The sequence below is a fragment of the Bufo gargarizans genome, chromosome 3 (assembly GCF_014858855.1).
Source record: "Bufo gargarizans isolate SCDJY-AF-19 chromosome 3, ASM1485885v1, whole genome shotgun sequence".
NCBI classification, from domain to species: Eukaryota; Metazoa; Chordata; class Amphibia; order Anura; family Bufonidae; genus Bufo; species Bufo gargarizans.
Window position 1 is genome coordinate 113,324,443 of NC_058082.1, and position 144,179 is coordinate 113,468,621.

The window sequence follows — 144,179 nt, forward strand, 5'->3', positions numbered from 1 at the left end:
ACACAACAACGGTTGTGTGCATGAGGCCTAACAAGCATGGTCCCTAGCTGCTAACTACACTACGTGCAGAATTATTAGGCAAATGAGTATTTTGACCACATCATCCTCTTTATGCATGTTGTCTTACTCCAAGCTGTATAGGCTCGAAAGCCTACTACCAATTAAGCATATTAGGTGATGTGCATCTCTGTAATGATAAGGGGTGTGGTCTAATGACATCAACACCCTATATCAGGTGTGCATAATTATTAGGCAACTTCCTTTCCTTTGGCAAAATGGGTCAAAAGAAGGACTTGACAGGCTCAGAAAAGTCAAAAATTGTGAGATATCTTGCAGAGGGATGCAGCACTCTTAAAATTGCAAAGCTTCTGAAGCGTGATCATCGAACAATCAAGCGTTTCATTCAAAATAGTCAACAGGGTCGCAAGAAGCGTGTGGAAAAACCAAGGCGCAAAATAACTGCCCATGAACTGAGAAAAGTCAAGCGTGCAGCTGCCAAGATGCCACTTGCCACCAGTTTGGCCATATTTCAGAGCTGCAACATCACTGGAGTGCCCAAAAGCACAAGGTGTGCAATACTCAGAGACATGGCCAAGGTAAGAAAGGCTGAAAGACGACCACCACTGAACAAGACACACAAGCTAAAAAGTCAATACTGGGCCAAGAAATATCTCAAGACTGATTTTTCTAAGGTTTTATGGACTGATGAAATGAGAGTGAGTCTTGATGGGCCAGATGGTTGGATTGGTAAAGGGCAGAGAGCTCCAGTCCGACTCAGACGCCAGCAAGGTGGAGGTGGAGTACTGGTTTGGGCTGGTATCATCAAAGATGAGCTTGTGGGGCCTTTTTGGGTTGAGGATGGAGTCAAGCTCAACTCCCAGTCCTACTGCCAGCTTCTGGAAGACACCTTCTTCAAGCAGTGGTACAGGAAGAAGTCTGCAAGGTAAGAAAAACATGATTTTCATGCAGGACAATGCTCCATCACACGCGTCCAAGTACTCCACAACGTGGCTGGCAAGAAAGGGTATAAAAGAAGAAAATCTAATGACATGGCCTCCTTGTTCACCTGATCTGAACCCCATTGAGAACCTGTGGTCCATCATCAAATGTGAGATTTACAAGGAGGGAAAACAGTACACCTCTCTGAACAGTGTCTGGGAGGCTGTGGTTGCTGCTGCACGCAATGTTGATGGTGAACAGATCAAAACACTGACAGAATCCATGGATGGCAGGCTTTTGAGTGTCCTTGCAAAGAAAGGTGGCTATATTGGTCACTGATTTGTTTTTGTTTTGTTTTTGAATGTCAGAAATGTATATTTGTGAATGTTGAGATGTTATATTGGTTTCACTGGTAAAAATAAATAATTGAAATGGGTATATATTTGTTTTTTGTTAAGTTGCCTAATAATTATGTACAGTAATAGTCACCTGCACACACAGATATCCCCCTAAAATAGCTAAAACTAAAAACAAACTAAAAACTACTTCCAAAAATATTCAGCTTTGATATTAATGAGTTTTTTGGGTTCATTGAGAACATGGTTGTTGTTCAATAATAAAATTAATCCTCAAAAATACAACTTGCCTAATAATTCTGCACTCCCTGTATAAGCTGCTATAAAGGAAAGGAAAGAGATATGCAAAATATATATGAAAACAGGCTGTAATGTGGCTATGTGACATACCAGCGATGCTACCGTGAGCTTAGATGTAGAGGATGACTCAAGAGACTTCCAAGCCATGTGCTATCCTCATGCAGTGATGACTGTGAATGAAGAAAATGGCTGCTATGTGCAGGGATGATGATGTCACATGAAGATATGGAAGCTGAAGTAGACCAAACGTGTACTGTGAATAGCTGCAATTGTAAGTAAAATGGCCACTAGTTGGAGCTATCAACAGAGAATGATACAGAAACATATTAGGGCTCTTTCACACTTGCGTTCTTTTCTTCCGGCATAAAGTTCCATCGTCGGGGCACTATGCCGGAAGAATCCTGATCAGGATTATCCTAATGCATTCTGAATGGAGAGAAATCCGTTCAGGATGCATCAGGATGTCTTCAGTTCCGGAACGGAACGCTTTTTGGCCGGAGAAAATACCGCAGCATGCTGCGCTTTTTGCTCCAGCCAAAAATCCGGAACACTTGCCGCATCTACGGATCCGGAATAATAGCCCATTGAAATGTATTATTCCGGATCCGTCCTAACATCTTCAGTTGTTACGACGCAACAACGGATCCGGAAGTTGCGTTTGCGCCTGCGCCAGGAAGTAGGGAGGTCTTGGCTGGCGCGAACATCCACAGACAACCCGCGCGGGAGAGGACAGGTCGTGTCTTCAGCTCCTGGAGGTGAGTATTCAGTGTGTGTTTTGTCTTGTAATATACATTAACTACATGCATCTACTATGTCCTAGACATAGTAGATGCATGTAGGAGGCAGGAAATGAATGTTGGGGGTAGTAGTCCCCTGGGGAATGCTGCCCCCAGCACCCACCATGCAGTCACCCCAGCTTCAGTCCCAAGTGCTTTTTCTTTGGGACTGCAGCTGGCTGGGGTGACTGCATGGTGGATGTTTGGGGTAGTAGTCCTCTGGGGAATGCTGCCCCCAGCACCCACCATGCAGTCACCCCAGCTTCAGTCCCAAGTGCTTTTTCTTTGGGACCACAGCTGGCTGGGGTGACTGCATGGTGGATGTTGGGGTTAGTAGTCCCCTGGGGAATGCTGCCCCCAGCACCCACCATGCAGACACCCCAGCTTCAGTCCCAAGTGCTTTTGCTTTGGGACCGCAGCTGGGCTGACTACATGGTGGATGTTGGGGATAGTAGTCCCCTGGTTAAGGTGGTACTGTTGTTTAATATTAATGTGTTAACTTTCATCTTTTTGTTCTCATTTTTCTTAGGTTATATTTTTGGGGAGACAGACCTGATCTTGATAGTGTCTTAAAAAATGTCCAGTAAGTATCATTTTTGAGGGATTTTTTTCAATGATTCAAAATCAATTGTTTAATTATTTTTAATTGTTTCAATAGGCTATTCAAGTGAGTCCGGGAACTCTCCTCCAAGGCAACGAGTTCGCTTGGATACGGTATGTCATGTTTTAAAGTTTTATTTTATTATCCCATCCATGTCCAAAATATTTTTCTTTTTTTTTCTTTTACAGCAATCGTCAACGGAGGAGAGGTATTCAGGCCCTGCTCCGACAGCGGGAGAGGAGGAAGTCGGGGGTGGACACCATGAATCGGTAATTTTATTAAAAAAAAGAAATGTATTGTGTTTTTTCCTAATTCTTAAAATTTTGGGTTATTAAGTTTGATATTCTTTTATTTTAGTCTAATCCTACTGTTGCCTCAAGAGGTCGTCAGCAACCACCCACAAGGCGCCGGGGAGCACGCGGCGGTCGGGGACGTGTGAGTATATCTCAGTATTGAATCTTGTTATATCATATGTGTAAATTATTAAATTATTTTTTAAAATTAATAAATTATTTTCTAATTTTTTTAGGGTTCAAGGGCCTCTGCCAGAACGGATGAGGAGGAATTATCCGGTTTCTATATCGACAATGAACTCCTCATCCATCTGGTGGAGGAACGCGTCCCACTCTGGGACCATACCGACCGCCGCCATGCCGACCATCACCTGACCCGGAGTCTGTGGATGGAGATTTGCAGAAAAATACTTACGGATTGGGACGACCTCAGTGAAGGCAAACAGGAAGATTGCAGTAAGTATCCTTACATTTTTTTAATTGATTAGTTATCTGTCATGTCCAAACTGCGGCCCTCCAGCTGTTGCAAAACTACAACTCCCAGCATGCCCTATCCAGGCATGTTGGGAGTAGTAGTTTTGCAACAGCTGTAGGGCTGCAGTTTGGTAATGCCAGTAATTTGAGAGTAATGTTTATTTTTATATTTTTCAGAGACGGCAGTCATGGTGCGATGGCGCTCAATAAGGGACCGCTATAAGAAAGACTATAACGAGGAGGTCAATCACTCGAGTGGGTCTGGCGGCAGCCGTACCGCTATGCGGCTGCGCTAGGGTTCCTACGTAGAACCCTAGAGCTGCGAAGGTAAGTAAAAAAATCCCTAAAAAAATTGTAAAATGTTGAAATCAATTTTAAAAACATGCTAATTTTTCTTTTTTAGTTTTTTTTACAGAACAACTAGCAGTACTCGGGCGCCAGAACCTCCTTGTGAAAGTCATCAAGAGGCGGTCCCTGCTGAGCTGCCACAAGTGGATCCCTCTCCACCTCGTCCAGCACCTGGTCAGGACCCAAATCATCCTCTACTGGTGCCCTCTGGTGACGCAACAATGGCCGTTATGGTGCCACTTTTTGAGGCGTTGATGCGTCGCCAGAGGGCCGGTAGAAGCCGCCAAGCTGATTATGAAGACCTCACAAGGCTCTTGTATGAGACCTTGTGTGGTTACAGCAATAGGATTGTAGCCATGGAGGCCGAGCTGAGAAGTCTGTGGGAGTGTATGGCGCAGTTTTCTCAGCCGGGCCCGCTACAAACCTATTGGTCGTCAGTTAATCAGCTGGTGGCGGACATCACGCCCGACTAGGTGTTGGAGTTCAGACATAGGGTGGAGGATGCGGTGTGTGATTTGAGACACTGCACAACTTCCGTCCCCCAACCACCAACCTATCCCCCCTCCCATTCCTATCCCCCACCACAACCTCCTCACCACTTCCAACCTCCTCACCCCTTCCAACCTCCGCAAACTCCAACCCGTCCACCTCAACCACCTCCCCATTCTACAACCCCCGAGCCTTTTCACCACCGTTTTCTCTCTCCTCCTAACTATTTTCAACAATCAACTTTCACCACTCCTTCTTCGCTGGCTCGGACAACTCCTTCACCCAATCCCCCATCCCGTTTGCATACTCCCGCTGTCTCTCCTCCCACATCACACATTTCAGTGTCCACCAGAACACACGAAGGTGGAGAGGGATCAAGCCGTGCACTGCCTTCCACCCCCCAACCTCCTCCTCCAAATCCTCAATACCAGGATTTGTGATTTTTGTTGTTTTAAATTTTATATTAATATTGTTTTACTTATATATATTTTTATTTTATAAAATTCTGTACAATTTTATAAAAGTTTTTATGTGTCCTTGTGTTTTTTTTTACTTATCTAAAAATAAAGGCCTGACATGCTCTCCCACCGCTTGTGGAGCGACACTGGAACTGTCGCTCTACAGGCGGTGGGAGAGGGTGTAGTGGATAAAGGCCTGACATGCTCTCACACCGCTTGTGGAGCGACACTGGAACTGTCGCTCTACAGGCGGTGGGAGAGTGTGTAGTGGATAAAGGCCTGACATGCTCTCACACCGCTTGTGGAGCGACACTGGAACTGTCGCTCTACAAGCGGTGGGAGAGGGTGTGGTGGATAAAGGACTGACATGCTCTCCCACCGCTTGTGGAGCGACACTGGAACTGTCGCTCTACAGGCGGTGGGAGAGTGTGTAGTGGATAAAGGCCTGACATGCTCTCACACCGCTTGTGGAGCGACACTGGAACTGTCGCTCTACAGGCGGTGGGAGAGGGTGTGGTGGATAAAGGACTGACATGCTCTCCCACCGCTTGTGGAGCGACACTGGAACTGTCGCTCTACAGGCGGTGGGAGAGTGTGTAGTGGATAAAGGCCTGACATGCTCTCACACCGCTTGTGGAGCGACACTGGAACTGTCGCTCTACAAGCGGTGGGAGAGGGTGTGGTGGATAAAGGTCTGACATGCTCTCCCACCGCTTGTGGAGCGACAGTGGAACTGTCGCTCTACAGGCGGTGGGAGAGGGTGTAGTGGATAAAGGCCTGACATGCTCTCACACCGCTTGTCCTTGTGTTTTTTTTTACTTATCTAAAAATAAAGGCCTGACATGCTCTCCCACCGCTTGTGGAGCGACACTGGAACTGTCGCTCTACAGGCGGTGGGAGAGTGTGTAGTGGATAAAGGCCTGACATGCTCTCACACCGCTTGTGGAGCGACACTGGAACTGTCGCTCTACAAGCGGTGGGAGAGGGTGTGGTGGATAAAGGTCTGACATGCTCTCCCACCGCTTGTGGAGCGACACTGGAACTGTCGCTCTACAGGCGGTGGGAGAGGGTGTAGTGGATAAAGGCCTGACATGCTCTCACACCGCTTGTGGAGCGACACTGGAACTGTCGCTCTACAAGCGGTGGGAGAGGGTGTGGTGGATAAAGGCCTGACATGCTCTCCCACCGCTCGTGGAGCGACACTGGAACTGTCGCTCTACAGGCGGTGGGAGAGGGTGTAGTGGATAAAGGCCTGACATGCTCTCACACCGCTTGTGGAGCGACACTGGAACTGTCGCTCTACAGGCGGTGGGAGAGGGTGTGGTGGATAAAGGCGAGACATGCTCTCACACCGCTTGTAGAGCGACACTGGAACTGTCGCTCTACAAGCGGTGGGAGAGGGTGTAGTGGATAAAGGCCTGACATGCTCTCACACCGCTTGTGGAGCGACACTGGAACTGTCGCTCTACAAGCGGTGGGGGAGGGTATGGTGGATAAAGGCCTGACATGCTCTCCCACCGCTTGTGGAGCGACACTGGAACTGTCGCTCTACAGGCGGTGGGAGAGGGTGTAGTGGATAAAGGCCTGACATGCTCTCACACCGCTTGTGGAGCGACACTGGAACTGTCGCTCTACAAGCGGTGGGAGAGGGTGTGGTGGATAAAGGCCTGACATGCTCTCCCACCGCTTGGGGAGCCAGCCAATGATAGTGGCTACTCATGCGGTGATAAGATTTTTTGTAAAAATAATATAAATTATTTAAAAAGAAACACCATACTACTATATTTGAAAAAGTTATTAAACTTTATTAATAAACAATTTTTTGGGAAAAAAAACAGCAACAGTAAAAAATTTTAATTTTAAACATTCTGGTCCTGCCACTGTAAACGTCCAGCATCTGAGCTGAAGTAGGCAGCAAATGAATCTCAAGCCGGAAATGGTAGTGTAGCGACGTGAAACTGTCACCTGTAGCCAGAAAGCTGAAGAAAAAATAAATAAAATATTAGATTAGTAATTTGAAATACTTAAAAATTTTAGATTATGGATTTGTCAAATTTGATATGGCCTGAATCACTATAATTATCATAAATATCGTTATGAGTAAAATTTTCTATACTTGAAAGCATCAATATATATTTACCGCCTGTAATATTTATATTAAATACATACAGATTAGTATAGCTGCTATAAAAAATCTTCTAAAAAAATTGTTAATGAAATATAAATACTAAACAACACATATAAATAATTAAAATTAATATATCTATATGTCATTATCTTACCGGATGGTCAACATGAGTCGTTCTGTAGGTGACACACTCCTGCGGAAATACGTATCCATCCTGGCCAGTCTCGGTGATACTCGGTCTAGGAGCTCATCAAAGCTAGCCATATTCATGCAAAAAAAATTATTAAATTTTTCAGGATAATGACGCAATTCCGGGTACAGGACTTCAAATGCTCCTTCGGTAATCCGTGCTAACGAAATTGGATGAACCCAATACCGACGAAGACGACACCGACGTCTATCTCGCTCTTGTTTCCTCCATCTTGAAACCAAGATCAGGGCTTTGAAAGCAAACTCTTGTTCAGGCATCATCCTGGCGACAATCCTAAGCAGAATCTGAGCTAGTCCCTTAAAGGTTTACTTTTTATAGACCAAAATATTTGTACGACGGATCCGGAAAAAAAGCGCAAGTGTTGCATTCAGGATTTCCGGATCCGTATCTCCGGAAAAAAGCCGGAAAGACGCATCTGGAATGAAAAAATTATGCGTTCTCACGCGTTATTCCGGATCCGGCGTGTAATTCCGGCAAATGGACTACACGACGGATCCGGCCAACGCAAGTGTGAAAGAGCCCTAAACTATGTATGAAAGTAATGCATAAATTAACAATAAACTTGCAGAAGGCATCAACCCCTTTAAGTGTGCTACACTTAATAGGGTTAGGCATATAAATATCTTGGTGTGTGCATTGCTTGTTTTCCTGTGATTGGTGTGTGCTATATATGATCTATGTATCAGTGGTGTATGTGCAGCATGTGACATATGCATCAGTGGCATGTGACCCATGTATAAGTGTCTTGTGTCCCACATCTGTCCAGTGAGTGATTGGTGTGCGCTGCATGTGTCTTGTTTCTGACTAACTTAAGTGCAGGATATCCATATATGTGTAAATTCTGCCACATGTATGTTTGTGCATTTTGCTGTGAATGTCTGCCATCATACTTCGTCTTTAATATTTCTGTTATCACTGTAAGTGCTCATGAAGACGACCATTGGATGTTTTAAAGTCCGCAAATTGCGGATCCACAAAACATGGATACCGGGTGTGTGCATTCCACATTATGTGGAACAGAACAGCCAGCCTCTAATAAAACAGTCCTATCCTTGTCTGCAATGTGGGCAATAATAGAAGATGTTCTATCATTTTGCAGAACGGCCATGCGGATATACAGACACAGAATACACACAGCCATTTTTTTTTTTTTTTTGCGGCCCCATTGAAGTGAAGGGAACATGGGAAAAAAATAAGTTTTGTGTGCAGGAGCCCTAAGGTGGGCCCCCAGAATTACACTGGTGGGCCCTAAGTACCCCAGTCCGACACTGTGTAAGAGTACATGCATGTATGAAAGTGTGTGTATGTAAGAATGCCTGCATCAAGTACAGTGTATGTGTTGGGCTGGTACTACAAGATGGCTTTAGCTGCAACATACGTTGTGCAGCCAAAGACTAAATGCTATATTACTTCGCATCTAGTAAAAGGTACACAGTTACAAAATATCCAACCTGCTGGATTTCTTGCAACTTTCTGATTGTGATTGTAAGAAAGTTACAGGTCGCACCTATATAACACTTTTCATTTTAACTCACTGCAATGTACCAGTGTGTTGCTGTGATCCTTGGTTGCACGGCCCATTGTGGGCCAAAATCACGGTGCAGCCTTAAAGGGGTTATCCGATTTTTTTTTAAATGTAATGTTCCAACCTTGATTGAGTAACAACCTTTTCATTGGCACTCATAAAAATTGCTTACTGGGCCAGCGGTATGGTCTTCCGGGATCATGTGTCGTACATTGTACATGTGATCTTAGCCGAGTTACAACCCACAGAGCATGTGAAAGATTGTGCATACAACAAAATGGAAACAGTCGCATGCAGAAACCTAAAAGAATGCCAGCATATGTAGAAGCTTGTGTGTAAAAGAGTGTCAGTATGTGTAGAAGTGTGCATGTAAAATAATGTCGACATGTGTAAAAGAGTGCCAGTATATGTACAAATGTGCGTGTAAAAGAGTGCCAGAAAGTGTAGAAGTATGCTTGTAAAAGCCTGCCGGCATGTGTAGAAGTGTGTGTGTGTGTAAAAGAGTGTCGACATGTGTAGAAGTATGTGTGTAAAAGACTTTCAGTATGTGTAGAAGTGTACGTGTAAAATAATGCCGGCATGTATAAAAGAGTGCCAGCATGTGTAGAAGTGTGCGTGTAAAAGAGTGCCGGTATGTGTACAAGTGTGCATGTAACAGAGTGCCCGCAAGTGTAAAAGTATGCTTGTAATAGCCTGCCGGCATGTGTAGAAGTGTGTGTGTAAAAGAGTGTTGACATGTGTCATAGTATGTGTGTAAAAGAGTTTCAGTATGTGTAGAAGTGTGCGTGTAAAATAATGCTGGCATGTGTAAAAGAGTGCCAGCATGTGTAGAAGTGTACGTGTAAAATAATGCCGGCATGTATAAAAGAGTGCCAGCATGTGTAGAAGTGTGTGTGTAAAAGAGTGCCGGCATGTGTACAAGTGTGCGTGTAAAAGAGTGCCGGCATGTGTACAAGTGTGCATGTAACAGAGTGCCAGCATATGTAAAAGTATGCTTGTAATAGCCTGCCGGCGTGTGTAGAAGTGTGTGTGTAAAAGAGTGTCGACATGTGTCATAGTATGTGTTTAAAAGAGTTTCAGTATGTGTAGAAGTGTGTGTGTAAAATAATGCTGGCATGTGTAAAAGAGTGCCAGCATGTGTAGAAGTGTACGCGTAAAATAATGCCGGCATGTATAAAAGAGTGCCAGCATGTGTAGAAGTGTACGTGTAAAATAATGCCGGCATGTATAAAAGAGTGCCAGCATGTGTAGAAGTGTGTGTGTAAAAGAGTGCCGGTATGTGTAGAGGTGTGCGCGTAAAAGAATTGCCAGCATGTGTAAAAGTGTGCGTGTAAAAGAGTGTTGGCATGTGTAGAAGTGTGCGTGTAAAAGAGTGCCAGCAAGTGTAGAAGTGTGCATGTAAAAGAGTGCCGACATGTGTAGAAGTGCATGTATCTATACACGCAGCTTGGTTCTGTTGCTGTATCTATGCACGTGTATTGTATTGTTGTGGTATCTATGTACTGAGCTTGAAGGGGGTGCCTAAGTTCAAAATTATGAGGCCAAACCTAAAAGTGGCCCTAGGTTCGAACTGGGCCCAAATTGACAGAAGACTTGGCAACAGAAGTAGGTGGGGCCAGCAATACCATAATGCAGGGCAGAATACCACCCCAACATAACCAAATACCACAGTGCAGCACAAAATACTCACTAAGTGAGAGCATCAGATCTTTATGTACCTGGCTAGCGGCTAAGAAGAGGGATTAGGCAGCGCTCTGGGCATTTGCCCACCAGAAAATTTCCCAGTAGGGTCTATGGCCAGTCTGCCCTTGCCAGTAGTCCCTGATACAAATAAGTATTTTTTTTTCTTTCTTGTCTGGCCATCCTGTAAGAACAGTGGTTTTTAATGCTTGAAAGACCTCATCTTGTTCGCTGAACTTTTTAATTTGTTGTAGGCACAAATCAGACACTCCTAGATATTCAGCAAAGTTTATCTGTTCCAGTTCCTTCCTTAGAAAATGCATTTTTTGCTTGCATCAAGAAAGTCTTAGAACTGGGGGTGTCCTTGTCCATTGTATTTTGAGTTCATGCTGATAAGAAGTCTACAATATATATTTCAGATCCTTTTTATGTAGTCTACATTCAGGTTGTATTTTTGCAGATCTAGCTTCATGAGCTATAAACGTTTTGGTGCTCCTCTAGTGGCTTCTTATCACTCTCAATGTTAATCTTTTTCCATTGTAATGCTGTGGGCACCTATGACCAGTTTTAAAGAAAGCAGGGACACAACAAAGTCTCTTCAACACTGTTTATTGCTTGTTCCAGCCAACTTACAGTTCAGTTACAGCCGGATCGGAGCCGGGTCAGGTAATCAGTCCACAGGTCAATGTTTCCTTCACACGTGCCTTGCAGTGTGTGATCTGCAGCCTCTCGCTCCACAGACAAACCCTGCTTCCTGCTGCGCACTTTTAAAAATACAATTGTGGAAATGATCCACGTATAAACTCGTGGGGAGTAAGCACCCACCCAGCTCTTTGCTTACTCCCAGTAAAAGCCAGGCCCAGATTAGCTATACTAGGTAACAACAGTGTCCACTATCTATCTTAGTGGACACTCTAGCTCCTGGCTTCCACTCCACCAAGGCCGGGTACCTTGGTGGCACGTCTCAGGTGCACCACAGTAAACCACGATATGTATCTCCTCAAATGTTTTCTTGCACCATTCTCAGAGATACATACCATCCTTCGTATATGACGCCTGTCACTGCCTCACACCTCTGGCATGCATAAACAATGGCAAGACATTATTTTTCAATCTGAGCATACCTTTCTACTGTTGAAGACAATGTCTGAATTAAAGTGGTATAATACCTACTATAAATGGAAAAATGGAAGCTCTTTGTGCACATTTTGATGAAACTTGTGTCGGGCCCACCTTGAGGGTAGCACCTCTTTTAGATCTTTTGTATGTGTAAAGTTGTGCAGCCATTTTTTATCAACCATGCTTTATGGATATGCACCTGTGACTATGAATATGAATGTGCTAGTCTAAATTTTCTTGTTGTATATATTGAGGGTAGCACCTCTTTTAGACTGAGCAACGCCCATCTGCCTGGGGCTTCTGAGCAGAGTACAAATGTAGCTGGTTCCTACACTTCCCTGAAAATGTAGGCTTAGATAAGTCCAAGAGAAGTGGTATAGTAGTGTTAGGTACCCGTATGGGGAAGCCACCTTGACGCCTGGTAGATGGGCCCGACACAAGTTTGATCAAAATGTGCACAAAGAGCTTCCATTTTTCCATTTATAGTAGGTATAATACCACTTTAATATAGAATGGTCCCCATTTCTCAGTTCTATTGTTTGTATGTGTAAAGTTGTACAGCCGTTGCCTAAATCAGGTTGCAGGCTTCTGCTGTCAGTAAATGTTCCATGTATGGTACCAAACATAGTCTCGGCTTCTTTTTATTAAATTTTAGGTTTAGCTTTTATGCCCTACTTATCTAAAGTCCAATCAGATTCTTGTCAAGATCCTTGGCTTCCTCTGTAGTGCGACCACAGACATACTCCAGTAAATCATCTACCATAACTTCCACTCCAGGCAGACCTTCTTTTGCTTCATGTTGCCGGCGTTGATATTCTTCTGGCACAGTGGTAATCCCAAAAGTCATGCATAGCCATCGGTAATGCCCAAGGGAGTCCAGGAGTCCAGAATGTAGTGAGATAACTGCTTTTAGTATCTAGTTTTAATGCCAGTAGTATTCCCTAGCATCCAAGACAGAAAATAGTTGGAGTGCCATTGGTGTTATGAGGGTTGTACAGGTGCGAGGCAGGAAATGTAGATGCTGTGGCTGGCGAATGGTGCTGGAGCCAGTAACCAGGTTAGTTGAAGAAAATAGCTAAGTCTTTCTTTAGTTGAATGGGGGTTCTAGTACATCGAACTGTATCAAACACAGTTCCAAACAATTCATAGTGTAAATCTTCCCAAATAGGGATGCATGGATATATGAAAGCATAGGGGAAGAAGTACTACGTCTCTCTCTCTCTCTCTCTCTCTGCAGAATGAAAGGCTGGCAATAAGGTTCTTGCAAACGTGTCTGTTATTCCCAACTGAGGAGTACAGGACTAAGATATGACTTGTCTACACTGTGTCAAAGTGTGAAAATAGTAACAATGAGCCCCACACTACAGTAAAGTCTTTATCAGCCTTAAACAGTGAATACCTTACTGACTGACTCCGATGTTCGGCCTTGCAGATTCTGTATCTTCTAGTACTTTCTTTCTCTCTTTTTTATGGCGTATGGGGAAGTAGTGAAGGCTTTCTTGATGCAAAGCTCCAAGGAGTAAGCACATATAGCTCCTCTCAACTAACACACACACTCTAGTCTAAACTAGGGGTGGACCCAAATCCATCACCTTGCCTCCTACAGGGACAGATTCAAGATTGTAAAGCCTGACTGATCCACACAAAGTACACTGGGTTACACAATACATCAGAACATTACACAACAAGAAACAATTTGCAAGTACCCAATTCTGGGGTACTGCACATCTAACTATTTATTGCCTGTCCTGATATTTCATTATCTGTTCAGTATATATGTGAATTTTTAATTTGCTCACCTATATATAAAAGAAAACCAAAAGTGTTTTTTTCAGACTTTATGCATCATGAATAGAAGTGAATTCTTCTACTGAATATATACTTGTGAGTAAATGTGGGGTTTGTCTCCCTCAAGTGGAGAAAAGATTACTATATGCTATGCCTCATTATTTTAGGACTATGCCTTATGCTGTCACCGTCAGACGAGTTTATTTTGGAATTGATCAGATGTCCGATCCAAGAAAGACTCCTGTGAAAGTGACACATCTCATATGAGAGCAAAGGATTGGCCATCCAATCTAACCTGAAATCAAACATGCCTAATCCTTTTCTTCCTAGACATCTGCTGTCGGTGGAGACCCAGGAGACCCCTATATAACATGAATCCAGTACATGTAAACCTAAAGATCATTTTGCTTTCCATTCTGTTTGTGATAGCTTTTCCTTTTCTTCTTAATTTCACAGTATTCTGCATTCAATTGTTTACGGTCTTTCTACTCTTTCTTTATATCACTATCTATATTACAAGGGGAAATGGGCTCCCTTAGCTTATAGGGCCCATTGTAGCTGCTCTGCTGGATAACCTGGTAGATAAGCCCATGTACACACTGTGCTTTACATAGAGAAAGGCCTGAGGCATCGTTGGATGACATAGGATTTTTACTTTACTGTACTTTAAATCCTTTTGTCATGCATTGTCCCTCCAGATCCTCAATATACAGGTATAGCTACTTGATAAGGGAGGGGGGCTTAAGGTGCCTGGGCCTACTTACATGGTTGGGCCCACCAGGAGCAGTCTAGCATTGTTCATCTGGGGCACAAGGCCTGCACTTCTGGTATTCTTCCCCGAGTGAGTGCCATCATCACACCTGACCCTATCAATCAAAGTGCAGAGGGGACAGCTGTTGCAGAGAGAGCTGAGCCTCTAGGTATAACAGCAGCTCTAGAGTCTCATTTGCATAGAGTCTCAGTTGCTCCTAGAATCTCATTTTCATATATTAAAACATCATTTTTTTCAGCAATGCTTACACACCTGATGCCTTCTGATGCCAAGCACACATGCAAGAGGTCAGCCAGTGTCACAGGTACAAATCTGCTCATAGATGCCATTTAAGGTGTTTTTCAGGGGGCATTTTCACTTGTAAAGAGGGACATTCAGAGGGCATTATTAATTTTTAAAAGGTAATTCAGGAGGCATTATCACTAGACACTCAGGGGGCATTATTACTTTTTAGGGGTATAAAAGTTGCATTGTATTTAGGGGCAACTACTGGGCATCATAACTTGCTAGGGGTACTCAAGGGGATTTATCACCTTCAAAGGGGCATACAGGGGGCGTAATTATTGTCTAGACTCAAAAGGGGAACACTGTCACGTCAAGGGAGCATTGTCACCAGTGATGGCCAGTTTGCCGTGTTCGCCCGCAAACACATGCAGGCTGCCATCTTAAATCACAAGTCCGGCGAGGCACAGGTAAGTCTTTACCTGTGCCTGCGCTGCGAGAGCCGGTCTGAAACAAATGCGGTCACCGGGAGCAGGCAGTTCAGAGAACAGCCACTAGGGGCCTTCATCGGGCTGTTCTCGGAACTGCCTGCTCCCGGTCAGGGGAGGGCTGGCAGCCTTAGTCCTGGGGGGCAAATCCAGTCAAGTGGCCCATTTTAGCCCCGCCCATTATTAAAGCCCCTCCTACATATAATAGGCCACTCCCAACAAACACTGTACCGCTGACATTCTATTGTTGCGGCCTGTCTCTACAAATCATATGGAGAGGGGAGGCCTGTCCTGGCTGCACTGCCTGCTTCACATTATACAATAGACAGCCGGCTACAGCCAGGAAGCTCCTCCGCTCTCCTCCCTCCCCTGATCCTGCTCAGGGCTTGTGATTCCCCCACCATCTGTCACCCGCCCGTGGCCTGCTGCCCCCTTTCATCGTCCTCACCCAGCTCTGAATCCTCCTTCTGCAAATGGCAGGGGAAGGAGCCGGAGCATCTCCTCTCCTACATAGCGCCTCATACCTCTTACAGCCAGTGATGTCACCTTTGTTGTAGATGTTCTCTTTCTTTATCTTCTCCATTCAGACCAGACCGCCATGATGATTCTTCAGCCATCTCCCGTCTCTGCAGAGATTGACAAACAGACATTAGTTTCCCACATTTCCATCATCTTCACATCTTCTGAACAGCCTTTCCTGCCACCCCCAATACTGTGCCCGCTGTGCCCCCAATACTATACTGCAGAAACAGTACTCCTGGGAATACTACTACCACACAGATAGTGCCCCCTTAAACAATTATTGGCACACAGTGCTCTAAAAAATAACTGCGCCCAGACACTAATAGTATAAAGATAATGTCCCCCAAAAATAATTGTGCTAAGCTGATACTATGCCAGGGTGCCCCCAAAAGTAACAGTGCTCCCCAAAATCCCACCAATAGAAATAATTCTCTGCCAGAGCACACTTAGTAGTAGTAATGCCCCTTTAGTGCCCTAGTAATCATGTTCCTCATAGCCCCCCAGTAGTAGTAAAGCTCCCCATAATACCCCCTAGTAGTACTAATTCTCCCTATAATATGACAGTACATGAAATACCCCCGCTTAGTGCCCGCAGTTGAGCTAATGTCTCCATAATGTATGCCAGTAGAAAATACCCCTATATAGTGCCCCAGTAAATGCCCTCATAGTGCTCCTCTCCCCCATAATATGCCAGTAAAAAAATGCCCCTTCTTAGTGCCACCATATGCCCCAATAGTGCTCCACTCCCCCATAGTGCCCCCAAATAATGCCCCATAGTGCTGCTCTCCCCTATAGTGCCTCCCATAATGTGCCAGTAAAAAATGCCTCCTTAGTGCCACCAAATGCCATAGTGCCCCCATAATGTTCAAATACAAAAGGCCCCTTTAGAGCCCCCACTTCCCCATAGTGCCCCCAAATAATGCCCCTATAGTAACACCAGATGCCCCATAGTGCTGCTCTCCCCTATAGTGCCCCCCAGAATGTGCCAATAATAAAAAAAAAGCCACTTTAGAGCCCCAAGATACCCCCATAGTGCTCCTCTCCCCCATGGTGCCCCCCCATAATGTGCCAGTAAGAAATGCCCCATAGTGCCAGCTCTTCCAATAGTGTAAGGCCCCCCATAGTGCCAGCTCCCCCCCATAGTGCCAGCCCCCCTATAGTGCCAGCTCCCCCATAGTGCTAGCTCCCCCCATAGTGCCAGATCCCCCCATAGTGCCAGCTCCCCCCCATAGTGCCAGCTCCCCCCCATAGTGCCAGCTCCCCCCCACATAGTGCCAGCTCCCCCCCCCCCCACATAGTGCCAGCTCCCCCCCACATAGTGCCAGCTCCCCTATAGTGCAAGCCCCCCATAGTGCCAGCTCCCCCCAATAGTGCCAGCTCCCCCCAATAGTGCCAGCCCCCCCAATAGTGCCAGCTCCCCCCCAATAGTGCCAGCCCCCCCATAGTGCCAGATGCCCCCCAATAGTGCCAGATCCCCCCAATAGTGCCAGCTCCCCCCCAATAGTGCCAGATCCCCCAATAGTGCCAGCTCCCCCCCAATAATGCCAGCTCCCCCCCAATAGTGCCAGCCCCCCCATAGTGCCATCCCCCTATAGTGCAGCCCCCAATAGTGCCAGATCTCCCCCAATAGTGCCAGCCCCCTTATAGTGCCAGCCCCTCCTATAGTGCAAGCCCCCCTATAGTGCCAGATCCCACCACATAGTGCCAGCCCAGCTCCCCCGCAAAGAAAAAAAAAAAAAAAACACTAATACTTACCTGGCTCCATCAGCAGCGATGCAGGCCTCTTCTCGCCTGTGTCCCTGCTGTTTACCGCCTGACTCAGGCGGCGCGATGATAATTACGTCATCGCGCTGCCTGAGCCGGCCTCTGATAGGCTGCAGGCATTAGTGCCTGCAGCCTATAAGAAGAACAGGGGAGGGACACGCCTCACCCTGAGTCCTTCCCCTGCCACACAGCACCACCCCGCCGCCGCCGCAATTATATCCAGGGCCGCACCGCCTGTGGTGATCGGCAGTGCGGCCCTGAAGAATAAAAAATATAAATAATTTTTGTTAAAGGGGCGGCCCAGCGGCCGTTTTTTTAGGCGGCCTGGGGGGCAATTGCCTGCCTGCCCCCCGGCCCAGCCCGTGCCTGCTCCCGGTGACCGCATTTGTTTCAGAGCGGCTCACTGCGCAGGCAGAGGTAAGGAGTTACCTGTGCCTCGCCGGTCTTGTGATTTAAGATGGCAGCCCGCATGTGTTCGCGGGCGAACAATGCGAACTGGCCATGACAATGACAAAATCTTCCCAAATGTGCTGCTATTGATGCCAATAACTGAGTAGAGGTTATTTTCCAGGAGCGGCTAATGGAGGCAGCACAATACAAATGATGGTCACGTGGGCCGGAGCACTGTCTGCTATACACAAAGTAGAGAGAAAGAGGGAAGGAGGAACCAAAGGAAGAAAGACAAGCTAAAAATAAGTTAGTAAGTATCTGAGGGCATAACTGTGCATGTGTACATACATTTCTGAGGGATAAGGCTGAGGTCACATCAGTGTTTAGTATTCTGTTGTGATATATATCTGTGATATCTATCCATGGAATATAAAATGGATAGTGAACAAGTGTAATCAGTTTCAACTCATCATTTTTTTACTAATTGAGATAATGGATATGACTTTATTTTTGTTTTCATCCTTTTCTTTCCGTTATGATGTTTTTTTCCCCAAAAAACCTCCCACTTTTCTGGGTATAAAAAGCCTGCAACTAGATTGTTTGTTGAGATCACAGATTTTTACTTTATTTGACTCTCTGACAATGTTGCTGCCCATATTATTATTTCTTTGAACTATTTAATTTAGACGATGCAACACAGAAGGAGTCATAGGGTTCAACAGAGACAACGTTGATATTGGGTGCATCCGATTACATCAGCAAGAATGACTGGAGCCCGGACTATTAGGAGGGATCCCCATGGGATTATAGTCATATATGGCAGGTTTTTCATTTACTAAGTTTTTTGGAGTAAAACTGCTGTTAGGGAGGTCAAGAGGTATTCATCACTGGGCATAGTTTGCTAGGAAAGTAACAAGAAGGTATTGGGTGTAGACTGTTGCCGTGCATGGGCAGAATTTTCCCAAGATGGTAACAGGTTTTCCATTGGTTTGGGTTTTAACCAATTGTTGCTGGATCAGGTAGCGTTTTCTTCCTGGCCCAGCAACAATGGGTTGAAATGTGTGGGACATATGACGTGCTGGGTGTATAACTGTAGGGGTATGTGGGGGTATTTTGTCTTACCGCAACTGGAATCTGTGGTGCATGCCCACCTTCCATTCCCCGATTGTTCGGTATTGTCACAGCCGATTAGTTAACCTGGGGTAAAATTGCTTATTGCTAAGCAAATTGGTGAAATGGCTCAAGCTTATGGCTGAGCTTATACTTTCATTTTGTTATTGTTGTTGGCCATTACAGGACATATCCATATTTCCACACCATTTGTGAAGGTGAAATTGTTGATGAACTTCTAGTTCTTTGTTTTGCATTTTTGTTCTAGGTTTCTGGCTACAGGCGAAAGCTTCTCCAGCCTTCACTTCCAATTTTACCTAGGTAGATCCACAGTTCCATATATCATATGGGACAATTGTCATGCAATCTGGGATCTTCTGCATAATGAGTTCATTCCTTGCCCCATCAGGCAAAAATAGACAGACATTGCTGTACAAATTTTTAGAGGGGACACCATTCTCGAGTTTTGGAGCTGTAGATGGAAAGCACATAATGATCCTAACACCTCCTCTGAGTGGGTCATCCTTGTTTAACTTTAAAAAAAAAGTACTTCTCCATCTTCCTCATGGCCATTGCAGATGCCCAGCATAGATTTGATTGTGTTGACATTGAGGCATATGGACGAACCAATGACTCTAGAGTTTTCAATAATTTTGATTGTGATTAGACAATTTTAAACCTAATGCATGACGATTGTCAGGCAAGTCTACACAAGACTTGTCCTTTATATGGGTAGGTGATGAGGCATTTCAAATGTGTGGTAATATATTGAAGCCATATGCTAATTGGGTAATGACAAATCGTAAAAGAGTGTTTAATTACATGATTAACAAGCTCAGAGAATGGTTGAGTGTTCCTTTGGGCTATTAGTTACAAAATGGCCAATTTTCACACGCCCCATTCAACTCTAAATTTATGTTGTTGACAATGTGATCAAAGCATGTGTTATTCTACAGAATTATATATTAAACACAAAGCTGTTAGTCGACCCAATGTCAAATATAAATGAAGCAACTACTAGTCAGGTATCAAGGCCAAGATCAACAGTAGCAGTCAGTCGCATGAGGGATCAATTTGAAGATTTATTCCTTTCTGTGGAAGGGTCGTTGCCTTGGCAAAATCAAATGATCTGACTGTACCTTAAACTTTTCATTTTGATCAGACTAGATGACATACAAATACACATATTGTTCCCAAAATAAAGTTGTCTATATGTTTTTTTAAATTTTATAAAATGTTTTAATGAGCATTTGTCTCACGTACTTTATTTGGTGCTAAAAAAAATGGTGTCTCATTGTTCAATGTATATTTGGTAATTAATCACACGATGCAAATTTGCGTATTATTATCTTAACCATATCAATTTAAATCCTCTAGATGGCAATTTTAGATACTTATAGGATGGTTGGCTATTTGGCAGTAGTTTATGAACATGGTATGGGGAAATGGGTCATAGCCATTCTTGATTTCCTGCATTAGAAAGGTCACTGGTCACCTTATTTTGGATAGGACCTCATGCTGAGAGTGCCAGCATTAACCTTCCCCTGTTGAAGAAATTGTATTTATCATGTCACAAAAGGGGGGGCTGGTTACTATTGCAGGCAGTCATTGGCAGCAGTTACGCCAAGGCGGATCTTGACAGCTGACAACCTGGGAGATGCAGTAGTAGTGGGGAGCCAAGGAGCTGTGCCCAATCAGCATGGAGCAGATCTAATTGACTTTTGATCAGGACAGGAGCAAGGGTCTGCAGACCGTCGAACGTTGGTCAATTCAATAGTGTATGTACAAAAAGTGAGCAACACATACTGTAACTTTATGACTGAAGAACACATGGAGACAATAATAAAAATTTTGTTATTTAGGTAAAAAATGCCTACCAATTGCAGTAGTGGGTATAGCCCATACATGGATTTTTATTATTATTTTTTAAATAGTTGATCAATCTAGCAGCAGAATTTAACATTATAACAATAAAATATTTTAACACCTTGCCGACACTAACTGGCTGGTACTTAATCTCTTAGGACGAGCATTCTTCTCATCCCACGGTTAATCGGCTGCCCTACACTTGCTGCCGCTATCAGCAGCGGGGGCCTGGCTGTTACAGACAGCCGGGCCCCTGCTATATCCGCCGTATTTCACCAATGTCGGAGGATTAACCCCCTGTATGCTGACAACGGCATACAGGGGGTTTGCGGCAGCTTGTACATCCCCATTGGGTCCCCGTGCTGTGGTGAAGGGGACCCAATGGTTGCTATGGCAGCCCCAATGCCTTACGCATCGGGACTGCCAGCTACGGAAGCCCAGGATATACTGCCCCAGGGCTGGGTCTCCTAGGCAATTGTCAGTGTCTTAGGGCTCATGCACACAACCGATCACATGTATTTTGTGGTCCGCAAAGAACGGATCTGCAAAAAAACATGGATGATGTCCGTGTGCATTCCATATTTTGCAGAACGGAACAGCTGGCCTCTAATAGAACAGTACTATACTTGTCCGTAATGTGGACAATAATAGGACATGTTCTATTTTTTCGCGGAATTGAAATACGGACATACGAAAACGGAAGGCACACTTTTTTTTTGCGGACCTATTGAAATAAATGGTTCTACATACAGTCCACAAAAAAAAAAAACAGTCACGGAAAGAAAATTTGTTCGTGTGCACGAGCCCTAACACTGTAAGACACTGACAGATCAATACAGCACAATACAGATATATTGTGCTGTATTGAAACAAGGATCAGACCCTGAAATGTGAATCTAGAAACACTAGGCTGTTAAAATGAAAATGTTATTTTAAAATGATTCTTTAGCCCTACATTTTTCATTTTCACAAGAGGTAATAGGAGAAAAAAGACCCCACAATTTGTTACGCAATTTCTACTGAATACGACAGCACACCATATGTGGTCATAAACTTCCATATGGGCACACCGCAGGATTTAGAAGAGAAAGAGCAATATGCTTTTGGAGGGCACTGCATTTCCAGGCACCGTGTCACATTTGTAGAAACTCTGAGGCACCGTAACAGAGGAAACCACCAAAGAGTGACTACACCCCCAATTCATTTTCCAAGGGGAGTAGTGAGCACTTTGGCCTACTAGGGTTTTCCTAGAATTCAAAAACACTTAGTAGTGAAAATTAAATATTCAAAAATAAATTTTACAAGAAAATACTGCATAGGCCTCATGCACATGGCTGTTGTTTTGGTCCACATCCGAGCCGCCGCTTTGGCGGCTCGGATGTGGACCCATTCACTTCAATGGGGCTGCAAAAGATGCGGACAGCACTCCGTGTGCTGTCCGCATCCGTTGCACCGTTCCGTGGCCCCGCAAAAAAATATAACATGTCCTATTCTTGTCCGCGCTTTGGGAACAAGAATAGGCATTTATATTGAAGGCTGTACGTGCCATTCCGCAAATTGCGGAACGTGCATGGACGCCATCTGTGTTTTGCGGATACGCGATTTGCAGACTGCAAAGCACACCACGGTCGTGTGCATGAGGCCTTAGACCCAGATTTTTCATTTTTTAAGGGGTTACAGGAGAAAAGGACCCCACAATTTGTTACCAATTTCTTCTTGAATGTGGCAACACTCCATATGTGGTCATAAACTGCTGTATGCGCACATGTGAGGGCTCAGAAGAGAAAGAGAGCCAAGTGCATTTGTGATCTAGATTGGTGATTTGTACAGCAGTGGCTGAAAACTCCAGAGGCTCTAAGGTAAAATAAAAAAAAGAACCCCCCCAAAAAGTGACCCCATTTTGGAAACTGCACCCCTCACACTATGTACCAAGAGGTGTAGTGAACATTTTGATCCCGCAGATGTTCTGCAAAAATTAATTCACAGCAGGAAGATGTGTCTTTACAGAGGAAGATGTTCTAAGTTTGCTGTCTAAAGTGAAGACAAATAAATCACAGGGGCCTGATGAGATACACCCAAAATTATTAAAAGAGCTTAGTGGTGAGCTGGCAAAACCGTTAACAGATTTATTTAACCAATCATTAGTAACAGGAGTCATCCCGGAAGATTGGAAATTGGCAAATGTCGTGCCCATTCACAAGAAAGGTAGTAGGGAGGAATCGAGCAACTATAGACCAGTGAGTCTGACATCAATAGTAGGCAAATTAATGGAAACCCTATTAAAGGATAGGATTGTGGAACATCTAAAATCCCATGGATTGCAAGATGAAAAACAGCATGGGTTTACTTCAGGGAGATCATGTCAAACAAATCTTATAGATTTTTTTGACTGGGTGACTAAAATAATAGACGGTGGAGGTGCAGTAGACATCGCATATCTAGATTTTAGTAAGGCTTTTGACACTGTCCCACATAGAAGACTTATCAATAAACTGCAGTCATTGAGCATGGACTCCCATATTGTTGAGTGGATTAGGCAGTGGCTGAGTGACAGGCAACAGAGGGTTGTAGTCAATGGAGAACATTCAAAACAAGGTCATGTTACCAGTGGGGTTCCACAGGGATCTGTACTGGGACCAATTTTGTTTAATATCTTCATAAGTGATATTGCAAAAGGCCTCGATGGTAAGGTTTGTCTTTTTGCTGATGACACAAAGATATGTAACAGGGTTGATGTTCCTGGAGGGAAACGCCAAATGGAAAAGGACTTAGGAAAACTAGAAGAATGGTCAGAACTCTGGCAACTGAAATTTAATGTGGATAAGTGCAAGATAATGCACCTGGGGCGTAAAAACCCAAGGGCAGAATATAGAATATTCGACACAGTCCTGACCTCAGTATCTGAGGAAAGGGATTTAGGAGTAATTATTTCAGAAGACTTAAAGGTGGGAAGACAATGTAATAAAGCAGCACGAAATGCAAGCAGAATGCTTGGATGTATAGGGAGAGGTATAAGCAGTAGAAAGAGTGAAGTGCTTATGCCGCTGTACAGAACACTGGTGAGACCTCACTTGGAGTATTGTGCGCAGTACTGGAGGCCATATCTCCAGAAGGATATAGATACTCTAGAGAGAGTTCAGAGAAGAGCTACTAAACTGGTCCATGGATTGCAGGATAAAACTTACCAGGAAAGGTTAAAAGACCTTAATATGTATAGCTTGGAAGAAAGAAGAGACCGAGGGGATATGATAGAAACTTTTAAATACATAAAGGGAATCAACTCGGTAAAGGAGGAGAGCATATTTAAAAGAAGAAAAACTACCACAAGAGGACACAGTTTTAAATTAGAGGGGCAAAGGTTTAAAAGTAATATAAGGAAGTATTACTTTACTGAGAGGGTAGTGGATGCATGGAATAGCCTTCCTGCAGAAGTGGTAGCTGCAAATACAGTGAAGGAGTTTAAGCATGCATGGGATAGGCATAAGGCCATCCTTCATATAAGATAGGGCCGGGGCTATTCATAGGATTCAGATATATTGGGCAGACTAGATGGGCCAAATGGTTCTTATCTGCCGACACATTCTATGTTTCTATGTTTCTATAAGGTGCAAAGGCAAAATTGCAATTTTCACACAGGTGTGCCATTTCAGTGCCCAATGTGTTGTGCCCAGCATGTGCCAGTGTGAAATGCATGCCCTCTAATTATTGTACCATGCTTCCTGGTTTTATAAACACCCTACACGTAGCCCTAATATTATGCCTGGACATACCATAGAACTCAGGAGTGGAAGAGCACCATGCGCATTTGAGGTGCAGTGTGATGATTTACACATCTTGTGCTGACAACTGTAGAGGTCCTGGGGAGAAATAATAAATGGAAGTCCCGAGAAGTGACCCCATATTGGAAACTACACCCCTCAATGTATTTATTGAGAAGTGGAGTAAGCATTTTTACGCCACAGATAGTTTGCTGAAATGAATGCACAGCGGACCGTACAAAGTGAAAATTGCAAGTCTTCCACCGATATCAAATTTCAGTGCCCGGTGTGCTGTGCCCAGCGTGTACCATCTGAGACACACCGTGCACTTTAAAATGTTAGACATAATGTGTTTTGGTACACTGCAGGATTCAGAAGGGAAAGAACGCCATTTGGCTTTTGCAGCGCAGATTCTGATGGATTCGTTTAGTGGGGCCATGTTGCTATTGAACAAACTCTGAGGTAGTAGTACAGCCACTTTCTGGGAACCATGCATTTTTTTTATTTTCTGTGTGAGGGCTTTTATTTTTTGGGATGAGCTGTTATCATTGGTTCTAGTTGGTCAATTTTTGATCACTTTTTATTTAGCTTTTTGGGAAGCAGGATAAACAAAAGATGATTGTGTCACCGCTTTTTATGGTTTTGTTATTGCAGCAAACACCATGCTTCTACTCCAGTTGTACAATGCTAAGCTGGGCTTCCTCGATCACCACACCAAATCACTGGCCGGGACTGGACCCCCCCCCGCCTTGTGTCATGTGATCATTTGTTATGATGTAAGGGAAGCTAGTCACCACCATGGCTAGTGATTGGCTGCACCAATGTCAAACTGGATGTTGACATCAAGGGAGCTCAGCAGAACAGAACCAACTGCCCCCCCCCCCCCCCACTTTTCTTTCACAACCACTTTATGCCTGCTGGAGATGCTGGAGATGTAGAATTGTTTCTTGGCCACACATTCTACTATCGATGGCTGATCCAAGTAGAAGGAAGAGTAGTTTGAGCAGGAGAAGCAGTAAGTGATGACGATGATGACAAGGACAATGTACTGCACGTAGAGGCGGCCTCGCTGCTTCAAAGGAGACTGGGAGAAGGAGGACACTCTTGTTGCACTGGCAGCTACTTATATTTTCCCACTGGATCGGGTGATGCCGCTGTTAGTGATGTCCCGAACTATTCGCCGCGAATAGTTCCCGGCGAACATAGCTTGTTCGCGTTCGCCGCTGCGGGCGAACATATGCGATGTTCGGTCCGCCCCCTATACATCATCATTGAGTAAACTTTGACCCTGTACCTCACAGTCAGCAGACACATTCCAGCCAATCAGCAGCAGACCCTCCCTCCCAGACCCTCCCACCTCCTGGACAGCATCCATTTTAGATTAATTCGGAAGCTGCATTCACAGTGAGAGGAGGGAGAATGTTGCTGCTGCTGATTCAATAGGGAAAGCGTTAGCTAGGGCATTGTTCTGTGTCCACAGACTCATCTGCTGTAAGGACAGCGTCCTGACAGCACCCCAAAAAGCCCTTTTCAGGGCTGGTACAGCAGTGTGCTTTTTTTCTTTTTTTACATATATATATTGCAGTTGCCTGGCTGCCCGAGTGTGAGAGGCTGCAGGCTCAGTCACAGACAGCACTGTGTGCACTGCACACCATTCCTACAGGGTGTGACAGAAAATACCTTGCAGATAAAAAAATAATTATATTTAATATTTTTCTGGGACATAATCACATTTGCAAGCCCTTGTGTGTCAGGCCCACACATACTGTATTGTGGCCACTGGCTAGTGGCTAGACCTCCACTCATACCGTTACAGGGTGTGATTCACTCAAATACCTTGCAGATAAAAAAAATTATATTTAAAAGTTTTCTGTGATATAATCACATTTGCAAGCCCGTGTGTGTGTCAGGCCCACACATACTGTATACTGCTAGTGGCTAGGCCTGCACTCATAGGGCTGTTTCACACGAGCGGATGCCGTGCGTGGCATCCGCTCCGTGAATTACAGCCAAGACCCGATGCAGACTGCAGAGGCATGGAGCAGTAACATGATTGATAATGCTCTTTGCCTCTCTGTGATCTCTTTACTACGAAATCACAGTGACAACTTTATCTCACTGTGATTTCGTAGTAAAGAGATCACAGAGAGGCACGGAGCATTATCAATCATGTTAATGCTCCGTGCCTCTGCTGTCTGCATTGGGTCTTGGCTGTAATTCACGGAGCGGATGTCACGCACAGCATCCGCTCGTGTGAAACAGCCCATACCATTACAGGGTGTCATTCACTCAAATACCTTGCAGATAAAAGAAAATTATATTAAATTTTTTTCTGTGATATAATAACATTTGCAAGCCCGTGTGTGTCGGGCCCACACATACTGTATACTGGCCACTGGCTAGTGGCTAGGCCTGCACCCATACCGTTACAGGGTGTCATTCACTCAAATACATTGCAGATAAAAAAAATTCTATTTAAAATTTTTCTGTGATATAATCACATTTGCAAGCCCGTGTGTGTCAGGCCCACACATACTGTATACTGCTAGTGGCTAGGCCTGCACTCATACCGTTACAGGGTGTCATTCATTCAAATACCGTGCAGATAAAAAAATATATATTTAAAAATTTTCTGTGATATAATCACATTTGCAAGCCCGTGTGTGTCAGGCCCACACATACTGTACTGTGCCCACTGCCCAGTGCCCACCACTTATATAGGTTGGCACAGTACCTTGCACGCATAGTACCACTTCACATAAAAAAAAATGACAGGCAGAGGCAGGCCACCCCGCCGTCGTGGTCGTGGTGCTGTGATTTCCACTGGTCCTGGAATAATGCCCAGTGTTCAGAGGCCACATACCCTGAACCCAAAAAATTCAGAGAAAATAGTTGACTGGCTTACACAGGACACCTAATCTTCAACAGCTTCCGCTAAGAACCTTGACGCACCATCTTCCTCCACCTCAGCTTTGGTCACCTGCTCTCAAGTTACCATTCTCCTGCCTACCGCCACCACCACCACCACTACCACCACAGCCACCACAGCCGCTTCACTTGATCCCTCAGAGGAGTTATTTACACATCAGTAGGATGAAATTAGTGATGCGCAACCATTATTGCCAGGGGATGTAGATAACAGGGATATGTCTCAGTCAGGCAGCATTACACACATGGACATACAGTGTGATGATGATGATGATGTTGTACCCGCTGCTGCTTCCTTTGCTGAGGTGTCAGATACAAGTGAAGTGGTTGATGATAACGATGTGTCCGTGGATGCCACGTGGGTGCCTGCTCGAAGAGAAGAAGAAGAGGGGGAAAGTTCAGAAGGGGAGACAGAGAGAAGGAGGAGACGAGTTGGAAGCAGGGGGAGGTCGTCGCAAGGAGCTAGTGGCACAGTCAGACAGCATGTATCGGCACCCGGGGTCAGCCAGACAGCACGCCAATCAACGCATGCTGTTGCCACCACCAGAATGCCGTCATTGCAAAGCTCAGCAGTGTGGCATTTTTTTTGTGTGTCTGCCTCTGACAACAGCGATGCCATTTGCAACCTGTGCCAAAAGAAACTGAGTCGTGGGAAATCTAACACCCACCTAGTTACAACTGCTTTGCGAAGGCACATGATCACACATCACAAACGCCTATGGGATCAACACATGATGACGAGTAGAAGCAGCACACAAGCTCAAAGCCCTCATCCTCCTCCTAGTCCAGCATCTTCAGCCACGTCAACCACTGCTGTCCTCCTTGCCCCCTCTCAACCACCCGCCACTCCGCCTCTCACCTTCAGCAGTTCCATCTCATCTGCCCACAGTCAGGTGTCTGTAAAGGAAATGTTTGAGCGTAAGAAGCCAATGTCACAGAGTCACCCCCTTGCCCGGCGTCTGACAGCTGGCTTGACGGAACTCTTAGCCCGCCAGCTTTTACCATACCAGCTGGTGGAGTCTGAGGCTTTCAAAAAATTTGTCGCTATTGGGACACCACAGTGGAAGGTACCCAGACAAAATTTTTTTTCTAATAAGGCAATCCCAAACCTCTACTCAGTGATTGAAAAGGAAGTCATGGCATCTCTGGCATACAGTGTTGGGGCAAGGGTCCATCTGACCACTGATACCTGGTCTGCAAAGCACGGTCAGGGCAGGTATGTCACCTATACTGCGCATTGGGTCAACCTTCTGACGGCTGCCAAGCATGGAATGCGTGGCTCTGCAACGGAGTTGGTGACACCGCCATGACTTGCCTACTGCCACCTCCTCTACTCCTCCTACTCCATCCTCTTCCAGAACCTCCTCGGCTGAGTCCACTTCTGCTGCGGCGTCTGGCTGCACATCAACTGAATCCCCCCAGCTCCCCAGGGGCTATTCCACATCCTGGATACAACAGTGTCACGCTGTCTTGGGGTTGACTTGCCTGAAAGCAGAGAGCCACACCGGACCAGCACTCCTGTCCGCCCTGAACGCACAGGTGGATCAGTGGCTGACCCCGCACCAACTGGAGATCGGCAAAGTGGTGTGTGACAATGGAAGCAATTTGTTGGCGGCATTGAATTTGGGCAAGTTGTCACATGTGCCGTGCATGGCACATGTGTTGAATCTCATCGTACAACTCTTTGTGTCTAAGTACCCAGGCTTACAGGACGTCCTCAAGCAGGCCAGGAAGGTGTGTGGCCATTTCAGGCATTCCTACACGGCCATGGCACACTTTTCAGACATTCAGCGCCGAAACAACATGCCAGTGAGGCGCTTGATTTGCCACAGCCCGACACGTTGGAATTCAACACTCCTAATGTTTAACCGCCTGCTCCAACAAGAAAAAGCCGTCAACGAGTATTTGTATGACCGGGGTGCTAGGACAGCCTCTGCGGAGCTGGGAATTTTTTTGCCACATTACTGGACGCTCATGCGCAATGCCTGTAGGCTCATGCGTCCTTTTGAGGAGGTGACAAACCTAGTCAGTCGCACCGAAGGCACCATCAGCGACCTCATCCCATTTGTTTTCTTCCTGGAGCGTGCCCTGCGAAGAGTGCTGGATCAGGCTGTAGATGAGCGGGAAGAGGAAGAGTTGTGGTCACCATCACCACCAGAAACAGCCTTGTCATCATCGCTTGCCGGACCTGCGGCAACGCTGCAAGAGGAGTATGAGGAAGAGGAGTCAGAGGAGGTATGTGGCTTTGAGGAGGAGGAAGACCAACCACAGCAGGCATCCCAGGGTGCTCGTTGTTGTCACCTATCTGGGACCCGTGATGTACGTGGCTGGGGGGAAGAACAGACCGTCAATGACATCAGTGAGGAGGAGGAACGGGAAATGAGTAGCTCGGCATCCAACCTTGTGCAAATGGGGTCTTTCATGCTGTCATGTCTGTTGAAGGACCCTCGTATAAAAAGGATGAAGGAGAACGACCTGTACTGGGTGGCCACGCTACTAGACCCCCGGTATAAGCAGAAAGTGGTGGAAATGTTACCAAATTACCGGAAGTCAGAAAGGACGCAGCAGTACAAAACCAAACAAAAAAATATGCTTTACACAGCTTATAAGGGGGATGTCACAGCACAAGGGGAATCTAACAGGGGAAGAGGGGAAAGTAATCCTCCTCCTACCACGACCACGGCGGCAAGGACAGGACGCTTTACAGATGTGTTGTTGATGGAGAACATGCAGAGCTTTTTCAGTCCTACACATCGCCACAGCCCTTCGGGATCCAGCCTTAGAGAACAACTCGACCGACAGGTAGCAGATTACCTCGCCTTAACTGCAGATATCGACATTCTGAGGAGTGATGAACCCCTTGACTACTGGGTGTGCAGGCTTGACCTGTGGCCTGAACTATCCCAGTTTGCAATAGAACTTCCGGCCTGCCCCGCTTCAAGTGTCCTGTCAGAAAGGACCTTCAGTGCAGCAGGAGGCATTGTCACTGACAAAAGAAGTCGCCTTGGTCAAAAAAGTGTTGATTACCTCACCTTCATTAAGATGAATGAGGCATGGATCCCGAAGGAACTGACAGTAGGGGATACGTTTAACTAACAAAAGGCCTGATGACATGCCTTGGCCTCAAAATGGTCCCCACGCTGCTGTATTTAATGACTTTCGTGAATTCTCCGCCACCAACTAGGGTTCAAGCCGCAATGTTTTAGTCACCTTTCTGCCTTGAAAACATCAATTTTTCCGGCTGCTGCTACAACAGCGGCTGCAACAATAACATTATTTTTCAGGCATGTGTACATGCCTAATTTTTCTGGCCTCTGGTGCTGCACTGTGGCTGCAAAAACAAAACAACAAAAAAAGGCACATACAAGTGTCAATTCCCCTTTCGTGATCGTTACCTTGTTGTGGAGAAGGGGCTTGCGTATCACAATGAAGCGATCATCACCTCTATGAGTGTGTTGGCAATGTTGCCACACCCCAGATGATAAGGCCGTTGCTTCATTATGGTCAGACCATAAGCGATCGGCTGGATGTTTTTTCATAGAAAAAATTTAAATATATATTTTTTTTTTTAGTTGTATGGGTGGGTTTTTAATACATAAAATAAAAAAATTCATAATAAAGTCTCTTAATAGTTTATTAGAAATAATGCAGACAATTTTAAAAATCCCCATCAATTCCAATACAAAGCAAGTACAAAGCTCAGAACTAAATTATTCCAGGATTTCGCAATGGTTCGTTAATTCGACAATGGTTAATCAATTCGACACACGTCCCCGGATAGGGGACGTAACAGGGATTAAACTGATAGGAATAGTACTAGTTAAGACACCACTCATATAGGGTGTCACAGCACATTGCTCCGTGCACGCGCAGTGCCCCAACTTGGGAGTAAGAGGACCGACCAAGCTGCTTTTTCCATCTCCCGGTTCCTAAAATCAATTCAGTTTGGTGTATCAGAGTTTGATCTGTCACTGTGAAGGCAGTCGAAGGTACCCGGCCAAATTTTTTTTTCACAAAAGGCAATCCCACCCTGATATGGGACGTAACAGGGATTAAACTGATGAGAATAGTACTACAGAAAATAGCACTCATATCGGGTGTGACAGTAAATTGCACGGCTCAGACGCAGTGACCGTGGCGTGGATTCAAACAAAGGGGAGGGAGCCAGCAATTTTTTAACCATCTCCCCGTTCGAAAAATCCATTTAATAAATGGACCCCAGATTGTGGACGTAACAGGAATTAAACTGATGAGAAGAGAGAACTAGAGAAAATAGCACTCATATCGGGTGGGACAGTAAATTGCACGGCACAGACGCAGTGACCGTGGATTTAAACAAAGGGGAGGGAGCCAGCGTTTTTTTAACCATCTCCCCGTTCGAAAAATCTATTCAATTCACCATTTCGGGACGCTTGTTGTTTTACGTGGCTGGGTGGAGGAAGAAACCTTAAATAACATCAATGGGACATGGCTAGCTTGGTATCCAACCTTGTACAAATGGGGAGTTTGCGGTTGGGCAAATAGACTGTTTGCGGTTGTTTGCGGTGCATTAAAAGGGGAGTTTGGTCTGTCAATGTCTGTGAAGCGGGCGTAAACCTTACACTACCTGATCGATACAACATCATACCTGATCGTATACACACACTGGATGTTTTAAACCACGTTGTTCAAAAAAAAAATTGGGATTGTTAGGTGATTTATGCCCTTTATGGATTAAAATCAAACTCTGTGTCAACTATGTAATTTTCCATGGGAGTTTTGCCATGGATCCCTCTCCGGCATGCCACAGTCCAGGTGTTAGTCCCCTTGAATCAACTTTTCCATCACTATTGTGGCCAGAAAGAGTCCCTGTGGGTTTTAAAATTTGCCTGCCTATAGAAGTCTATGGCGGTTTACCCGGTTCGCGAACATTTGTAGAAATTTGCGTTCGCTGTATGCGAACGGAAAATTTTATGTTCGCAACATCTCTAGCCGCTGTATGTGCTGCAATAAAGCCGAGGTGCCTATGTTTGTGTTTTAACGTTCATGGCTTTTTTTAATCCTGCAAGTGTTGCACATAGCAATGCTTTTTTCTTCCAGCACTGTGAAGAAAAATTGCCAGACAGGAGATACTTGCTCACTCTGCACAGAGCTAGCCAAGCTTGGCTTAAGCCTGGCATGTTTTGGGCCTGCAAAGTATCAGCGTCATCACCAGTTCCTGAAGCAGATCTGGCCCTGGAACATCTCTGGGAAGTTCTGGCCATACGATGCTTCTGCTCTTTATTGCTGCCGCTGCCACATCCCTCCTCTGATGTTACCTTCTCCCCAGAACCCCAGTCCAGCTTCCAGGTCCTGTCCACAATCATCATCAAAGTCCTCACCCTCCTCGCCAGACTATGATACGTTATTGTGATTCTTGGCTCCCTCCTGATTCCCATCTCTATATTTGCCACAAGTGCCACTGTCATTACCACTACCACTGTTCTCACACAACTAATCAACAAGGAGACTCTTGACAACCCTCCATAGTGCATGGTGGGAGTTTTTGCCTCTTATGAAAAGGCATCCTGTAGGAGGGGGAAGTGATGACAGAGAGGATGCAATTGAAAGGCTATTCTGGGGTTGCAAGGAAGAGAAGCAGGAGCAATGCTGTTACCCAAGGCACAGTGTCTGGCACAGACTGTCACGTGCCGGGGGTCCCAGGGGTACCTCCGGGACGAAATGCTAGCAGGACAAGGCAAGAAGGCCAAGGACCACAGAACATAAAACTTTATTACAAGGAACCAAGACACGTGACAATGACAATAACAGAACACCTCAATGTACTGCCCTGGAGCAGTGGGTGTGAAATGCGACAAAGACTTGCAATACTCTGGAGCAGTGTAACTAAGCAGCTATCTGGTCTTCACTAGAGCCTCAGATGGTGAGGATAGGCTTGGGCTGAGGTAGTTGCCAGGGGCTACTCCAGAGCATAAACCAAGTCAGTGGCATAAGGAACCGGCGGACAAGGAGGTACCAAACAGGTACCGACAGTACATTGAGACAATGGACAGGCAGGCAGAGCAGAGACAGAGGCAGATACCTGCGCCGCAAGCAATAGGAGCTAAGCGGCCCCAGGCAGAGCTGCACATAGACAAAGAATGGGCATGGGGAACAGAGGAACCCTCTTCCGAAGGCAGACATGGACAGACAAGAACAGAAGCAGACACGAACTCCCACATGAACAGACATAAACAGAACACCTGATCCTTATCCTTCACTATGAGAGCAGCATGGCATAGTGAAGGACTTACCCGGAGGACCGGGAAACGGTGAAAGCTCTATACTTACCTCTTCCTGGCCCTCGGCTCTCTACTGCGAAGGCTGCGCCGATGTGAAGTTGCACTGTGACCTCACGCTGTGCACGCCAGTTCACAGCACAGCAGACTGAAGAGGAAGAAGACCGAGCGTGGGCAGTGAGGTAAGTGTTTTTTCTTTTCTTTATATGAGGCTGATGGAGGCACTGGGGGCTGAAGAGAGTCATATGGGGGCTGATATGAGGCATATGGGGGCTGATAGGAGGCATATGGGGCTGGAATGAGGCATATGGGGGCTGATGAGAGGCATGTGGCTCTTATCTGAGGTCTGATTGGGGGTCATTCACATTGGGGTCTGAGCTGAGGTCTGATTGGGGGTCTGTTCTGAGGTCTTATTAGGGGTCTGATTGGTGGACTGACTTGAGGTGTCATGAATTTTTTTTTTCCTTATTGTCCCCCTCTAAAACCTGCATCTTATAGGGCAAAAAATATGGTACTTGCTTGCTCCTCCTCCCGACCTCCCCTGCCCTTTGCGTACGCCGAGCGCCGTGACGTCAAGTGGAGGCACTGCAACTCTAGGGTGAGCCGAGCCTCGGTCTCCTTCCTGAACTGCAGAGTGGTGCCCACTTCCAGCCCTGAGCCCAGCTGTCCAGAGCACTGATCCTGAGCCTTCTGGAGTCTTCAGAACTGTAAGTATTTACAGTAATTCACTGTAAGTCAGCTATATTATATATATTACTTGTTTTATGTGAGTAAGGGTGCTGGGTGGTTGGAGAAGGGGGGGATTAAGAAGGGGGAGGGAGGGGTGGATGGAGGGGTTAGTAGTACAGTACTATCTGCACATTGTAAAAAAAAAAAAAAGTAATCTGCAAAATACTATATATTTGTGTCAGAAGTTGTGCTTTTTTAATTTTTAGAATAATGATACAGCCATTTTATTTGATATTTTTTTTCTCTATATTGAGGGACACTATAGTCACTAGAACCACAACAGCTAAACGTAGTACTTCTGGTGTCTATAGCATGTCTCTGCAAGCTCTGCAAGAAAAAAAGGCAGTATTTACATTACTGCTAAGGAACACCTCTACTGGCCACTCATCAGACGGCCACTAGAGGTGCTTCCTAGTCCAGTGTTGCACAATGTTGCATTCACGCTAAACACTCATAGAAATGCATTCAAAGCATCTCTATGAAGCCACGCATACGCAATAGCCTCCTAATGTTTCCCTATGGGAAAGCAGTGGGTTGGCTATGATATACTCACACATTGCACATTTTTTGTGTGTGTCGTGGTGGAGGGCATGATTGCATGCTATGGTGTGGGAAGGGTCCCAAGTAAATTCTTGTCCATGGTCCAATCAACGGCCCTGTTCTTTCTTCAGGACCTGTCAAAGGACCTGTGGTGACGTCACTGAGCTCATCACATGGTCCATCACCATGGTGATGTATCATGTAATGAGCACAGTGATGTCACCACAGGTCCTTTGACAGGTCCTGAAGAAAGAACAGGAGACTGGCAGCTACGCAATCAATTGGAGGAGGCGAGTTAATTTTATTTTTTTAAACTCAATTGACCTTCTATTAAGCATTCTGTATTAGAGAATGCTATTATTTTCCCTTATAACAACGTTATAAGGGAAAATAATACAGTGAATAGACTTTCATCTTAGCAACCATGCATGAAAATCGCACCGCATCCGCACTTGCTTGTGGATGCTTGCGATTTTCGTGCAGCCCCATTCACTTCTATGGGGCCTGTGTTGCGTGAAAAACGCACAATATAGAGCTTGCTGCGATTTTCACGAAACGCACAAGTGATGCGTGAAAATCACTGCTCATGTGCACAGCCCCATCGAAATGAATGAGTCTGGATTCAGTGCGGGTGCAATGCGTTCACCTCACGCATTGCACCTGCTTGGAAATCGCCCGTGTGAACCCAGCCGAATACACTGAGATGCCTATTTACAAACAGTAAATAGAAACTGGTTTCCAGAAAAATAAGGAGCAATTCCTCAGTGCTTGCAACACTGTCATGTGTATGGTAGTATAGAATGAAACATAAAAAAAAATAATACTAATCCTGCCCATTTGAGCAGGAATCTGTAACTAGTTGCCAGAAGCTATGCTGATAGTACCTGCTGGCCATCAAAAAATCCTGATAATGACCCCTTAATATACCCCAAATCAGTTCCTTGTTCTCTCCCTATACTCTTATACTGTCCCTAGCTCAGTATATTAGTGGGTTATGTCTGCAGAAGCACAGCCACTGCACATGTTCCTGCCAGTTTGCAAGTACAAAACAGAATAATGTTCTGCTCATTCTGCACAGGCACCTCCCTGTCTGATTGCCCCCTGATTAGCTGATCCAGGCTGTCTGTCACCATCGTGGTTTTGCCCACCAACACAGACTGTAAAATGTCACTGTGCAACATTTTACGCAATTTGTCTGAAACAAATAAAAAATCCTCAAGTTTATTTTTCTGATAAATTTTTTGTGAAATTTGTAATTAGTCTGATTAATTTAGAATCAATTCATTCATACTTAAAGCCAACCAATAGGTCGTATAGACTTTGACAAAGTATCTAGTCATACACCAAATTTATCATGTAGCCTGAGCCACTGTGATAAATCTGGAGCATGCTTAGACAGCCTGTCTAACTTTACACTATCTACAGGCTTGCACAATGCTTTCAAAGCAGACCCAATTCATATAACTGGAATACTCCTTTAATATGTCACAGGCAGACCAAAATCTCATATAAGGAATAATAGCCTTTTCCCCTTGCAGAGATAGTTTAACTTGTTAACCTTATGCAGCAGTACAATCAACATCTTGCATAGTTCCAAAGATTAGCAAAATACCATTCTTAAATTGTACCAAAGTTTTCAAAAAAAAAAAGTTTGCATAATGGCTGTGCTTCTTTATACAATCATAACTGTGGAGAAAGTTATGTTTGAGCTTCCCTTATGTGTATTGTAATTCATATTATTTCTATTATTTCAGCTGCACAGCTAGATACATTTCACTCAGAAGCTGGGGGCCTCGCCAGTCTATGCAAGTCTGCCAGCACTATACTAATTTGACATCCTGTTAGGCTATTGTGATGTTCAGAAGCTGTGTAGAAGCAGTTATTTTTATCAGGCTCACGATCTCAGTTTGCTCTGACACATCCCCGCTTCCTCTTAGGGCATTATTAATACTGGACGGCTCTTAAACTAATGGAGGCACTGTTGGAGAGTATTACCATTGTTGGGGGCAAGTTAGGGGGCAGTATTACTAATGAGGACATTCTAGAAAGGAATTACTATTGGTGGGACTTTGTGGAGCACTATTACTAATGGTGGAGAATATCTATATGGCACAAATTTTTCTTCAGCATGGTATTTATGGGTATTGGGGAGCACAGCGAGCAGCAGAATAACACTGTTGAGACTCGAGGTTGGGGATGATGAAAAAAGTGAGGAAGCTAAGGTGTCAGTGTCTGGAGAGACAAGACGTGGCTGAAAGAAGTTGTCTGGACCGAATGGAAAAGAAGATGAAAAAGAATATCTACATCAGAGGAGACAACACCTGAGAGGCATTGGATGTGAGAGGAATGTGTTGCTATAAAGCTGTATAGCAAGTACAGTAAAATGTCTTTAGTGCTAGTATCTGCAAGGAGGTGGGGCGGCAAGTTGACTTAGAGAATTGGGCCATATGCATTGGGTTTGGGCCCGGATCTTTTGAGACCATAGCAACACCCCTGGCAAGGTCTATGAACTCCTTCTGGGAGACAAAGCCCCCATTTGTATCTTATTATGGCCCGTATTGGTGTTCAGGTAATAGGTCTCAAAGTTCTTCTTCCAAGCACGGAGGCAGTCATGTCTGCATATAATAAAACTGTGATTCAAGGAACTGTGTACTGCATATAATAAAACTGTCGCAGCTTCACAGGTATAACTTTAAGTGGTATTAAAGGGCATCTGTCCGCAGATTTGTACCTATGAAACTGGCTGACCTGTTACATGTGCACTTGGCAGCTGAAGGCATCTGTGTTGGTGCCATGTTCATATATGCCCACGTTGCTGAGAAAAAAATGATATAAAACAAAACATGCAATTCAACAGCACTCTGCAAACCAAATAAAGTACAAAAATGTATAATAATTGCTAATGCTATACTTCTAAATTAGAGCTGCTTGGCAAATTCATTTTGTACAAAATTATTTGAGCCCGTCTGCCGCACGTCAAGGCAAGTGTTGAGCTTGAATATTCGAATAGCGAATATTAATCGCGAATATCGTAACTTCGTAAATTTGCGAATATTACGAATATAGTGCCATATATTCGTTATATCAAATATTCGTCATTTTTTTATATCTGAAAACATGATTCTTCCCTGCTTCTTTCTTGTGGGTCAATAAGCCATTGGCCCACAAGCAACTTAAGCAGGGGGGAATCATGTTTTCATATGGAAAATAAAATGACCAATATTCTAAAAAACTAATACATAGCAATATAGTGAATATATTCGTTATTTAGAGTTTTGGCATTATTTTTTTCCTATCTGTACAGTTGTTCGCATACTCCTCCCCGACAAGCGTCCCCGTCACCATGGGAACGCCTGTGGGTTAGAATATACCATCGGATTTGAGTTTTCACGATCTCAGGGAAAACTCAGATCCAATGGTATTTTCTGTCCCACAGGCGTTCCCATGGTGACGGGGACGCATGTCGGGAAGCAGTATGCCAAAGTGGAATAACAGTACACATTGGGAAAAAAAAAGACGAATATTATAAATAACAAATGTATTCGCTCTATTGCTTGTCTTTTAGAATATTACGAATATTCTAAAAAAGTTATAGCAATATAGCAAATATTCGTAAAATACACATATAGACTGTAATTTAGCTAATATAGTGCTATAGTAATTTTTTTTAATAGTGTACATATTTTCCAAAACTGAAGTTCAGAAGAGGCAAAAAAAAATAGACAAAAAAAAAACATTATAGCACTATATTAGCTAAATTACGGTCTATGGCCCAGATTCAGGTAGATTTGCCCATTACTTACACCTGAGCCGCTCAGCTGAATTTCTCTGCGCTGGAGCAATTTTGCCAAATTGCCACCTGATTCAGGAATCGTTTGTTCATTTAATTTGCTCCTGTTTAAGGCAAAGCTGAGGGCGCAAGGCCGTGCAAGTCAAAGTGGGTGTGCCCCTATGTAAATGAGGAATTTTCGGCTCAGCAGAGGTTTGCTAGCATAATTTCAGGGCAAATCCTGCTCAGCTGCTTGCACTGAGCAAATAAATAGGAGCAGACTTGCGCAGGTTCTTTGCTGAATTTCATCCTGCTTTTTCCTACCCCCCCCTGAGCAAGGAAATTCAGCCCTTTTGCAAGACATGGCACCTCCCAAAGGGACCAAAATAAGGAAGGCCAACTTTGTGGCTGCAGAGATGGACATCCTGATTGCTGCACTCCAGCAGCATAAGGAAGTCCTATATGGTGCCCAGCGGGCAAACACCACCATTGCCCAAAGGAGGGCTATATATGAAGCCATTGCCCTGGACATCAATGCCCTGGGTAATGAAGTGCGTACCTGGGATGACATCCAGAAGAAATTAAATGATATGAGACATTTGGCCATCTTTTGCTAACTTGCCCCTGCTTTTAACAGGAGCAAGTTTGCCCAGGGAAAAAAGCTTGCACGCTTCCAGCGCAAGATGCGCATCACACGCGCATGTTTCTGAATCATCGGCAGTACCTAATTTGCATATTCGCTGAGGGAATTCCATGAAGGCGCAACTTACACCCCGTGCAAAATTGCACGAAAATTGCGCAGGAACAGCTAGGCTGCGTGCGCGGGAAAATGGCCGCTTTTCAGGCTTAACTGGTTTACAGAATCAGCCGCAAATTTGCATAGGAGCAAATCAGTACTTGCGCGGCGCAAATCACACTTGTTCCCGCTTCTTGAATCTGGGCCTATATGTGTATTTTACGAATATTCGTAATATTGCTCTAACTTCGTAATATTCGTAATATTCTAAAAGACGAAGTTATAGCTATATATGGAATATTCGTAAAATACACATATTAGCCTAGCCATAGTCATAGGAACGTTGCCTTATACTGTCAAAAGAAAAATCGCAGTACGCGAATAATTAAATCGTATATTATTTGCGATAAATAGAATAATGACGAATATTCGATTTAGACGAATATAAGCCGAATATTCAATCGAATATTCGCGAAATATTGCGAAATATCGCAAAATATCGCGAAATCGAATATGGCACCTCCCGCTCATCACAAGTCAAGGCGATCTCTGTAAGACGGGTCCTAACACTAAATTCTACCTGTTATGTGCCATGACGGCTACCATACAATTTAGGGAGTGTAGGTCCCACATGCATGCTGGGCCTGCTTTAATTTCTGTCATCTATGGTGCCAAAATGGCCTCCATTATATCCAAGGAATGCAGGTACCAACATGCATTCCGAGCTCACTCCACACCTCTCCTGGTGCCAAATGGCCACCAAAGAATGCAATGAGAGTCTACACTATATCTCTCCTGGTGCCAAATGGCTTCCAGTGAATGAGGGAGAGAAGGCTAAGCCATATACTCCCACTAATTAAAATCAGCCTATGGGGCAGACGAGCTGATCAGGAGCAGCATGCATGTGGGAGTAGGACCTACACTCCCTGAATTGTATGGTAGCCGTCAAGAGTAGTATTGGGTAGCCTTGACGTGCGGCAGACGGGCTCAAATAATTTTGTACAAAATGTATTTGCCAAGCATCTCTAATTTATAAGTATAGCATTAGCAATTGTTATGCATTTTTGTACTTTATTTGGTTTGCAGAGAGCTGCTGCATTGCATGTTTTGCTTTACAGTGCTGTTTTCAGCCATAGCAATGTGCCCCTGCGCTTTGGGATGTGCTGACTGATCCCCTTTTTCTTTGCCGTGAGAAAAAATTATGTTTTAATATATACAAATGAGCCCCACGGAGCAACAGGGGTGAGGGCATTGCGGTTATTCCTACAGGCTCAGCTCTCTCTGCAACTGCTGTGCCCTCTGCACTTTGATAGGACAAGGCAGTGTAAACTTGATCATGCCTCGTCCTGACTTCTCTTACAGTCTCCCGCTGTGCCATGCGCTTCAGTATCTGGGGCAGGCGCAATACAGTAAAGAGGCTTGCAGTACAGAAGAGAACGGCCGGCGAACCCCTTTATCTTCTGCTGTCAATAAATTAGCAGGAAGGGAACAATTGGAAGAGCTTAATACATGACTACTAGGGTTTGTTTTTATGTTGTAAACATGAAGACACAGTGGTCTGCGCAGGAGCTGTATCCTCCAAATAGCCGGATATAATTCATTAAGACCAGTTAAGAACTTTCTTCATTTTTTATCTTAGGTACATTGGAGCAACACAAAATGATATAGTCCTGAAAAGATTGAAAACTGTTTAATGTGACAAATATGCAATAAAAAGGTACATCTGGAAAATGTCCAAACTTTTTTACTTTAATGTAGGTAAATTAAGTATATGCAAAATTAGATTAACAAGATTGTATCTGCAAAATTGTTTTTAAAAAATATATATCTTGACAGTTGAATTATTAAAGAGGAGGTCTAGACTAGGAGCTGAGAACCCAAATGGACTTAACCTTTGCTCAGTAAAAAAAGAAAAAACTCCCCTGCCTGCAGTCCCACTGTTCGCTGTGGCTGCCCTGTTCCTGACTGCTTCTGGTCCCAGCTAGAAGTTCATGAGACCAATACAGAAGTGGCACAGTCCAGTGACCACTGCGGCTAATCTCTGGCACATGTGCTAGAACAGTGCATTACTGCTAGCGATGTGCCATTCTAGCACGTGACCGCTGATACAAGGGATTGGTCACATCGGTCACTGGACCAAGCCATTTCTGATCTGGCAGGGTCTGGCAATGATGCAGGAAGAGTGGGACTGTGGACAGGTGAGTTTTTTTGTTATTGGCCAAGGTTAGGGCCATTGGGGTTTTTAGGGTTCTTGGACGAGACAGGCTTATTAACCAGAGATTACACATCACAACTACACATTTAGCATTTTGTGGGTTACAAGTTACCAATCTTACCAAAATAAACCCTCTAATCTCATTGACACATTCATCTCATGGGTCAGCTCATATCCTCATGAAGAATTTCCATCTCCTGATTTTTTAAACTCGTGTTTTCCTGCCTATTAATTATGGCTTTATTTTCTAGTATCGGTAATTAATGCTACTGAACATGAAAAGGAGGAAATAGAGACTGAATACACATTTAAATAAATTAAAAAGGGTTAATGACATCTTCACATGAAAAACATGCTAAGTACAACCGCAGCTATCCACAATCATATCGGGAATGTCGGCCTTGACAATGGTGTTGTTGATGTTAAAGTAAAGAAAAGAGAGAGGCCTTCGTTTTGTTGGAACACAACACAGACTGAGATTAGAATATACGTTGTTTGCTTTGATGAGGCTAAAGATAGCCGTATGACTTGATGCCGCAATTCCTGGTGCTCTGGCCAGGTGAACGGGACATCTCCCTCCACATAGGTTCATGAAATACCCCTTTGGGCTAATTATCCAGTCATTCCAGCCAATGTCTTTAAAAGCAATGTAAAATTTCTTTAGGCAACATATCTGCACATCATTAGTGCACTCTGTGATATGTCTCCGAATTCGAGTGTCCTCCTGTTTGTTGTGAACTTTTAATGCCAGAAATGGACGAAGGACATGGCTAATATTATCCATTTTAAGTGGATTCTTACAGTCCAGGCACATCAGTTCTATGTACATATTTTCGGTTCCCTCGTTGAGAGCTTCTCCAGAGAACATCTGTAAAGGAACCATATACCAGCCACCACTTACAGCTTTAGCCTGGGTTGTGCCTTTTATTGAACAACCCTTAGGCATGAACTTGCAACTGACAGATAGGGTTATCTTGTTGCGGGATGTCGTTTTCAGATACAACCACATATGTGCCTGGTGTATCTCCTCTTGCTTGTCTTTGTCAGTAGATAAATGAAAGTGAAGAACACTTCTGGCACCATTTGAGTTATCTGCATATAAAACAATGAGTACACAAGTATAAAGAAATGTTAATCAATGGTGTCACCATGAAATGTAGTGCGATATGCAGGCAGCACATTATAGAGCAGAAGGAGCTGAGCAGATGATTGATTTATAGTTTTTTGGGAAAATATTCATTAAAACTTGTAATTTATATATTTATATCTCTGCTAGTTCACTGTACACACAGAGAATGCTGTCAATCACTAATGACACCTCCCACATGAACAAATAAGTCAGAAATAGCACAGATATAAATGTAGAAATTACAAGTTTTACTGCATCTCTTCCCACAAATCGATCTGTCAATCTGCTCAGCTTCTCCTGCTCTATAACATGCCGCCAGCAGATTACACTTGAAGAACTGCACATTCTTTTCATTTTTTTCTGTTAGACTATATATTTGAGACTATGAGAGCAAATATCCCTTATAAAGTTAAATGTTATTAATAGATAATCTATCAAAATAAATTTGCAAGTTTTACCATTGGATCCACAAATCGTAATGTGGATTAATTGTACAAATTAAGGCATTTAAACATGCACCACTGCAGCCAATGACTGTCCCAAAGTGGCACATGACCTAGCAGTGAGGTGCTGCTTGAGGACACGTCACTGCTGAGCCCATGACCCCATCCATGCAGGAAATTTACATGCAAGGACCAGAAGACTGTAGAAGTGTCAAAGGAAGACTAGTGAAGACAGCCCAAGAGCCAAGGAGCCCAAACAGTGCAGCGGATAGCAGGTAATTATGGCTTCCTTTGCAGGTCTTGCTGGGGGAAGGGCATTTAAAATATATATATTATGGACAACCGCTTTAAGAAAGTCTGTCAGTACAGTATTAAGTTCTTATCAGAACAGTACAGAACACTAGAAAGTGGTACACACTTTAAATGGGTTTTCTGAAATTGTAATACTCATGGCCTGTCTTCTGGATAGGTCATCAGAATCTGATTGGTTGGGGTTCAACACCTGGGGGAAGGGCATTTAAAAATATATACATGTATATACATGCATATTATGGACAACGCTTTAAAGGGAACCTGTCACCAGTTTTATGGTGTCCTAACTAAAGTCAACATAAATAAGTGACTGATTCGCTTAGCAAAATGCTGGGTCACTTTCTTTAGTTGACCCAGTCAATCTGCCAACATCTTGTATTGAAAAGCTCCAGCTGATAATGATAAGTCATGAATATTCATGAGCTCCTGACTCTCCCCGCCCACCTGCTGCTGAGTGACAGTTTGTTTCCATAGGAATCAGCAGCAGGTGGGCAGGGGAGTGGCTATAGCTCTGAATTAAATATACGCTGGACTCAATGACATCATGCCGGACTCCAATCAGCTCATTTGCATGCGGCATCGTTGTGTGTATATTATGAGGTAACCATCTGTCACACCAGTAAGTGAATACATCTAAGGCACTTTTTAGTAGTTAATGATTGTATATAATTATTTAGATTATAATCAAATATCCACATGACAGGTTCCCTTTAAGTCTATCAGTACAGTATTACGTTCTTATCAGAACAGTACAGAACACTAGAACTTGATACATACAAAAGGGTTTTCCGAGAATGTAATACTGATGACGTATCCTCTGGTTAGGTAATCAGTATTTGATCAGTGGGGGGTCCGACACCCAGGACCCCCGTTTGAGAAGGCATCAGTGTTTCTGTGATCACTGCTGCCTTCTCTCAGCTTTCCCTAGGCTAGTGACAACACGCTCATTGAAGTGAATGGGGCTGATCGCGATGCCAAGTACAGCTGCTATACAATGTACGGTGCTGTGGTTGGTAAGCTGCGAGAAGACCACGGCACTCACAGCACCGGTGCCTTCTCGAACAGCTGATTGGCCAGGGTCCCAGGTGTTTAACCCCCACCAATCAGATGCTGATGAACTATGCAGCGGACAGGTCATCAGTATTAAAATTTCAGAAAACCCAGTTAAAGTGTGTACCACTTTCTAGTGTTCTGTACTGTTCTGATAAGAACTTAATACTGTACTAACAGACTTTCTTAAAACGGTTGTCCATAATATATATATTTTTTAAATGCCCTTTCCTCAGCAAGACCTGCAAAGGAAGCCATAATTACCTGCTCTCCGGTGCACCATTTGGGCTCCTTGGCTCTTGGGCTATCTTCACTACACTCCCTTTGCCCCTTCTACAGTTTTCTGGTCCTCACATTTTAATTTCCTTTAAAGATGGGGTCATAGCCTCAGCAGTGACGTGTCCCCAAGCAGCACGTCACTGCTGGGTCATGTGACCCCATCCATGCAGGGGGTTTACAAGTGGGGCTTGAAGTCTGGTGAAGACAACACAGGAGCAATGGAGCCCAAAGAGAGCAGTGGGGAGCAGGTAAGTATAGCTCCCTTCACAGATCCCACTTGGTTGGAAGGGGACATTGAAGAAAAAAAATATATATAACTTGGACAACCTCTTCCTGAGCATATACTAAGTTCATTCACTACACTATAGAAAGATGCTGGGATTTTACTGAAAACTTTGAAGGCTTGTACATACCTTATAACACAGCACTGAGCCTCCAATACACTGTGTCCAACCATTGTATAAATATAACACTGCTGAACTAGCGTACAAATCTACACCCATCTGAATTCGGGGGAAACTTACGACTGCAATGAGCTGTGGATTTCACGCTTTGGATGAAATCTACAGTGAAAATCCATGACATTAGCAACATATAGAACAAGAAACAGATTAGCAGTACCTCTGTACTCTGCTGCAAATAAGTTTCACGTTCACAAGGTTTGTTAAACTCTATTCACGTGTAGTGCTCTTTGTTGCAGATTTTCAGTTTCTAAGGCTAAATGCACACGATCAGGATTGCGTGCGGATTTTCTGCGCGGATTTGCGTGAGGAATTTGAAATTCTAATGCACACAATACACATTTTTTATGTGGATTTTGACCTACGGTGCGTATTTTAAAATTCACAGCATCTCAATTTATTTAATTTTTCCTGTCCGGATTTTCTCCATTCACGTCAATGGGGACAGTAAAAGCTGCATGCGGAAAATCAACACCAAATCCGCATGTAAATCCGCACCAATTGATGTGGATTGACCGCACGGATTTCCCCTGTGAACACCTGCAGATATCAGTGCGGATTGTCCGCACATAAATCCTGAACGTGTGCATTTACCCTTAGAGTCACAACAAATATGGCATGTGTGAATCCGGCTTAAAGTATAACTGTCATATTTTTTTGGGGGGGGAGTATTGGATTGTTGTGATTAATATCTCCTTGGTGGCCCTATTTAAACTTTTCACTGTGTACTCAATTACCCCTTAATTCCACATTTTTGTTCCCTGTACTGCCGACTTTTACCTGTGCTTAAAATCGGGTTGCTAGGCAGGGTCCGTCTATCTGTTGAAGGACGCAGAAGCACGCAGCCTGCAAGGTCAGATTACTGACAGCCAGGGACTGTAAGTAAATGATTAGAGCCAGGTCCTCCCCAGCAGCTGATAACAGTGCCTGGGCTGTGTGCGCTTCTCCCTGTCCCTGCGCTTGGCAGACGCTCCCTCACTCAGCAGACTGGGACAATGCAGAGTTGAAGCAGCGCAGAGCAGGGAAGGGAGATCTGCCATCTGCTCAGTGTATAAATGAAAGCAACATGTGGTAAGAGGACCCCTTTGTGCTGCAGGAGATTAACCCTTTAGGGGGGAGGGCTCTGGTTACTGACACTTTTGGGGGGCTATTGTTACTGGCTAGTGAGGGCAGGCGGGATTAGCCTCAGGGTGAGGGCAGTGGCAGCCATCTTAACTGAATAGTGAAATTGCAGTTTTATGTAGACTGGTTGCTAAGGGCTGAATCTTATTAAATATGGGGTAAGTTAGTCTAATAGTAACTGATTCTGGAATATCATGTTATTAGTAACTACATATATGAAAATTGAAATTAGGGTCTAAGTGTGACAGTTATCCTTTAAAGGGGTCGGCCACTTTGGTTACTTCTAACCAATGTGTATGTAAGATGATTACATGACTTACTAATATAGCCTTTGTTTAAATTCTGTGCTATTTTCTATATTTCATACAGTATGTCCCTTTGTTGGCCAAGTCTTTTGTGCTGTCCACACAGAGGTCTTGTCCATAAAATGGCTGCTGATAGACGGTCATGTGACCAGAAAATCAATCATTCTACTCCATTCTAATACACTACCATATTCACTTGCACTGTTGGGAGTTTAGTGCATGCGCAGTGTGTTTGGATGGAGGAGGCTAAGTGATATGTCTGGTTACATGACCTTCCATCAGCCTCCATCTTATGGACAGTACCTTTATGTGACCGGTACAGAGTTGCCTAACATGGGGGCATGACTTATGAAATATAGCAAATGGCACAGAATATCAACAAAGCCTATTTTAGTAAGTGCCATATAGTCATCTTATCTACACATTTTACATAAACAATAGCCAGAAAGTGGCCAGCTCCTTTAAGGGGTTGTGTCACTTCAGAAAATAACATTTTTCATGTAGAGAAAGTTAATACAAGGCACTTACTAATATATTGGGATTATCCATATTGCTTCCTTTGCTGGCTGGATGTATTCTTCCATCACATTATATACTGCTCATTTCCATGATTACGACCACCCTGCAATCCATCAGCGGTGGCCATGCTTGCACACTATAGAAAAAAGCACCAGCTTATGTGCACTCCAACCAGAGAGGCCGGAACTTTTTTCTATAGTGTGAAAGCACGACCACCGCTGATGGATTGCAGGATGGTCATAACCATGGAAATGAGCAGAAAAAGAAAAAAGAATCCCTGGAAAATTTATTGTGATTGCACTGAGACTGACAAAGTATAAACTGCTAGTGGTGCTTGGTCAATGATGACTCAACAAATGTGGTACAACCTTTATTTTGGGTTCTGCAGCAGGGTATATGTTGAGGCAGGCTCACATCAATACTGGGTGGCATCGCCCCATGTTATTATACAGACTGCCGATCTGATATGGCAATGGTCATATAGATGCTGGATATCCTGCTGTCATTCCAAGCTCTTTCAACTTGGACCTGTCGTTAAGCCAAGGTGGTTGTTGGCTGCTGTACATGGGAGAACCGTTGTTCCACCTAGTCAGAGACATTCTCGGTGGGGGAGAGATCTGGTGATGGCCAGAGTTGCAGGATATCCTGTAGCGCTATCCTGTAGAGCATGCTGTCTAGCACAGGCATTGTGTGGACGGGTGTTATCTTGCTGGAAAACCAAGTCTACTAACTGAGTTTGAAAAGGCAGCACGACTGGGTCCACTAGTATGTCATGGATATATTAAAGGGTTTCTACCACATTGTTTTGACAAATTTAGCTGTCAGACACTAGCGATCCGCTAGTGTCTGCTCTACCAAACAATGCTATTATAATAGCTTTTTGTGCAGCCGTTTCCATAAAAAACAAACTTTTATTGATATGCTAATGAGCCTATAGGTGCTATATGGGCGTCTTTTTAGCACCTAGAGGCTCGGTCTACCTTCACAAAATGCCGCCCAGCGCGTCCCTCCAGCCCGCCCATCTCCTCTGGAATGCGATCCTACCTCTGAGTCAGCGGACGAATTCTCGCGCCTGTGCCGTGCGCGTCTGTCTTCGGTGCAGGCGCAGTGAATGTCTGACCGCTGCCTGCACAGACATCTCAGTCATCGGCGCAGGCGCAGTGAATGTCTGACCGCTCCCTGCACAGACATCTCCACTGTGCCTGCGCCGATGACCGAGATGTCCGTGCAGGCAGCGGTCAGACATTCACTGCGACATTCGCTGGAGGGACGCGCTGGGCGGCATTTTGTGAAGGTAGACCGAGCCTCTAGGTGCTGAAAAGACGCCCGCATAGCACCTACACCTAGAGGCTCATTAGCATATCAATAAAAGTTTGTTTTTTATGGAAACGGCTGCACAAAAAGCTATTATAATAGCATTGTTTGGTAGAGCAGACACTAGCGAACTGCTAGTGTCTGACAGCTAAATTTGTCAAAACGATGTGGTAGAAACCCTTTAAAGACTGATCAGTGTTCCCTACCAGAATATCAGATGGGAATGACACCTGGAGTTGGTCCTGTATGTCTTTGCATTATGTATAATTGTAGTATGCACTGTCCAGCCCTCCAGCAAATCTGATGCGGCCATCATTAGTACCAAGACAGAACCTACTTTCACCAGTAAACAGTATTGCTTGCCATTGATAGCCGCATCAGAGTTTACAGGAGGGCTGGAGAGCACCTACTACAATCATTCATTATGCAAGTTGTTTTAATGGGGTAACCCCTGTAAAGATAAACATTATGGGGGTCATTTACTAACTTATATATGCCAGTTTTCTGGTGTATATTAGTGTTGAGCATGAATATTCGAATAGTGAATTTTTATCGCGAATATCGCCACTATTCGTTATATCGAATATTCAACATTTTTTTTAATCTGAACACATGATTCCTCTCTGCTTTTTGCTTGTGGGCCAATGAGAAGGAAGCAATGTCAAGTTCACAACAATACTGTCAAGTGCACCAATCAGTAATCTGTAGTAAGACCTGCTAAAATGTGAAGTTGCGCGTAGTGCGAAAAAATATTCTAATCACTGCCGATTAGCGCAATCTCAAATATATTAGAGCACTTGACTCCATCTGCATATTGTAATGACCGGTGTCACGCACAGGGAGGAAAACAGGGAAAGCCCTGCCTAAGGGAGAGGGAAAGGTGGTGACCCCTAACTCACCTTGCGGCTGGCACCTGACTGCCCTGACGTCCCTAGACGGGTTCCTCACCCGTGCGGCGATCACGTGCCTAAACCCTGGCTTTCCCTGAAATGAGCCCTAGATAGTGAACGGGCCGGTGGGATCGCTAGTCCTCACCACTGCACTAAGAGGGAAACACCAGGGAGAGGACAGACAAACACAGACAAACACAAACACCCAGGTGGACGACAACAACTGTCCACAAAGGTCCAACAGGGATCCGGAGGGTAGCGTTCTGAATCAACAGTCAGAGAACGCAGCAACACAGCTCCAGTGGGTCAGGATAGATGTCCAGGCAGGAAGCTCTATCTCTGGCAACCAGAGAAGTGTGAGAGAGGAATATAAGGAGGTTTGGGAGTGATGGACAAGGAACAGCTGAGGAGAAGGAGCTACGGATCCCTGAGTGAGCCAAAAGGGTTTGCAAAGCAAACCCAGAAAGCTACCATAAGGAAAACAGCCCTATCTTAAATAGAGCGTGCAGCCAACCGCTGCGACTTCCTGACCCCGGGTATAACTGAGTCAGGCGTGGTTCTCGATACCCTCGTGACACATATAAAGCTATTCTAATGTTCTGTCGTGCCAACCATTTTCTCCAGTCTCAGGAAACTTATACCATCTTGAAAAATGTAGCCAAAGTGACCCACGCCAGTATTTGGCGTTACATATTCGCATTACACGATTTTTACATTGCCGATTTTTCGCATTCAATAAAATAATCTCAAATTCGCAAATATATGATGAATTTTCTACAAAATATTTGTGAAATATCACAAATTCTAATATAGCCCCTGCTGCTCATCACTAATGTATATCTGTCACAGATTGCGGAGCAAAGGTAATTTACTCCTTAATCTGCAATCTGCAAAGGTTCCCTGCTCACGCCAGGTCTAAGAAAGAGGGGTGGGATGCCAGGCCCGTCTCATTTATCATTTTCTACACATGTTTTAGGCATAGAAAATGTTCTAAATCTACACCAGCAAGGAAGCTTAAGACTAGGCCTACACAGCGACATGTGTCACGCAACAATAGGTTGCGCAACATATAGGGTACAATTACACTGCGACATATGTCGCACGACATTCATGATGCACCAATGTTACGTGACCTTTTTAATAATCATAGTCAATTGTGTAGAACTGCGACATGCTGAGACTGCAAAAATTCCAACTTGGATGGATTTTTTGCAAATGTCGTGTCGCAGTCTCAGCGTGTCACAAGTAACAGTGCGACACGATTGACTATTATTATAAAAAACTGTTGTGCGACTTTTCAGTGACAAGATGTCGCCATGTAGCCCTAGCCTTAGACCGGCAGTGGATGCGCAGAAGTTATGTAGGCGTCTCTAGATAACTTCAGCAGATCCACTGCCAGTACAGGGGTTATTAATACTGGTGTCTAAAACGCTGGTCTTAATAAATGATCGTAGGATAGACTCAGCTCACCTCCATAAGTGGTGCGGTGCATGAACACAGGGCTGGGTCCCAGGATAAACACGTTATCTGTAGTGTAGTCTGTTCAGCACTCACAGGATAGGATTAAAATATCTTTATTTCATCTCAGGACTAGGGATGAGCGAATCCGAACTGTATAGTTCGGGTTCGTACCGAATTTTGGGGTGTCCGTGACACGGACCCGAACCCGAACATTTTCGTAAAAGTCCAGGTTCGGTGTTCGGCGCTTTCTTGGCGCTTTTTGAAAGGCTGCAAAGCAGCCAATCAACAAGCATCATACTACTTGCCCCAAGAGGCCATCACAGCTATGCCTACTATTGGCATGGCTGTGATTGGCCAGTGCAGTATGTGACCCAGCCTCTATTTAAGCTGGAGTCATGTAGCGCCGCACGTCACTCTGCTCTGATCAGTGTAGGGAGAGGATGCAGCTGCTGCTGTTAGGGCGAGATTAGGCAGGGATTTACTCAGCAAAAACACTTAATGAAGTGATCGATCTACAGCTGTGAATCATTCATCTTCTGCTATTCAATTGCTCACTGTTTTTAGGCTGCCCAGACCGTTTTTCAGTCACTTTTTTCTGGGGTGATCGGCAGCTATTTTGTGTCTTGTGGTGCGCCAGCACAAGCTGTCACCAAGTCCATTTAACCATCAATAGTGTTTTTTTTTTTTTTTTTTTTTGCTATATCCTACTATATCCTACATCAGGGGCTTGGCTGTGCTTGCTATTTTATTGAGTGGTGAAATACAATTGCCAAAATAGCAGTACCCTAAATCTGGTGTTTCAGCTGTGGCTAGCCAATTGTAATACTGTCTGCTGTCTGGCAAAGGATATATTTTTATTCTGGGTTGAAATACAATTCCCAACTTAGCAATTCCCTAAATCAGTGGTTTCTGCTGTATCAGGCCAACTTTAGATCTATCCATAAAAGGGTATATTAGATTGAAGGTGCGGATAGGGTCATCCTCAATAACTTCACATGCTACCGTGCCTTTCCAAGTCTAATTCTGTCCGTAAACGTATACCTGTCATCCAGCGCCTAAATAATAGGCCTACAATTTATATTCAGCTAAATCTGTTGTTACTGCTGTGACTGGTCAATTCATTTAGTGTCCGCCAAAGCAGTTTTTGTTCTGGGTTGAAATACAATTCCCAACTTAGCAATTCCCTAAATCAGTGGTTTCTGCTGTATCAGGCCAACTTTAAATCTATCCATGAAAGAGTATATTAGATTGAAGGTGCGGATAGGGTCATCCTCAACAACTTCACACGCTACCGTGCATTTCCAAGTCTAATTCTGTCCGTAAACGTATACCTGTCATCTAGGGCCTAAATACTAGGCCTACAATTTATATTCAGCTAAATCTGTCATTACTGCTGTGGCTGGTCAAGTTATTTAGTGTCCGTCAAAGCACAGTTTTTGTTCTGGGTTAAAATACAATTCCCAACTTAGCAATTCCCTAAATCAGTGGTTTCTGCTGTATCAGGCCAACTTTAAATCTATCCATAAAAGGGTATATTAGATTGAAGGTGCGGATAGGGTCATCCTCAATAACTTCACACGCTACTGTGCATTTCCAAGTCTAATTCTGTCCGTAAACGTATACCTGTCATCCAGGGCCTAAATACTAGGCCTACAATTTATATTCAGCTAAATCTGTCATTACTGCTGTGGCTGGTCAAGTTATTTAGTGTCCGTCAAAGCACAGTTTTTGTTCTGGGTTGAAATACAATTCCCAACTTAGCAATTCCCTAAATCAGTGGTTTCTGCTGTATCAGGCCAACTTTAAATCTATCCATAAAAGGGTATATTAGATTGAAGGTGCTGATAGTGTCATCCTCAATAACTTCACACACATGCTGCCGTGCATTTCCAAGTCTAAATCTGTCTGTAAACGTATACCTGTCATCCAGGGCCTAAATACTAGGCCTACAATTTATATTCAGCTAAATCTGTCGTTACTGCTGTGCCTGTATTAGTGTAATACGGTACCTAAATAGATAGCCAGATAGTGTTAGGTGTCTGTAAAAAAAGGCCTGAATTTGAATTCAATACATTGGGCCAAATAATTTTTTTCTTATTGTGGTGGACGGTAACAATGAAGAAAACATCTAGTAAGGGACGCGGACATGGTCGTGGTGGTGTTAGTGGACCCTCTGGTGCTGGGAGAGGATGTGGCCGTTCTGCCACAGCCACACGTCCTAGTGAACCAACTACCTCAGGTCCCAGTAGCTGCCATAATTTACAGCGATATTTGGTGGGGCCCAATGCCGTTCTAAGGATGGTAAGGCCTGAGCAGGTACAGGCATTAGTCAATTGGGTGGCCGACAGTGGATCCAGCACGTTCACATTATCTCCCACCCAGTCTTCTGCAGAAAGTGCACAGATGGCGCCTGAAAACCAAGCCCATCAGTCTGTCACATCACCCCCATGCATATCAGGGAAACTGTCTGAGCCTCAAGTTATGCAGCAGTCTCTTATGCTGTTTGAAGACTCTGTTGGCAGGGTTTCCCAAGGGCATCCACCTAGCCCTTCCCCAGCGGTGGAAGACATAGAATGCACTGACGCACAACCACTTATGTTTCCTGATGATGAGGACATGGGAATACCACCTCAGCACGTCTCTGATGATGACGAAACACAGGTGCCAACTGCTGCGTCTTTCTGCAGTGTGCAGACTGAACAGGAGGTCAGGGAGGAAGACTGGGTGGAAGACGATGCAGGGGACGATGAGGTCCTAGACCCCACATGGAATGAAGGTCGTGCCACTGACTTTCACAGTTCAGAGGAAGAGGCAGTGGTGAGACCGAGCCAACAGCGTAGCAAAAGAGGGAGCAGTGGGCAAAAGCAGAGCACCCGCCGCCAAGAGACTCCGCCTGCTACTGACCGCCGCCATCTGGGACCGAGCACCCCAAAGGCAGCTTCAAGGAGTTCCCTGGCATGGCACTTCTTCAAACAATGTGCTGACGACAAGACCCGAGTGGTTTGCACGCTGTGCCATCAGAGCCTGAAGCGAGGCATTAACGTTCTGAACCTTAGCACAACCTGCATGACCAGGCACCTGCATACAAAGCATGAACTGCAGTGGAGTAAACACCTTAAAAACAAGGAAGTCACTCAGGCTCCCCCTGCTACCTCTTCTGCTGCTGCCGCCTCGGCCTCTTCTGCTGCTGCCGCCTCGGCCTCTTCCTCCGCCTCTGGAGGAACGTTGGCACCTGCCACCCAGCAAACAGAGGATGTACCACCAACACCACCACCTCCGTCACCAAGCATCTCAACCATATCACATGGCAGCATTCAGCTCTCCATCTCACAAACATTTGAGAAAAAGTGTCAATTCCCACCTAGCCACCCTCGATCCCTGGCCCTGAATCCCAGCATTTCTAAACTACTGGCCTATGAAATGCTGTCATTCAGGCTGGTGGACACAGCCAGCTTCAAACAGCTCATGTCGCTTGCTGTCCCACAGTATGTTATTCCCAGCCGCCACTACTTCTCCAAGAGAGCCGTGCCTTCCCTTCACAACCAAGTATCCGATAAAATCAAGTGTTCACTGCGCAACGCCATCTGTGGCAAGGTCCACCTAACCACAGATACGTGGACCAGTAAGCACGGCCAGGGACGCTATATCTCCCTAACTGCACACTGGTTAAATGTAGTTGCGGCTGGGCCCCAGGCGGAGAGCTGTTTGGCGCACGTCCTTCCGCCGCCAAGGATCGCAGGGCAACATTCTTTGCCTCCTGTTGCCTCCTCCTCCTACTCGGCTTCCTCCTCCTCTGCTTCCACCTGCTCATCCAGTCAGCCACACACCTTCACCACCAACTTCAGCACAGCCCGGGGTAAACGTCAGCAGGCCATTCTGAAACTCATATGTTTGGGGGACAGGCCCCACACGCACAGGAGTTGTGGCGGGGTATAGAACAACAGACCGACGAGTGGTTGCTGCCGGTGAGCCTCAAGCCCGGCCTGGTGGTGTGCGATAATGGGCGAAATCTCGTTGCAGCTCTGGGACTAGCCGGTTTGACGCACATCCCTTGCCTGGCGCATGTGCTGAATTTGGTGGTGCAGAAGTTCATTCACAACTACCCCGACATGTCAGAGCTGCTGCATAAAGTGCGGGCCGTCTGTTTGCGCTTCCGGCGTTCACATCCTGCCGTTGCTCGCCTGTCTGCGCTAAAGCGTAACTTCGGCCTTCCCGCTCACCACCTCATATGCGGCGTGCCCACCAGGTGGAACTCCACCTTGCACATGCTGGACAGACTGTGCGAGCAGCAGCAGGCCATAGTGGAGTTTCAGCTGCAGCACGCACGGGTCAGTCGCACTGCGGAACAGCACCACTTCACCACCAATGACTGGGCCTCCATGCGAGACCTGTGTGCCCTGTTGCGCTGTTTCGAGTACTCCACCAACATGGCCAGTGGCGATGATGCCGTTATCAGCGTTACAATACCACTTCTATGTCTCCTTGAGAAAACACTTAGGGCGATGATGGAAGAGGATGTGGCCCAGGAGGAGGAGGAGGAAGAGGGGTCATTTTTAGCACTTTCAGGCCAGTCTCTTCAAAGTGACTCAGAGGGAGGTTTTTTGCAACAGCAGAGGCCAGGTACAAATGTGGCCAGCCAGGGCCCACTACTGGAGGACGAGGAGGACGAGGATGAGGAGGAGGTGGAGGAGGATGAGGATGAAGCATGTTCACAGCGGGGTGGCACCCAACGCAGCTCGGGCCCATCACTGGTGCGTGGCTGGGGGGAAACGCAGGACGATGACGATACGCCTCCCACAGATGACAGCTTGTCCTTACCCCTGGGCAGCCTGGCACACATGAGCGACTACATGCTGCAGTGCCTGCGCAACGACAGCAGAGTTGCCCACATTTTAACGTGTGCGGACTACTGGGTTGCCACCCTGCTGGATCCACGGTACAAAGACAATGTGCCCACCTTACTTCCTGCACTGGAGCGTGCTGGGAAGATGTGCGAGTACAAGCGCACATTGGTAGACGCGCTACTGAGAGCATTCCCAAATGTCACAAGGGAACAAGTGGAAGCACAAGGTGAAGGCAGAGGAGGAGCAAGAGGTCGCCAACGCAGCTGTGTCACGGCCAGCTCCTCTGAGGGCAGGGTTAGCATGGCAGAGATGTGGAAAAGTTTTGTCAACACGCCACAGCTAACTGCACCACCACCTGATACGGAACGTGTTAGCAGGAGGCAACATTTCACTAACATGGTGGAACAGTACGTGTGCACACCCCTCCACGTACTGACTGATGGTTCGGCCCCATTCAACTTCTGGGTCTCTAAATTGTCCACGTGGCCAGAGCTAGCCTTTTATGCCTTGGAGGTGCTGGCCTGCCTGGCGGCCAGCGTTTTGTCTGAACGTGGATTCAGCATGGCAGGGGGCGTCATTACAGACAAACGCAGCCGCCTGTCTACAGCCAATGTGGACAAGCTGACGTTCATAAAAATGAACCAGGCATGGATCCCACAGGACCTGTCCATCCCTTGTGCAGATTAGACATTTATAACTACCTCCCCTTAAGCATATATTATTGTACTCCAGGGCACTTCCTCATTCAATCCTATTTTTATTTTCATTTTACCATTATATTGCGGGGCAACCCAAAGTTGAATGAACCTCTCCTCTGTCTGGGGGCCGGGGCCTAAAAATATCTGACAGTGGCCTGTTCCAGTGGTTGGTGACATGAATCCTGATTCTCTGCTATGACATGAATCCTGATTCTCTGCTATGGGACCTCTCTCCTCTGTCTGGGTGCCGGGGCCTAAAAATATCTGACAGTGGCCTGTTCCAGTGTTGGGTGACATGAAGCATTTTTCTCTGCTATGACATGAAGCCTGATTCTCTGCTATGGGACCTCTCTCCTCTGTCTGGGTGCCGGGGCCTAAAAATATCTGACAGTGGCCTGTTCCAGTGTTGGGTGACATGAAGCATGATTCTCTGCTATGACATGAAGCCTGAATTTCTGCTATGGGACCTCTCTCCTCTGTCTGGGTGCCGGGGCCTAAAAATATCTGACAGTGGCCTGTTCCAGTGTTGGGTGACATGAAGCCTGATTCTCTGCTATGACATGAAGCCTGATTCTCTGCGTTGACATGAAGCCTGATTCTCTGCTATGACATGAAGCCTGATTCTCTGCTATGGAACCTCTCTGCTCTGTCTGGGTGCCAGGGCCAAAATATCTGACAATGGCCTGTTCCAGTGGTGGGTGACGTGAAGCCTGATTCTCTGCTATGACATGAAGTCCGATTCTCTGCAATGGGACCTCTCTCCTCTGTCTGGGTGCCAGGGCCAAAATATCTGACAATGGCCTGTTCCAGTGGTGGGTGACGTGAAGCCTGATTCTCTGCTATGACATGAAGCCTGATTCTCTGCAATTGGACCTCTCTCCTCTGTCTGGGTGCCAGGGCCAAAATATCTGACAATGGCCTGTTCCAGTGGTGGGTGACGTGAAGCCTGATTCTCTGCTATGACATGAAGCCTGATTCTCTGCTATGACATGAAGCCTGATTCTCTGCTATGGGACCTCTCTCCTCTGTCTGGGTGCCAGGGCCAAAATATCTGACAATGGCCTGTTCCAGTGGTGGGTGACGTGAAGCCTGATTCTCTGCTATGACATGAAGCCTGATTCTCTGCAATGGGACCTCTCTCCTCTGTCTGGGTGCCGGGGTCTAAATATCTGACAGTGGCCTGTTCCAGTGGTGGGTGACATGAAGCCTGATTCTCTGCTATGGGACCTCTCTCCAATTGATATTAGTTAATTTTTATTTATTTTATTTTAATTCATTTCCAATATCCACATTTGTTTGCAGGGGATTTAACTACATTTTGCTGCCTTTTGCTGCCCTCTAGCCCTTTCCTGGGCTGTTTTACAGCCTTTTTAGTGCCGGAAAGTTCGAGTCCCCATTGACTTCAATGGGGTTCGGGACGAAGTTCGGGTCGGGTTCGGAACCCGAACCCGAACATTTCCGGGAAGTTCGGCCGAACTTCTCGAACCCGAACATCCAGGTGTTCGCTCAACTCTACTCAGGACATAAACAAGTTAATAAGTTGAGTTTAATAAGTTGAGTTTAAAGGGGTTATCCGAGTTATGGATTTTTTTAAAATAAAACTACAAAACTCATCCTGACTTACATATACAGTGGAAATAAAAAGTCTACACGCTCCTGTTAAAATGTCAGGTTTCTGTGATGTAAAAAAATGAGACGAAGATAAATCATTTCAGAATTTTTCCACCTATAATTTGACCTATAAACTGTACCACTCAATTGAAAAACAAACTGAAATCTTTTAGGTAGAGGTAAGAAAAAATATAAAAATAAAATAATATGATTGCATAAGTGTGCACACCCTTAAACTAATACTTTGTTGAAGCACCTTTTGATTTTATTATAGCACTCAGTCTTTTTGGGTATGAGTCTATCAGCATCGCACATTTTGACTTGGCAAGATTTGCCCACTCTTCTTTGCAAAAACACTCCAAATCTGTCAGATTGCGAGGGCATCTCCTGTGCACAGCCCTCTTCAGATCACCCCACAGATTTTCAATCGGATTCAGGTCTGAGCTCTGGCTGGGCCATTCCAAAACTTTAATCTTCTTCTGGTGAAGCCATTCCTTTGTTGATTTGGATGTGTGAGATTGTAAAAGCTCTGCCTGCATAATGTTTATGCCTAGATTGTATTGGAGCTGGCATTTGGCATTCCGGGCACTAGAGGCCACTGTATTGCAGCTACAGTCAGCACACTCTGGGATCTGCATATGCAAAGCAGATGATGACTCATGCAAGCTGCTTCTAAAGACCAGGAAGTCTGAGCTAATCTGACATGGTGGAAGGATTGTGCTGTGAGGGACTGAATCCGATTCCATCCTGACTTTCGGATGTCCAGTAGTTAATGGACACTCAAAGGAAGGAGAGTAGCTGTTGTCCCCTTACTGGATCCAGCCCTTTGAAAGAGAGGTTGTCCCAGGAAGACCAGGTCCAGTGTGTGGACAGAAAGCCTTATCATCAGGCAAGGCCGCACGGTTGCTGAGAGCTTGATGGCCTTCCCGGGTAAGCGGCATCCTAGGGCCCAGAACGGACGCAGGTCAGTACAACCGTTTACTCCTTGCTCTATACTAGTGGCGCCTGAAGCAACAGAGACTAAGCTTAGGCCTGAAACTAGATAGATAGTTAGGGTTGTGTGATTGCCAGGTTGTACAGAACTGTTCTGCGGCACAGTATTGACTTTGCAGGCTCTGCTGTGTCCGCCATCAGTTAGGTTTGTCCTGTTCTGCGGCACAGTATTGACTTTGCAGGCTCTGCTGTGTCAGCCATTGGCTAGGCCTGTCCAGTGGATAGGGACAGTGACTGTGGGCCCGGGATATAGCATTTTCTGTGCATGTTTGTATATTTGCGATTATACTTGTGTTATGACTTTTGCCAAAGTAAAGTTTCTGTTCTTGCCTATTAAGCTGGTGTCAGTGTCGCGTTCCTTGACTGTGACTTTGCTGTATCCTGGGGAGCCCACCCCGGTACACGGCTTACAGATGTATGCTTTGGGTCGTTGTCATGCTGAAAGATGAAGTTCCTCTTCATGTTCAGCGTTCTACCAGAAGCCTGATATTTTTGTGCCAAAATTTACTGGTATTTGGAACTGTTCATAATTTCTTCTAGCTTAACTAAGGCCCCAGTTCCAGCTGAAGAAAAACAGCCCCAAAGAATGATGCTGCCACCACCATGCTTCGCTGTGGGTATGGTGTTCTTTTGTTGATGTAGTGTTGTTTATGAGCCAAACATATCCTTTGGAATTATGGCCAAACAGTTCAACCTTGGTTTCATCAGACCATAACACCTTTTCCCACATGCTTTTGGGAGACTTCAGATGTGTATTTGCAAAATATAGCCTGGCTTGGATGTTTTTCTTTGAAGGAAAGGGCTTTCGTCTTGCCACTCTACCCCATAGCCCAGACATATGAAGAATACGGGAGATTGATGTCACATGTACCACACAGCCAGTACTTGCCAGATATTCCTGCAGCTCCTTTAATGTTGCTGTAGGTCTCTTGGTAGCCTCCCAGACCAGTTTTTTTCTTGTCTTTTCAGCAATTTTGGAGGGACTTCCAGTTCTTGGTAATGTCACTGTTGTGCCATGTTTTCTCCACTTGATGATGACTGTCTTCACTGTGTTCCATGGTATATCTACTTATTTTGTACCCTTCTCCTGACTGATACCTTTTAACAATGAGATCCCTCTGATGATTTGGAAGCTCTCTGTGGACCATGGCTTTTGCTGTGGGATGCGACTAAAAAATTTTCTGAAAAGACCAACTAGAGCAGCTGAATTTTATTTGGGGTTAATCAGAGGCACTTTAAATGATGGCAGGTGTATGCTGACTCCTATTTAACATGATTTTGAATGTGATTGCTTAATTCTGAACACAGCTACATCCCCCGTGCACACTTATGCAACCACATTATTTTAGTTTTTTTGTTTTCTTCCCTCCACCTAAAAGATTTCAGTTTGTTTTTCAATTAAGTGGTACAGTTTATAGGTCACATTAGGCCTCCTACACACGAACGTGTGCGCCCCGTTGCCGTATTGTGGACTGCATTTGCGGATCGGCAATATACGGGTGCCGTTCCGTGGGCATTCCACATCACGGATGCGGACCCATATACTTCAATGGGTCCGCGAATCCGGAGATGCGGAATGGTGCGGAACGGAAGCACGGAACGGAACCCTACGGGAGCACTACGAAGTGCTTCCGTGGGGTTTCGTCCCATACTTCTGTTCCTCAAAAAGATAGAATATGTACTATCTTTTTGTGGAATGGCCGGATCGCGGACCCATTAAAGTGAATGGGTCCACGATCCGCTGTGGCTGCCCCATGGCAATTTGCAGGCCGCAGCATGACCACGGGGCGCACACATTCGTGTGCAGGAGGCCTAAAGGTGTAAAAAGCTCTGAAATGATTTATCTTTGTCTCATTTTTTTACATCACAGAAACCTGACATTTTAACAGGGATGTGTAGACTTTTTATATCTACTGTACATGAGTTAAGTATGATTTATATATAAACAAAAAAACTAACAAAAACAAACAAAACACCTTTGCATAGTGCCTCCTTTGTTTACATGCTGTGGGAGCGTATAACAACAATCTCTGAACTCTCCCTCATGAATATTTGTGGGTGTGAGCAATCTACCCATCCCCTCCCCCTGCACCGCAGATATAGATTACATATAGATGTATATAAATATCTATATATATATTCTTATATTCACATAGAACTACCTATGTGCGTCTTGAGGGGCTTATGGGCCAGATCACTTGTGACGGGAACGTTGTTTTCACAGGGCTGCTGCCGCAACATTGAGTGATCGCGCATGCGCTATTCTTCATAGGAGCTGGCCGGCAGCAAGCTGCTGAGAGGGGGGCGGACACACAGGCTCTGACGTTTCGTGTACAGAGTTGGGCCACTCCCTCAGGCAGGGATAAGCCTGTACACAAGACGTCATCACAGGAGCCTGGAGGATGACGTCGGGAGTCACTTGACCCGCAGTGCTGTGAGTCAAACAGGACCACAAGGAAATATAAAGTAATTTACAAAATGATTGTTTAGGATGATATAAGGCACATTAGAATAAATATATATAACTTGGACAACCCCTTTAAATGCAGAAAAGCAAGGCATGCATGGAAAACAACACTGGAAAATCTGGCATGGAACAGTGGAGTGTGCCTAAAGAGATTATGCAAGAAGGCACAGAAATAAATGAAAAAGACAAATGGTGAGGGGTAAATAAGTCACAGATTCTGCCATACCAAGGCATGCGACAGAATCTGTGCCAGAAATATGCCACAAAAGTGGCGTATATCTGGTCATAAATGACCCCCTTTATGCTTATACTGCAGGTGCTGAGCAGACTACACTTCAAATAACGTTAATAAACGACCCCCTATATTCTGTGGCTGTGAACACAGAACAACTTATTAAGGATCATATATAGTAACTGAATTTCATACAAGAACCAGAGTAGAGTCTCCCAAAAAAATGGAGGCACACAAGTACAGTACCCCAGAAAAGAGTACTTGCAAATAGTTTTTGTTGCATAGCGCCATTTAATGTTATTTAATATGTTCATGCCTTGTGATGTACCAGCATCTCTCTATATGGATCAGTCAGGGTTAATAATCCTGATTCTACCCCTGCAGGAAGTTAGGAGAGGGACTTAGTTCAGCCCTCAGTTATAGGGTGTTAGCTGAGGAAGTGAGTACTCACTCCTCAAAGCACTGAACTCCAGAGAACCACTCTGAGAGATCCACAGAGAGAAAGCCATCTCTACTCTACAGTGCTCCAGGAAGAAAGAGAAAAGAAAGAACTCCAAGATCCAGAATCTGCATAGCCGAGCACTGGAGTCAGTCATTAAGATATTTGTTGTATAAGGCTAATAGAGACTTTACTGCAGTGAGATAGATATTGCTGATACACCTTTCACACTTGGACATGGTCTGGCCCACCATATCTTAATCCTATACCCCTAGATTCAGCCTAGAGGTGAGAAATCTACTTCTACAGCTCGCCCCTCCGGGGTGACAAGTGACAAGCTGCAAACAGCAAGTATTCAAGAGGACTAGTATATTTTATTCAAGTCAAAGGATAGCAAACGGCCGTACGCAAAGGCTTCCCAGGCACCATTGCAATTAGGTGTAGGACACAGCATCCGGCATCCACACCTCTAGTTTAAATCCTGAGGACAGTTAGGTCAACTGTCTGAAAAACACTGGAAATAGAGGTTCAAGGATTCTGAAAACCACCTTTAATTCAGGTTAGAATAAGGCAAGAGTTAATACCAGCCTACGACTTTTTATACTTCAAAAGCCTAGTCTGAAGCAGTAGCTTTCATATATATATATATATATATATATATATATATAAAAGACAAAGAGCCTGTTTTACCTGAGGACTTACAATATCCTACCCCTGTATGCATGAGACTGTTATTTCATATCTGGATGTACTAGAGACTGTTCTATACTTGGATGTAACCGTTACTAGGAGCAACGTTCAGTAAAAGTTCTAAGCTGGATTGCACCATCCTTGCCTCAGCCTCTAATTCATCAGTTAACACTACAGTAAATGGTTGTACCACCATAAAAGGTACTGGCCACACACTACAAGGGACCTTGCCATAGACACATTAATACAGACCATCAAGGGCACCTCGAACCACCATCTGGCCTGTGTCCCTTACACCAGAGTGTGCCCCAGAGAATTTCTGTGCCATTCTCCTCATCACTAGAGTTGAGCGGACACCTGGATGTTCGGGTTTGATGGGTTCAGCCGAACTTCACAAAAAAGTTAGAGTTCGGGACCCGCACTTGACCCCGAACCTGAACCCCATTGAAGTCAATGGGGACCCAAACTTTTGAGCACTAAAATGGCTGTAAAAATTTCATGGAAAGGGCTAGAGGGCTGCAAATGGCATCAAAATGTGGTTAAGAGCATGGCAAGTGCTCTGCAAACAAATGTGGATAGGGAAATGACTTTAAATAACATAAAACCGTAAAAAAAAATAATAATAATCTTGATCTAGGAGGACAAGGTCCATATGGAGTAGGAGGTTGAGGAGGCGGCGGTGTAAGTGGAAGCGGCGATGGAGGAGGAGGTAGTCTAATTTTTTTTTTTTTTTTTTATTCGGGTACACCCCAAAACATTGGGAAATATAACCTGTGATAAGCCCCTCCAGTCGTGCTAAACACATGTTCAGACAATACACTAGCTGCAGGCAGGCCAGCACCTCCAAGGCGTAAAGGGCAAGATCAGGCCATGTGCCCAATTTGGAGACCCATCAGTCAGTTCGTGTAGGCCTGTGCACACATACTGCCCCACCATGTCGCACGTCACCGTGACGTCCACGATACATTTGGATATCTTCTCTATCAACTTTTGATGTTCGTTTCTGAGCCTACCATGTTGATCACGGTTATCGGCGAATAAGGGTTCCACTCCGGAGAGGGAGTGTGAGAAAGAGAGACCACATCCAAGGGAGATCAATGGATGAAATTTATTGTGATCCAGCGGAAATATGTGAAAAGTTATTAAAGCAGAAGAATCGAAGGAAAGGAGGGGGCGCGTGGCAATTACCCACTCCCGACTTGGGTAGGTAGTGACGATAAATAAAAATACAGGACTCTTAAGATGCCCTGTTATTGGAATGATTAATAAAAAATTATAGGGAATGTCACTGGGGTATTTAGGATTTGGAAACGTAAGACAGGAGAGGCCCTGCTGCAGCTTTGTTGACTCTAGATAACTTCTGCCTGATCGCACTTCACCGTGACGTCCACGATCCATTTGAATATCTTCTCTATCAATTTTCGATGTTCTTTTCTGAGCCTACCATGTTGATCACGGTTATCGGCGAATCAGGGTTCCACGCTGGAGAGGGAGCGTGAGAAAGAGAGATCACATCCAAGGGAGGTTAATTTTTAGAAATAAAATATGATCGAGCGGAAAAGTGGGACAAATTATTGAAGCGCAAATGTGGGACAAGTTATTAAAATTTAGCCATTGAATGAGAGGAGGGGGCACACATCAATTAAAAATAATTTTTGAAATGTAATTCCCTGTCACCTATGCAGAGCAGGGGTTTTGTATACAGCAAAATTGGTAAAATGTCACCTTGTAACAGATGATTTTTTTTAAATTTAGGACCCTATCCTAATCCTGTGATTAAACCCATGCAGACCATGGGTTTAATCACAGCAAAAATGGTCAAATGTCACCCAAGAATGTAAGAGACAAATTAGTGATTTTTTTTTTACCTGTCTACTAGGTATAGCAGGGGTATATCACACCCAAAAATTGGTAAATTTCACCTGAAAATGTAACAGACAAATTAGTTAAATGTTTTTACCTGTGAACTAGGTACAGCCGGGGTATATCACACCCAAATATTGGTGAATTTCACCTGAATATGTAACAGACAAATTAGTGAAATTTTACCTGTCTACTAAGTAGAGCAAGGGTATATCACACCCAAATATTAGTGAATTTCACCCGAATATGTAACAGACAAATTAGTAAAATGTTACCTGTCTACTAGATAGAGCAGTGGTATATCACACCCAAAAATTTGTGAATTTCACCCAAAAATGTAACAGACAAATTAGTGATTTTTTTAAATCTGTCTACTAAGTAGAACAGTGGTATATCACACCCAAAAATTGGTGAATTTCACCCAAAAATGTAACAGACAAATTAGTAAAATAAAATATGTACAAATAAAAAAAAAATTGATTCATGAGGTGGAGATCTGTATGGAGTAGGAGTTTGAGGAGGCAGTAGACATAGCGGTGTAGGTGGAAGCGGAGGTGAAGGAGAACGAGGTAGCCAACACTGTTTTTTGGTTTTAATTATTATAATTTTTTTATTAGGGTACACTACAAAAGAGTGTGATGTATCCAAAATACAAGAATGAGCAATTGCGCTGTAGTATAACAATGGCTGGGTGCGGCTGGTATACATGTCTATTCTGCACAAGGTACGGACAAGTCCTGTGGGATCCATGCCTGGTTCATTTTAATGAACATGAGCATGTCCACATTAGCTGTGGACAGGCGGCTGCGCTTGTCTGTGATAACTCCCCCTGCCGTGCTAAACACACGTTCAGATAATACACTGGCTGCAGGCAGGCCAGCACCTCCAAGGCGTAAAGGGCAACCTTAGGCCATGTGCCCAATTTGGAGACCCAGAATTTCAAGGGGGCAGACCCGTCATTCAGTATGTGTAGGCGTGTGCACACATACTGCTCCACCATGTTGCTGAAATGCTGCCTCCTGCTTTGATGTTCCATATCAGCTGGTGGTGCTGGTTGTTGTGGCATGCTGACAAAGCTTTTCCACATTTCGGCCATGCTAACCCTGCCTTCTGAGGTGCTGGAGGTGCCCCAGCTGCGTTGGGGACCTCTTTCTCCGCCTCTGCCTTCGCCTTGTGCTTCCACTGTGCCCCCGCTGTCAGGTGGGAATGCCACCAGCAGCGCGCCTACTAGCGTGTAATTGCTCAACTTACGATCACGGTCCAGTGATGGAATTAAGGACAGTACATTGTCCTTGTAACGGGGATCCAGCAGCGTGGCCACCCAGTAATCAGCACAAGTTAGGATGTGGGCAACTCGGCGGTCGTTGTGGAGACACTGCAGCATGTAATCGCTCATGTGTGCCAGGCTGCCCAGAGGCAACAAAAAGCTGTCCTCTGTGGGAGGTGTATCGTCTGTGTTCTCTGTATCCCCCCAGCCACGCACCAGTGATAGCCATGAGCTGGTCTGGGTGCCACCCTGCTGTTAACATGGTACCTCTTCCTCCTCATCCTCCACCTCGTCATCCTCCAGAACTGTGCCCTGGCTGGACAATTGTGTACCTGGCGTTTGTGGGTGCAGGAACCCACCCTCTAAGCCACTTGTGAATGACTGGCCGGAAACACTATAAAATGATCCCTTTTCCTCCTCCTCCTCCTCCTGTGCCACATTCTCTTCCCTCATCGCCAGCAGCGTGTTTTCAAGAAGGCATAGAAGTGGGATAGTAATGCTGAGAACGGCGTTATCGGCACTGGCCATGTTGGTGGAGTACTCGAAACAGCGCAGCAAGGAACACAGGTCCCGCATGGAGGCCCAGTCATTGGTGGTGCTGTTCCACCGAGCGACTCACCCGTGCGTGCTGCAGCTGAAACTCCAGTATCGCCTGCTGCTGGTGCTCGCACAGTCTGGCCAGCATGTGCAAGGTGGAGTTCCACCTTGTGGGCACGTCGCATATGAGGCGGTGGGTGGGAAGGCCGAAGTTACGCTGCAGCGCTGACAGGCGAGCAGCAGCAGGGTGAGAACGCTGAAAGCGCGCACAGACGGCCCGCACTTTCTGCAGCAGCTCTGACATATCGGGGAAATTTTTAAGGAATCTCTTCACCACCAAATTCAGCACATGCGTCAGGCAAGGGATGTGCATCAAACCGTCCCAGAGCTGCTACGAGATTTCGCCCATTATCGCACACCACCAGGCCGGGCTTGAGGCTCACTGGCACCAACCACTCATCGGTCTGTTGTTCATGGCCCGTCCACAGCTCCTGCACGATGTGGGGTTTGTCCCCCAAACAGATAAGTTTTAAAACTGCCTGCTGTCGTTTAGCCCTGGCTGTGCTGAAGTTGGTGGTGAAGGTGTTATGCTGACCGGATGAGGAGCTGGTAGAGGATGAGGAAGCGGAGTAGGAGGAGGAAGCAACAGGAGGCAAACTGAAGCGCACTGCAATCCTCGGTGGGGGAAGGACATGCAAACAAACTGCTATCCGCCTCAGGCCCAGCAGCCACTACATTTACCCAGTGTGCTGTTATGGAGATATAACAGCCCTGACTGTGCTTACTGGTCCACGTATCCGTAGTGAGGTGCACCTTGCCACAGATGGCATTGCGCAGTGCACACCTGATTTTGTCCCCCACTTGGTTGTGCAGGGAAGGGATGGCACACCTGGAAAAGTAGTGGCGGCTAAGCACGACGTACTGTGGGACAGCCACCGCCATAAAGCTTTTAAAACTCTCTGTCTCCACCAGACGGAATGACAGCATTTCAAAGAACAGTAATTTTGAAATGCTGGCATTCAGGGCCAGGGATCGCGGGTGGGTAGGGGGGTACTTCCTCTTCCGCTCCAGTGTTTGGGAGATGGAGAGCAGAATGCTTCAGTGGGACATTGTGGAGATGCTTGGTGACCCAGATGGTGGTGTTGCTGGCACATCCTCTGTTTGCGGGGTGGCAGGTGGCACTGTCACTTCAGAGGTGGATGAAAAGGCCGAGACTGCAGCAGAAGAGGAAGCAGGAGGAGCCAGAGACCTTTCTTGGTTTTTGAGGTGTCTACTCCACTGCAGCTCGTACTTTGCACTTAGATGCCTGATCATGCAGGTTATGCTCAGGTTGAGAACGTTTATGCCTCGCTTCAGGCTCTGATTGCACAGCGTGCAAACCACTTGTGTCTTGTCGTCAGCACATTGTCTGAAGAACTGCCAGGGAACTCCTTGGAGCTGGCTTTGGTGTGCTCGTTCCCTTGCTGCGGTGGGCAGTAGCAGGCGTACTGTCTAGGGGACGGCACCTCCGCTTTTGCACCCTGCTCCCTCTTCTGCTGTGCTGGTGGCTCTGTGCGAGCACCGCCTCTTTCTCTGAACTACACAGGTCACTCGCATGACCTTGATTCCATGTGGGGTCGAGGACCTCATCGTCCTTCACATCATCTTCCACCCAGTCTTCACCCCTGCCCTCCTTGTCGGTCTGCACACTTTCAAAAGCCCCAGCAGTTGGCACCTGTGTTTCGTCATCATCCGAGACGTGTTGCGATGGTCCTCCCATGTACTAATCTTGAAACATAAGTAATCGGGCATCGATGCACTCATTCTCTTCCACTTCTGGGGCAGGGCTAGGTGGACAGCCCTGGGAAACCCTTCTAACATCAAAAAGCAGAAGAGACTGCTGCATGACTTAGGGCTCAGACTGCTTGGCTGATTTGCAAGGGGGTGAGGAGAAAGACTGATATACATCAGTAACAGGTGCCAACTCTGATCTTTTAGCAGGAGACTGGGTTGGAGACCATGTAAAGGAACTGGAGGCACTGTCAGCAACCCAATCTACTATGGCCTGTACTTGTTCTGGCCTCACCATTCGTAGAGCCGCATTAGGCCCAACCAAATACCGCCGAATGTTCTGTCGCCTACTCGCACCTGAGGAAGGGGTTTCACTTGTGCGTGTAGCTGGCACAAATCGACCACGTCCTCTCCCTGCAACAGGAGCTCCACCAGCACCACCACAACCGGGGCCGCGTCCATTATTTGACGCTCTCCTCATATTTCTCAAATTTAGGATCTTGCCCAAAATGGGTGTGTTTTTAATAACAGAATAGAACAACAGTATCTAACATGTGTATCTCACAATGACAGATGCAGCAAAGGCTGCAAAAATTAAGATCTTTGCCCTAAATGGGTGTTTATTTAATACCAGAATAGCACAGCAGTATGTAAAGGTTGTATCTCACAATGACAGATGCAGCAAAGGCTGCAAAAATTAAGATTTTTGCCCTAAATGGGTGTTTTTTTAATAGCAGAATAGAAAAACAGTATTTAAAGGGTGTATCTCACAATGACATATGCAGCAAAGTCCTCAAAATTAAGATTTTTGCTCTAAATGGGTGTTTTTTTAATACCCGATTAGCACAGCAGTATCTAAAGTGTGTATCTCAAAAAGGGTGTTTTTTAAAACCCAGAAAATTAAAGCTGTATTTCTAGCTTAAATTGCACACTGACTAATGCGGCATAGGCCCCAGATGGAGGGTATTGCAAAAAATGGGTGTTTTTTTAAAACAAAGAAAATGATTGAGGTATATAAAGCTTGTCTTAACAATAATAGATGCAGCAAAGGCTGCAATATTAAGCACTTTGCCCTAAATGGGTGTTTTTTTTAAATAACAGAATATGACAGCAGAAAATAACGCTTGAATTTCACACGTACAGATGCAGCAAGGGCTGTAAAATTTAGTATTTTGCCCAAAAGGGTGTTTTAAAAAAAAAAATGAAAATTATAGCTGTATTTCTAGCTTAAATTGCACACTGAGGAATGTGATCAATTGATCATAGACACAAGGACTCACTACCCCAACTGGGTCTTTTGTTTTACGGACCAGTATGATATCTACATGACTCTCCTACCATATTCAGACAACTACTATATTCATGGTGCCCTATACTCTATGGACCAGTGAGATACCTGTATGATCCCCTATCACCCTCATTTTTCTTATTTTCAATTTTTTACTTTTAGTTTTAGTTTTCGTTTTTGTTGTTTTTGTTTCTGTTTTTGTTTTGTTTTTCCTGGTATATAGAGGGATTGGAAGCTCTCAAGCTCACTAGGTCTTTTGTACATACGGACCAGTGACATAATGGGGACAACGTTCCACTATATATTATACAATCAAGAAACAACAAAACCTATCAGCTATATAACATTGAAAGCACATAAAGATCTATACTCGTACTGAACAGACAAACAAAATCTGTCAACATTAAAATATTGAGAGTATATAAAGCTCTATACCTGTACAGAATAATTAACCAGTTCGCACTCACAATAGCAACTATTCCCCTACACCACAAATACAATCAACCAGTCCACACTCACAATAGCAACTACTCTCCTACACTATAAATACCTTTAAAAACTCAGAATGTTGAATTCTATCTATCCCTATCTGATCTATTTTTCAGATTAAGGTTCCTGACCAATTAATCAATCTGCACCTTTAATTGTATCGTTTTACACCATAAAGACTTAGAATGTTTAACTCTACTAAATCCAATTGAAAAGCCAATCATCCCATCAAAGATGGAATGTGTCTCAACCATATATTTCTATTTATTCTTGCCATAAAAAAGGTCCTTTTAGGCTATATCTGGATTGAATAACAGGAAGTAATGACTTCCTCATGCCAAATATGGACTTAACTGTGGTCATCATTATGTTTTTCCCATACCACATGACTGCGGTCATCATTATGTTTTTCCCACGCCACATATGATGTTAATAAGTGGTTCATTACAACCTCATTGACAAAGATAATAGGTCTACAAATGAGCTAATGACTATCACCCTATAAATAACACAGTGGTCATAACAATCCTCTACTTACTGATGAAGGGAGAGACTCCCGAAACGCGTTTAAGAAGCCTATAGAGGATTGTCAGAACACTAACTACGGGGTACCATCCCAACCAGACCAAAAGGAGCGCTTTGAAAAAAACATTGAGAGGATCGTGATCACGTGACCGCCTGCGTGACACTCCAGACGGGCGAACCACGCCCACCGGCGTCCTAGGCAACACAAGACTTGCTGACGACTTCTCCAAACTGCGGAGAACCTGGTACAACAGCGCCGGTTGAAGGGTAAGTGATCTCTGTAGGCAGAGACAGTGCAGGATGCCGCACTCAGCACAGAGCATCCCTTCTCCCCACAGCATTGTACAAAAATACAGCTATTGGTACCACATATATATTGTTACATATATCTTTAAGTCTCGATTTAAAGAGGATAAATACAAGATTATCAATGCATATCTATATTGAACAACAGCAACATTATAAAAGGCGCATCATTTATCCTCTATTCAGTGGCGATTATTCATCCCCTATCCAGTGGCGATTACCCATTTATATTTTTTTACATTTTTTTACATTTTATCATTTTTACCATAAAGGACATTTTCATAGACTCATAACTTTGAACCATTGATCCTATGACTTTTACAGCTAGCACTCATTTTAATATACATTTTATTAAAAAAGACCCTACAACTATAACAACGTTATAAATAAATTAAAATAGTTTGACCCATATAAGAGTGTGCTTGTTTTAACAATAACAGATGCAGCAAAGACTGCAATATTAAGTACTTTGGCCCAAAAATAATTAATAACAGAATATGACAGCAGTATATAACGCTTGAATTTTACACTGACAGATGCAGACAATGCCGCAAATTAAAGGGAGTCTGTCACCACATTTGAGCCTATTAGACAGATCCAATAGCGTTATATGTGCCACCCAGAAGTTTAAAACGGTACCTTTGTTGCATATACCGGAGTCTTGTTTCAGCCAAAAATTAACTTTGTAGGTTCTGTAAATGCGCCCTCTCAAGTGCCCAGGGTGGCGTCTCAATCTTCCGAGCCCAAGACCGGACCTCCCCAACGGCTCATAACCCCGCCCTCCGTGTGAGAGAGGAGGAGAGTGGGCGGGCAGAGGCACACGGAGGGCGGGGTTATGAGCCGTTGGGGGAGGTCTGGTCTTGGGCTCGGAAGATTGAGACGCTGCCCTGGGCACTTGAGAGGGCGCATTTACAGAACCTACAGTGTGCAGGTTCCCTTTAAATTGCACACTGACTAATGCTGCAAAGGCACCAGATGTAGTATATTGCCAAAAATTGGTGTTTTTTAAAACCCAGATTATTATTGCAGTATTTCAAGCTTGGATTTCAATGTCACAAAAGCACAGATGCTTGCATAAAATGGCCACCGCCGCCCACCTAAGAGACTAATAGATGTTCTTTTTCTCTGTCACTGGGCTCAGGGCAGAGTAAAAAGATTGTGCACTGCACCCACACAACTAAATCTATGTAGATCGCTGAGTTCAATTGCAGTTCTGAGTAAAGTTTATTTCCTATTCTCTCCCTCACAGCAGCAGCATCATCCTCTCCCTACACTAAGCACAGCAGAGTGATGTGCAGCGCTACGTGACTTAACCCCTTAAGGACACAGGGCGTACCGGTACGCCCTATTTCCCGAGTCCTTAAGGACCAAGGGCGTACCGGTACGTCCTGACTTAAAATCGGCATTCCGGCGCCGCGGGGGTTAATCGGAACAGGATTTCGGCTGAAATCATTCAGCCGGCATCCCGTAACAACGCAGGGGGGGGTCATTTGACCCCCCCGTATCGGCGATCGCAGAAAACCGCAGGTCAATTCAGACCTGCGGTTTTCTGCGTTTCCGGTCCATTCGGGTGTCCGGTGACCCGATGAACCGGAAAAAGACTGCGATCGGTGGCGTAATTATACACCACCAATCGCAGTCCGAGGATTTGAGGAGGCGGTGCTGGCCCTGGTGCTGAACACTGCTGTCCAGGGTGCTGATTGGTGCAGGGGAGAGAGGCGCGAGATTCAAACTTCCTGCGCTCCTCTCTCCCCTCCTCTTCCTGTTCTGCACGAGCACCCGGCAGCATCGTCCAGCACCAGCTCCTGTGTCCCCCTAATCGCCATCCATCACCCTCCTGCACCCATCGCCACCCAGGTAGGTTAGGGTCAGTGAGGGAGAGGCATCGTTAGGCAGGGAAAGAAGGGAAAAGTTAGTTAGGAAAAAAAAAAAAAAAAAAAAACTTTTAACTTTTACACAAAACTTTTTTTGATTTTTTGATCAGACCCCAGACCCCCCCCCTGCCACTTGCCCCCCCCTACCAGCCCCCCACCACCACCAGCCCCCCCACCCCCTCCACCCATCCCCCCACCACTCCCCCCAACCCCCCCCCCACCACCACCACTAGCCCCCTCACCACCACTTTTTTTTCTGCGTTCGCTGACTGGTCGGCACTTTTTAGCGTCCGTCCACTGTTAGCGCATCGCCTGCCCCACCGCTGATCAGCGTTGTACCGCTAATCAGCAACTTTTTTTTTTTCCTAACACTTGCCCTTTTTTCCTTTTTTTAGTACGCGAACACCCGTTGCCCCCACACACACGCACATATAATAAAGTTTTACACACACGCACACCTACACGCACACACACCCATGGCCCGCCGGGTGTTCTCGGCCGAGGAGGCATATGCCCAGATTGCCTCCGACTCCGAGAGCCCCAGTGAGGATGAGGATGACCCCACATTCCTCTTATCATCAGCATCCTCCTCATCATCATCGGATGACGATGAGCCACCAAGGCGGCGGAGACGCCGCCAGGCGGAGCCAGGGGCCGCACATGCTAGGGATCCTGTGGCCCACCCTAGTACGAGCCGCCCTGGGGTTCGTACTGGTTTCCCGGCCCACCAAATAAGTTCACCGGAGACCCCTGCCGATGAACTTAGCTGGTGTCCCCCAGTGGACTTTGAGCCTGAGATTCCGGATTTCGCTGGCAATCCTGGAATCCAGATTCCCACAGTGGGGTTTACTGAAATTGACTATTTTAGTTTTTTTTTCAGTAACCCACTGGTGAATTTGATGGTGGAGCAGACGAATCTGTACGCCCAACAGTTCGTCGCTCAAAACCCAGGCTCAGTTTTGGCTAGACCCGGTGGCTGGACGCCGGTCAGTGCAGCCGAAATGAGGACATTTTGGGGCCTCGTGCTGCATATGGGTCTAGTCCAAAAACCCAGTGTCAGGCAATACTGGAGTGGGGACGTCCTGTACCAGACCCCACTGTACAGTATGGTCATGACACGCTCCCGGTTTGAGGCCATCCGGAAATGTCTGCATTATTCCGATAATGCAGCATGTCCACCCCGAGGTGATCCTGCCTATGACCGGCTGTATAAGATACGGCCTGTCATCGATCACTTTGGGGCCACATTTCAGCAGGCCTACGTACCTGGAAGGGAGGTCGCGGTTGATGAGTCGCTCATTGCGTTCAAGGGGAGACTCAGTTTCCGCCAATATATTCCCACAAAGCGAGCGAGGTATGGCGTGAAGCTATACAAAATTTGTGAGAGTACCTCAGGGTACACTTACAAATTTCGTGTGTACGAGGGGCGAGATTCCCGTATTCAACCCCCAGAATGTCCCCCCACTCTGGGTGTTAGCGGGAAACTCGTGTGGGACCTTATGTACCCACTGCTGGATAATGGTTACCACTTGTACGTGGATAACTTTTATACCAGCATTCCCTTGTTCAGGTCCCTTGCCGCCAGATCTACGTTCGCTTGTGGGACCGTGCGGAAAAATCAGCGCGGCCTCCCTGCCTACCCCCTCCAGGTACCTATCCCCAGGGGTGAGACCCGTGCACTTACCAGTGGAAACCTGTTGCTGGTCAGGTATAAGGACAAGAGGGATGTCCTTATGCTGTCCACAATCCACGGTAACGGCACCACCCCAGTCCCTGTGCGAGGTACCGCGGCAACGGTCCTCAAGCCCGATTGTATCGTCGACTACAATCGGTATATGGGAGGAGTTGATCTCTCGGATCAAGTCCTCACGCCATATAACGCCATGCGCAAAACCCGGGCATGGTACAAAAAAGTTGCGGTCTACTTGGTGCAGGTTGCCATGTACAACTCTTTTGTACTATCCCGAAGCGCTGGCAGCACAGGGACATTCCTCCAATTCTATGAGGCAGTCCTCAAGGACCTGATCTTTTCGGACCGGGAAAGAGCAGGCCGGAGTACCTCGGGAACTGGAGGCGCCCGGATCGTCCCTGGCCAACACTTTCCAGGTGTGGTCCCCCATACTGGAAAGAAGGGACGAACCCAAAAAAAGTGCAGAGTGTGTCGCAGGAGGGGGATACGGAAGGACACCACCACTCAGTGCGACACGTGCCCCGATCATCCGGGCCTCTGCGTTATCGATTGCTTCAGGGAGTATCACACTTCCATGGAGTACTAAATTTTTATAATCCCCAACAGTTCACTAGAGAACATAAAACACTATGGCTCTCAGACTTTGGAGACACGAAAACTATTTTTCTTTCCCCCAAAAATATTAGTTTTAGTGCAGGCATCCTCAAACTGCGGCCCTCCAGATGTTGTAAAACTATAACTCCCAGCATGCCCAGACAACCTACAGCCATCAGCAGGGCATGGTGGGAATTGTAGTTTTACAACATCTGGAGGGCCGCAGTTTTAGGATGCCTGCTTAGTGTCTCCAAAGTCTGAGAGCCATACATATTGGGCATCGTCGCGTGCGTAAAAGTCGTCGCTATAAAAATAACTTTTGACCAAACGCCTCGGATGAACGGTGTTAAAAATATAAAATAAAAACGGTGCCAAAACACCTATTTTTGGGCAAAATTTCAATTTAAATCCATTTTGCCGGTAATAAAGCAAGGGTTAACAGCCAAACAAAACTAAATATTTATTGCCCCGATTCTGTCGTTTGCAGAAACACCCCATATGTGGTCGTAAATGGCTATATAGCCGCACGGCAGGGCATAGAACGAAGGGAACGCCATACGGTTTCTGGAAGGCAGATTTTGATGGACAGTTTTTTTTTTGACACCATGTCCCATTAGAAGCCCCCCCTGATGTAGCCCAGACTAGAAACTCCAAAAAAGTGACCCCATCTAAGAAACTACACCCCTCAAGGTATTCAAAAGTTACTTTACAAACTATGTTAACCCTTTAGGTGTTCCACAAAACTAAATAGCGAATGTAGAAACAATTTTAGATTTTAATTTTTTTGTTACATTGCCTCAAAAAAGAGTAATATAGAGCAACCAAATATCAAATTTACCCCAAAAATAGTCCCAAAACAACAACCACCTTATCCCGTAGTTTCCTAGATGGGGTCACTTTTATGGAGTTTCTACTCTAGGGGTGCATCAGGGGGCTTGAAAGGGTACATGGTGTAAATAAACCAGTCCAGCAAAATCTGCCTTCCAAAAACCATATGGCGTTCCCCTTCTTCTATGTCCTGCCGTTTAGCCAAATAGTAGTTTACCACCACATATGGGGTGTTTCTGCAAACTACAGAATCAGGGCAACCCATTTTGAGTGTTGTTTGGCAGTTAACCCTTGTTTTACTCCTAGAAAAAATTGATTATATTGGAAAATTTTCCAAAAAATTGAAATTTCATAATTGTTTCTCCATCTGCCATTAACTCTTGTGGAACACCTAAAGGGTTAACAAAGTTTGTAAACCCAGTTTTGAATACCTTGAGGGGTGTACTTTCTTAGATGGAGTCACTTTTTTGAAATTTCTATTCTAGGGGTGCAACAGGGGGCTTCAAATGGGACATGGTATAAACAAAACCAGTCCTGCAAAATCTGCCTTCCAAAACCCATATGGTGTTCCCCTCCTTCTATGTGCTACCGTTCGGCCAAACAGTAGTTTACGACCACATATGGGGTGTTTTTGCAAACTACAGAATCAGGGCAACCCATTTTGAGTGTTGTTTGGCAGTTAACCCTTGTTTTACTCCTAGAAAAAATTGATTATATTGGAAAATTTTCCAAAAAATTGAAATTTCATAATTGTTTCTCCATCTGCCATTAACTCTTGTGGAACACCTAAAGGGTTAACAAAGTTTGTAAACCCAGTTTTGAATACCTTGAGGGGTGTACTTTCTTAGATGGAGTCACTTTTTTGAAATTTCTATTCTAGGGGTGCAACAGGGGGCTTCAAATGGGACATGGTATAAACAAAACCAGTCCTGCAAAATCTGCCTTCCAAAACCCATATGGTGTTCCCCTCCTTCTATGTGCTACCGTTCGGCCAAACAGTAGTTTACGACCACATATGGGGTGTTTTTGCAAACTACAGAATCAGGGCAACCCATTTTGAGTGTTGTTTGGCAGTTAACCCTTGTTTTACTCCTAGAAAAAATTGATTATATTGGAAAATTTTCCAAAAAATTAGAAATTTCATAATTGTTTCTCCATCTGCCATTAACTCTTGTGGAACACCTAAAGGGTTAACAAAGTTTGTAAACCCAGTTTTGAATACCTTGAGGGGTGTACTTTCTTAGATGGAGTCACTTTTTTGAAATTTCTATTCTAGGGGTGCAACAGGGGGCTTCAAATGGGACATGGTATAAACAAAACCAGTCCTGCAAAATCTGCCTTCCAAAACCCATATGGTGTTCCCCTCCTTCTATGTGCTACCGTTCGGCCAAACAGTAGTTTACGACCACATATGGGGTGTTTTTGCAAACTACAGAATCAGGGCAACCCATTTTGAGTGTTGTTTGGCAGTTAACCCTTGTTTTACTCCTAGAAAAAATTGATTATATTGGAAAATTTTCCAAAAAATTGAAATTTCATAATTGTTTCTCCATCTGCCATTAACTCTTGTGGAACACCTAAAGGGTTAACAAAGTTTGTAAACCCAGTTTTGAATACCTTGAGGGGTGTACTTTCTTAGATGGAGTCACTTTTTTGAAATTTCTATTCTAGGGGTGCAACAGGGGGCTTCAAATGGGACATGGTATAAACAAAACCAGTCCTGCAAAATCTGCCTTCCAAAACCCATATGGTGTTCCCCTCCTTCTATGTGCTACCGTTCGGCCAAACAGTAGTTTACGACCACATATGGGGTGTTTTTGCAAACTACAGAATCAGGGCAACCCATTTTGAGTGTTGTTTGGCAGTTAACCCTTATTTTACTCCTGGAAAAAATTTATTATATTGGAAAATTTTCCAAAAAATAGAAATTTCAAAATTGTTTCTCCATCTGCCATTAACTCTTGTGGAACACCTAAAGGGTTAATAAAGTTTGAAAAAACAGTTTTGAATACCTTGAGGGGTGTAGTTTCTAGAATGGGGTCATTTTTGGGAGGTTTCTATTATCTAAGCCTCACAATATGACTTCAAACCTGAACTGGTCCATAAAAAGTGGGATTTTGAAGATTTCTCAAAAATTTCAAAATTTGCTTCTAAACTTCTAAGCCTTGTAACATCCCCAAAAAATAAAATATCATTCCCAAAATGCTACAAACATGAAGTAGACATATGGGGAATGTAAAGTCATCACAATTTTTGGGGGTATTACTATGTATTACAGAAGTAGAGAAACTGAAACTTTGAAATTTGCTAATTTTTCAAAATTTTTGGTAAAAAATGTATTTTTTTATGCAAAAAAAATAACTTTTTTGACCCAATTTTAGCAGTGTCATGAAGTACAATATGTGACGAAAAAACAATCTCAGAACGGCCTGGGTAAGTCAAAGCGTTTGAAAGTTATGAGCACTTAAAGTGACACTGGTCAGATTTGCAAAAAATGGCCCGGTCCTTAAGGTGAAAATGAGCCCGGTCCTTAAGGGGTTAAGCTTATATAGAGGCTGGGTCACATGCTGCTCTGGCCAATCACAGCCATGCCATTAGTAGGCATGGCTGTGATGGCTTCTAAGGCACAGAGTTAAACGCTAGTTGATTGGCTGCTCTGCAGCCTTTCAAAAAGCGCCAATAAATCGCCAAACACCGAACACAAACCCAAACTTTTACTGAAATGTTCGGGTTCGGGTCCTGGGTCCAAAAATCCTAAAGTTCGGTACGAACCCGAACTTTATAGTTTGGGTTCGCTCAACCCTACTCATCACTTGCGCAGGCCTTCCCAGGGACGACATAACCTCGAGTAACCAGAACTGTATTTACCCCGGCCCACCTAATGCTCACACCGTCACCTCACATATAATTCCCCTGTTGGTCTGGCTCACTGCAGTGGGGAGGAGTACTACAATCCCTATTCTGGCCTATATCCATACATTGCTATCTGGGAAGATTTACACTGTGAAACGTTTGGAACTTTATTTTGATACTGTTGGAAGTACTACAACTCCCTTTCTGCACTTCAGTAAAGAGAGACTTGTTTATTTTTTACAACTGGTCAGGTGACTGACTGCAACAATATTCACCGGCTGCAGCACCTACATCGCCTGCCTTGGATCTATACAACACCACTCCCATCCTCTGACCCTGCTTTTCTGAGGCTTGCAGCACATGCAAAAGAAATACAACAAGTAGAAGCCACTGCCATTTTTTGTTACAAATTAATCTGTCCATTATAAAATTCAGCCAAAAAAAATTAATTAATACAATAAAGGCATGCTGGATGTTTTATCTGATTGAATAAAGAAGTCTACTCCAGATTCCCATTTCAGTGCTGGATATTATTTTCCACATTTCTTACTGCCAATAAATTAGGATAGGAAGGCACACGACCGTTGTGTGTTTTGCGGTCCGCAAATTGCGGATACGCAAAATACAGATGGCGCCAAACGGACAAGAATAGGACAGGTTATATATTTTTTGCAGACCACAGAACGGAGCAATGGATGCGGACAGCACACAGAGTGCTGTCCGCATCTTTTGCTGCCCCATTGAAGTGAATGGGTCTGCATCCAAGCCGCAAAAACTGCGGTTTGGATGCGGACCAAAACAACGTGTGCATGAGGCCTAACACTAATATGTGAATCCCAATATTCATGACCATTATGACTTTATGTTGCACTTAGAACTATACATATTTTAAAACATTTAAATAGCACGATGTTCTATAAATGCTAATCCGCTCCTTCATATACATAATATAATGCATACCTATTTCAGCAAAACTGATGACTTCATGGGTTTGACCAATATGCAGTTCCTTTTCCCCTCTACCATTCTTTATTGGCAAGTCTACTAAATAGTCCTCATCCAACACAATGTTTAATCGTAGCAACGCTTGTGCCAGATTCTCTCTGGATACTGCCTGTGAAATGTTTGGCCGCTGGCGTAAGTGAAGTTTGTTCAGAATGTCCTGTTTGGCCACTTCCATAAGTATTTCTTTCTCAGCTTCAACCTGAATAGGTTGGTTGAAAACGCTGCAAGATGAGCAGGAAAATGATGCTAGTGATACCAGAATAATAACCAGCAACAGGGGTAAACCAGCATGGACTGTCATGATGTTATCTGCAGAGAAGACACAGAACATAATGATCACCTAAAAGCACAGCCCCTGTTTTTCTAAGCACAACAAAATAAACTATTTAAAAGTAAAATGAACGTAATCATCTGCTCTGCAGCTCATAATTGGGTAAAGGTAAATGCTATAAAGAAAAAAATCTGGTTACAAGTATTCCTAGCTTGGAGACCTGGAGTTCGTGATTGCTTCGTTCTGATTTCTGCTCTGACTCTGGTGTCCTTTGAAACTGGGAGGAAACTAAATCCAAAAGTGCAAAGTTTTCTATTATTTTAGCTTTGCTTTTTTAAACAAAAAAATAGCTGTAGGAGTACAGCAAACAAGCACAACGTGCTGACCTCGGAAGGGCTAGCAAAGCACTGTTAACCCTCTCTAAACTTTTATCTTTTCTTTGGGCAACATTTTTTATAGTAGAATCCTATAAGAAATACAAAACAAAAAAAATAGACTATCAATAACCAGACTCATAATATTCACAATGTTCTTGTTGAGCTTTAGTTTTTTAAGTAGCTAAAGCTATGAGATTTTAGGATCAACATAGCACATTATAATTAGAGATGAGCAAATTTCAAAAAATTTTGTTGAATTTGATTCGGTTGGGTCGCCGAATTTTCCGAAAAGATTTGATTCCAATTTATTTGTGGCGAATCGCTTTGAAAAAACAGCTTTTTCCAGGCTGCAGAGAGCCTGTAAAGTGGTGTAGAATACTGTGTCTAAGGGCTCTTTCACACCTGCGTTCTTGTCTTCCGGCATAGAGTTCCGTCGTCGGGGCTCTATGCCGGAAGAATCCTAATCAGGATTATCCCCATGCATTCTGAATGGAGAGAAATCCGTTCAGGATGCATCAGGATGTCTTCAGTTCAGGACCGGAAAGTTTTTTGGCCAGAGAAAATACCGCAGCATGCTGCGCTTTTTGCTCCAGCCAAAATCCAGAACACTTGCCGCAAGGCCGGATCCGGAATTAATGCCCATTGAAAGGCATTAATCCGGATCCGGCCTTAAGCTAAACGTCGTTTCGGCGCATTACCGGATCTGACGTTTAGCTTTTTCTGAATGGTTACCATGGCTGCCAGGACGCTAAAATCCTGTTTGCCATGGTAAAGTGTAGTCGGGAGCGGGGGAGCAGTATACTTACTGTCTGTGCGGCTCCCGGGGCGCTTCAGAGTGACGTCAGGGCGCCATCCATGCACATGGGGCGCTCTGACGTCATTCTGGAGAGCTCCCGGAGCCGCACGGGCGGTAAGTATACTGCTCCCCTGCTCCCCACTACTACTATGGCAACCAGGACTTTAATAGCGTCCTGGCTGCCATAGTAACACTGAACTCATTTTGAAGACGGATCAGTCTTCAAATGCTTTCAGTTCACTTGCGGGGCTACGGATCCGGCGGGCACTTCCGGCAAATGGAGTACACAACGGATTCGGACAACGCAAGTGTGAAAGAGCCCTTAGTAACATGCATAGCGAGTCTGCTGTGAAACAATACTGTGAGTCAGTATGACACGCAGATGACAGGCATCGCTCTTAGAATCACTTCACACTTCACTCATTTGGTCAATTAACGGGGCCAAAACTGACCAAATAAGTCAAGTGTGAACTCAAGATCCTACTATAGCGTGAAAGAGCACACTCCTTTTACACTGCTGTCAGCTGATTCCACATAGATTTCTACAGAACCTGTTCTATTAAATGCTTATACAAGTAGAGCCCCCTTGAAAGAGTGGAGCATGTGTCAGCAGTAAGTTTGTGTTGACGTCACTGATTATTTTGCCATTGCTCTGTCAGAACAATAACCCCAAAAAAACTGATCCTGTCTGTTGAGCATCTGCTTTCACTCGGTCAGAATTTAGTCAGTAATCCACCAGAATTGATAAAGCCAAAAAAAACAAGACGACTTACAGCAATTTATTTAACCCATTAAAATGAATATACTTTAATAATATTCCTTAAAAATTATCAAATCTACACCAGACGATAATCACTTAAGGTACACTCAGATATATTGCCGCACAAAGCACCTGCAAGGTATATAGGGGATAAGGGTAAGCTGTCCCTATCGTCTCACCCTAGTCTTGCTCAGCCCAGGGACAACCTCTGATGGTGGGGACTCCCTGTCCTCGAACCTAGGCTGATCAAAACCTCACGTAGCCCTGATTACAGTGATCCTGAGAGGGTAGAGAGGTAGGAAATGGTACTGAAGTGTGGGCAGATACAAAAAGAAAGGACATACAAAAACGACAATACCACATACAGCTACCCTAATAATAGATAGGGCCTAATAATGGACCATGTATACAGTTCTTGTGCTGCTGGTTAATACAGCCAGCTAGGTACACAGTGCATTATAGTTGTACACAAAAACGTCAATCATACCCCAACGCGTTTCCCCCACTCTGTGGGATCATCAGGGGGTCAGTACATCAAAGATGCCTTATAGCAATCTAGTATTATGATGTCATATATGGTACAATTATTGTGGATGTGAGATATCCTTCGACTATTACGGTATCCTAGGTTTTGGATATCCATCTACCATTACAGTATCCTGAAGAGATACTGGCCCATTTTACAGATGGATTCCGACCTATCTGACATCCTTACGGAACACCCCTCAGTTACATACCGTAGAGGGAGGAGTATTAAAGACCGTCTTGTCCACAGTCACTTTGCACCTCCGACTAAGAAAGGGACATGGTTAGATCGTAAACCGAGAGGCATCTTCCGATGTGGCTCCTGTAAAGCATGTGAATATCCCTCGACCGCCAAGACCATTACATGTTCCGTAACCAAGCAGATCTTTAGGGTCAGGGACTTTGTCAATTGTAGAAGCAAAGGGGCAATATACGTTTGCCACTGTCCCTGCCCTATGGACTATATAGGCAAAACGGTTAGAGAACTCAGGAGAAGGATCTGCTAACACGTGAATGACATTGTCAAGAAAAATGTCACACCTGTGGCATCACATAGTAATGAATGTCATGGGGGGGACCCTAAGTGCCTGAGATTCTCAGTTCTCGAATTGGTACCACCATCCCCCGGGGGGGGGGGGGTGACTGGGACAGGAAGATCCTTCAGAAGGAATGTGAAGGAATCCACCGGGTCCGGTCCCAGTCTATCCTCGGGATAAACGAGAGACTGACATTCTCCTGCTTTCTCTAGCTGCTATGGGGAATATAATATATTGTATGCCCCTTCCCCTTTTTCTTCCTATTTCCTCTTTGTCGCTGTTCTGCCTGTCTTTTTCCCTTGTCTGGAATTGCCGGGTCGGGAATAATAATTTTAGGTCCTTTAACTGGCCAGGGTGCGGGAAGCATCCAAAGTTAATACTATCAAAGTCAATGAGCATTATCTTCTCATTTGATTACTTAACACACCCTTTACATAATTTACAGGATGTGACGGGAGATATGGTATCTGGGTTTCATGAACTAAAAACAGCTCATTTTATAAATATATATTATTCTTTCCCACTGTGCTCCATTATTTAGTTGAGGTATCTTCATTAACATACGCTTGCCTCTGGGACTGCCTTGGATGATTTCCATGTTTTGGGGGACTGATTTGAGCTTATTGACTCAATATGGCTCTATCCTATGCTCCTTGCTTATTGCGTTCCACTGCGCTTCATGGACTGGAGCGGACGTGAGTAGAACAGCACGTCCAGGGTGGAGCGCCGCCTTGCGTTCCACCGGACAGAAGTGGACATATCCACAGACCGGAAGTGACGAAACCAGGTAGCGGACGGGACCGTACCTGGATAATTCAGGTGGGAAATTTGATATTGATGAGCGTGGGTATTTATAAGGGGGCACCAGGCACAGATATGCATGCGCCTTTGGAGGAGAGGGGGCAACCGTACCAGGAGGCGGACAACTAACTGTAAGTAAGGATATGTTTTCCCTGTCTAGCTTTTAGCATCCAATTTGTGTTTGGTCACCTGGAATCCTTACCCTTTACAGGCTAGGCAACTGTTTTTCTATGGGGCCATTCAAGAGATTATTGGATACTTAAAGCTGGTCCTGAGACTGAGTTTCATCTCTTTATCGCGGATTTTGGTGGAGGTTGTGGCTTTGATATACCCTGTTCTACATCATACATAGTTTTCATCCACAGGTGTCTACACGGGACTCCAGCGAAACTGACTTATGGTCTTAATGTATGCCTTACCTGGTCCGTCTGTTTATATCTTATAGCTTCTCTCCCCCTGCTATCAATAAACAGTCCTCTTAACATCTTATCTATATCTGAATATAGGATACTGTAATGGTGGATGGATATCCAAAACCTAGGATACCGTAATAGTCGAAGGATATCTCACATCCACAATAATTGTACCATATATGACATCATAATACTAGATGGATATTAGGCATCTTTGATGTACTGACCCCCTGATGATCCCACAGAGAGGGGGAAACGCGTCGGGTATGATTGACGTTTTTATGTACAACTATAATGCACTGTGTACCTATCTGGCTGTATTAACCAGCAGCACAAGGGCTGTATGCACAGTTCATTATTAGGCCCTATATATTATTAGGGTAGCTGTATGTGGTATTGTCATTTTTGTATGTCCTTTCTTTTTGTATCTGCCCACACTTCAGCACCATTTCCTACCTCTCTACCCTCTCAGGATCACTGTATCAGGGCTACGTGAGGTTTAGATCAGCCTAGGTTCGAGGACAGGAAGTCCCCACCATCAGGGGTTGTCCCTGGGCTGAGCAAGACTATATACCTTGCAGGTGCTTTGTGCGGCAATATGCACGTCCGGTGTAGATTTGATAATTGTTAAGGAATATTATTAAAGTATATTAATTGTAATGGCTTCCAGCAAATATTTAACCCATTAACATTCATACATTTTAATTATACTTCCCTGTGGTACAAAACTTCAGGTTGATTTCGGACAAAACTTACTGAGAGTAAACTCAGCTAATCTGCTACCTAGAGCACCAGTAAAAATATATAGGGGATTAGGGAAAAAATTTCCTAATTTCTCACCCTAGTCTTGCTCAGCCCAGGGATAACCCCTGATGGTGGGGGCTCCCTGTCTTCGAACCTAAGCTGATCTATCCCTAACTTGACCCTGATATACTGATACTAGGGAGATGGAGGGTTAATAATATTCGGTATAGGTGCTATGAGGTGGACAGTTGAACAGAAAGGACATAGAACATCAATGACAAAAAACACATACAATGACACTACTGATGAAAGTGTCTACTAATGGACTGTGTATGCAACCCTTAAACTGCTAATTCCCTTACGTCCTACCAGCAGCACAGATGGGGTTAACTGCCCCCCGTGGACTGGTAGGACCGGCGGAATTTTAATGAGCCCAAATATTTAAACCAATAAAAAGAACTCCAGCTCCCTTAAAGGGAGGGGTTCATCCCCCAGCCCACCGTGTTTTTTTCTGTCCTTCGGACAGATGGACTGGCGAGTTTTTCCCCTGGTTTATTTTTTTAGACAGGGGTTTTTGGGACGCTATCATGCTGACTTAGTCTTCTTAGTCCCTCTTTTACTTATCTGCGTGCGCCTTTATTGCGCTCTTGTAGCATGGTTTTTCCATGCTCGCAGGGTCCTCCCATCTCCCCTGCGTTAGCCGGCAGCGCTCCTGTTGCTGGGCGCCGCCATGACCGGAAGTGACGCGGCCCTTGCCTCGGCGTCACTTCCGGTTTCCTCGGCGTCGGCCGGCCGGATTTTTTCCGGCCGTTCTTTTCCTTTTCTTGCGCAGCAGGGATGAGTGATATGTGGGGACATTTCCTTATAGGCTTAGGCCTTTCTTTTCCCTTTTTTCCAAGGGGAGTTTGTTTTGTGGCTGTGCTTAGGGGGAGGTTTTTAGCTGGACTTTGCCACTCCCCTGGGCGGAGCTATCCTATTTAAGCTCCCTGATTCCCTCAGTCGGTCTCTGGTTGCGCTGCTTTAACAAGCTAGCTCCAGAGTCTCCTGATTTGTGAGACATTGCCTTCAGACCGCTCTTTCTCTTTTTGCTCAGCTATCTTGTTCTCTCCTCTGGTTCGTGCTTAAAATACTGGAGGTTTTTTTTCTTATTTCCATTTAATGATGCTTTAAATTCCTCTCCTTTTTGTTCCCTTTTTTAGCTATGGCCTCTCCCAGAGAGCCCGATCAGCTTCGGAAATCAGCCACCAAGAGGAGACACTTGGCTTGCTATGACTGCAACACGCCTCTTGAGGACAGCTGCCCATTTTCTAGATGCAACAGCTGTCGTTCCGCCACTGCTACCGAGCCTTCAATGCAGGATATGTACCAGTGGGCTAAGACTTATGTCGACGACTCCATTAAAGGGGTCGTAAGTCTCCTTAACGAGAGACTACCTGTTCCCTCCCAAACACCAATGGAGGTGCCCGCCCCCACCGATAGGCCTATGCCCCTTTCTGTGGGGTCATCTTCCTCGGATGAGGAAGAGACGTCTTCTGGTTTCTTTCCAGTCCTTACCAGGAAGTTTAAGCTTATGTTTCCTATGGCTATACCCTTAGTGGAATCATGGGGTTCCATTCCTAAGGTGGACATGGCGATTGCCAAGTTGTCCAGGCGCACTCTGGTCCCTGCAGACGATGGGTCTAGCCTGCAGGACCCTCTAGATAGGAGGGCAGAGTGCACCCTCAGGAGAGGTTACTCAGCGGCCGCAGCCTCGGCCTCGACTTCTATTGCTGCCACAGAGGTCTCCTCCTTCCTCAGAAGCAAGCTAAACCAGATTCAGACTGATGTTGACCAGAGTGTCTCTCGGGACGATATTCTTGCTGCCTTCAAGTCCGTCAACTTAGCGGTGGATTTCCTCTGTGACACAGCCCAACTCCAATTAAAATTGGCGGCCAAGACTATGGCTTTAGTGTCTGCCGCCAGGAGACCTCTGTGGCTCAAACCTTGGAATGCGGATAACGCGTCCAAATATAACCTCTGTGGGCTCCCCTTTGAACCAAGCCGTCTTTTCGGTTCTGAGCTAGACACCATTATGGAGGGTCTATCAGACAAAAAGGGGAAGAGCCTTCCCCAGCAGTCCTTTCGAGGCAGGGGAAGACAAGCCCGCGGAGGTCGACCAGGACAGCAGGGACGTAAGGATTGGGGGGGACTGCCTAGAAAATTTTCTAGGCGTTCCCGCAAACCCAGGGAGGCAAAGCCCTCCTGACTATGGGCCTCTCAGAGGCTCTTGGATAAACCCTGCTGTCCCTACCGTTACGCCTCTCGATTATCCCGTACCCCTCCCCCACCTCCCTGTGGGGGGGCGTCTTTTCTTTTTCAGTCACGTGTGGGCCCAGGAAATTCGAGACCCCTGGGTCCAAAATATAGTAACCGCCGGCTATCTAATAGACCTTATTTCTCCCCCCCCAGGAAGATTCATTGCTACACGCAGTTTTTTGCCAACCAGGCAGAGGGTCTTGGAGGCCTATATCCAAGACTACCTTTCCAAGGGAGCCCTGGAGGAGGTACCAGCAGGGGAGAGGGGTTTAGGGATTTATTCCCCGGTATTTCTGGTACCCAAGAAAACGGGAGATCTTCGGATGATTATAGATTTGAGATTTCTCAATCGTTTCATAAAGAGGACCAGGTTCCGCATGGAAACCATAAGGTCAGTCAGCCACCTCCTCAACCCTGGGGATGTGATGGCTACTCTGGACCTCAAAGACGCTTACCTCCACATCCCGATCCATCCTTCCTCCCGGAAGTTTCTCAGGATCGCGGTCCAGATATCAGGAGTGTGCAAACATTTCCAGTTTGCCGCCCTTCCCTTCGGAATCTCGTCTGCCCCCCTGATCTTCACCAAGGTGGTAGTATCGGTAGTGGCAGCATTGAGACTCCAAGGTCTGACCATTGTCCCTTACCTGGACGACTGGCTTCTTCTAGCCTCTTCAGTCCCTCTACTTTCCCACCAACTTCATGTCGCAATATCCTTTCTGCTCCGCCTAGGCTGGATGGTCAACTGGTCGAAGTCGAACGTGAGCCCTTCGACTTCTATCCACTATCTGGGATTCATAGTCGACTCTTTACAGATGTCCCTCCAGTTGACACCAGAAAGAAGAATGCGGATTCAGGACCTAGCAAGGTTCCTTTATGTACCACGACGAGTCTCCATACGGACCCTCATGAAGATGGTGGGGCTCATGTCAGCGGCTGCGGATGCAGTCCCTTGGGCTTTATGGCACCTCCGACCTCTTCAATCGGAGGTCTTAAGCAAGTGGAATGGCAGCCCCAGGGGGCTAGATTCCCTGTGCTCCCTATCCAATCAATCCCGGAATTCCCTCAGATGGTGGTTTCATCTACCAGAAGGGAGGTCTATGACCCAACCAGCTTGGCTCATATTGACCACGGACACGTCCCTTGTAGGCTGGGGCGCTCATCTAGACGGGTCCCCAGTTCGGGGGTCCTGGTCTCCTCAGGAGCGGCATCTTTCCTCAAACCTCCGCGAGATGCGTGCTATCCGGCTAGCCCTCCTTCACTTCGCCCCTCAGATTCGGGGCAAAGCAGTGAAAGTCCAGTCAGACAACATGACTGCCGTGCTTTATATAAACAAGCAGGGGGGCACAAGATCCGTACCCCTTCTTTTAGAGATTGGGGTAATTCTTCGGTGGGCAGAGCTGAACCTATCCCATCTATCCGCCACTCACATCAAAGGCTCCCTCAATGTCATCGCGGACCGCCTAAGTCGCGGCCTACCGACCATGGAATGGTCATTACATCCGGAGATCTTCAAACAATTAGTCCTCAGGTGGGGGATGCCAGAGGTGGATCTCATGGCAACCAAGTTCAACGCCAAGGTACAGAGGTTCTGTTCCCTTTACAGGGAGGACAACCCCCTGGCGATAGATGCTCTGACAATACCGTGGAGGTTCAGGCTGGCGTACATCTTCCCTCCTTTTTCCATGATCCCGAGGGTATTGATGAAAATCCGTCAGGATCAGGCCTCGGTAATAGCCATCATACCGTTCTGGCCCAGGAGATCCTGGTTTACCCAGCTCATTCAGATGAGTCGGGGACAATATTGGAGACTCCCCCCGGAGCAGACCCTGGTGTCGTGGGACACGCATCTCTGCCCAGATCTGCACAGATTCAACCTGACAGCCTGGAGGTTGACCAGTCCCTTCCCAGAGTGGAAGGGCTCTCTGAGTCGGTCCTGAGAACTTTATCGCATTCCAGAGCAGAGTCTACCAGAAAGGCCTACTCTCGGATTATGAGGATCTTCACCTCTTGGTGTAGCTCCAACCAGGTGGCGTCGGCAGATCCGCCCCTCGCAGCCATCTTACAGTTCCTTCAGGATGGGATAGACAGAGGTCTCTCCCCTTCTACCCTGAAGGTCCAAGTTTTTGCCATCTCGGCCTGTCTTAACAGACCATATTCTCGGGACCCGCTCATCAAGCACTTCCTTAAAGGAGCGGAAAGATTGAAGCCTACAATACTGAGACCCGTTCCTCAATGGGATTTGTCAGTTGTTCTTAAGGGGCTAGCATCTCCCCCCTTTGAACCCTTGGAGGAGGCAAGTTTTAAACTTTTAACTCTTAAGATGGTTTTTCTTCTGGCCATAACTTCGGCCAAAAGAGTTTCGGAGCTTCAAGCTTTCTCCGTATCTTACCCTTATACCATGTTTCTACAAGACAGGGTCCTTCTGAAATTTCTACCTTACTTTAGACCTAAGGTTTCTACCTTTCAAAATATTAATCAGGTAGTCTCTCTACCTGTATTGCTCTCTGCCTCCTCCTCTGATGCTCCAGTTCGACATCCACTGGACATAGCTAGATGCCTTCAGATCTATGTGGATAGATCTAAAGAAATCAGGATGGATGAAAATCTCTTTATCCTGTTTGCCGGTAAGTCAAAAGGCCGTAAAGCGTCTAAAACGACTATTAGTCGCTGGGTTAAGGAGGCCATTAGGGAAGCCTTTATTTCCCAAGCCTTAGATCCACCGGAGTTTGTGAGGGCCCATTCTACAAGGGCCGTAGCTACCTCTGTTGCAGAAAGAAATCTTCTCCCCCTAGAGTTGATCTGTAAGGCAGCCTCCTGGAGCTCTGAGTCTACCTTCATCTCCCATTATAGGATCGATGCTAGGATATCGGAGTTCTCGGCCTTTGGGCAGACAGTCCTTACTTCTGCCGAGCATGAGGACCCTCCCTAGGGGATTCTTCTTGCTATCTCCCCATCTGTGCTGCTGGTAGGACGTAAGGGAATCGTTAATTTCTAACGATAATTTGTTTTCCCTTAGTCCTAACAGCAGCACACAAATTTCCCGCCCTAAAGTACTTTTTTTCTTGTAACATACACGGTGGGCTGGGGGATGAACCCCTCCCTTTAAGGGAGCTGGAGTTCTTTTTATTGGTTTAAATCTTTGGGCTCATTAAAATTCCGCCGGTCCTACCAGTCCACGGGGGGCAGTTAACCCCATCTGTGCTGCTGTTAGGACTAAGGGAAAACAAATTATCGTTAGAAATTAATGATTATAGCCAGTTAGATACACTGTACATTATAATCATACTGTCACGAGGGTGTCAAGAGCCATGTCTGACTCCGTTATACCCGGGGTCAGGAAGTCGCAGCGGGTGGCTGCGCGCTCTATGTCTAAAGATCACGTTGTTTCTTAGTGATTGTTTTCTGTGTTTGCCTTGCAATCCTTTTTGTCTCACTCAGGGATCCATAGCTTCTCCTCCTCAGTTGTTTCTTGTCTGCCACTCCCAACCTCCTTATATTCTCCTCTCACACTTCTCTAGTTGCCAGTTATAGAGCTTCCTGCCTGGACTTCTATACTGACCCACTGGAGCTGTGAATCCTGGTTGTTGTTCCAGAGTGCTACCCTCCGGATCCCTGTTGGGCTTTTTGTTGTCTCCTGTTGTCGCCCACCTGGGATTATATGTTGAGTCTGTATTGTCTGTCCTCCCCTTGGTGTTTTCCTTTAGAGCTAGTGGTGCGGACTAGTGTTCCCACCGCCCTGTTCACTATCTAGGGCTCATCTTAGGGAAAGCCAGGGTTTTAGGCACGTGATCGGCGTACGGGTGAGGAACCCGTCTAGGGACGTCAGGGCAGCCAGGTGCCAGCCGCAAGGTGAGTCAGGGGTCACCACCTTCCCTCTCACTTGGGCAGGGCCTTCCTCTTTCCCTCCCTCTGTGTCACATATGTGATAGTCACGCCGATCGTGATATTATAACTGGCCCTTATTTTTTGGGAGAAAGAAAAAAAATTAAAAAAAAATATTTTTTTTTCTCTCTACTTAGAATCCAATATGGATCCTATTGCTGCTTTGGCAAAACAGCTTCAAGGCCTGTCTTTGGAGGTGGCAGGATTGAAGGCGTCTGTCCTCCAACAACAGCAGCAAATGCAGCAGACCGCAAGCCCAGCGGTTGCTATGGGTAACCAGGTTGTTACAGAACCCAAGGTTGTTCTTCCTGACAGATTTTCTGGGGGAAGGGACAAATTTGTGACATTCCGTGAGGCCTGCAAATTATATTTTAAGCTGCGCCCTTACTCCTCAGGTAATGAAGAACAGCGGGTGGGGATTGTTATTTCCCTGCTTCAGGGGGACCCGCAATCCTGGGCGTTCTCGTTACCCCCTGGTTCCCAGGCGCTCCGGTCAGTGGAGGGATTTTTTGGGGCTTTGGGTCTCATATATGATGACCCTGACCGAGTCGCCCTGGCTGAGTCGAAGTTACGGAGACTCCTACAGGGAGATCGGCCAGCAGAGGAATATTGCTCAGAGTTCCGTAGGTGGGCTACGGATACTCAGTGGAACGACCCGGCTCTCAGGAGTCAGTTCTGCTCTGGGTTATCTGAAAGGGTTAAGGATGCGCTGGCGCTGTATGAGACCCCCCTTTCCTTTGATGCTGTTATGTCCCTCTCTATCAGAATAGATAGACGTCTTAGGGAGAGATCGAAAATTCCTGAGCAATTGGTAACCTCTCCCAAGCAACAGTTAGTCTGTACTGACTTAGATGAGCCTATGCAGCTAGGAGGAACTTCTCGTCAGGTCCGTCCTCCTGAGGTTCGCCGTAGGTGGGGGGCTTGTTTTTTCTGTGGGGGGAGGGGTCATTTCATTAATGTCTGTCCCTCCTTTCTCAAAAACAAAAGACCGTCGGAAAACTACTAACCCCAGGCTGTGCGGAGGATGTCAGCCGGGGGGTATACGTTTCCTCCATACGAACATCTCAATTTGTGTTGCCAGCGGTTATTGTTTTTGGTGTTAAGACGGAGTCTATTTCTTTTTTTCTAGACAGTGGAGCAGGGGTAAATTTGATAGATGCCCATTTTGCCCGCACTATGGGTTTGTCTCTCTGTACGCTGCAGAGACCTATTCCCATATTCGCTATTGATTCTGCTCCTCTGTCTCAGAGAAACCTCACTCACATTGTCCATTACTTACACCTTCGGGTAGGGGACCACCATAATGAGTGTCTTTCATGTTACGTTCTGGAGGGCCTTCCCTCTCCTGTGGTATTGGGTCTTCCCTGGTTGGTAGCGCACAATCCAGTGGTGGATTGGCAGGCCAGGGAGATATTGGAGTGGAGTGAGCATTGCAGAGAGAATTGCTTAAATAACAATTGCTTAATCGCCTCCATAGCTTCCCTACCTACATTTATTTCGGACTTTGAGGACGTTTTTTCTGAAAAGGGTTGTCAGAAGCTACCACCTCATCGTCCTTATGATTGCCCGGTTAACCTGATTCCCGGTGCAAAATTACCCAAGTCCAGGTTGTATAATCTTTCGGGTCCCGAGAGACAAGCCATGAAAGATTATGTCTCCGAGAGTCTGGCTAAGGGACACATCAGACCCTCTTCTTCACCCGTGGCTGCAGGGTTTTTCTTTGTTAAAAAGAAAGATGGGGGCCTGCGTCCTTGCCTAGATTTCCGTGAGCTAAACCGGATAACCATCCGAGACCCATACCCTCTTCCTCTCATTCCTGACCTTTTTAATCAGATTGCGGGTGCTAGGTGGTTCTCCAAACTTGATCTTAGGGGGGCCTACAATCTGATTCGTATCAAGGAAGGGGATGAGTGGAAGACAGCTTTTAACACCCCTGAGGGGCATTATGAAAATTTAGTCATGCCTTTCGGTCTGACCAATGCCCCTGCTGTCTTCCAACATTTCGTTAATGATATTTTTAGTCATCTCATCGGCAGGTTTGTAGTCATATACCTAGATGATATCTTAATTTATTCGGCGGATCTGAAAACACATGAAGTACATGTCAGGCAAGTACTGCAGGTCCTACGGACGAATAAATTATATGCGAAAATTGAAAAATGTGTCTTCGCCGTTCAGGAAATACAGTTCCTGGGATATCTATTATCTGCTTCAGGTTTCCGTATGGATCCTAGGAAGGTCCAGGCAATTTTAGATTGGGATCTTCCTGAGAACCTTAAAGCTCTACAACGGTTTTTGGGTTTTGCAAATTTCTATAGAAAGTTCATTAAAAATTATTCAGTGATCGTTAAACCCCTTACTGACATGACTAGGAAGGGGACTGATTTTTCTAAATGGTCTGACGCCGCTAAAATTGCATTTTCCTCTCTAAAAGAGAGATTTACCTCGGCACCTGTTCTAATTCCACCTGATGTCTCCCAGCCTTTTATTGTTGAAGTAGATGCGTCAGAGGTGGGAGTGGGGGCTGTATTGTCTCAGGGTCCGTCTCCTGGCAAATGGCGTCCTTGCGCTTTCTTTTCCAAAAAGTTATCTACTGCAGAAAAGAACTATGATATTGGAAATAGGGAACTGTTGGCGATTAAACTGGCGTTTGAACAGTGGCGTCACTTCTTAGAGGGAGCAATCCACCACGTCACGGTGATTACGGATCACAAAAACCTTCTGTACCTAGAATTGGCTAAGTGTCTCACCCCTAGACAAGCTAGGTGGTCGCTATTCTTTACCAGATTTAACTTTGTAATCACCTATCGTCCTGGGGCAAAAAATACCAAGGCAGACGCATTATCTCGTAGTTTCCCTGGAGGGGGTAATGTTAGTGATCCGGTACCTATTTTACAGAGGAGTGGTTGTCTCTGCTGTACACTCTGTTCTAGAGGGAAAGGTGTTAGAGGCCCAGGGGGACGCCCCGGCCTCTTGCCCCTCAGAGAAATTGTTTGTACCGTTAAACCTGCGTCTTGAATTATTAAAGGAACATCATAATTCAGCACTTGCTGGGCACCCGAGTAGTAAAGCAACCTTGGAGCTATTGTCTCGTAGTTTTTGGTGGCCAAGGTTGCGTCAGGATGTAATGGATTTCGTGTCTACTTGTTCTACTTGTGCACGCGCGAAAGTCTCTCATACACGTCCAGCAGGGTCTTTATTGCCACTTTTCATCCCCAATAGGCCATGGACACATCTGTCAATGGATTTCATCACTGACTTACCGTTGTCTGTGGGTAAAACAGTTATCTTGGTAGTAGTAGACAGGTTTAGCAAAATGGTACACTTTATTGCGCTACCCGCACTTCCTAATGCTAAGACTCTTGCTCAGGTGTTTATCAGTGAAATCGTGAAGCTTCACGGGGTCCCTTCCGATGTGGTTTCAGATCGGGGAACCCAGTTTATTTATAAGTTTTGGAAAGCTTTTTGTTCCCGTCTGGGGGTACACTTGTCCTTTTCCTCAGCTTTCCATCCTCAGTCGAATGGACAGACTGAGCGTACCAACCAAAACCTAGAAACATATTTAAGGTGTTTTGTGTCTGAAAACCAAGAGGTGTGGTCATCATATTTACCGTTAGCCGAGTTTGCCATAAATAATCGCTGTCAGGAATCCACTGGCAAGTCACCATTTCTTGGTGCATACGGTTTTCATCCCCAATTTTGTACTTTCAAAGAGGGGGGGGTCTTCTGGGGTTCCCAAAGAGGAACGGTTTTCTTCATCTCTTTCATCGGTATGGCAGAAGGTGCAAGCTAACTTGAAAAATATGTGTGGTAAATATAAATGCATGGCCGATAAGAAACGGTCGCCAGGTCCGGACCTAGGAGTGAATGACTATGTGTGGTTGTCTACTAGGAATATTAAGTTGAAGGTTCCCTCTTGGAAACTGGGCCCTAGGTTCATTGGTCCTTATAAAATAGTAGCCGTCATTAACCCTGTGGCTTTTCGCCTGGAGCTACCTCAGACTTTTAAGATCCATAACGTCTTCCATAAGTCGTTACTCAAGAAGTATGTTCCACCTCTAGAACCATCACCGCTGCCACCTCCTCCTGTTATTGTGGATGGTAATCTGGAGTTTCAAATATCCAGAATTGTTGATTCTCGTCGGGTCCGCCGCTCTCTTCAGTATCTGGTGCATTGGAGGGGTTACGGTCCCGAGGAAAGAATGTGGGTTCCAGCGTCAGAGGTAAACGCCAACAGGTTAATTCAGGCTTTCCATGCCTCTCATCCTGAGAGACCTGGTCCTGAGTGTCCGGAGGCCCCTCGTGAAAGGGGGGGTACTGTCACGAGGGTGTCAAGAGCCATGTCTGACTCTGTTATACCCGGGGTCAGGAAGTCGCAGCGGGTGGCTGCGTGCTCTATGTCTAAAGATCACGTTGTTTCTTAGTGATTGTTTTCTGTGTTTGCCTTGCAATCATTTTTGTCTCACTCAGGGATCCGTAGCTTCTCCTCTTCAGTTGTTTCTTGTCTGCCACTCCCAACCTCCTTATATTCTCCTCTCACACTTCTCTAGTTGCCAGTTATAGAGCTTCCTGCCTGGACTTCTTGTCATGGTCTTACCTTCTTGCTGTTCTCCTTCGTTTGACATGTGCTGGCGGCCATCTTGGTTTCTGGGTTTCTTGTAGCCTCCCACCCTGCAGCTTCTCCTTCCCACTGGGAGGAGCAGGATGCCTAGCTCATATATATAGGAGGTCTGTGGCTTCAGTTCCTTGCTTGGTCCTCCTGTGTTCACATGCTTCTAAGACTGCTGCTGCTTCTGGTTCCTGATCCTGGCTTCGTCTGACTACCCTGCTGGTTCCTGATCCAGGCTTCGTCTGACTACCCTGCTGGTTCCTGATCCAGGCTTTGTCTGACTACCCTGCTGGTTCCTGATCCAGGCTTCATCTGACTACCCTTCTGGTTCCTGACCTCTGGCTTCGCAAGACCCTGCTTCGGTTTAGCCATCCGTTTGGACTTTTGCCTTACAGCTTGATTTTCAATAAAGCCTTCTTATTTCCACTTATCTCTTGTTGTACGTCTGGTTCATGGTTCCATGACATTAGGACCAAGCCATGAATTCTGACGGTACAGGGCCATCCTCGCTACCTACGCTGGTTGCCAGACTTGATCAGCAGGATCACCTGTTGGGTCGGTTCGCTGTGGCGTTGCAAACCCTGCTTGAACGCACGGCTCATTTAGCTTCCGTTGCCGATGGGTCGGTTGTCGCTCCTGGGCCCGCTCCTACTGCCGCTCCGGTTGTTGCGCCAGAGTCTACCCCGACACCTGTTGCTGCGCCTGCGGTGTTTCGGGGTATGACCGGTTCTGCCCCCCTTCCACAGCGCTTTGGGGCAGAGCCAACTCAGTGCCGAGGTTTCCTTAACCAGGTGGGCATTTATTTTGAGTTGCTGCCACATGCCTTTCCTACTGAGAGATCAAAGGTGGGCTTCTTGATCTCGCTGCTCTCGGACAAGGCCTTGGCCTGGGCCAGCCCTTTATGGGAGAACAACAATCCGGTGGTTGCCGAGTTTTCCGGTTTTGTTGCTTCTCTTCGGAAGGTATTCGATGTGCCGGCTCGTGCTGCCTCTGCTGCGAAGCTCCTTATGTCCATCAGACAGGGTTCACGATCCGTAGCTGAATACGCCATTGAGTTTCGTACCCTGGCAGCAGAGGTGGGCTGGAATAATGAGGCTCTGGTCGCTGCTTTCTCTCATGGTCTCTCGGATGCCTTGAAGGATGAGGTTGCAGCTAAGGACCTACCAGTGGAGCTCGAGTCTCTTATTTCTTTCCTGATTTTGATTGACACCAGACTCAGGGAGAGACCTTCCTTTAAGGAGAGCCTGCGGAGGTCTTCTAACAGATTGGCGCCTACGTTTGCTGTCCCACCCATGCCTCCCTCTCCTCCCACGCCTCCTGGGGATGACTTGTCTGGGGGTGAACCCATGCAGCTGGGGTTTGCTCGCCTGTCCGAGGGGGAGAGGGTACTCCGGAGACGCGAGGGCCGATGCATGTACTGTGGTCTCGGTGGGCATTTTCGGATGGCATGCCCGAACCGTCCGGGAAACGCTCGCACCTGAGATCCTGTCGGGGGCAGATCTTGGGTGGAGTCTCCTCGTCCCCGGTTTCCCGTGTTGACAAACCACTGATTACTGTTGTCCTCTCCTGGGTCGGGGGCTCGGTGACGACCCAGGCGTTGGTGGACTCTGGTGCTGGTGGTTTGTTCATTGATAGTGTGTTCGCTGCCGCCAATTCCATTCCTCTGCAGCCTCGAGGTTCCCCACTGGCTCTTGAGGCGATAGACGGCAGACCCCTTCTGCCGCCACACGTGACTCAGGAGACCCTTCCAGTGGGGATGGCCATTGGTGCCGTTCACAGAGAGTCGGTCTGTCTCCAGGTTATTTCGTCTCCACACTACTCGGTGGTCTTGGGGTACCCCTGGCTCCAGAAGCATAATCCGACTTTCGATTGGAGATCGGTCGAGATCCTCTCGTGGTCACCGCAGTGTGGGGCTAGTTGCATCCATGGGCCTGTCAAGTTGCTGTGTACTTCCTCGGACTCTCTGTTGCCTCCTGAATACGAGGAGTACCGGGATGTATTCGATAAGGTGCGTGCGGTTGCCCTACCTCCGCACCGCCCATACGATTGTGCCATAGAGTTACAATCTGGTGCCGTTCCTCCTCGTGGCAAAGTCTATCCACTGTCGGTAGCGGAGAATGAGGCCATGGAGGAGTACGTGAGGGAGGCGCTTTCACGCGGACACATTCGCAAATCCTCGTCCCCGGCAGGGGCTGGATTTTTCTTTGTGAAAAAGAAGGGCGGTGAGTTGAGGCCTTGCATCGATTACAGGGGTCTCAATCGCATCACGATCAAGAACGCTTACCCGATACCCTTGATTTCCGAGCTGTTCGATCGCCTCAAAGGGGCCACGGTCTTTACCAAACTCGACCTGAGGGCGGCATATAACCTGGTAAGGATCAAGGCGGGCGATGAGTGGAAGACCGCGTTTAACACCAGGACCGGTCATTATGAATCCTTGGTTATGCCCTTTGGGTTGTGCAATGCGCCCGCAGTCTTCCAGGAATTCATCAACGATGTTTTCCGTGACCTGTTGCAGCAGTGTGTGGTGGTCTATTTGGATGACATCTTGGTATATTCTGAATCCATGGAGGCCCACATTCTGGATGTCAGACGAGTGTTGCAACGGTTACGAGAGAACAAGCTGTTCGGTAAGCTTGAGAAATGCGAATTTCACCGATCCCAGGTAACCTTCTTAGGTTACATCATTTCCGCTGAGGGGTTCTCCATGGATCCTGAGAAGGTTTCGGCTGTCTTACAGTGGCCCCAGCCCAGTGGTCTTCGTGCCCTACAGCGCTTTTTGGGCTTCGCCAATTATTATCGGAAGTTCATCAGGGACTTTTCCATGCTAGCCAAGCCTCTCACGGATCTGACCAGGAAGGGCAGTAATCCCCAGGTCTGGCCGCTCGAGGCCATCCGAGCTTTTGAGGCTCTAAAGTCCGCCTTTGTGTCGGCTCCGATTCTGTCGCATCCCAACCCTGGGTTGCCTTTTGTCCTCGAGGTGGACGCGTCTGAGACGGGAGTAGGCGCCCTTCTGTTTCAGCGTAGAACACCAGAGGGTCCTCTGCTTCCTTGTGGGTTTTACTCCCGGAAACTGTCTTCCGCGGAGTGCAACTATCAGATTGGTGACAGGGAGTTATTGGCCATCGTGCAGGCCCTTAAAGAATGGAGGCACTTGCTCGAGGGCTCGGTGGTTCCGGTTCTCATCCTGACGGACCACAAGAATCTGACCTACCTCTCTGAGGCCAAGAGATTGACACCACGTCAGGCCAGATGGGCTCTGTTCTTGTCACGTTTTAATTACGTGGTCTCCTACCTACCCGGTTCCAAGAACATCAGAGCGGATGCCTTATCACGGCAGTACTCCGAGCTGTCCGGGGAGGAGTCGATTCCGACTTCGGTCATACCTCCGAATCAGATCCTGGTCGCTATTCGCACCAGCCTGACCTCTCCCCTGGGTGAGCAGATTTTGGCGGCTCAATCTGGTGCTCCCTCTGGGAGACCCAACGGCAGATGTTTTGTGCCTGAGGAGTTGCGCACTCGGTTGTTGCGAACCTACCATAACTCCAAGGCCGCGGGGCATCCTGGAAAGAATCAGCTGTCCTGGGCTGTTTCACGTCTGTTCTGGTGGCCTTCTCTACGTTCCGACATCGCCGCATATGTAGCGGCATGCTCCGTTTGTGCCCAGAGTAAGTCCCCTCGGCACCTTCCGTTGGGCCTTTTGCAACCCATAGCCACCGGGGAGCGTCCATGGTCACACCTGGGGATGGATTTCATTGTGGACCTCCCTGCATCCCGAGGCCATACGGTCATTCTCATGATTGTGGATCGGTTTTCCAAAATGTGCCACTGTGTTCCTCTCAAGAAGTTACCCTCTGCACAAGAGTTGGCCTCGATTTTTGCCAGGGAGGTCTTCCGGTTGCACGGTTTGCCCAAGGAGATTGTGTCGGATCGGGGGAGTCAGTTTGTGTCCAGGTTCTGGCGCGCCTTTTGCTCCCAGTTGGGGATTCATCTCTCTTTCTCCTCGGCCTACCACCCTCAGTCCAATGGGGCCGCAGAACGATCCAATCAGGCCTTGGAGCAATTCCTTCGTTGCTATGTCTCCGATCACCAAGACAATTGGGTTGACCTCCTGCCTTGGGCTGAGTTTGCCAGGAACACGGCGGTGAACTCTTCCTCTGGGACGTCTCCCTTCATGGCCAATTATGGGTTCCAACCTGCCGTGTTACCGGAGGTATTCTCTCCCCAGGATATTCCGGCTGTGGAGGATCACCTTTCCGTCCTACGTGCTTCTTGGGTACAGATCCAGAGGTCCCTTGAGGTCTCTGCGCAGCGCCAGAGACTCCAGGCTGATCGCAGACGAGCGCCCGCTCCTTCCTACCAGGTCGGAGACCGCGTATGGTTGTCCACCCGCAACCTCAACCTTCGAGCGCCCACTCCCAAGCTGGCGCCTCGCTTTGTTGGTCCCTTCCGAGTGCTTCGCAGGGTAAACCCGGTAGCCTATGCCCTTGCGCTTCCTCCTGGCATGCGGATCTCCAACGTGTTTCATGTCTCCCTGTTGAAGCCACTGGTGTGTAATCGTTTCACTTCCTCGGTTCCTCGGCCTCGTCCGGTCCAAGTGGGCAATCGTGAGGAGTATGAGGTGAGCAATATCCTGGACTCACGCCTGGTCCGCGGTCGGGTGCAGTTTTTGGTCCATTGGCGTGGTTATGGTCCAGAGGAGCGTTCCTGGGTTCCCTCCGCAGATGTCCATGCTCCTGCCTTGCTCCGAGCCTTCCACGCACGCTTCCCTCAGAAACCGTTCTTTACTCCGCGGAGGAGGGGCCCTTGAGGGGGAGGTACTGTCATGGTCTTACCTTCTTGCTGTTCTCCTTCGTTTGACATGTGCTGGCGGCCATCTTGGTTTCTGGGTTTCTTGTAGCCTCCCACCCTGCGGCTTCTCCTTCCCACTGGGAGGAGCAGGATGCCTAGCTCATATATATAGGAGGTCTGTGGCTTCAGTTCCTTGCTTGGTCCTCCTGTGTTCACATGCTTCTAAGACTGCTGCTGCTTCTGGTTCCTGATCCTGGCTTCGTCTGACTACCCTGCTGGTTCCTGATCCAGGCTTCGTCTGACTACCCTGCTGGTTCCTGATCCAGGCTTCGTCTGACTACCCTGCTGGTTCCTGATCCAGGCTTCGTCTGACTACCCTTCTGGTTCCTGACCTCTGGCTTCGCAAGACCCTGCTTCGGTTTAGCCATCCGTTTGGACTTTTGCCTTACAGCTTGATTTTCAATAAAGCCTTCTTATTTCCACTTATCTCTTGTTGTACGTTTGGTTCATGGTTCCATGACACTTCTATACTGACCCACTGGAGCTGTGAATCCTGGTTGTTGTTCCAGAGTGCTACCCTCCGGATCCCTGTTGGGCTTTTTGTTGTCTCCTGTTGTCGCCCACCTGGGATTATATGTTGAGTCTGTATTGTCTGTCCTCCCCTTGGTGTTTACCTTTAGAGCTAGTGGTGCGGACTAGTGTTCCCACACCCTGTTCACTATCTAGGGCTCATCTTAGGGAAAGCCAGGGTTTTAGGCACATGATCGGCGTACGGGTGAGGAACCCGTCTAGGGACGTCAGGGCAGCCAGGTGCCAGCTGCAAGGTGAGTCAGGGGTCACCACCTTCCCTCTCACTTGGGCAGGGCCTTCCTCTTTCCCTCCCTCTGTGTCACGTATGTGATAGTCACGCCGATCGTGATACATACATATAAATAATACCCTGACGCGTTTCCCCCACACTGTGGGATCATCAGGGGATAGGTATAACAAGAAATGTCTAGAATCCATCTAGTGATGTCATAATGACGTATGCAGTACACTGGTGGTGAATATCCTGTGAATACTGTGATTCCTGGTTTTAGATATATATCCACCTTAAAATATCACATATAGTGCACTACTAGTGAATGCAATCTTAGCAACCACTATTGTATGATCCTGTTCAGATATACGGAAGATATTGAAGGGGCTACGGCTTGATACTGCATATAATCTCAGACAAAAATAAACAGATGAGCAGATCGTATAGGCGTGTATTAGGGCCAGAGGTCAATTTTGCTGGATTCCACTTTTGGACTATTGGAGTTGGTCCTGTGACAGTGAGTTTGAGTGTGCCATTGGGGAGTATTGGTGGAGGTTACAACTCTGTAACATCTTGTGTTGTACATTATATGCACTCTTTCTCTACAGGTATCCACACGGGAATCCAGCAAAATTGACCTCTGGCCCTAATACATGCCTATACGATCTGCTCATCTGTGTATTTTTGTCTGAGACTATATGCAGTACCAAGCAGTAGCCCTTCAATATCTTCCGTATATCTGAACAGGATCATACAATAGTGGTTGCTAAGATATTATGCATTCACTAGTAGTGCACTATATGTGATATTTTAAGGTGGATATACTGTATATCTAAAACCAGGAATTACAGTATTCACAGGATATCCACCACCAGAGCAAGACTAGAGTGAGAAAATAGGGACTTTTTTACCTCATCCCCTATATCTTTTTACTGGTGCTCTAGGTGGCAGATTACCTGAATTTACTCTCAGTAAGTTTTGTCCGAAATCAACCTGAATAGAATTTTTTAATAAGTATAATTAAAATTTATGAATGTTAATGGGTTAAATATTTGCTGGAAGCCGTTGTTTACATAAAACCCTTGGAGATTTTGTTACATTATATTGCTGGTTTGAAATAATAATTTTAATGGGTTAAATAAATTGCTGGAACTCGTTTTGTTTATACTAAACCCCTAGAGATCTTGTTATATTGAACTGCTGGATTAAAAAAAAAAAGTGGATCCAAAACAGAGATGACACGTGAATAGAATATTTACATGTCTTCTGTGTTTTGTACCCACTCCTGCTTTTGGCTACCAAATCACAAGCCAATTCTGAAGCAAAATAGGGACCATGTCATACAGGCCTTACAGCTGCTACATAGACAGGATCTGTCGTGTGTCTCATTTTTCCTTCCGTCTCACAGATCAAAAGAAGAGTAAAAAAAAGATGATGTTAACCAGGCCAAAAAGGCAAAATAGTGGCCCAGTCATGGAGTGGGAAGGGTGGGAACAGCATCAGAAGTCCACAGAGTGGCCCAGTGACAGAGTGGTGAAAGAGCAGCAGCATGAGGAGACCACAGAGTGGCCCAATGACATAGTGTTGAGGTGGCAGCAGCATGAGGAGACCACAGAGTGGTGATGTGGCAGAATTAGAAGATCACAGAGTAGTTAGGTGGCAGCAGCATGAGGAGACCACAGAGTGGTCCAGTGACATAGTAGTGAGGTGGCAGCAGAATGAGGAGACCACAGAGTAGTGATGTGGAAGCAGCATGAGGAGACCACAGAGTGGTGAGGTGGCAGCAGCATGAGGAGACCACAGAGTGGCCCAGTGACATAGTGGTGAGGTGGCAGCAGCATGAGGAGACCAAAGAGTGGTGAGGTGGCAACAGCATGAGGAGAGCACAGAGTGGTGAGGTGGCAGAGTGGCCCAGTGACATAGTGGTAGGGTGGCAGCAGCATGTGGAGATCACAAAGTGGTGAGGTGGCAGCAGCATGAGGATACCAAAGAGTGGCCCAGTGACATAGTGGTGAGGTGGCAGCAGCATGTGGAGACCACAGAGTGGCCCAGTAACATAGTAGTGAGCTGGCAACAGCATGAGGAGACCACAGAGTAGCCCAGTGACATAGTGGTGAGGTGACAGCAGCATGAGGAGACCACAGAGTAGTGATGTGGAAGCAGCATGAGGAGACCACAGAGTGGTGAGGTGGCAGAAGCATGAGGAGACCACAGAGTGGCCCAGTGACATAGTGGTGAGGTGGCAACAGCATGAGAAGACCACAGAGTGGCCCAGTGACATAGTGGTGAGATGGCAGCAGCATAAAGAGACCACAGAGTAGTGATGTGGCAGCAGCATAAGGATACCACAGAATGGTGATGTGACAGCAGCATGAAAAGACCACAGAGTAGTGATGTGGCAGCAGCATGAGGAGACCACAGAGTGTTGAGGTGGCAGCAGCATGAGGAGACCACAGAGTGGCCCAGTGACATAGTGGTGAGGTGGTAGCAGCATGAGGAGCCCACAGAGTGGTGAGGAGGCAGCAGCATGTGGAGACCACAGAGTGGCCCAGCAACATAATGGTGAGCTGGCAGCAACATGAGGAGACCACAGACTGGTGACATGGCAGCAGCATAAGAAGACCACAGAATGGTGAGGTGGCAGCAGCATGGGGAGACCACAGAGTGGTGAAGTGGCAGCAGCATGAGGAGAACACAGAATTTTGAGGTGGCAGCAGCATTAGGAGACAACAGAGTGTCCCAGTGACATAGTGGTGAAGTGGCAGCAGCATGAGGAGACCACAGATTAGTGATGTGGAAGCAGCATGAGGAGACCACATAGTGGTGATGTGGCAGCAGCATGAAGAGACCACAGAGTGGCCCAGTGACATAGTGGTGAGGTGGCAGCATGAGGAGACCAGTGAAGATGTGACAGCAGCATGAGGAGACTACAGAGTGTTGAGGTGGCAGCAGCTGGGGAGACCACAGAGTTGCCCAGTGACAAAATGGTGAGGTGGCAGCTCTGATGCCACACTGTTGGCCCGGGCAGGAAAGATTGTCCAGGGCAAACTGAAAGTGGCCCAGTGACATAGTGGTGAGGTGGCAGCAGCATGAGGAGACCACAGAGTGGCCCAGTGACAGTCGTGAGGTGGCATCAGCATGTGGAGACCACAGAGTGGCCCAGTGACATAGTAGTGAGCTATTTTGGGTGGACAGGCGAGTTCTCCTTGGGGTAACTATGGCCCCCTCAGCACTAAACACCCGCTCTGATGCCACACTGCTGGCCTGGCAGGAAAGCTTGTCCAGGGCAAACCCAGCCAGTTGCGTCCACAAATCGAGTTTGGCTGCTCAGTAGTCCAGGGGGTCTTCCATGTGAGGTGGCAGGGTGCACTCCAAATATGCCACAACCTGCTGGTTCAGGTTCTGCTCTAGGTCTACCTGCTGTTGCTGGTGAGTAGTTTCTTCAGTAGGTGGGTGAAGAAAACTGCTCATCAGCTACTCTAGACTTAAGTTGCTGTTGATGGAGCTAGTACTGCTCCTGCCCCCCCACCCCAGCAGCAATGGTAGTGGAACGTGAGTGCAGAGGGCCCCCTGATCAGACATGCATGAGGATAGGCAATGATGCATATAGGCAGTGGCCAACTGACTACATAAGATGTCTCGTAGTTCTGTTTGTCCTTCCTCTCAGCTGGTGTAAAAAAAGGCCCCAATTTTGGACCGTTAGCGAGGTAGTAACATGGTGGAGAGCCAGTACTCATCTCTCTGCCGAATGGTGACAATACGGCTGTCACTACGCAAGCAACTGAGCATGCATCGGGCCTTTTGCGCAAGTGACTCGGAGGGACTCCCTGCCTCCATCTCCACTGCATACTCCCACTGTGTGTCTGGGTCAACTGCTTCGTCTTCCTCATATCCCTGTAGCTCTTCCAGCTGCTCCTGCTCCTCCTCTTCTGTCACCTGTGTAGAAAAAAAACATCTCCTGTCACCTGTGTAGAAAAAACATCCACTGCTTGTGCTCGAATGTCCGCCTCCTCCTCTAGTTCAGCCCACACAGGGCTAATGTGGCCATGAGATCTAGGTGCCACATCTACTGTCCCCTGGCCAGCCAGAATTAGCAGCATCTGTTCCAGGACATGAATCAGTGGAATGACGTTGTTCATCCCGAAGTCCAGGCAACTGACAAATAAAGTGGCCCCTCAAAGAGCCCGAGCAAACGGCAGGTGTCACACATGAGCTGCTACTGGCTAACATCGGAGTTACACAGGTGAGTACTTCTGTCCACCTGTATCATCAAGAAATTGTTTATGGCATTTCTCTATTCATATAATTGGTTCAACATTTGTAAGGTGTAATTCCAATGGGTGGAAACGTCACGTATCAGACTATGTATGGGGACGTCGTTCTGCCGCTGCAGCTCAAGGAGGGTGTGTTTTGTGGTGTACGAGTGACTTAAGTGCATGCACAGTTTCCTGGCCATTTTCAGGATGTCTTGCAGATGGGGTGAAGACGTAGGAACCGCTTTACAACCAGATTGAACACATGTGCCATGCAGGACACATGGCTCAGCCCTCCTTGACACAGCACCGACACCATCTTCTTCCCATTGTCGGTCACCATGGTTCAGATTCTGAGTTGTCGAGGAGAAAACCAGGATTCGATTTTTTGATGAAGGACGCAAAGCAGTTCCTCCCGTGTGTGACTCTGTTCACCCAGGCAAACGAGGTGCAGAACAGCGTGACACTGCCGTGCCCTGCACATGTAGTATGCTGGTGGAGCACTGTGAATTATCCCTGCAGTGGAGGCTGAGGACACAGTGGAGTATGAGGAGATAAAGGCGGACATTGTTGCAGGACCAACGGCATGAGAACGTGGAGGCTGAAGCAGCGTCACCTGGCCAAGTTGCTGGTGTAGCTGGGCAGGAACCACATTTACCCAGTGGGCCGTAAAGGACATATATTGTCCTTGACCGCAGTTACAGCTCCACACGTCGGCGCTGCTGTGCACTTTGGCAGACACCGACAGGCTCAAGGATTGGCCCACCTTCTGCTCTACATATGTGTGCAGGACTGGTACTGCTTTTTTGGCAAATAAATGACGGCTTGGGACTCTCCATCTCGGCTCGGCAGAAGCCATCAGTTCTCTGAAAGGTGCAGAGTCCACCACTTGGAAAGGGAGGGACTGCAGCACCAGCAACTTGGCCAAGAGCACGTTTAGCTTCTGCGTCATTGGATGAGTGCATGCATACTGTTGTCTCTTGGAAGTTGCTTCGGTGATCGATTGCTGACTGAATCACTGACGAGGAGTAGGAGCAGCAGGAGCATCAAGACCAGCATATGATGGGAAGGACAGACAGCTCCCTTCGGTTGAGGTGGTGGAGCCTTGACTGCATGAAATTGGGTGCGTGCCACTGGGTGATGCAGCGGTTACTGCGGCAGGGTGAACCACCACATCGGAGCCACGGTTCTCCCAGGCCACTTTATGGTGACGCTGCATATGTTGGCGCAGGGCCATGTTGTCAACATTGGCACCCTGACCACGCTTCAACTACTGCCCACAAATTCTGCAAATGGCCATGTTCACCTACTCCGGCGGCCTAACAAAAAAATTGCCACACCGCCGAATATGGCATTTTCCCCTCTACACTCCGCACTGACTGCATGCTACTGCTGTCTCCGTGAACACCTGCACCGCTACTTTCTGGGCCCGTAGGCTCCTGCGAAGCGGGTGGTCTACCACGGGCACGTTTGGCTCCCGACCTCCAAATGCTGCCACCATGTTGACTCACAGCCACGCTGCCACACTGCTGGCTAAGCCACTGCCTCACGCGCAAGCTGCCACCCTCTTCTTCTGATGATGATGATGAAGCCCCTTCTCCACCCGGCTCACAAGTGCAATCGGCTACATCATCATCATCATCCGCTACTGTCCGCACATCACTGATGTCCCCTCAACGGTCTCAGGGCCAGGAGCCTGATCACTCGCAACACCTGCTCCCATTCGACTCTCATCATCACTACTTGCCCGCCTTCCGGAGAAAGCAGTGGATGAATCCTCCAGATCTTGGCTGGGCAGTAGCTGCCGACTGTCCTCTAGTAGCTCGTCCTCTGAAAAGTGGAGCCGAGCCTACGGCAAATAATAATTATTGCGCTGAGGGAACTTAAAATGACAGAGGAAGGTTCAGGACAGGTGGGGGCACAGGGCCTGCTCCCGGGCCATGCCAACTAAGCGTAGTGTCAGAGGAACCCATCGACTTCTGGCTGGGGTGTCTGATGTCACTTGCGACGAAGTCGAAGACCGAGTCAACCATTCAAGCACCACTGGGTTGCTGGTCAAGACACGACTGCTAGATTACACCAGGAGCTCAGGCCTCTCGCTGCAACTCCTGCTGCCACCCCCCTTCTACTGCTGCCTGCGACAGAAACATTTTGGCCACTGCCTGTCCCCTTTGAAGGGCCTGTCACCTATCTGTCTGACATACTGTATAATAAAAGAATTAAATTAAAATAATACCCCCCAAAAAATGATATAGTACAATGTTACTTCACTGCTGAACGGCAATTAAGGCATATATATTTTTTTCTGATTAAGGGTACTTTCACACTTGCGGCAGAGGATTCTAGCAGGCAGTTCCGTCGCCGGAATCCGGACGCAAACTGATGGCATTAGCCAGTCAAATCCGGGTGCGAATCCGTCTGACAATTGCAATACCGGATCCGTCTCTCCAGTGTCATCCTTAAAAACGTATCTGGTATTATTCTTTTTTTGCCGGAACACTTAATGCCGGATTCAACACTAATACACTTCTATGTAAATTAATGCTCAATCCGGTGTTCCGGCAAATGTTTACTATTTTGGGCCGGAGATTAAACTGCAGCATGCTCTCCATTCAGAATGCATTAGGATAAAACTGATCAGTTTTTTTCCGGTATTGAGCTCCTGTGACGGAACTCAATAACGGAAAACAAAAAAGCTTGTGAAAGTACCCTAATGAACTCCCCCCCCACAAATAAAATAACAATCACAATTCACTACAGAAGGTCAATTAAGACGCATTCTTTTTCCTATAACTACACCCCCAAAAAATAAATATAACAATCACAATTCACTGTGGAACGGCTAATGGGACATACTAGTGTTGATTGAGCACCGTAGTGCTCTGATGCTCGGGCTGAACACATCGGGATGTTGGGTGCTCGACCGAGCACCCGAGTGTAATGGAAGTCAATGGGAGAACCTGAGCATTAAACCAGGTACCCCCTGCTCTGAAGAGGGGAGGGTGTCTGGTTCATAGGAAAATGTCAGAAATTGATGGAAACACCACCGAAGTGGTTCTGGAACAGCATCGGGAGGATGTCTTAATGCATCTTGTACTCACAGGTCGCTGCTGAGAACAATGTTGTCCGAATAGTACGCCACTCTTACAGACTGATAATAATATGCACAAAACAGAAGGAAAAATCGATTTTAGAGGAAAAATTTATAGGAAACATTCTTTCCTGTATATTTAATTGTATATAAAGTGCAAGTGCGGCCAAAAATTACAAGTAAGAGGCAATCCGATACAACCTGTATATCACATAAAGGAGGACCTCATTCACATTGTGGTACAATTTTTCATGTAGTGGGACTCCTACACTCATAAAGCCTATGCACTAAGGGAACGGGCTGCCAAAAATTACAAGGAACCGGCACTACAATACACCCTTTGTTACACATAAAGGAGGGCATCATACACAGCCTTGAAAAATTATGATTGATGGCCCGCCGGTGACCCTCAAAAACATTTGGCGCAAAGGCCTGCTGATCTGACCATCTAAAACATTATGGGCTAGGGCCTGCTGCCGCTTTGGTGACTCTAGATAACCTGGGAACGATCGCACGTCCCAGTGACGGCGACGATCTATTCTGATGTCTGCCCTATCAACTTTCGATGTTACTTTCAGCCCAAATAATGTAGACCACGGATAATGGGGGATCCTGCTTTGATTCTGGAGAGGGAGCCTGAGAAACAGCTATGGCTACCACATCCAAGCAAGGCAGCATGGGCAAATTACCTATTAAGTATAATTAGGTGACGGCCTGCAGGTGAGATGACCCTGTAAAAGATTTTAGGTGCGGGCCTGCGGGTGAGCTGACCCTCTAAAAAATTTAATGTGAGGGCCTTCAGGTGAGCTGACTCTGTAAAAGATTTGAGGTGCGTGCCTGCTGGAGAGCTGACCCTGTAAAAGATTTGAGGTGCGGGCCTGCTGGTGAGCTGACCCTGTAAAAGATTTGAGGTGCGGGCCTGCTGGTGAGCTGACCCAGTAAAAGATTGTAGGTGAAGGCCTGCTAGTGAGCTAACCCTCTAAAAAATTATAAGCGAGGGCCTGAAGGTGAGCTGACCCTGTGAAAGACTGTAGGTGAGGGCCTGCAGGAGCTGACTGGAAAGGCAACGACAATGTTGCAGCTGGTATTGCACTACTGCCCTCTGCTGCTTACAAAGCCTGGCCAACATGTGGAACGTGGAGGTTCAGCGCATGCTCACGTCGCACAACAGCCAGTGAGCTGGCAATTTCAAGTGCTGCTGCACCGTTGACAGACCAGCTGAAGCTGTCAGTGACTTATGGAAATGTGCACACACACGGCGCACCTTCAACAGTAGTTCAGGCAAATTGAGGTAGGTTTTGAGAAACCGCTGAACCACAAGGTTGAACATGTGGGCTAGGCATGGGATGTGTCTGAGCTTGCCGAGCTCCAAAGCCGCCACCAAGTTAAGGCCATTATCAGACACAACCATGCCTGGTTTTAGGTTGAGGATTGTGTTGACCAGACTCCTGGCTACTGAGACTGGGACTTGGTGGAAGACAGGGTGGTGCTTAACCGACTGGAAGCATTATCTGCTGCAATCCAACCGACCACCTGTTCGCACTGGTCTGACTTCAAGAGTGGTGTCCTGCACCGCCCTGCAAACTGGGACATGAAGCTAGGTACTGTATATTGGATGATTGTTTTTCTTGTGCTCTGGCAGCAGGCACTGTTTCTCCGTGCCCCGGGGCCACAGCCTCTGCGTGCACCATCAGCATCACGGCCACTTCCCCATCCCTTACTGCTCGCCATTTTTCATTTTAAATGTGATATATGCTTGAAAGTATGTCACACGTACAGTAGTGTAGGATTTGGAAGTGTATGCGCAAAAGAAATTTACAAATGTAAATGAGGGATATAAGTGAGGGACATGAACATGTGGAGTCACTGTGGGTAGAGATACATGGAGCTAAAAACAATAGTAAATTACTAATAGGAGTTTACTATAAACCACCTAATATACCAGAGTCCACAGAAAATCTACTACTAAACGAGATAGACAAAGCGGCAAATCATAATGAGGTGGTTATTATAGGGGACTTCAACTACCCAGATATAAACTGGGAAACTGAAACTTGTATATCTCATAAAGGAAACATATTCTTGGCAATAACCAAAGACAATTACCTCTCCCAACTGGTTCAGAGGGACGACCATACTGGACTGCCAGAACAACAGATGTGCAGGTCGGGGGACACCTGGGAAATAGTGACCATAAAGTAATAACCTTCCAATTATCATCCAAAAGAGTGTTTCTTCAGGGAGGAACAAAAATACCAAACTTCAAAAAAGCTAAATTTAGCCAACTAAGAGAGGCCATAGGCCTAACTAACTGGGACAAAGTCCTCAAAAATAAAAATACAGCCACAAAATGGGATATCTTTAAAAGCATCCTAAAATCTTATTTTGAGAGGTACATACCGTATGGGAATAAAAGGTTAAGGAACAAAAAGAAACCAATGTGGATAAATAGAGCTGTAAAGAAAGCTATAAATGACAAAAAAGAAAGCATTTAAATGACTAAAACAGGAGGGTAGCATGGAAGCACTGAAAAACTATAAGGAAAAAAATAAAACATGTTAAAAAACAAATAAAAGCAGCCAAACTAGAGACCGAGAGATTAATTGCCAAAGAGAGTAAAACTAACCCTAAATTGTTCTTCACTTATATAAATATTAAAAAGTATAAATTTGAAGGTGTCGGCCCTTTAACCACCTCAGCTCCCCTAGCTTAAACATCCTTAATGACCAGACCACTTTTTACAATTCTGCACTACACTACTTTCACCGTTTATTGCTCGGTCATACAACTTACCACCCAAATGAATTTTACCTCATTTTCTTCTCACTAATAGAGCTTTCATTTGGTGGTATTTCATTGCTGCTGACATTTTAACTTTTTTTTGTTATTAATCGAAATTTACTGATTTGTTTGCAAAAAAATGACATTTTTCAATTTCAGTTGTAATTTTTTTTAAAAAAAATACATTTCTATATAAATTTTTCTCTAAATTCATTGTTCTACATGTCTTTGATAAAAAAAAATGTTTGTTTAACAAAAAAAATGGTTTGGGTAAAAGTTATAGCGTTTACAAAGTATGGTACAAAAATGTGAATTTCCGCATTTTGAAGTAGCTCTGACTTTCTGAGCACCTGTCATGTTTCCTGAGGTTCTACAATGCCCAGACAGTAGAAAACCCCCACAAATGACCCCAGTTCAGAAAGTAGACACCCTAAGGTATTCACTGATGGGCATAGTGAGTTCATAGAACTTTTTATTTTTTGTCACAAGTTAGTGGAAAATGATGATTTATATTTTTTTTCTTACAAAGTCTCATATTCCACTAACTTGTGACAAAAAATAAAAACTTCCATGAACTCACTATGTCCATCACGAAATACCTTGGGGTGTCTTCTTTCCAAAATGGGGTCACTTGTGGGGTATTTATACTGCCTTGGCATTTTAGGGGCCCTAATGCGTGAGAAGTAGATTGAAATTCAAATGTGTAAAAAATATCTTGTGAAATCCTAAAGGTGCTCTTTAGAATTTGTGCTCCTTTGCCCACCTAGGCTGCAAAAAAGTGTCACACATGTGGTATCGCCGTACTCAGAAGAAGTAGGGCAACGTGTTTTGGGGTGTATTTTTACATATACCCATGCTGGGTGAGAGAAATATCTCTCTAAAAGTCAACTTTTCCCATTTTTTTATACAAAGTTGTCATTTGACACAGATATTTATCTCACCCAGCATGGGTATATATAAAAAGACACCCCAAAACACATTGCCCAACTTCTCCTGAGTATGGCGATACCACATGTGTGACACTTTTTTGCAGCCTAGGGGCGCAAAGGGGCACAAATTCCTTTTAGGAGGGCTTTTTTAGACATTTGGATTCCAGACTTCTTCTCACGCTTTAGGGCCCCTAAAATGCCAGGGCAGTATAAATACCCCACATGTGACCCCATTTTGGAAAGGAGACACCCCAAGGTATTTCGTGATGGGCATAGTGAGTTCATGGAAGTTTTTTTTTTTTGTCACAAGTTAGTGGAATATGAGACTTTGTAAGAAAACAAACAAAAAAAAACATCATTTTCTGCTAACTTGTGACAAAAAATAAAAACTTCTATGAACTCACTATGCCCATCAGCGAAGACCTTATGGTGTCTTCTTTCCAAAATGGGGTCATTTGTGGGGTGTTTATACTGCCCTGGCATTTGAGGGTCTCCGCAATCATTACATGTATGGCCAGCATTAGGAGTTTCTGCTATTCTCCTTATATTTAGCATACAGGTAATGAGATTTTTTTTTCCGTTCAGCCTCTGGGCTGAAAGAAAAACTGAACGGCACAGATTTCTTCATTCTCATCGATCAATGTGGATGAAAAAATCTCTGCCCAAAAAAAAAAAAGGAGGGGAAAGGAGTCTGCCAGGACATAGGAGCTCCGCCCAACATCCATACCCACTTAGCTCGTATGCCCTGGCAAACCCGATTTCTCCATTCACATCAATCGCTGTGGATGAATAAATCATTGCAGGGTTTTTTTTTGTTTTTTTTTATATACAAAGTGTTTGCCAAAGCATATGAACACTGTGGCGAAACCAACCTCGCCACTGGGTTTTGGAGAGGCCTGGCTACTAGCCTCTTGCCCCAGGATTATGGCCCATACTAACTTTTAAACCCCTGAACCTATTCAAGTGAATTTTGGATAGGTTTGTCCCCAAGTTATACTGGTTAAATTGATGTAATTTATATGTATGGACAATGTAAACTCACAAAGTTGTAACAATTTATAATAAGTGTAACTTGTCAGCTTGGGAGATAGTTGAGTGGATAGACAGAGAGGAGGAATATGCTGGGTGTGTTTCTATTGTCCTATTGTGCCATTGTCCCATTGTGTGTTTAAATGGTGATGTCTGTCCTGTTGTCTCCACATGTGTATTGGCGATTTCCCTTTGTCCTGAGAGATAATTGGATTGCTCCTCGGTTGTCTCCGGGGCGGAGAGGAGGAAACCATGATGCATTGTGGGGATGTGTTGTGTCTGTCCTGTGTCGCAGTCTCCCTTCTGGTCCCCTAGGGGCGTGAACGATTGGTTGCTGTACTTACATTGTAGGTGTTGTAATATATTGATTGGTTGTATTTCAAAACCCTGTGGGCAGTACTATGATGGTGGTTTGTGAATAAAAGAGGCTGTACGTGAAGTACAGGGAGTTCCTGTTTTAACCCTCAAGGTGAAGTGTCATCTCATTCTTGGGGGAGGATTTATGGTATGCTGTTCCAGTTTGACTGCTAGGAGCGTAAACCTATTCGTATGGTTTCCTATTCCACTGTCTACAGCATTCATATGTTTGAAGAGGATTTATCTGCTTCTTCGGTTCGGTGATGGTGGTGTCTGCCAGAGTGCTTGGAGACCTCAGGAAATGCTAGGAGCATCCAGCAACGGAGGTACTCGGTCGGGGTGCCAGGTGATCCGTTACATTGGTGGCAAGCAGTGGGATGGCGTCCTGGTGTGAGAGGAACAACATCCTGGAGACACAGGAATTATTATGGAGCGGCATAGAACCAGCGAGTCCCTGGACAATGCCCAAGGTAGGAAATGAATTTAACCGGAGGTTACAGAACCTCTTGGCACCACTGGTCAAGCCAATAGGAGAGGCAACCAGGTTGGACTGCAGAGAGAGCGCCCAACAAGAGATATGGGAAGAAACCCTAGAAGGTGTCCAGCGTTGGTGAGATGAGCGGCTTCCCAGCAAGGAGCAGCGGTTACAGGATAGAGTGGCCCTACAGATACCTATGCTGGGAGAACAGGCCCAGGAGGAATTGGTGATGCAACTTAATTCACTGGCATGGAGGGAACTGGGTCTCAATGATGCATACCAAGCGCTACGTTGGTACGCGGTTCAGCGGGTTCCCAGAATGGCCAAATTTGACAAACCCGAGGGCAAGGATTATAATGGCCCTGGCTTATTATGGGGGACCTTTGCAGAACCAGAATTTGGGAGTGCGGCAGAGTCACGGCTTTGGGACATATTTGACTACAGAGAGGCCGTGCTGGATCTCCCTATGGCCGAAGACCTAAGGCCAGACCAGATTGAACTAGCTGTCCAGGAATGGGAACTGGAGCAGGATTACCAGCACCTGTTCCGCTCCAGTCAGTCACCCTATACCCTGCAAGTACCACCAGAGCAGTGGGAGATCGAACAGAATTATGCGGACTTATATAATCAAGTGACACCGCCTGTCTCTAACCTGATGGGGCTTATGGACTGTACACCATTAGGAGCGGTAAGTTTCGTTCCCCCTCCCCAACAACTAAGCCAATCATCAGGAGACTTGCATTCGGTACCTCCTACTCCCCAACCAGCTCCAGAAATGAGGGACCTTATCGACTGGTCCTGAGAAGACCCACAGATGGCAGGTGGAGATGGGACTGCGGTCTCTCTACCGGCTCTACAGGGATGTTGGGCAGTTGGCCCAGATCCCCAGCGGCAGAATATTCTACCAGGAGGGGAGAGTCTCGTTCCCCCTCCCCAGCGGCAGCCTAGCCCACCTTTAGGAGAGGAGACAGTTGGCCCCTCTTCACAGCAGCTAAGTGAGTCCCAGGGAGCGGAAGGTACAGTCCTTGCTCCCCAGCGGCAGTGTGAGTTACAGGGAGTGGAAGGTGCAGTCCTTTCTCCAAAGCGCCAGTGTGTATTCATGGGAGAAGAGACAGTCGGTCCTCTCCCCCAACAGGAACCAGAAGTACCGGAGGTCGCAGACCTCATAGACTGGTCCTGGGAGGACTCCCAGCAGGCAGGGGGAGATGGGACCAAAGTCTCTCTACCAGCCCTACAGGGATGCTGGGCAGTCGGCCCAGATCTCCAGCGGCAGTGTGAGTACCAGGAGGAGGAGGTAAGTGATCCCTACCCTCCACAGCTAACCCCTACTGAGGTACTGAGGTCAGTAGAGGAGCCGTTAGCTTCCTCTGACCACTTCCCAGCAGAAGAGCTGGCATCTGGGCAGAGCGCCGCTGGCCTCTGCCCTAACATTCCCTTTGTCACCGGGCAGGACTATACCCCGTTTGCTCCAGCGGAAGAGCTGGCAACGGGGCAGAACACAGTTGGCCTCTGCCCTCCCCTATCCTCTTGTCCAGAGACTGACTTCCCACAGGCATCCGCAGCGGAAGAGCTGGCATCTGGGCAGAGCGCAGTCGGCCTCTGCCCACCAAGTACCTACAGCTCCAAGCTGGAGAACCACAAGGAAGCAAGGAGTAGCAGATGCCCACTCAACAGCTGGGGACATACAGAACAGAGCCAGGCTCCAAGATTCAAAAGGTCCAGTATTGGGTTGTGGTTGGACTGCCAGACTAACTCAGGTACTGACCGTGAGGTCAGGTATCTGGTTAGTCTTCCCTGGGAGGGGGAGATGTGTGGCGAAACCAACCTCGCCACTGGGTTTTGGAGAGGCCTGGCTACTAGCCTCTTGCCCCAGGATTATGGCCCATACTAACTTTTAAACCCCTGAACCTATTCAAGTGAATTTTGGATAGGTTTGTCCCCAAGTTATACTGGTTAAATTGATGTAAGTTATATGTATGGACAATGTAAACTCACAAAGTTGTAACAATTTATAATAAGTGTAACTTGTCAGCTTGGGAGATAGTTGAGTGGATAGACAGAGGGGAGGAATATGCTGGGTGTGTTTCTATTGTCCCATTGTGCCATTGTCTCATTGTGTGTTTAAATGGTGATGTCTGTCCTGTTGTCTCCACATGTGTATTGGCGATTTCCCTTTGTCCTGAGAGATAATTGGATTGCTCCTCGGTTGTCTCCGGGGCAGAGAGGAGGAAACCATGATGCATTGTGGGGATGTGTTGTGTCTGTCCTGTGTCACAGTCTCCCTTCTGGTCCCCTAGGGGCATGAACGATTGGTTGCTGTACTTACATTGTAGGTGTTGTAATATATTGATTGGTTGTATTTCATAGTGCTGTGGGCAGTACTATGTTGGTGGTTTGTGAAAAAATTAGGCTGTACGTGAAGTACAGGGAGTTCCTGTTTTAACCCTCAAGGTGAAGTGTCGTCTCATTCTTGGGGGAGGATTTATGGTATGCTGTTCCAGTTTGACTGCTAGGAGCGTAAACCTATTCGTATGGTTTCCTATTCCACTGTCTACAGCATTCATATGTTTGAAGAGGATTTATCTGCTTCTTCGGTTCGGTGATGGTGGTGTCTGCCAGAGTGCTTGGAGACCTCAGGAAACGCTAGGAGCATCCAGCAACGGAGGTACTCGGTCGGGGTGCCAGGTGATCCGTTACAAACACCACCGCCCCCTCAGCTCATAAGCATCGGCAAACATATCTTTTTTACTGCAGAGGAGAAATCTCGTCTTGCAGCGCCGAATACACCGACCTTTGTGTAATCTGACAGCAGCACAATGCTTCTGTCAGAATGCACATCAGTGCTGCAGCTGGTCGATCGGTTGGTCCACCTAGAAGGTAAAAAAAAAAAAAAAAAAACAGGCCGCAACGTAATAAATTTATTAACATGAACTTTATAATAACATTTGAACAGAACATTAACTTTTATGAACTTTGGAAACAGAACATTACCTTTTTTGCTTACCGGTGATTTTTTTTTAGTTTTTGTTTTTTACCTTTATAGGACAAACCTCTCCTTCCCCATGGGACAATGTGCAAAGCGCAAATCGCCCAGAGATGTGGCGAAGTACATTATGCACTTTGTCCCAGGTGAAAGGAGAGGTTTGCAGCAGCTCTGTGTAAATGGGCTCTAATAGCCATATGTGCCTGTCCTGTGATATGCAATCCCTATGCTAAGTGTACTTGTGTGTGGTACTTCCGGAAACACTCCCCTAAGCATAGGGCAGGGTGGTCAGGGCAGTCAGGACAGAAATAGCGGGTTCACGCCAAATTCCACTCCTGCTACAGACACAACATTTTTTTCGGGGTGGCGGTTGGTTTGATGTACCGACAACGACACTGGGGAAATGTTGCTCGTGTAGACTGCTCACTATACTGGTGGTTGGGGCCACGGAACCTCCTGGATACAGTAGGTTCTCGATGATCTCTTCCTGAAATCTGAGGAAGGATCTTGTTCTCCCAGCCTTACTGTAGAGAACAAAACTATTATATACAGCCAATTGAATCAAATATACAGACATCTTCTTATACCAGCGTCTGGTTCTGTGGGAAAGTAAATAGGGAGCCAACATCTGGTCATTGAAGTCCACCCCTCCCATGAGTGAATTATAGTCGTGGACACAGAGGGGCTTTTCAATGACACTGGTTGCTCGTTCAATTTGGATTGTCGTGTCTGCCTGAATGGAGGAGAGCATGTAAACGTCACGCTTGTCTCTCCATTTCACCGCGAGCAGTTCTTGGTTACACAAGGCAGCCCTCCCCCCTTGCAAGACGGGTGGTAACGAGCTGTTAGGGGAAGCCCCGGCAACTAGGTTGCGCGGTGCCACAGCAGCCAATCTGTTTTAGGAACAAATGCCTGAAGAGGGGCACACTTGTGTAGAAATTGTCCACATAAAGATGGTACCCTTTGCCAAATAAGGGTGACACCAAGTCCCAGACTGTCTTCCCACTGCTCCCCAGGTAGTCAGGGCAACCGACCGGCTCCAGGGTCTGATCTTTACCCTCATAGATCCTAAATTTGTGGGTATAGCCTGCGGCCCTTTCACAGAGTTTATACAATTTGACCCCATACCGGGCTCGCTTGCTTGGGATGTATTGTTTGAAGCCAAGGTGCCCAGTAAAATGTAGAAGGGACTCGTCTACGCAGATATTTTGCTCAGGGGTATACAAATCTGCAAATTTGGTGTTAAAGTGGTCTATGAGGGGCCGAATTTTGTGGAGCCGGTCAAAAGCTGGGTGGCCTCTGGGATGGGAGGTGCTGTTGTCGCTAGAAGTGCAGGAAACGCAGGATGGTCTCAAATTGTGTCCTGGACATGGCAGCAGAGAACATGGGCATGTGATGAATTGGGTTCGTGGACCAATATGACCGCAATTCATGCTTTTTTGTTAGGCCCATGTTGAGGAGAAGGCCCAGAAAAGATTTAATTTCAGAAACTTGGACGGGTTTCCACCGGAAAAACTGGGCATAAAAGCTTCCCGGGTTGGCGGCTATAAATTGAGTGGCATATCGATTTGTTTCTGCCACAACTAAGTCCAACAGCTCCGCAGTCAAGAACAGCTAAAAAAAAAACTGTGCCGAACCGATCTGAGCTGTATCAACCCGAACTCCAGACTGGGCGGTGAAAGGGGGAACTACTGGTGCGGCTGAAGTTGGGGGCTGCCAATCAGGGTTTGCCAGCACCTCAGGGACTCTAGGGGCTCTACGGGCCTGTCTGTGCAGTGGCTGCGACGGGGGAACTAATGCACTTGCCACCGTACCACCCTTAACGGCCCTTCTGGCGCTCGCTACTTCACCATGTTGTATGGCAGTGCTGGTACTAGGTCCAGGATGGGCTGCGCTGCTGGTGTATGCCTCACCACGTAATCCGACAGCGCCAGCCCCACTCTGCTGCCCTTGAAGCGGATCCTGCGCAACCTGTGGTCTAGCAACACAGGGCCGGGTATGCCTGGTGGTATCAGGGACCTCAACCTCCTCGTCCGAACTTTGGGTCAGACTGCCACTGCTTTCTACAGGTTCGTATTCTGACCCGCTGGATTCATCAGATGAGAGTTCCCATTCCTCATCCGACTGGGTCAGAAGCCTGTAGGCCTCTTCAGAAGAATAACCCTTATTTGCCATTTGGACTACAAAATTTAGGGGGTATTCCCTGAGACTACCCAAGAAAAAAGGCAAGACTGTCTTACAAATGGGAGGCTAGCGAAGTATCGGAGGCCGCTGCGATTGCTAAAAATATCAAAACTGGTTTTTTTTTATCGCCGCAGCGCTTGTAAAGTGATTGTGCAGTAATCATACATTTTTTTGTCATTGCAGCGGGGGCGTGGGTGAACGTACATGTGGGCGACCGATCAGGCCTGATCGGGCAAACACTGCATTTTGGGTGGAGGGCGAGCTAAGGTGACACTAATACTATTATAGATCTGACTGTGATCAGTTCTGATCACTTACAGATACTATAAAAGTACAAATGCTGATTAGCGATACGCTAATCAGCAAATCAGTTACTGCGGTGCGGTGGGCTGGGCGCTAACCGACGCTAACTGCCTAACAAAGGGGCCTAAACTATCCTAAACCTAAACCGGCAATACTAGTGAAAAAAAAAAGTGACAGTTTACACTGATCACTTTTTTCCCTTTCACTAGGTGATTGACAGGGGCGATCAAGGGGTTAATTGGGGTGATGGGGGGTGATCTGGGGGCTAAGTGTGCTGTTTGGTATACTCACTGTGAACTGTGCTCCTCTGCTGGAACCAACCAACGAAAAGAACCAGCAGAGGAGCACAGCAGCCATTTAACACCTTATATTTATAAATATAAGGTGTTATATGGCTTGTGATTCATTTTTTTGAAAATCACCAGCCTTCCAGTGACGATCATTGGCTGGCAGGCTGGTGACGAAATACTTCTTTAACTTTTGCCGGCCTGCAATGCGCATGCGCGGGCCAGCTCTGACTGAAATCTCGCCTCTCGCGAGATGACGCGCCGGCGCGTCCAGGAGGAATTACAGGGCCGCCGCAAAGACACATCCCTGCGTGCGGCGGTCCTGAGGAGGTTAAAGAGTAATGAGGGGTGAGTCGCAGAGAGCGACGAGGAGAAAGCAAAGCTGTTAAATAATTTTTTCTCCAATGTATTCACTGACAAAATGACATGCAGAATGTAAAAATAAATTCCCCATTAAAAGTGTCCTGTCTGACCCAGGAAGAAGTACACCCCCGTATCCTAAGGGAATTAAGTAATGTCACAGCCAGACCCTTATTTCTGATATTGGTGGACTCTATACTGACAGGGAATGTCATACAGGATTGGCGCATGGCAAATGTGGTGCCAATATTTAAAAAGGGTCCAAAAACAGAGCCTGGAAACTATAGGCCGGTAAGTTTAACATCTGTTGTGGGTAAACTGTTTGAAGGTTTTCTAAGAGATGCTGTCTTAGAGCATCTCAACGGAAATAAGCAAATAACGCCATATCAGCATGGCTTCATGAGGGATCGGTCATGCCAATCTAATTTAATCAGTTTATATGAGGAGGTAAGTTCTAGACTTGACAGCGGCGAATCAATGGATGTTGTATATCTGGACTTCTCCAAAGCATTTGATACTGTACCACATAAAAGGTTAGGATATAAAATGAGAATGCTCGGACTGGGAGAAAACGTCTGTATGTGGGTAAGTAACTGGCTCAATGATAGGAAACAAAGGGTGGTTATTAACGGTACACACTCAGATTGGGTCACTGTCACTAGTGGGGTACCTCAGGGGTCAGTATTGGGCCCTGTTCTCTTCAATATATTTATTAATGATCTTGTAGAAGGCTTGCATAGTAAGGTATCAATTTTCGCAGATGATACTAAACTGTGTAAAGTAATTAACACTGAAGATCTGGATAGATTGGAGGCTTTGGCAGAGAAGTGGTAGATGACGTTTAACACTGACAAATGTAAAGTTATGCACATGGGAAGGAATAATGCAAGTCACCCATACATACTAAATGGTAAAAGACTCGGTAACACTGACATGAAAAAGGATCTAGGAATTTTAATAAACAGCAAACTAAGCTTCAAAAACCAGTGTCAGGCAGCTGCTGCCAAGGCCAATAAGATAATGGGTTGCATCAAAAGGGGCATAGATGCCCGTGATAAGAACATAGTCCTACCACTTTACAAATCACTAGTCAGACCACACATGGAGTACAGTGTATAGTTCTGGGCTACTGTGAACAAGGCAGACATAGCAGAGCTGGAGAGGGTTCAGAGGAGGGCAACTAAAGTAATAACTGGAATAGGGCAACTACAGTACCCTGAAAGATTATCAACATTAGGGTTATTCACTTTAGAAAAAAGACGACTGAAGATGACCTAACCCCTCAGATGAACACAGTAAAAAAAAAAAAAAAAAAAACGGTGTAAAAAAAGCTATTTTTTTGTCACCTTACATCACAAAAAGTGAAATAGCAAGCGATCAAAAAGTCATATGCACCCCAAAATAGTGCCAATAAAACCGTCCTCTCATCCTGCAAAAAATGAGCCCCTAATTAATGAGATCTACAGTCATGTGAAAAAATTAGGACACCCTTTGAAAGCATGTGGTTTTTTGTAACATTTTTAATAAAAGGTTATTTCATCTCCGTTTCAACAATACAGAGAGATTAAAGTAATCCAACTAAACAAAGAAAACTGAAGAAAAGTCTTTTCAAGATCTTCTGTAAATGTCATTCTACAAAAATGCCTATTCTAACTGAGGAAAAAGATAGGACACCCTCACATGTATTCCCTCTTAAATTGGCTCAGATCTCACACAGGTATATCACACCAGGTGCACATAATTAGTAGATCGTTACTCTGCATGTTGAATGAGGCTTGCCCTATTTAAACCTCAGACATTTAGTTTGGTGTGCTCCTGACTGTTGAAGTGAGAGTGAGCACCATGGTGAGAGCAAAAGAGCTGTCAGAGGACTTCAGAAAAAAGATTGTAGCAGCCTATGAGTCTGGGAAGGGATTTAAAAAGATCTCAAAAGATTTTGAAATCAGCCATTCCACTGTCCGGAAGATAGTCTACAAGTGGAGGGCTTTCAAAACAACTGCCAACATGCCCAGGACTGGTCGCCCCAGCAAGTTCACCCCAAGAGCAGACCGCAAGATGCTAAAAGAGGTCTCCAAAAACCCTAAAGTGTCATCTCGAGAACTACAGCAGGCTCTGGCTACTGTTGATGTAGAAGTACATGCCTCTACAATCAGAAAGAGACTGTACAAGTTTAACTTGCATGGGAGGTGTGCAAGGAGGAAACCTTTGCTTTCCAAGAGAAACATCGAGGCCAGACTGACATTTGCCAGAGATAAAGTTGACAAAGACCAGGACTTCTGGAATAATGTTCTTTGGACAGATGAGTCCAAAATTGAATTATTTGGACACAACAGCAGAGGACATGTTTGGCGTAAACCAAACACAGCATTCCAAGAAAAGAACCTCATACCAACTGTGAAGCATGGAGGTGGAAGTGTCATGGTTTGGGGCTGCTTTGCTGCAGCAGGACCTGGTCAGCTCACCATCATAGAATCCACGATGAATTCTACTGTGTATCAGAAGGTGCTTGAAGAACATGTGAGACCATCAGTTAGAAAATTAAAGCTGAAGCGGAACTGGACCATGCAACATGACAATGACCCAAAACATACTAGTAAATCAACCAAAGATTGGCTGAAAAAGAAGAAATGGAGAGTCCTGGAATGGCCAAGTCAAAGTCCAGATTTGAATCCCATTGAGATGCTGTGGGGTGACTTGAAAAGGGCTGTACGTGCAAGAAACCCCTCAAACATCTCACAGCTGAAAAAGTTCTGCATTGAGGAGTGGGTTAAAATTTCCTCAGACCGATGTCGAAGACTGGTAGATGGCTACAAGAACCGTCTCACTGCAGTTATTTCAGCCAAAGGAGGTAACACTCGCTATTAGGGGCAAGGGTGTCCTATCTTTTTCCTCAGTTAGAATAGGCATTTTTGTAGAATGACATTTACAGAAGATCTTGAAAAGACTTTTCTTCAGTTTTCTTTGTTTAGTTGGATTACTTTAATCTCTCTGTATTGTTGAAACGGAGATGAAATAACCTTTTATTAAAAATGTTACAAAAAACCACATGCTTTCAAAGGGTGTCCTAATTTTTTCACATGACTGTAATTAATATGTATAAATATATCAGGGGTCAGTACAGAGATCAATCCCATCATCTATTTATCCCCAGGACTGTGACGAGGGGACATCCTCTGTGTCTGGAGGAAAGAAGGTTTGTACACAAACATAGAAGAGGATTCTTTACGGTAAGAGCAGTGAGACTATGGAACTCTATGCCTGAGGAGGTGGTGATGATGAGTACAATAAAGGAATTCAAGAGGGGCCTGGATGTATTTCTGGAGCGTAATAATATTACAGGCTATAGCTACTAGAGAGGGGTCGTTGATAGGGTTGAGCGAACCCGAACTGTAAAGTTCCGGTTCGTACAGAACTTTAGGATTTTTGGACCCCGGACCAGAACCCGAACATTTCAGTGAAAGTTCGGATTCGGTGTTCGGCGCTTTCTTGGCGCTTTTTGAAAGGCTGCAGAGCAGCCAATCAACAAGCGGTTAACTGTCTGACCTTAGAAGCCATCATAGCCATGCCTACTAATGGCATGGCTGTGATTGGCCAGTGTAGCATGTGAACCCTGCCTCTATATAAGCTGGAGTCACGTAGCGCTGCACGTCACTCTGTTTTGCTTAGTGTAGGGAGAGAATGCTGCTGGTGATTTCAGGGAGAGAATAGGAGAGACTGTTTGCTCAAAATCAGAATCTAACTTTTTGTGGGTGCAGGGCACAATTTATTTATCCTGCCCTGAGTGCAGTGACCGAAAAAAATAACTTTAATAAGTCAGTTAAGTGAGCAGCAACTGCATCTGAGCTTTTGGGACATTGAAAATCCCAATTTTTTGGGAAATATACAACATCTGGATTAGTCAGTGTGCAATTTAAGCTAAAAATACAGCCATCATTTTCTGGTGTTTTAAAAACACACTTTTTTGCCCAAAAACTGTATTTTCCTGATCTGCAAGTGTTAAATTCAAGTTTAATATATACAGCTTTCATATTCTGTTACCAAAAAAAACATTTTTTTGGCAATATACAACAGTCAGTGTGCAATTTAAGCTAGAAATACACCCATCATTTTCATTTCATGTTGCCAAAAAACACTATATTCAGGCCTTGCAGCATCAGCACATGTGAAATTACAGGCTTATATACTGCTGTCAAATTCAGTTGTTAAACAAACACTCGTTTGGGCAAAAATATTTTTTGTTAGCAGCCTTTGATGCAGATGTCATTGTGAGATGCACCCTTAATACATTTGGGTTAGATTCAGATATTTGAAATACCGCCAATTCAGGTCTACTGTGGGTTAGGTCGTGTAAGATACACCCTGTATATACAGGGCTTATATTCTTTCATTAATAAAACACCCTTTTTAGGTCAAAATACACAATATTTCAGGCCTTGCAGCATAAGCACGTTTGAAATTCCTGGGTTATATACTGCTGCCATATTGAGTTATTAAACAAACACCCGGTTGGGCAAAAAAACGTTTATTGGCAGCCTTTGCTCCATATGTCATTGTGAGATACACCCTTAATACATTTGGGTTAGATTCAGAGATTTGAAACACCGCCATTTGGTGCACCAATATTTATTTCAGGCCTACATTGGTTCAGGCCATGTGAGATAAACCCTTTACATACAGGGGTTTGATTCAGGCATTTGAAATACAGCCATTTTGGGCAAAGAAATCTTTATTTCAGGCCTACACTGGTTCAGGTTGTGTGAGATACACCCTTGTAAGGGATTGTCTCTTTTCAGGGGGTCACAATCACAGATATCTTCGCAGACACGATGATAATGTCCAAACTCTTGCTTTATTTCAGACACTTTAGCAAAGCACAGGTTAAGAAGTCTCAGCTTTAACTTATCACGTGTGACATCCACACAAAATAACAAACCCTTGCCCGGCTAGGCTCTAACCAAACACATAAGCGTATCCCTGACTCACCTAGAGAGCCCTGTTCACACATGGAACACAAATGCGGCTTTCCTCAGCCATTCAGTCTAGCAACCTCCAGGCTGTGACACTTCAATACCTTTTGGGGGATTGTGGCCCAGTAGTCCTCCCGACTCTGGCCTCGTGATCCTTGTTTCACAGGCGTCACCGCGTCCCCCAAAGTTCAGGCTATCGCCTAGCCTCGTGGCCCTTCAGCCCACCTGGCTGAGACCACTCACACAGAGCCTCACCAGGACTCTGCTTCACAAGACACTCCAGAGTGAGACACGCCCAAGATCCAGTAGCAGGAATAAATAGGATCCCTGGACATGAGCATGCCTCAAGTCCCGGACTGGAACCTGGGGAACAGGCACCCACCCAACACATTGCCTGTTCCCAGTAAAAGCCCGCCCTGAACTAGCTGAACCAGCTACACTATCTACATGGTGTCCCCCAACTATTTTAGTGGACACCTGAACTAGGGCTTTTACTCCACTCCCCTTGGTGACACGCTCCCAGTGCACACAACACCCCTTTTATCCTGCTTCCCCGTGACTTTACTGCACACCTCAATGTTCACATTGCCACACCCTTTACATATAGGGGTTTGATTCAGGCATTTGAAATACAGCCATTTTGGGCAAATAAATCTTTATTTCAGGTCTACACTGGTTCAAGCCGTGTGAGATACACCCTTTACATACGGGGGTTTGATTAACGCATTTGAAATACAGCCATTTTGGGCAAAGAATTCTTTATTTCAGGCCTACACTGGTTCAGGCTGTGTGAGATACACCCTTTACATACAGGGGTTTGATTCAGGCATTTGAAATACAGCCATTTTGGGCAAAGAAATCTTTAATTCAGGCCTACACTGGTTCAGGCCATGTGAGATACACCCTTTACATACAGGGGTTTGATTCAGGCATTTGAAATACAGCCATTTTGGGCAAAGAAATCTTTAATTCAGGCCTACACTGGTTCAGGCCATGTGAAATAGACACCCTTTACATACAGGGGTTTCATTCAGGCATTTGAAATACAGCCATTTTGGGCAAAGAAATCTTTAATTGAGGCCTAGTCTGGTTCAGACCGTGTGAGATACACCCTTTACATACTGTCGTTCTATTCTACTAATAATTAAACACCCATTTAGGGCAAGATCCTAAATTCAAGAAATATGAGGAGAGCGTCAAATAAGGAACGTGGCCCAGGTCGTGGTGCTGCTGGTGGAGCTCCTGTTGCAGGGAGAGGACGTGGTCGATTTGTGCCAGCTACACGCACAAGTGAAACCCCTTTCTTAGGTGCGAGTAGGCGACAGAACCTGCAGCTGTATTTGGTCGGGCCTAATACGGCTCTACAAATGGCGAGGCCTGAATAAGTACAGTCGATAGTAGATTGGGTTGCTGACAGTGCCTCCAGTTCCTTTACATTGTCTCCCACCCAGTCTCCTGCTGAAAGACCACAGTTGGCACCTGCAGCCGATGTCCATCAGTCTTTCACCTCACCCCCTTGCAAATCAGCCAAGCAGTCTGAGCCCCAAGTCATGCAGCAGTCTCTTCTGCTTTTTGATGACTCTGTTAGCAGGGTTTCCCAGGGCCATCCACCTAGCCCTGCCCCAGAAGTGGAAGAGATTGAGTGCACCGATGCCCAACCACTTATCTTTCAAGATGAGTACATGGGAGGACCATTGCAGCACGTCTCGGATGATGATGAAACACAGGTGCCAACTGCTGGGGCTTTCGAAAGAGTGCAGACCGACAAGGAAGGCAGGGGTGAAGACTAGGTAGAAGATGATGTGGAGGACGATGAGGTCCTCGACCCCACATGGAATCAAGGTTATGCGAGTGACCTATATAGTTTGGAGGAAGAGGCAGTGGTTGCACAGAGCCACCAGCACAGCAGAAGATTGAGCAGGGTGCAAAAGTGGAGCGGCCGTCCTCTAGACAGTATGCCTGCTACTGCCCACCGCAGCAAGGGACCGAGCACACCAAAGCCAGCTGCAAGGAGTTCCCTGTCGTGGCAGTTCTTCAGACAATGTGCTGACGACAAGACACGAGTGGTTTGCACGCTGTGCAATCAGAGCCTGAAGCGAGGCATAAACGTTCTCAACCTGAGCACAACCTGCATGACCAGGCATTTAAGTGAAAAGCACGAGCTGCAGTGGGGAGTAGACACATCAAAAACCAAGAAAGGTCTCTGTTTCTTCCTGCTTCCGCTTCTGCTGCAGTCTTGGCCTCTTCATCCACCTCTGGAGTGACAGTGCCACCTGCCACCCTGCAAACAGAGGATCTGCCAGCAACACCAACACCTGGGTCACCAAGCATCTCCACAATGTCCCAAGGAAGCGTTCAGCTCTCCATTTCCCAAACGCTGGATAGGAAGAGGAAGTACCCTCCTACCCACCAACGATCTCTAGCCCTGAATACCAGCATTTCTAAATTACTGGCCTTTGAAATGCTGTCATTCCGTCTGGTGGAGACGGATAGTTTTAAAGGCCTTATGGCGGTGGCTGTCCCACAGTACGTTGTGCCCAGCCGCCACTACTTTTCAAGGCGAGCCATCCCTTCCCTGCACAACCAAGTAGTGGACAAAATCAGGTGTGCACTGCGCAACGCCATCTGTGGCAAGGTGCACCTGACTACGGATACGCGGACCAGTAAGCGCGGTCAGGCGCATGTCCTTCCACCACCGAGGATTGCAGGGCACTTCAGTTTACCTCCTGTTGCTTCCTCCTCCTACTCTGCTTCCTCATCCTCTACCAGCTCCTCATCCGATCAGCGTAACACCTTCACCACCAACTTCAGCACAGCCAGGGCTAATCGACAGCAGGCAGTTTTAAAGGGACACTGACAGGCCCAAAAAGCATATTTAGGGGTATATATGACATTATAGGTCTTATAAAGGGTATTAGAATCATCTAAGTATCCCCCCTGTCCACCTCATAAATACAGTAAAAAGAAGTTTTATTACCTGCTTTCCTGGCGTTCAATCTGCCCAAGGGGCAGTGCTTCATATCAATTTGCTCCCAGCCAGCCTCGCCACAACTGCCGTTTGAAGCGCCGCCCAGCTCATCAATATTCACTGAGCTGGGCGGCTTCTCTGAAGCGCTGTACTAGTGTCCCCGGCCATCTTCAGCGCATGCGCCCGGCACCCTCACTGGCCGGGATCGCATCGCGCGTCTGCTTTATGCGCATGCGCTGTGCCCGGCGCATGCGCATAAAGCAGACGCGCGATGCTATCCCGGCCAGTGAGGGTGCCGGGCGCATGCGCTGAAGATGGCCGGGGACACTAGTACAGCGCTTCAGAGTAGCCGCCCAGCTCAGTGAATATTGATGAGCTGGGCGGCGCTTCAAACGGCAGTTGTGGCGAGGCTGGCTGGGCGCAAATTGATATGAAGCACCGCCCCTTGGGCAGATTGAACGCCAGGAAAGCAGGTTATAAAACTTCTTTTTACTGTATTTATGAGGCGGACAGGGGGGATACTTAGATGATTCTAATACCCTTTATAAGACCTATACTGTCATATATACCCCTAAATATGCTTTTTGGGCCTGTCAGTGTCCCTTTAAAACTTATCTGTTTGGGGGACAAACCCACACCGAGCAGGAGCTGTGGACGGGCCTTGAACAACAAACCGATGAGTGGTTTGTGCCAGTCAGCCTCAAGCCCGGTCTGGTGGTGTGCAATAATGGGCGAAATCTCATAGCAGCTCTGGGACTAGCCGGTTTGACGCACATCCCTTGCCTGGAGCATGTGCTGAATTTGGTGGTGCAGAGATTCCTTAAAAATTACCCCGATATGTCAGAGCTGCTGCATAAAGTGCAGGCCGTCTGTGCGTGATTTTGGCGTTCTCACCCTGCTGCTGCTCGCCTGTCAGCGCTGCAGCGTAACTTCAGCCTTCCTGCTCACCGCCTCATATGTGACATGCCCACAAGATGGAACTCCACCTTGCACATGCTGGCCAGACTGTGCGAGCAGCAGCAGGCGATAGTGGAGTTTCAGCTGCAGCACGCACGGGTGAGTTGCTCGGCGGAACAGCACCACTTCACCACCAATGACTGGGCCTCCATGCGAGACCTGTGTTCCTTGTTGCGCTGTTTCGAGTACTCCACCAACATGGCCAGTACCGATAACGCCGTTCTCAGTGTTACTATCCCACTTCTATGCCTCCTTGAAAAAACGCTCCTGGCGATGATGGAAGAGGATGTGGCACAGGAGGAGGAGGAGGATTAAGAGGGATAATTTCATAGGGTTTCCGGCCAGTCATTCCCAAGTGGCTCCGAGGGTGGGTTCCTGCACCCACAAACCCAAGGTACACAATTGTCCAGCCACAGTTCTGGAGGATGACGAGGTGGAGAATGAGGATGAGGAGATGGAGGAGGAGGAACCATGTTCACAGCAGGGTGGCACACAGACCAGCTCATGGCCATCACTGGTGCGTGGCTGGGGGGATACAGACGATACACCTCCCACAGAGGACAGCTTTTCAGCCTGGGCAGCCTGGCACACATGAGCGATTACATGCTGCAGTGTTTCCGCAACGACCGCCGAGTTGCCCACATTCTAACTTGTGCTGATTACTGGGTGGCCACGCTGCTGGGTCCCCATTACAAGGACAACGTACAGTCCTTAATTCCTTTACTGGAGCGTGATCGTAAGATGCGCAAGTACAAGCGCATGCTGGTAGACGCGCTGCTGGTGGCATTCCCACCTGACAGCGGGGGCACAGTGGAAGCACAAGGCGAAGGCAGAGGATGAGGAAGAGGTAGCCAACGCAGCTGGGGCACCGCCAGCACTTCAGATGGCAGGGTTATCATGGCCTAAATGTGGAAAAGCTTTGTCAGCACGCCACAACAACCAGCACCACCAGCTGATATGGAACGTCTTAGCAGGAGGCAGCATTTCAGCAACATGGTGGAGCAGTATGTGTGCACACACCTACACGTACTGAATGACGGGTCTGCCCCATTTAACTTCTTGGAGGTGCTGACCTGCCCTGCAGCCAGTGTAATATCTGAACGTGTGTTTAGCACGGCAGGGGGCGTCATTACAGACAAGGGCAGCCGCCTGTCCACAGCCAATGTGGACAAGCTCACGTTCATTAAAATAAACCAAGCATGGGTCCCTCAGGACTTGTCTGTACCTTGTGCAGAATAGACATGTATACTGGCACTAACCAGCCATTGTTATACTGCAGCGCAATTGCTCATTCTTGTATTTTGGATATTTCACACTCTTTTAGAGTGTACCATCATTTAAAAAAATTAAATTAAAACCGAAAACCTGTGTTGGCTACCTCGTCCTCCTCCACCGCCGCTTCCACCTACACCGCTACGTCCACCGCCTCCTCAAACTCCTACTCTATTTGGAACTCCACCTCCTAAATCAAATTTTTTTTTTTTTATATGCACGTTTTTTATTTTATTATCATTTCACTACTTTGTCAGTTCCATTTTCGGGTGAAATTCACCAATTTTAAAGTGTATAGTACCACTGCTATACCTAGTAGGCCAGTTTAAAAAAAACAATTTGTCATTTACATTTTCGGGTGAAAATCACCAATTTTTGGGTGTATAGTACCACTGCTATACCTAGTAAGCCGGTTAAAAAAAATTGTCATTTACATTTTCGGGTGAAATTCACCAATTTTGAAGTGTATAGTACCACTGCTATACTTAGTAGACCAGTAAAAAAAAGTTTAAAAAATTGTCAGTTACATTTTCTGGTGAAATTAACACATTTTTGGGTGTATAGTACCACTGATCTTCATCTAAGTCACAACAATAGACAATCACAGTCTGCTTAAACTAATACCACACAAAGAATTAAATGTTACCATGTAAACATTCACAGTGCAGGTGGAAAAAGTATGTGAACCCTTGGATTTAATAACTGGTTGAACCTCCTTTGGCAGCAATAACTTCAACCAAACGTTTCCTGTAGTTGCAGATCAGACGTGCACAACGGTCAGGAGTAATTCTTGACCATTCCTCTTTACAGAACTGTTTCAGTTCAGCAATATTCTTGGGATGTCTGGTGTGAATCGCTTTCTTGAGGTCATGCCACAGCATCTCAATCGGGTTGAGGTCAGGACTCTGACTGGGCCACTCCAGAAAGCGTATTTTCTTCTGTTTAAGCCATTCTGTTGTTGATTAAACTTCTATTATTTGGGTCATTGTCCTATTGCAACACCCATCTTCTGTTGAGCTTCAGCTGGTGGACAGATGGCCTTAAGTTCTCCTGCAAAATGTCTTTATAAATTTGGGAATTCATTTTTCCTTCGATGATAGCAATCCGTCCAGGCCCTGTAATTCAGAAAACATCCCATACTTCACAGTTGGGATGAGGTTTTGATGTTGGTGTGCTGTGCCTCTTTTTCTCCACACATAGTGTTGTGTGTTTCTTCCAAACAACTCAACTTTGGTTTCATCTGTCCACAGAATATTTTGTCATTACTGCTGTGGAACATCCAGGTGCTCTTGTGCAAACTGTAAACGTGCAGCAATGTTCTGTTTGGACAGCAGTGGCTTCCTTTGTGGTATCCTCCCATGAAATCCATTCTTGTTTAGTGTTTTACGTATCGTAGATTCGCTAACAGGGATGTTAGCATATGCCAGAGACTTTTGTAAGTCTTTAGCTGACACTCTAGGATTCTTCTTTACCTCATTGATCAGTCTGCGCTGTGCTCTTGCAGTCATCTTTACAGGACGGCCACTCAGCAGTGCTGAACTTTCTCCATTTATAGACAATTTGTCTTACCGTGGACTGATGAACAGCAAGGCTTTTGGAGATACTTTTATACCCTTACCAGCTTCATGCAAGTCAACAATTCTTAATCATAGGTCTTCTGAGAGCTCTTTTGTGCGAGGCATCATTCACATCAGGCAATGCTTCTTGTGAAAAGCAAACCCAGAACTGGTGTGTGTTTTTTATAGGGCAGGGCAGCTGTAACCAACACCTCCAATCTCATCTCATTGATTGGACTTCAGTTGGCTGACACCTCACATCAATTCTCTCTTGGACATGTCATTAGTCTAGGGGTTCACACACTTTTTCCACCTGCACTGTGAATGTTTACATGGTGTGTTTAATAAAAAGATGGTAACATTTAATTATTTGTGTGTTATTAGTTTAAGCAGACTGTGATTGTCTATTGTTGTCACTTAGATGAAGATCAGATCACATTTTATGACCAATTTGTGCAGAAATCCATATCATTCCAAAGGGTTAACTAACTTTCTTGCAACTGTATATTCTGGTGAAATTCACCAATTTTTGGGTGTGATATACCACTGCTATACCTAGTAGACAGGTCTAAAAAAATAATTTGCCAGTTAAATTTTTGGGTGAAATTCACCAATTTTTGGGTGTAATATATAACTCCTCTACCTAGTTGACAGCTTAATAAATTTCAATAATTTTTCTGTTACATTCTTGGGTGGACATAATACAATTTTAGACGTGAATAAACACCTGCTATGCATAGGTGACAAGTAGGGATGAGCGAAGCTGAACTGTATAGTTCGGGTTCGTACCGAATTTTGGGGTGTCCGTGACACGGACCCGAACCCGGACATTTTCGTAAAAGTTCGGGTTCGGTGTTCGTCGCTTTCTTGGCGCTTTTTGAAAGGCTGCAAAGCAGCCAATCAACAAGCGTCATACTACTTGCCCCAAGAGGCCGTCACAGCCATGCCTACTATTGGCATGGCTGTGATTGGCCAGTGCAACATGTGACCCAGCCTCTATTTAAGCTGGAGTCACATAGCGCCGCCAGTCACTCTGCTCTGATCAGTACAGGGAGAGGTTGCAGCTGCGACGTTAGGGCGAGATTAGGCAGTGATTAACTCCTCCAAAAGACTTCATTCAGAGATCGATCTGCAGCTGTGGATGATTGAACTGCTGCTATTGAATTGCTCACTGTTTTTAGGCTGCCCAGAGCGTTTTTCAGTCACTTTTTTTCTGGGGTGATCGGCGGCCATTTTGTGTCTTGTGGTGCGCCAGCACAAGCTGCCAACAAGTGCATTGAACCCTCAGTAGTGTGGTTGTTTTTTGGCTAAATCCTACATCAGGGTCAAGCTGTCACACCAAGTGCATTTAACCATCAATAGTCTGGTTATTTTTTGACCATATACTACATCAGGGGCAAGCTGAGCCTGTCACCAAGTGCATTTAACCCTCAATAGTGCGGTTGTTTTTTGGCTAAATCCTACATCAGGGTCAAGCTGTCACACCAAGTGCATTTAACCATCAATAGTGTGGTTATTTTTTGGCCATATCCCAGTCTAATTCTGTCCGTAAACGTATACCTGTCACCCAGCGCCTAAATAATAGGCCTCAAATTTGTAGTCTGCTAAATCTGTGGTTATTGCTGTGGCTGGGCGAGTTATTTAGTGTCCGTCAAAGCACAGTTTTTGTTCTGGGTTGAAATACAATTCCCAATTTAGCAATTCTCTAAATTAGTGGTTTCTGCTGTATCAGGCCTACTTTAAATTTATCCCTAAAAGGGAATATTAGATTCAAGGTGCTGATAGGGTCATTCTCAATAACTTCACACACACGCTACTGTGCATATCCCAGTCTAATTCTGTCCGTAAACGTATACCTGTCACCCAGCGCCTAAATAATAGGCCTCAAATTTGTAGTCAGCTAAATCTGTGGTTATTGCTGTGGCTGGGCGAGTTATTTAGTGTCCGTCAAAGCACAGTTTTTTTTCTGGGTTGAAATACAATTCCCAATTTAGCAATTCTCTAAATTAGTGGTTTCTGCTGTATCAGGCCTACTTTTAATTTATCCCTAAAAGGGAATATTAGATTCAAGGTGCAGATAGGGTCATTCTCAATAACTTCACACACACGCTACTGTGCATATCCCAGTCTAATTCTGTCTGTAAATGTATACCTGTCACCCAGCACCTAAATAATAGGCCTCAAATTTATAGTCAGCTAAATCTGTGGTTATTGCTGTGGCTGGGCGAGTTATTTAGTGTCCGTCAAAGCACAGTATTTGTTCTGGGTTGAAATACAATTCCCAATTTAGCAATTCTCTAAATTAGTGGTTTCTGCTGTATCAGGCCTACTTTAAATTTATCCCTAAAAGGGTATATTAGATTCAAGGTGCAGATAGGGTCATTCTCAATAACTTCACACACACGCTACTGTGCATACCCCAGTCTAATTCTGTCTGTAAACATATACCTGTCACCCAGCGCCTAAATAATAGGCCTCAAATTTATAGTCATCCAAATCTGTCGTTATTGCTGTAGCAGGTCAAGTTATTTAGTGTCCGTCAAAGCACAGTTTTTGTTCTGGGTTGAAATACAATTCCCAATTTAGCAATTCTCTAAATTAGTGGTTTCTGCTGTATCAGGCCTACTTTAAATTTATCCCTAAAAGGGTATATTAGATTCAAGGTGCAGATAGGGTCATTCTCAATAACTTCACACACACGCTACTGTGCATATCCCAGTCTAATTCTGTCTGTAAACATATACCTGTCACCCAGCGCCTAAATAATAGGCCTCAAATTTATAGTCATCCAAATCTGTCGTTATTGCTGTAGCTGGTCAAGTTATTTAGTGTCCGTCAAAGCACAGTTTTTGTTCTGGGTTGAAATACAATTCCCAGTTTAGCAATTCTCTAAATTAGTGGTTTCTGCTGTATCAGACCTCCTTTAAATCTATCCCTAAAAGGGTATATAATATTCAAGGTGCTGATAGGGTCATTCTCAATAACTTCACACACACACTACTGTGCATATCCCAGTCTAATTCTGTCTGTAAACGTATACCTGTCACCCAGCGCCTAAATAATAGGCCTCAAATTTATAGTCATCCAAATCTGTGGTTACTGCTGTGCCTGTATTAGTGTAATATGGTACCTAAATAGATAGCCAGATAGTGTTAGGTGTCTTTAAAAAAAGGCCTGAATTTGAATTCAATACATTGGGCCAAATAATATTTTTGTTGTTGTGGTGAACAATAACAATGAGGAAAACATCTAGTAAAGGACGCAGACACGGACATGGTCGTGGTGGTGTTAGTGGACCCTCTGGTGCTGGGAGAGGACGTGGCCGTTCTGCCACAGCCACACGTCCTAGTGTACCAACTACCTCAGGTCCCAGTAGCCGCCATAATTTACAGCGATATTTGGTGGGGCCCAATGCCGTTCTAAGGATGGTAAGGCCTGAGCAGGTACAGGCATTAGTCAATTGGGTGGCCGACAGTGGATCCAGCACGTTCACATTATCTCCCACCCAGTCTTCTGCAGAAAGCGCACAGATGGCACCTGAAAACCAAGCCCATCAGTCTGTCACATCACCCCCATGCATATCAGGGAAACTGTCTGAGCCGCAAGTTATGCAGCAGTCTCTTATGCTGTTTGAAGACTCTGCTGGCAGGGTTTCCCAAGGGCATCCACCTAGCCCTTCCCCAGCGGTGGAAGACATAGAATGCACTGACGCACAACCACTTATGTTTCCTCATGATGAGGACATGGGAATACCACCTCAGCACGTCTCTGATGATGACGAAACACAGGTGCCAACTGCTGCGTCTTTCTGCAGTGTGCAGACTGAACAGGAGGTCAGGGATCAAGACTGGGTGGAAGACGATGCAGGGGACGAAGAGGTCCTAGACCCCACATGGAATGAAGGTCGTGCCACTGACTTTCACAGTTCGGAGGAAGAGGCAGTGGTGAGACCGAGCCAACAGCGTAGCAAAAGAGAGAGCAGTGGGCAAAAGCAGAACACCCGCCGCCAAGAGACTCCGCCTGCTACTGACCGCCGCCATCTGGGACCGAGCACCCCAAAGGCAGCTTCAAGGAGTTCCCTGGCATGGCACTTCTTCAAACAATGTGCTGACGACAAGACCCGAGTGGTTTACACGCTGTGCCATCAGAGCCTGAAGCGAGGCATTAACGTTCTGAACCTTAGCACAACCTGCATGACCAGGCACCTGCATGCAAAGCATGAACTGCAGTGGAGTAAACACCTTAAAAACAAGGAAGTCACTCAGGCTCCCCCTGCTACCTCTTCTGCTGCTGCCGCCTCGGCCTCTTCTGCTGCTGCCGCCTCGGCCTCTTCCTCCGCCTCTGGAGGAACGTTGGCACCTGCCGCCCAGCAAACACGGGATGTACCACCAACACCACCACCTCCGTCACCAAGCATCTCAACCATGTCACACGGCAGCGTTCAGCTCTCCATCTCACAAACATTTGAGAGAAAGCATAAATTCCCACCTAGCCACCCTCGATCCCTGGCCCTGAATGCCAGCATTTCTAAACTACTGGCCTATGAAATGCTGTCATTTAGGCTGGTGGACACAGACAGCTTCAAACAGCTCATGTCGCTTGCTGTCCCACAGTATGTTGTTCCCAGCCGCCACTACTTCTCCAAGAGAGCCGTGCCTTCCCTGCACAACCAAGTATCCGATAAAATCAAGTGTGCACTGCGCAACGCCATCTGTGGCAAGGTCCACCTAACCACAGATACGTGGACCAGTAAGCACGGCCAGGGACGCTATATCTCCCTAACTGCACACTGGGTAAATGTAGTGGCAGCTGGGCCCCAGGCGGAGAGCTGTTTGGCGCACGTCCTTCCGCCGCCAAGGATCGCAGGGCAACATTCTTTGCCTCCTGTTGCCACCTCCTCCTACTCAGCTTCCTCATCCTCTTCTTCCACCTGCTCATCCAGTCAGCCACACACCTTCACCACCAACTTCAGCACAGCCCGGGGTAAACGTCAGCAGGCCATTCTGAAACTCATATGTTTGGGGGACAGGCCCCACACCGCACAGGAGTTGTGGCGGGGTATAGAACAACAGACCGACGAGTGGTTGCTGGTTGGTGAGCCTCAAGCCCGGCCTGGTGGTGTGCGATAATGGGCAAAATCTCGTTGCAGCTCTGGGACTAGCCGGTTTGACGGACATCCCTTGCTTGGCGCATGTGCTGAATTTGGTGGTGCAGAAGTTCATTCACAACTACCCCGACATGTCAGAGCTGCTGCATAAAGTGCGGGCCGTCTGTTCGCGCTTCCGGCGTTCACATCCTGCCGCTTCTCGCCTGTCTGCGCTACAGCGTAACTTCGGCCTTCCCGCTCACCGCCTCATATGCGACGTGCCCACCAGGTGGAACTCCACCTTGCACATGCTGGACAGACTGTGCAAGCAGCAGCAGGCCATAGTGGAGTTTCAGCTGCCGCACGCACGGGACAGTCGCACTACGGAACAGCACCACTTCACCACCAATGACTGGGCCTCCATGCAAGACCTGTGTGCCCTGTTGCGCTGTTTTGAGTACTCCACCAACATGGCCGGTGGCGATGACGCCGTTATCAGCGTTACAATACCACTTCTATGTCTCCTTGAGAAAACACTTAGGGCGATGATGGAAGAAGAGGTGGCCCAGGAGGAGGAGGAAGAGGGGTCATTTTTAGCAATGGACTGTTATAGTGGTGGGTGACGTGAAGCCTGATTCTCTGCTATGATATGAAGACTGATTCTCTGCTGACATGAAGCCAGATTCTGTGTTATGGGACCTCTCTCCTCTGCCTGGGTGCCAGGGCCTAAATTTATGACAATGGACTGTTACAGTGGTGGGTGACGTGAAGCATGATTCTCTGCTATGATATGAAGACTGATTCTCTGCTGACATGAAGCCAGATTCTGTGTTATGGGACCTCTCTCCTCTGCCTGGGTGCCGGGGCCTAAATTTATGACAATGGACTGTTACAGTGGTGGGTGTCGCGAAGCATGATTCTCTGCTATGATATGAAGACTGATTCTCTGCTGACATGAAGCCAGATTCTGTGTTATGGGACCTCTCTCCTCTGACTGGGTGCCAGGGCCTAAATTTATGACAATGGACTATTACAGTGGTGGGTGATGTGAAGCCTGATTCTCTGCTATGATATGAAGACTGATTCTCTGCTGACATGAAGCCAGATTCTGTGTTATGGGACCTCTCTCCTCTGCCTGGGTGCCGGGGCCTAAATTTATGACAATGGACTGTTACAGTGGTGGGTGACGTGAAGCCTGATTCTCTGCTATGATATGAAGACTGATTCTCTGCTGACATGAAGCCAGATTCTGTGTTATGGGACCTCTCTCCTCTGCCTGGGTGCCAGGGCCTAAATTTATGACAATGGACTGTTACAGTGGTGGGTGACGTGAAGCCTGATTCTCTGCTATGACATGAAGACTGATTCTCTGCTGACATGAAGCCAGATTCTCTGTTACGGGACCTCTCTCCTCTGCCTGGGTGCCGGGGCCTAAATATCTGAGAATGGACTGTTCCGGTGGTGGGTGACGTGAAGCCAGATTCTCTGCTATGGGACCTCTCTCCAATTGATATTGGTTAATTTTTATTTATTTTATTTTTATTTTAATTCATTTCCCTATCCACATTTGTTTGCAGGGGATTTACCTACATGTTGCTGCCTTTTGCAGCCCTCTAGCCCTTTCCTGGGCTGTTTTACAGCCTTTTTAGTGCCGAAAAGTTCGGGTCCCCATTGACTTCAATGGGGTTCGGGTTCGGGACGAAGTTCGGATCGGGTTCGGATCCCGAACCCGAACATTTCTGGGAAGTTCGGCCGAACTTCTCGAACCCGAACATCCAGGTGTTCGCTCAACTCTAGTGACAAGGAATAAAATTTTATAAATTATTCAGTAATAAATACGCGCCACATCCTTTCATTCAATGCTTAAACTTTGAAAAGTTGTCACACTTTTATGCTTTAATAATTTCTCCCATATTTCAACTCCCTTGGATGTGGTCTCTCTTTCTCACGCGCCCTCTCTGGCCTGGAACCCTGATTCCCTTCCACCCGTGATCACCATGGTAGGCGCAGAAAAGAACATCGAAAGTTGATAGAGCAGATATCAAATTGGATCGTGAACATCACGGGGACGTGCGACATGGTGGGGCAGTAAGTATGCACATACCTACATGAACTGACTGACAGGGGTCAGCCCCTGCAACTTCTGGGTCTCCAAATTGCGCACATGGCCTGAGCTTGCCCTTTACCCCTTGGAGCTGCTGGCCTGCCCTGCAGTCAGTGTATTGTCTGAACGTGTGTTTAGCACGACTGGAGGGGGTTATCACAGCTTATATTTCCCAATGTTTTGGGGTGTACCCTATTTTAAAAATACAATTTCAAACCAAAAAGCAGTGTAGGCTACCTCCTCCTCCTCCACCGCCGCTTCCACCTACACCGCCACATCCACCGCCTCCTCAACCTCCTACTCCATATGGACCTCGTCCTCCTAAATAAAGATTATTTTATATTTTTACCTATTTTATTTTATTTAAAGTCATTTCCCTATCCACATTTGTTTGCAGAGCACTTGCCATGCTCTTAACCACATTTTGACGTCATTTGCAGCCCTCTACCCCTTCCCATGACATTTTTACAGCCATTTTAGTGCTCAAAAGATTGGGTCCCCATTGACGGGGTTCGGGTTACAGTTCGGGTCAAGTTCGGGTTCCGAACTCGAACTTTTTTCTCAAGTTCGGCCGAACCCGTCGAACCCGAACATCTAGGTGACCGCTCAACTCTATTCGTTGATCCAGGGAGTTATTCTGATTGCCTGATTGGAGTCGGGAAGGAATTTTTTATTCCCCCAAAGTGGGGAAAATTGGCTTCTACCTCACAGTTTTTTTTGCCTTCCTCTGGATCAACTTGCAGGATGGACAAATGTCTCTTTTCGGCCTTATGTACTATGTTACTATGTTACTAATGTATTTGTGATGAGGAAACGTTATACAGGACAGGTAATGTCACAGTTCTCAGTGTTTACGGAAAAAGTGTACTGAATGTCACTGATATTTTAGGGCTGTGCACACTTTAAACAGGAGATGTGGCACGGATAATTTTACTGTCCACAGGGGACACCGTCTACGGAAAAAGTGTACTGGATGTCACAGATTTTTTTAGGAGAACCGTACAATTTACACAGGAGATGTGGCGTAAATAATTTAACTGTCCGCAGCGGCCTATTAGATGGTATTTTGTGCAGGATGTGCTAAAAATATATATTGCTGCTGTCACACACAATAGTTCTTAAAAGGACTTTTGGGTCTCTGAAAAGTTTTTTTGTATAAAAATCTTTCTTATTACACTCCCTACACTGTATGTCCCTTCCTATGCACAGCTCTCCCTAAGGCTTGTTTACACTACCATGTGAAGCCCGTGCCAGTGCTGTGGACCACAAATTGCGGTCTGCAATGCACGGGCACCGTCCGTGGGGCAGCCGCATGGGGGTCGCAGACCCATTCACTTGAATAGGTCCGCGATCTGTCCGTTCTGCAAAAAGATAGAGCAAGTTCTATCTTTTTGCGGTGCGGAGGCACGTAATGGAACCCCAGAAAGCACTCCGTAGTGCTTCCGTTCCAAATCTCCGGATTTGCAGACCCATTGAAGTGAATGGCTCCGCATCCGTGATGCGGAATGCATAGGGAACAGTGCCCGTGTATTGCGGATCCGCAAATGTGGGCCGCAATAAGGCAACGGGCAGCACACGTTCGCGTGAATGAGCCCTAACACTGAGCAATTTAACGCAGGTTTCGCTTCAAACATATTGCTGCTGTCACACACAATAGTTCTTACAAGGACTTTTGGGTCTCTGAAACATTTTTGTACAGAAATAATATTCAATTACACTCCCTACACTGTCTGTCCCTTCCTATGCTCAGCTTTCCCTGACTTCGAATGAGCTGAACACGCGTCTTCCGGTGCTATATAGCACCCGATGACGTGTTCTGGCCAGCCAATCACTGTAATGCCAGTAGCCAACATGGCTACTGGCATTACAGTGAGGGCAGTACTTACCTAAATGTTTATTGGCTGCTTAGCAGCCACGAAACGTGCGGGGAGGAGACTCGAGCATTGCACTCGAGCTCATGCGGTACTTGGCCAAGTACCGCCATGTGCTGAGCATAGTGATGCTCGAGTCGAACTGGTATTCGGCAGAGCATGCTCGCTTAACACTAGGACACACGTATATTTCCTTTTTATACGCCACATAAATGGCTGTAGTACAACGGCAGTTATGACATATATTTTTCCCTTTTTTTCCCTATTAGTACACCCCAAAAAATAAATAAAGCAATGTAAAATCAACGAAGAATGGCTAATGGGACGTACGTATCTTTCCTATTAGTACAGTAAATGGCTGTAGTAAAATGTAACTTCACCGCTGAACAGCAATTAATTTTCCTTTTTTTCCCTATTAATACACCCACCCAAAAAAAAGTTAAACAATGTAAAATCAACGTAGAACAGCTAATAGGACGTACGTATCTTTCCTATTGATACACCCCGTAAATGGCTGTATCACATAGAACTTGCAGCTAAATCACAAGTTTGCTGGAATTAGTGATGTATCATATAGTCAAGTGCAAACAACCTAAAAGCAGCAATACAACACCATTTTGGATCCCCAATTAGTGCAGCAAGGTGTAATAGAATCACTCCTATTACCTAGGCTGCACCCTGTTCCCCTTTTATAGTGTAGATGATGCCTTCCTATCATTTCCCTAAAACTTGACTAATCTTTCCCTGAACTTGTAAATCGTTTTTTCAGCACAATGAAATCTTTTCTAGCACTGTCCCTAGCGCCTGCTGACGTCTCTCCCTGAACTAAATACACTGGAAAATGGCAGAATCCAAAATGGCTGAGGCTATTTATAGGGCTGTGACATCACAGGGGCTGGCGGCTGATTGTCTGTATGCATGTGCAGTGAGCAGGATACAGGGTATACACACTGAAGTCAAATTATGCCGTGACTGGGTCAGGTGTAGATGATAGTCTATGTTTTGTAGTTGTTCGTGACACCAATTGCATTGTGCGCAGGGTACTATCACAGGGTCCATCCAGAGGCGTACATAGGAATCACTGGGCCCCATAGCAAAAATCTGAATTGGGCCCCTTAACCCCGCCCACTACCCACCATGGCCCCTCCCACTTCCTGACTTTGCTCCTCCCATGCCACACCCCCATTAAATAAATTTATACATGACCTACAGAAACTGTTAGGGGTTTCCTGGGGGTGACCTGTCACATGGGATATCTGCTGCAGCCTGCAGATCTCCTTATTTGGGGTGCCATGTTAGGCTACTTTCACACTTGCGTTCGGGTCTCCGCTTGTGAGTTCCGTTTGAAGGTTCTCACAAGCGGCACCGAACGGATCCGTCCAGCCCTAATGCATTCTGAGTGGATGCGGATCCGCTCAGAATGCATCAGTATGGCTCCGTCTGTCCTCCGCTCAGCAGGCGGACACCTGAACGCTGCTTGCAGCATTCGGGTGTCTGCCTGGCCGTGCGGAGGCAAACGGATCCGTCCAGAGTTACAATGTAAGTCAATGGGGACGGATCCGTTTGAAGTTGACACAGTATGGCTCAATTTTCAAACGGATCCGTCCCCCATTGACTTTCAATGTAAAGTCAAAACGGATCCGTTTGCACTATCATGAACAAAAAAAAAATATGTTTTTTTTTTTTGTTCATGTTAATGCAAACGGATCCGTTCTGAACGGATCTAAGCGTTTGCATTATAGGTGCGGATCCGTCTGTGCAGACACCAGACGGATCCGCTCTGAACGCAAGTGTGAAAGTAGCCTTAAAGGGAATCTGTCACTAGCAATTTACCCCCAATTTTTTTTTCGTGAATCCATGTTTAACAGAGTACCTGTTTTCCATCTGTCTTGTTCTTTTGATTGCGAGTCTTGTAATTTCTTCAAAAAATCGATTCTTATGATATGCAAATGAAGCTGTAAGGAGCCCAGAGGGGCGTTATTCTTTCTCCACGGTGCCCAGGAACGCCCCTCTGAAGTGCCGTGCCCGGCTAAGTTTGAAAACTAATAACGCCTCCAAGTTCATCTAAATCGCCTCCCAGAGGCACGGCTAAGTGCCGCTCTGCGGCAAACACCCCGATCCTCCTCTCGCCGGCATCCCAAATCCCGCGCAGGCGTAGTGCCGTCAGTCATCTTATCATAGCGCAGGCAATCGCTGGCACTGCGCCTGCGCGGGATTTGGGATGCCAGCGAGAGGAGGATCGGATTTGGGAGGCGATTTAGATGAACTTGGAGGCGTTATTAGTTTTTAAATTTAGCCGGGCACGGCACTTCAGAGGGGCGTTCCTGGGCACCGTGGAGAAAGAATAACGCCCCTCTGGGCTCCTTACAGCGTCATTTACATATCATAAGAATCGATTTTTTGAAGAAATGACAAGACACAGAATAAAAAGAACAAGACAGATGGAAAAAAGGTACTCATGGATCCATGTTTAATAAAGTACCTTTTTTCCATCTGTGTTCTTCTTTTCCATGTCAGTCTTGTCCTTTCTTCTAAAAATCGATTCTTAGGATAAGCAAATGACGCTGTAAGGACTGGAGCCCAGAGGGGCGGTTTTCTTTCTCCACGGTGCCCCTCTGAAGTGCCGTGCCCGCCTAAATATGAAAACTCTAACGCCTCCATGTTTAGCTGAATCGCCTCCCAGAGGCGCGGCTAAGTCCTCAACACCCGCCCCCCCTCCTCAGCGCCGCGGTCTGCAAACACCCGATCCTCCTCTCGTCGGCGTCCCAAATCCCGCGCAGGCGCAGTGCCGGCGATTGCCTGCGCCTGCGCTCTGATAATACGGCTGAGGGCAACAGCTTCAACATCGTCACTGGGCTCGGCGCATGCCCAGTGACGATGTTGAAGAAGCTGTTGCCCTCAGCCGTATTATCAGAGCGCAGGCGCAGGCAATCGCCGGCACTGCGCCTGCGCGGGATTTGGGACGCCGACGAGAGGAGGATCGGGTGTTTGCAGACCGCGGCGCTGAGGAGGGGGGCGGGTGTCTAGGGCCTTAGCCACGCCTCTGGGAGGCGATTCAGCTA

General features: G+C 46.2%; 1 protein-coding gene across 2 annotated transcripts; it reads right to left on the reverse strand.

Moving 5' to 3' along the window:
• Window positions 1-41,011: 41,011 nt before the first annotated feature.
• Window positions 41,012-80,253, reverse strand: LOC122932667 (inhibin beta C chain-like). Of its 2 annotated transcripts, none has more exons than XM_044287211.1 (3): window positions 80,191-80,253; window positions 79,655-80,008; window positions 41,012-42,643 (listed from the first exon to the last, which is right to left on the reverse strand). In XM_044287211.1, the coding sequence occupies exons 2-3, from the start codon at window positions 79,998-80,000 to the stop codon at window positions 41,907-41,909; spliced, it is 1,083 nt and encodes a 360-aa protein (XP_044143146.1). In that variant the 5' UTR covers window positions 80,001-80,008; window positions 80,191-80,253; the 3' UTR covers window positions 41,012-41,906. The 2 variants fall into 2 exon arrangements, with proteins under 2 accessions (XP_044143146.1, XP_044143147.1); XM_044287212.1 differs by having other exon boundaries at window positions 80,170-80,217.
• Between the last annotated feature and the right edge of the window lie 63,926 nt (window positions 80,254-144,179).

Bases quoted from the DNA above. Each gene is read 5' to 3' on its own strand.
- LOC122932667 (XM_044287211.1), bottom strand. From the start codon at position 80,000: ATGACAGTCCATGCTGGTTTACCCCTGTTGCTGGTTATTATTCTGGTA. The intron at 42,644-79,654 runs GTATGCATTATA...TTTTATATGCAG, and splicing joins CATCAGTTTTGCTGAAATAG to ATAACTCAAATGGTGCCAGA.